This window comes from Crocodylus siamensis, chromosome 3 (assembly GCF_052110815.1).
Source record: "Crocodylus siamensis isolate JL-2025a chromosome 3, ASM5211081v1, whole genome shotgun sequence".
In the NCBI taxonomy this organism is placed as follows: domain Eukaryota; kingdom Metazoa; phylum Chordata; order Crocodylia; family Crocodylidae; genus Crocodylus; species Crocodylus siamensis.
In genome coordinates, this window is record NC_143397.1 from 70,690,455 (window position 1) to 70,794,101 (window position 103,647).

A 103,647-nucleotide genomic window follows, 5' to 3' on the forward strand; every position below is an offset into this window, starting at 1 on the left:
GCAGTACTGTGTAGCCATAGGCTCTTATCCTTGTCTGTCCCTGCTTCTTTCCTCCGATTGTTTGTTAAATTCATTTCTCTTGTTTTACTGTATATTTGTAGAGTGCCTAATACAATGGGCCCCGTATTCTGACTGGGGCCTCCAGGCATCACGTCAACAAAAATAATAAACTGTAATGTTTCTTCTGGAAAGGAAAAAGGGGAAAGGTTAATACTGGTCTGTGGTTTCCCTGGTCTACTTATCTCCCAATCTTTCTCTCTTTCCCCAGGCTGCTCCTTTTGCCAGTTCCTGAGAGAGTCAAAGCAATCAAACTCATGATTTGTTCAGGTGGTGTTTATTGATTAGTGTAGGTGAGTCAGTTTTTCCCTTAATTGTTTTTTTTCTGCACTTCCTGTCTGCAGGCTGGGTTCACAGTTGCTACACAGGATTGTCTGACACATGGCTGTGCTGATCTGATTAATGATCTGACCAGAACTCAGTTATGGGGAATCATTCTGTTCATTTCAGTGGGCTTGTATCAGGCTCTAGATTCATATATTCTATTTTCTGCATTATCATATTGCTGCTGATCTACCCCCATTGTTATTTATTTTATTTACTGATGCCTTGTTGGCATTTCATTGACAGCCATGCTGCAAATCAGCATCTAGTACTTTATGGCATTTGTCCTAAGTATGACTGTTGGTTCACATGTCCAGTGCTCGGTCATTATGCTGCTCACCCTCCTCTGTCGATGTTACCTAGGAGTGGGTCCAGAGAGGGTGCACTAGCACAGTCACACCCCACTTGCTCATCACAGAGCAGGAACAGCAGCCAGGGACCTTTTTCAGTCCCTAAAGAAGGTGAGAATTCTCCCCATCCCTTCCCCTCCCTGCTCAGAAGGATATTTCTCACCTTTCTCTCCCCATCTCCTCCCTTCATATTCCCTTCTCCCCCACCTGGTGCTGCTGCTGGTAAGGGGAGTTCCTGTTCTGCTCCAGCTGAGCTGCATGGGCATTGGCATCAGCCTGGGACAGCAGCAGATGGGTTCCCCCTCCTTGGCTGGTCCCCCCAGGTGTTCCCCACCAGCCCAGGAGAGCAGGCACAGGAAGAGGAGGGGAATTCACCCACCCATCACAATCAAACTACTTCCTCAGGCTGAATCCAACCCTTGGGAAGCCTGGTTGGAGTGTCCCTGGTGCTCCTCACCTCCTGGACAGGGGAGGGAGTGAAGGAGAGGAGAGGGGAGAGGAGGGAACGTGCCTCTGAGCAGGGTGTGGAAGGCAGGGGGAATTCTTATCTGCTTTGAGGACTTTAAGAAGTCTCTGACTGCTGCTCCTATGGTGCAGTCTGCCCACCTTACTGGGAAGGAAGGGGAGGAGGATTCTGGGAACAGGGACTGCAGCCACCCCTGCAGTGCTGGTCACTGTTCCCACACACCTGCTCTTTGTGCAGGTCCCTGGATCTGATGCTGATGTTACCTAAAGTGTGATATGGCCATTGGACACTGATGCTGATGTCATTTAACCATTTCACATAGTGAAGATCTAGACCTAACTTACTGAGTCTGGTGTCCAAGTGAGCTAGAGCTCTGGAAGAGTGGATTCAGTACAAGAAAGATGAAAGTGATATGCACTGGCAAAGAACACAATTTTAAAGAATTGTCAAGACCTCATTCTGCCTGATGCAGGGTTTTGTGATATTTGACATCTGCCCTTGGTCATCAAAATGATGCACAATCTTGGTGGTCTTCCAGAACGAATCACTGCCTGTGGCAACATCAGTCACCTTAGCATCTTTGAATAGACTAGAACTAGCTGGAAATGAGCTGGCAAAGAACTAAAGGGCAGGCTCAGGGCTGCCATATCTCACACTTGTAGGGTACAGACAGAAATGCAGCTCCCTGCTGTAACTTATGGCACTTTTCAGAAAACACCATGAGTTACAATGATCCCACGGACCCAACAGATGTTCACTATTGGGTTCCAGGGGTTGGGGGAACTGACCTGCAGCTTAGAGCAGTTGTGAGCCTGCAGCCACTCTCTACTGAGCCTGCCCCTCCCAGCCCCAGCACTGTCTTCAGAATGGGAGAGGGGAAGGAAGTGGAGGGAACTCATTCTGGTGGTTGCCCAGCTAACACTGGAGGTTGCGGTGCGGGGGCTCTAATCCACACACCCCACCCTCCAGCACCTACTGGGCAACCCCCAGAATGCTTGCAGTTGACAGCAATGAAGTCTCCTAGGGGCTAGGAAAGAGAGAAACAGATGCTGCAGAAATAGAAAATGGAGCTACAGTAGGGCAGTATGTGTAAGAAGGAGTACTCTGTGGGAACAACCATACTGTTTCTGTGATGAACTAGAAACCTAAGAAACAAGCCCCACTCGCTTCTACTCAGCATGCGTAGCCAATAACAGTTATGTGACCACTCTTAGAGCAGTGCAAGCATACCCAAGACTGAGATCCTGAAAGCATCCATGGCAAGCTTAAAAAAGCATCATGTAACACATGCAAAGTGAGACTGAGAAGTCAGGTGCTTGTTTCTTGCCATAGAGATGGCATGCATATATCCTGATTGTGTCTGTGAGGGTCATAGCTGTAGTCTGAGGGAGGCATTTGAGGATTCAATGTGGCTAGCCATGCCAGTGGTATAACGGAGACCCCAAATAATGGAGATGATTGTTTAAGGAAGTGAAGACAAGATTTCAGTGGTTTCTGGCTGAGGAAGGTTTCAACAGAATTTTAGTTACTTATGCAGAAGAGCCAGGAGAAGGCACTGAGCAAGAGTACTGTAAGTGGTTGTCTGTGGTTTCTTTTCACTGCCCCCTAACCTGGAGCTTACTCAGGGTTTTCCCCATTAATATGATAGACATTTACAGATTGCACTTGGCAAGGCAGTTACTATCCAGTCAGCTAACAGTACAGATCTGAGTTAATTTGAAATATATATTGTTATCACAAGGTTAATGTCAAGAATACATTCCACCTCAGGCACCAGATCAGTCACAATATCACAGTATGCTGCTGTACGTTGACAAGCACTTAAATATCCTATCATGTGTATACAGCAAAGACAAGCACTCTAGCCTTGTCTACACTAAGGACTTCTGACATTACACCTACAACATAACTGGATTATAACAGTGCCTCCCATGAAGATATAGCATACGCACAGAATATCAACCAAAGACAAAAGGAGCTCCCTTTTGCTTTTACTCCAGAGTTTGTGCTGACATGCCTGCTCTGCCAGAGGATCTGATCTTTTCCAACCCATATATGACATAACTTGCCACCAAAACTTTGGGCATGTCTACATGAGATGCTTAATGCTCAGTAAACTAATTCTAGTGCACATTAGTACACAAAGTAAAAACCATGCTAATAGGGTAATCCACAGTAGTATTAGTCTACTGTGCATTAAGCATACACAAAAAAACATGAGATCATGCTAATTCACAGTATGGCAGCCTACTGTGCATTTATTTAATACTTGATTGTACAAGTACTAAATTTAATGCTAAGTAGGCAAGGTGCATTAATGAATATGTAGTCATGCCTGTAACAGAACCCAGCCAAGCCCCGTATTTACTGGGACGGTGGCCACTGGCACACTCCATGGTCAGCAGATCCCTGGCCAGGTCCACAGGGATGCGGTGAGCCCATGCTCCTGGGGCAAACCCCATGGTGCTGCTAGAAAGGCAGTAGGCATTCCCCAGCCTCTGCACCTGGCTTGGGGAAGGGTTCAGAACCCCAGCCACACATGGGCTCAGGCTGCAACCCCAAGACAGAATAGGCAGCCAGCACTGCCTGGGGCCTGAAGGCAGCAGCTGCAGGGGATAAGGGCTCCTAACACCTGCCTGAAGCAGTCAGGCACATGGGGGTGAACAAGGGGCCATATTGGCTCATGCCAGCCCATAAACCCCAATGCCAGGACAGGGGGAACACACAGTCAGATTAGGGCTCTCATCGTGTTTCCCTTCAGAGACAGGGGACCAGGATCCAGGTCCACACATATCTGAGCTCTCCAAACTGATGCCAGATGACCACACTTGAGAGGAACCAGGTACCCCTAGGGCCTAAGCTGGGGTTCATGACACCCCAGCCCCATAGTACTCCAGGAGCCTTCTTAGGACAGGCAGGCCCATGCAAACTAAGCAAACACAGGGCCATCCTGTGGGACTGAGATTGCCTGACAAAAGGTGACTGAAGCTCCTGTAGGGCCAGAAGAAGAGCCTAGGGCATGGTCATTTGAGTTGTTATTTGGTTTATTTGCTTCTTTATGCAGGCTAGGCCCGGGTGACCCTGAAACCTGCAGTAAACTTCAGTGATCACAGCCAAAACACTCCAACTTCAGACAACCAGGCTGCTTCTTTCTTTACCTGAGCTGCAAGGCAGTTGCTCAGGTTGGCCGAACATGTGTATGCAGCACCAACTGGAACCCCCAGTGGAAAGGTGTGGGGTGGAGGGTAGGAGGAGACCCACAGAAGACCTTGACATTGACCCATGCTAACCTCAGCATACTCTCTCTAAACAGGTACTACCCCCTTATATCTCTTTTCAACTACACCAAGTTAAGGCGGGTGAGATTAAGTGAGGGTGAGACAACTGCTAAGCATGCAGCATGCAGACCCCATCCCAGTGCAGCCACTCAGCCTGGGTCCCCGTACAGTCTCCCTTGTGATATAAATTTAGTCTCTGCATGCAGAGCTTCAACACTAAGAAGGTACTTGTGGCTCTGTGGGGAAACCTAACAGCACCTTTGATGACTGGAAGAATATACAGATTTAAGGAGGAGATGGGATATCTTGACCTTACCATACTCAACTGCTGAACTTTCCAGTCTTTGAAGCACTCTTTTTGTCTTTTCAGTGTCCTCTCAATTTAAAGCTGAGGTTGGGAATGCTTAATTGCTGTCATGCACAGTGATTTGCTATACACAGAGATTGGTTTTTTTTAATAATGGTTAACATTAGTGGTTCTACAAGTTTGGCATGTTATTGAAGTTTTCTAATCAGTTCCAAAGCTCTTGGGTTAGTTTCTTTAAAAAAAAAGACCAAGGATCTCACATTATAAATGGGTTGAAATGACCAAAAAAAAGAGAATTCAACTCTTGGCAGGAGAGGAATTGGCATATTCTGATCTCTTTGTTGAAGGATACATTCCACTTGTTTGTTTTTTAAGAAATGGAATAAAGTGTAGACAGAATGGGCACAGACAGAAGTGACAATTGTTGCTTGATCTTGCCACAGAAAGCAGCCTATAGTCATCACCAAACACAGGTGTATGGCTGCAGACAGCTTAAAAATGGCCAACCAGGTGAAAATCTGAACCCGCATGGGTCATATGAAGATGTTTCAAAACACAGTGTCTCCTGTAACTTCTGTCTGTCATGTCTCCCAACCTCAAGCTGCTTTTCAGAATGGAAGGGGAGGAAGGGAGTAGGGAGTTCAGTCTGAGGTTTTTTCAGCCCCCACTGGAGGGTAGGGAGGGTATATTGGAGCACCCCCAAGGTGTTGCGGGGAGGGCTCCAATCACCCACTCCACTCTCCAGCGCCGGCTGGGGAGCCCCTAGAATGAGCTCCCTCTCCTTCCTTTCCCCACTCCCTTTCTGAAACAGTAACAAGCTGGAAGACAGAAAGGGCCATTGCTAGGAGAAACCAGCTGCAGGCTCCAAGCCAACAGCTAGATTCCCCTTGCCCCTGGAACCAACAGTGAACTTCTGTTTGGTCTGAGGGATTGTTGTAACTCCGAACACTTCCTGCAAAGCCTTGTCAGTTACCTGGGGAACTACGCTTCTGTCTGCACTTATTGGGTAGCTAACTAGCCTATGCTTGCAAACCAAAGTCAATCAGCTGAAGATCTACATGGATGGAAACTAAAGATGTACAACATAGTTTCAGAACGTTAAATTAATTCACCAGGATCCTGCGAAATTTAACTCAGGAGAAGATAAAAAAGTAATTCCCTCTTCTGGGAGATAATTTTAAATAATGCAGCTAAATACATTTGGTTTCGTTGGTTTTGTTATTTGCATAAGTAGTATTTGAGGAGATCAAGTATATATATTTCACTCATTGATTTAAACATCTTTCCACAAAATTCTGTCTGGCTTTCCTGTGTGGGTTTCATTCTTTTATAATAGTGAACCTGCCTCACTTACCATTTTTCCCCTTACATTTTTAATCTATTTTGAATTTTCACCTCCATGTTTTGTATTGATTTTTTGCTTCCCCTCTTGTGATACTAATCCTGATGTTTTACTATGATTTTTTCACTCTGCTGTTTTTATCATTCATAATAAATAACGTTTGATATACAATGATCAAAAAAGAATTTTTTTTCTTTTTAAAAATCTAAATGCATTTCTACTTAAATAAAGAAACCAAAGAATAATTGTACAGAAAGTAATGTTTGGCTGAATGCTTCATATTCACTGTTGTTTGTTTCAGTTCATACTTTGCTTGGGAAATGCTAGAAGAAGGCAGTGTGGCACCTTATAGAGTAGCTGGTTCAGAGAGGTATGGGTTTTCCTAGGTCACAGCCTACTTCATCATATGTGAATAGCATCTGACAAAGCAGGCTGTAGCCTATGAAATCTCATGCTTCTCTGAATGAGTTATTCTATGAGGTGCCATGCTGCCCTGCCTTCTGCCTATCTTGAACTAGCACAGCTGAATGCCTCTCTAAAAGTCTAGACTATAATAGAGCAAAATTCACAGAGTTAGATCGCATTTGTGCCATGGGACCTCCTGAGCAGACTCTTATACCTATGCAGACTCCAAATTAAAGATAAAGGGACTCTGTTCACGTACAAAAGTCTTTTTACATGAACTGAGGCACTGAGGCCTTAATCCAGGTGAACAAAAGAATTTATAGCTAAAACAAACATTTTTTCACTATGAATACAGGTTTCTTATTTAACATAATCACTATCATAATCTTTGGCAAACTCAAAACCATGCAATTTTACAGTTAATGATTGTCAGTTCCCTGTGACAAAAAAAAGGTTAGGCAAACTGCATGCACTCAGTTGTTATCTGGTGATTTGAATGTTAAACTAATACCCATATTTAGCTGAGCTGTAATGTGCTCACTTTAGAACAGGGGTGTCAAATTCACCTGCAGCCCCAGGCTGGTTCCAGACTGTGGGGCTCCTTGCAGCCCAGATCTGGCCCACAAGAAGTTTCGCAGGTAGGATCAGACCCATGGAAGTTAAATCACAAAAGCCATATCCAGACCCAGCAGTGGTAGCAGGGACAAGTGACAGCAGAGGCAAAGCAAGCAGCAGCGTCAGAGTTAATGCAGCTTTTGCTCACCCCCCACCCCTACCGCCACCATATTTGCCCACTAGGGGTACATCCCCATGAGTGCACGTGTGGTTTGTAGTGCCTCAAAGCCATTTGAGGCCCCACAAACTACATGTGGTACACATGCACCCATGCACTACACTGCTAATTAGCAGCACAGCGGAGGGGGACGTTATACAGGGAGGCCCCCAGGACTATAGGTCAGATTGCTGAGGCCAGCATAGGTGCTGGCTCTGCCTCCCATACCGCACCTGGGTCCCTTTGCTGTGTGTCGGAATGCGCGTGCAGGGGCATACCCAGAGACAAATAGCAGCAGCACAAATATGTGCCATTGCTGTTTGTCCCATGGGAAATGCATGTCTCTGCACATGTGTGTTCATGGGGACATGCCCTGGAGCTCCATCACTGAAAATTCATAAGCATGCCATCCCCCTGCTACTTCACCCCCAAATTCTGTATGTTTGACATCTGTGCTTTAGGACATCTACTCTAAGTACAGACAGTCGAAAAGCCTGAGGCTGAATTGATTCAATGTTCACAGGTTAGTCTAAACTGCATAGACTGAACTGATAAGCAAGTGAACAGACATTTAGTTTTGATTCTGGAAATGCAGACACATGCCTGCAGCGGCCCAAGCCAGAAGCCACGGCACATCCCTGCTCAGCTCAAGCAGACAGCTTGGGCCAAAGCTAGCCCACCCACCCTGCAAGGGGGGTGGGGATTTGCAAGGCAATGCAAAGCATCCTGGGATGCTGGAAGACTGTGAGCTAACTTGAATCTGGTGGGGATCTGGGACAGAAATTCAATAAAACAATTTAACCTAAATCAGTTAAGTCTAATACTACATCCATCCAGGCTTGTTTTAAACTGGTTTGGGCCATTTTGGAAGCAGTTTATGTGCACTGAACTTCTGTTGTGTTACTGATTTAAACAAGGTTCTGATCACTTATACTGGTTTATGCGCAATTTCTGTCCCTAGCCCTACATTCATGCATGTGTATGTATACTGCTGTAAGTGTGCACCAAAATAATTTGGGCATGCAAAATGAATCAGTTATAGTAATTTTGCTACATGCGTTGCTCAGAACTAAATAATTAGCATCAGGATGACAATCCCTAGAGCAGACTTTATTTTAGAGCATGTTACTATGTCTGATACTAACACATCAAAGAAATATTTTTTGAAAAAGTTCTATCGTTTTACGTTCCCTCATTTTCTTTACTTATTTTGCAGAGTATTATCACTATTACTAATACATTCCAAAGTTATAGTGCAGTCAATCATGTGATTTGTTTCAAGCAAGTATGTGAGGCAGTATGGATGAAAGTAAAACCATCTGATGATGTAACGCCAATATGTTACTTATTAACAGACGTAAAAAAAAAACAAACCTAGCTTGAGCTGGATTCACACCAAGAATGCATTTTCTACTGAAGGGAAAGACTCAGCTTTCAGAAAGACACCTTGGAGATCAGCAGTGTACTGAATTGGTTTAAATCTGCAGCTAACTCCATTAAAACGATGAGAAAAAGGCTTTATTGGGATGAGTCTGTTTTTCTTTCTGAAAGCCAGAGCAGCTTCCGAAAGTCAAGTGATGACCTTCCATTCAGCCCCACAGACAGCAATGGATCAGTGTTTATGAGGTAAATTCCTATTCTGATTACATATTCTGAACCTAATGGATGCCTGGAGCAGAAGTAGCAGCAAGGGCAGGAGGGTCTGGTTTTCTGTATACACCCTAATGAAGAATTTTAATTTGTAAAGGCAGAGGGTACAGAAATGATGGCTACGGTTACACTTGGAACGAGAGCCATCAGTGGAATTTATGCAGAACCGTTTTTATTCTCATAAAAAGGTAGGTCCTTATGCTTGCAATATGTAGAATAACAAGGAAAAATAATAATAATTAAGACATGGCAATCTAAAACTGAGGATCTCAAAGCTCTTTGTATTCAGTAAACTTCACTAGCAACTCAGGACAGTGAGCATGCTTCATTAGTGAAATTTTAGTGCCACATGAATTTAAAGTGTCCTAGAACAGGGAAGTAGATAAAATATTTTCTCACACACTGTGGCCTGTGGGGAATTTTATACTGCTTATTAAGTTGTGTTTTAAGAGAAGTTTTACTACAACACCAAATGTCACGGTGTAATCTGAGATTTCATAAGAGCTCTCTAACAAAACATTCCCTGGAAAAAGCTAATCTCAGAACCAAATCCAGCCTTCACAGCCAGAAAGGTCTCCCATGCAGCACTACCATGTGGCTCCACTGAATTTAGTAACTGTGCCAATGCACCCTCCATGGAATAGCTCTGCTGCCACTTCTTAGCTTGCAGGACAATTTTTCACCATGTGTTCCCCATGTATCTACCCAGTGTGTACATACTGTGATTAATCACTGCAAATTCTTTAACAGGCCCTAAGTGAGTTAAATGTTGCAACTGTATAGAGAGAACTTCTGAATATTCCCTCTTATTTTACTAATCCTCAAAATGCTACAATAGTTGGAGACAACGTTCATATGCTGTTTATGTCCCAAGAATAAATTAGTTTGGTAGCTTCAGCCTCCACTTCTGTGAAATATTCTTCTTCTTTTCTTTAACTGTTATGCTCTCCCAAAGTACCCAGTTGAATGTAGGAAAGATCTTGCCTCCTAGTCTGAGCACAGGATTGGGAGCCAGAAATCCTAAATTCTAATTACATTTGTCAGTGGCTCCTTCCATTTTCTTGAACAAGTCAGTTAGGGCCAGGTTTTCAAAACACCCAAAGGTGCATTAACACCTCTGTGCACGCACCTAGAATGGGCATGTACACACAAATAGCCACGGGAGAGGCTCTAGCAGCAATATACTCTGCCTTTTTTGGGTAGAGATTCCCCCTTGCCATGTCACTCACTAACCATCTCTCTGGCCAAATAGCATGTTGCTTAAATAGCCCTGGTTGATGTTCAATCCAGTCCAATCCTATTTAGGAGGAAGCTAATTACCATGAGCCTTCAGTAAAGACCTTCCTCCATCAACAGCAAACACTAAAATAACATGACCTAACTAACCTGCAAAAAAACAGGCAATCTATGAAGAAACATGTATAATTCCTGCCCTGGCCTGTCAGCTGGAACAAGCTCCTGAGAACCTGATGGTGTGTTTTTAAGTTAGGATACATGCACCTAAAAGGACATCCTCCAGACAGTTACATAAGAAAAGAAGGGCATACAGGCTTTTTAAAATTGAATGCTGGTCCTATTTATTTAGGGAATATTCTCTATATGTGACGATGCATAGAGAGAAAAAAATTACTGTGTTATGATTGTTCTCAGTCATCTGAATTATTTGTGCTTACAGTCAAAAAGCAATGTTTTTAAACCCAAAAGCTTGCCAAAAATTTTTTTTCCAACTATTTAAGTTGGTCTAAAAAGATATCAGATTCACCCAAAGAACCTTGTCTGACTATACACTAAGGCTTTCATACATCTCTGCTTTAATCTCGCTGTAAGTGGCACTCTCCAGATGAGCATAACTATGCAGGAATCCAGGGGGTTATTAACATTTCAGACAGGGGAGATCATCATTTATCACCACAGCAGCATGTTGCTTCTGACACAGAACAGACTTGATTTCAATAACAGACTCAGGTTGTGGTGTGAGTGCTAAGGCATCAGTTTGTAAGACAGCAAACATAGTACTGTACATGGGTCAGGTGCAGGGATCTGCATCTCATAACGATGTGGGCCCCTCATGTCTGCAGTACTTTATCAGGATGTAGCTGTCCAGACTGCAAAGAGAACCACTTGCCAGTGTCACAAATCAAAAAAACAGTTACAGGGACATGAACCTTACAGCTGCCCTTTATCTCTATTATGAGGCTGAATCAAAACTTTGCATTCAAACAGTCACCAAACTTTAGAAGAATCTCCAACCAGTCTCAAACTCTGCAGTTAAGTCAAATCTTTGGAGTGAACTTTAGTCTAATATATTGAATATATGTGAACAAGATTTTTAAGTTCTTTAGGATTAGGTCCTTGCCTGCTTGACCAGGTGTTGAATTCTGGGGGTGCACCCCCACAAGTGTACGTGTGCAGTTTGCAGCATTGCAAACCACATGCGGCGCATATGGACACATGGGGGTGGAGAGGGGTGACATCAGGAGATTCCAGTGTAAAACAAAAAAAACAAAACAATGAAAAAAATGTGGCGTGGCACACAGGGCAGCAGTGTGTGCCACCAGAAAGGGAGCCTGGCGAGCTACAGCCACACTCTGGTTGCCATCCAAGCTCCAAATGCCCAGATCACCACTACTACTGCCCCAGGAGGCCCCCAAGATGCCAGGTAGGCTGCTGGGACCAGTTAAGTTGCTGGCCCCAATTCCCTTACCCCACCCAGGGCAACTTGTTGCATGCCAAACACATATTCAGGTTCGTTCCCAGGGGACAAGTAGCAGCACATATTTGTGCTGCTGCTAGTTGTCCCCTGTAAAATGCATGTGTGCACTTGTGGGGATGTGCCCTATAAATGTAATCCTATTGAATAACAAAATGATAATGGAGGAAAATAAAAATCAGAGAACACCAGGTACTTGTAAAGGGAAATAAAGCATGAATGTTGGCCAATGACAATTGAAACTAGCTGACACAGAGGGCTCCGGTGTTGGCAGTGGTGTTTTCTAAATGAATGCTCATGGGAATTAATGTCAAAAGGTCTTTGGCTCTAAACCTGCCTATACCACTGATGTGATGTGTGGCCTTGAGTAAATCAATTAAATTCTCTGCTTGGATTCCCCCATCTGTGATATGCCATTAATAATACTTACCCATGTATTATACAGAAAGCCTTGTGAGGATTGGTTATTTAATCACTGCAGAGCAGTCTGGATATGAAAAGTGCTGTATAAATGTTAAATATTTTAATTAAAGCATTGTATAGATATTAAGAATTTTTAAAGATCCATATATTTAGAATCTTCTTGCTGAAGTTCTTGTATTTGTTCAGAAGCTGAATAGTCATTCAATACAAAGTTCTCATTTTGCAAATAGTATCCCTCAAAAAACAAACCAAGGCACTGCTATGACTTGAGGATTATCATTCAAACAGCATGAAGAAGTTGCAGGTTGGTAAGAAATGCCCACCATTCATCTTAAAGGAATGTTATGTATGCAGCTCCACTAGGACCACTTAGAACATTGTCAACTGTTTCAGTGCTAAAGTGATCCAGGAGAAGTATTTATCTGATGTGGCCTGTTAAATCTGGACCTAGTTTATTGTAAGTTTCAGTACAAGGAAAAACATATATGGAAACAATTCTGTCCCATGTCAAACAATTAGACTATACTGCTCAGGAAAGCAGGGTATTATTCACTCTGACCTAAAAACAACAAAGGTAGTAGCTTTCGTTTCGTTGTCTCTTTACATTTATTCTGAAATATTCTGTAGATTCTGAGAATCTCATGACCACTACAACTTAAATATCTGGAAAAGTCTAGCCACTACTTTTCTGGTAGGAGATTGACTTTATCTTCATAGAAGATGGACTAGCTTTGGTTCTCTGCTTCTATACCAAAAAATTCTGCTGGCTTTCAAAGACTTCCACCTTATCCTAAAGCTTCCTTGGGAGAAAGTGGACATGATGTCATGTAAACTGACTAGGAGTGTATATTGGGTTTGGTAAAGTATGCATGTCTGCCTTTTTTTTGAGCCTTGTTAAAATATAAATGTATACTTAGCTAGACACATTTTTTGCTACTACATGGCTGGGAAGTTTTGTTCCTGTGGACCGTACACACTGTTTGTGAGCATTTATAAACAGAGCATGCAGGATCTCTCTAGAGTTACTGTGATGTAACAATAAGAATATAAAAACTGCCGTACTTGTTCAGACCAAAGGTTCACCTGACTCAATATCCTATCTCAGGTGGGGATAAACAGTGGATACTTTAGAGGGACAATGTAAGAATTGTGCATGTATAAAGTGATCCATCCCCTCCCAATGAATAGCCATCATAGGTTTATGGGACATCCTCAGCCTGAAGTTGGGTCCCTGCACCCTGTGTGTAACAACCAAGAATTATGTGTGTTTAGCTCATCATGCACAGCTGACCCATAAATAACTAGTAGAGATTCCTGTGTGGAATTGGATGTAACTGCCATAGAAGTTGGTATTTTTGTCATAACAACAGGATCTAGGCATCGTGACCCTCTCACTATGGTGTCTTTTCAATGTCAGAGCAATCTGTGGTTTGGAAGATATGCTATAACTGACCCTTTTTCTTTTTTGTAAGATGGGAACAGACTGTGGAATGCTTCTTTCTGCTGTTGCCAATTGGATAAGTGCCATCTGGTGCCGCTGCAGCACTAAACTGTGGAATGTCACACTGCTGTATTAATCAGCATATGAGGAAGTCTCTAAGAGCAAATTGGAGAAATGAAAATCCCCCATTCCATTCATTCCACTACATTGCATGGCACTACTGGCCTTCCTTACTAAATTGTCTTTTCACTCAGAAGTGCACAATGTCTCTCTTGTGGCTCCACATGGAAAGTTATATGAAGGTCACTGGTATTAAAATGGCACTCAGCCTGATGCTGAAGTAGATCAACAATGTGTTATAAAACCATTACTGGGAATCACTGGATTGGAAGAGCCTCAAGGGCCAGCTAGTTAAACCCCTAAAGTAAAACACCTGTTTCTGTCTGGTTACAAACTGGGGGCACATGTGATAACCATTACAGTACAGAACAGCTGGAAACAAAGTGAGAGTGCCCCTGTACAAGGAAATAATTGTGAGATTTGTTTCCAGAAAGCATCACTGATTTACAGGAATATTTTACTGATCCCTCTTGCTGGTTACTACAGTATATATTGCATTCAGTTATTCTAGCACATCCCCATAATTGTGCACTAAGTGTGCTTCACCATATGTGTAGGAAATTTATGGCTAGCATCCAGTCTGACTATTTCATAATCTTAGTGCACATTCCAGTCCCACATAGATCCAGGCAAACTTTGCAAAACCGGATTTGTGAATTTGGGTTAAATTTAAAAGCCACCAGGAACCAATTATGAAGGCTGAACAAACAAAACAATCATTATAGCAAATCGGTCACAAGCAATCCATAGGCTAAAATATGTCTCCATAAAGCAATCATCACTTTTTGAATAATAAATACTTTATTAAAGTCTTAATAAGGCTGCAGGTGAAACAGACTAAATTTGTCAGACAAGTTCTTTCCTGGACATAGTTCACTCTGCTCTAATTCCATGTATCTATACCTCTCTCCAAGAGTCTGGCTTACTCTGTGCTGTTTGTTTAAACTTCATGTGTGCCAAGTGACACCCACAGGGAATACATGCAAGTCAGTGAAGGGTGTTCTGAAATAGGTGTATGTCTCATTAGCATGTGGTAGAAGAGAAATAGTATTTCTGTTTCAACGTCTTTCAAAATATGTCATGTGTCTTTCACTATCATGACTTTAGTACCTGTGTAGGGGTGGCTACAGCAGATTTACTTACCACAACTGTACAGGTCAGAGAAAAAAATTTACCATAATGTGACTTTTGTCAAATAAATGACCTTGAGTGCCTCTGAAACCTACCACATACAGTCAACTGCTTCATATATTGCTGTAGGTATGGCCTTGTAAGACCAAAAGTTCTGCCCAGAGCATTATTGAGTGCTTACATTGTATCTATGTCTGGCTTTAAGCATCAATGGTATTTACAGATAGCTACTTGAACAGCTGTTATTTTTTTTCCTAAGTAGACCAATACAGTTGAGGGTTGTGCGAAACAGCACTGTTCCATTTTGCCTTGACTTTCAAGGTTTCGATGGAACAGCTTTTCATCTCGAATTTCATTTAGATTCGAAACAGCTGTTCCATTTTGTTTCGTCAAAACAGTAAGGCTGTTTTGACTCTGTTTCGATGTTTTGCTAGATCGGCCAGGGATGGGAAGTCAGCCCAGCTGGACTGACTCCCCATCCCGGCACAATCTAGCACAGGGAATGGGAAATCAGCCCAGCTGGACTGACTCCCCACCCCAGCACGATCTAGCACACGGAATGGGAAATCAACCCAGCTGGACTGACTCCCCACCCCGGCGCGATCTAACATGGAGGGATGGTGTAGCAGGGCACTGAGGTGCCTGCTACTTGTGGAGCAGCAAGTAAGGAGCCCAGCTGCGGGTTGCCAGCTGACCAGAAGGGGCAGGGCCTGGCTCCTATATAACTCCCAGGCTGAGGCCAGGCGGGCAGTTCCCTGCTGACAGCCAGAAGAGAAGGAGCTCTGCCTGCATGAGGAAAAAGAAAGGGCCTGAAAGACTGATCAAGTTGATACTGGGGAGAGATGGAGAAACCCTGGAGTGGCTCGAATGTTGTTATAGCCAGATGGCTTAGGTTTACGTTATAGCCAAGGGGCTTGTGTTTTGTTTACTGTTCTACCGGTGGTTTGAGTGAGGCTATTAGGGGTTGGAGGAGGCCTCATAGGGGACCCACAGCAGCGTGGGAACCCCAGCCCCAGAGAGTGGGGCAGCAAGAAAAGCCCCAGAGCAGGGGGGTGGTGAGAAGAGCCCCAGAGTGTAGGGGGCAGTGTGAGAAGCCCCAGAGTGTAGGGGGCAGTGTGGGAAGCCCCAGAGCAAAGGGGGCAGCAAGAAGCCCCAGAGCAAAGGGGGATAGGGCGAGAAGCCCCAGAGCAAAAGGGGATAGAGAGAGAAGCCCCAGAGCAAAGGGGGATAGAGTGAGAAGCCCCAGATGGGGGTAGCAATTGATGAGTGCCTATGGGGCATGGTGACAAATAAGGGCTGTGGAAAAGCCAGAGCACCAGAGAGCGCAGAGAGAGGTAAGGGCTGCGGTGAGCCCACGCACCAGAGGGCATGGAGAAAGATAAGGGCTGCGGCTAAGACTGAACAACATCCGGTACATCTGCAAGGCTTGGGGCACAGTACAGGGGTGGTTGGAGCCACACATAGCCAATAAGGCCAGGGTTCATGGAAAACCCCATTATGAGAACTCGACAGTGATATCAGGAGAACTGTGGCCAGGAGGACAAAAGGCAGCCTCCCTTTAATATATTTACAATCAAGACGTGGCAGGCAAGAACGAGGGTGCTTTGAGGCAAACTTGGCATGGTAGGGGGTACTAGGGGAGATCCCAGCCACCCCTAGGACCTCAGTCCATGACAGATGGGAAATCAGCCCAGCTGGGATGACTTCCCATCCCCAGCACTATGGTCAAAATGTTTCAACTTTCAAAATGTTTCGACTAGCCTCATTTTGTTTCGAGGCTATTCTGACGCCCTTTGTTTCATTTAAATTTTGCTGTTTCAATGAGTCAAAACAGTGTTGAAATGAAACAGCCAGCAAAATTTCATACAGCCCTACAATGCACGCTATTCAGTCACAAATACCATTTCTCTTCTTTGGGAATAGTTTGTACTTGCATTACGCTTGTCCTTTCTAGACATTGTGATTCTATGTCAGCAGCCACAACCAGACCAAAAAGGGGATTAAAGCCATGTCTACACTCACAGCCACACCGCCCCATTCAGCAGCTCTGCTGCCAGAAAACAAAGTGCACCCTGAGAAGGCTCCAAATGTATCCTTCAAATGAAGGAGTGATGCCTTCATTTGAAGGCATAGGAGTGTCTCCAGTTAGCTGTGTAGGAGTAACAGAAGTAGAAGGCATGATATATTTGTACCTTACAGACCAGTGTTTCTCAATCTTTTTATACCTGAGGCCCTCCTCGTTAGACTGGAAGCATCCCTTGGAGAATGCCACCTCTTAGTTTTCACTTGTTTTTTGACCCAGGAACATACAAGAGAAATTCTTCTGTTGCAAAGACCTCAGAAAGACCACAGAAAGACAGAATGTTTTTAACGCTTTGGACTCCTATTTGAAATCTCTGGGTTTTTCACACAAATCATAATAGTGCATCTAACTGTGCTAATATTGCATGGCACCCCACAGCAACTTGAAAGGATATCAAGATACCTCAAGGTGCTTCAGCACCCTGTTTGAGAATCACTTTTATAGACTAAGGGGCGTATGTATGTGTGTGTGTATTATATACTCTATGTACTCAAATCCAAGATGAGTTCCCCCTCCCCCCCCATTCAACTTGGGGGAAAAATCCCCTTGTCTTGGATTCAAGGTCAAGGTGAAGGGGACAGGGGCAAGAAGGTAGGGGCCAGCGTCAGAGTCATAGCAGCTGCCTGTACCCTTGCCCATTGCTTGCCCCGCCCCCCCACAGTCTCTACACCCTCCCCCTCCACCCAACACTTACTGTCAGGTACGGTTCCAGCTCCATTCTCTCCTGGGCATACAGCATATGGAAGTTGTAGCCCCTGCCTGGCCATGAAGCAGCATCCAAGGTTCAGAGCTGCTGCCACCAGTGCATGGCCAGGCAGGGGCCAGAGATTCCATGTGTTCCATGCCTCGGGAGGGAATGGAGTCAGAGCCATGCCTGGCAGTAAGCAATCAGGTGGGGGGTGAAGGGGCATAAGTTGTGGGTGATAGGTCAGTGTGCAGGCACCAAAGGGGAGATAGGGGCTGAAGGAGGACAGGCAGCATGGGGAGGTGGCAGGGGGTGCAGATACCATGGTGAGCAGACTACAGGAGAGAGAAGTGGTGGGAGGACAAACAAATAGCCTGCCCCCTCACCACTGCATACCCCACTGCCACTGCTCTACCTGATGTAGCAGTGAGGGGGAATGAATTTCAGATGACCCCCCAGTAATTAGAGTCTATACTTGGAAAATTGTTACAAATCTATAAATTTTCCATGTACAGAGTCTAATTATAGGAAGGTCATCTTAAATTCAAAGTGTCTTGGATTCAGGTAAATATGGTCTGATCAAGTGAGATTTGACTCACAAAATCTTGTCCTATATACATTTATATCTTCTTTGGTTACTCTATATGGTGCACATCTATCCTGACTTCTACTTGACTTAATAACACAGCTAACTACATCTCTCTGCGCAGCAGAAGCAGCTTAACTCTACTGGGAAGAAGTAGAACAACTCTGCCAGTAGAGTAGAGAATTGGAGATTACAAAGCAGATCAGAATTTAGGAGACACCCATATTCACAGAAGCTGAGCTGATGCAAACACAGTGCCTCTCATAATTGCAACAAAGAATGCAATCAAGCTGGTGGAGCCTTTGTTATCTATGTGGATGCTCTTCTCAGATGTGTTTACAAGCATTTGAATGTTAAGTAATGAGTGGAGTTTCTATTGGCAAGATGTAAGGTGAGTAAAACCTTAGATCAGTATCAACTATGAGAATAGTAACAAAGTGAAAGAATGTGGAAATGCATTCCACATTAAAACAAAAAGCTCGAGTTTCCTTAAATAAATGATCAATAAACATTCTGGAAAAAAAATGCAATTTAGAAGCTTCAAAACTTTTCATTTCAATGATACCAAAATACTGCATTTTCATTCTTACAATACATTTATCATACAAATAACAACTGTAAAAAGTTACATGAACAATTAAACAAAATGAAATTCTCCAAGCAATAGCAAAACAAAACAAGAATCACAGGGGCTTGTTACACATTAATTCTGGGTGGCTCCTGCAGCTCTTAACCCTGGATTGTCCACACATTAACAACTGAAACTAGTTTAAAGCACACTTTAGGTGGCCTAAAGTTATGGCACTCCTGGGCAGGTTTATCTCTGATCCATGTTACCCAGCTCATATTCCACTGATGCGTGTGGCCACTTCCAAAGATGAGCTGCTCAAGTTAAAATCATAGAAAAAGAGAGTTAAAAGGGACCTCAGGAGGTCATCTAGTCCAACCCCCTGCTCAAAGCAGGACCAGCTCCAATAATATTATCCCAGCCAAGGCCTTGTCTAGCCGGGTCTTAAAAACCTCCAAGGATCAAGATTCCACAACTTCTCTGGCTAACCTCTTCCAGTAATTTACTACCCTCCTCATGCAAAAGTTTTTTTCCTAATATCTAACTTAAACATCCTTTGCTGCAACTTTAGATCACTGCTCCTTGTTCTATCATCTGACACCACTGAAAACAGCCTAGGTCCATCCTATTTAAAACCACCTTTCAAATAGTTGAAGGCTGCTATTCAATCCCACCTCAGTCTTCTCTTCTTCATACTAAATTAGCCCGCTTACCTCAGCCTCTTCTCATATATCACATAACCATTTTTGTTGCCCACCTCTGGACTCTCTCCAATTTGTCCACATCCTTTCTGCAGTGGCAGGCCCAAAACTTGATACAGTACTCCAGATGTGGCCTCACCAGTGCCAAATAAAGGGAAATAATCACTTCCCTTGATCTGCTGGCAGCACTCCTACTAATGCAGCCCAGTATGCCATTAGTCTTCTTGGCAACAAGGGGACACTGTGGGATCATATTCAGCTTCTTGTCCATTGTAACCCCCAGGTCCTTTTCTACAGAGCTGCTGCTTAGCCAGTTGGTTCCCAACCTGTACCAGTGCATGGGATTGTTCCATCCTAAGTGCAGGACTTCACACTTGTCCTTATTGAACCTCATGAGATTTCTTTGGTCCAATCCTCCAATTTGTTGAGGTCTCACTGAATCCTAGCCCTACCCTCCAGTGTATCTACTACTTCCCCCAGCTTTGTGTCATCTGCAAATTTGCTGAGGGTGCACTCCATCCTATCTTCCATGTTATTGATCTGGAAGTTACAGTCCTCCAGCATCCCAAGATGCAGTGTCCCCTCCTCCACCCTCCTGTTCTGTATAGATAAACTTCTCATCCCTTAAACTATACTGCCCAGGGGATGGTTCTGGCACCAAGCCAACTCCTTCTCCCACTCCCAGGGGTACAACCCCATGCAAGCAGCCAGCAGAGCACAAGCCAGATAGCCAAGTCACAGGGCACATGCAGGTCCAGAAGTGGGGTCTAGAAGAGGTTGAGGGGAATAAGGTAGGGTACTGGATTGGGTCACCGTGAGCTGGGGCTTCCTTCCTGGGGCAGGGACCGTAGCTCCCGCAAAGTGCCTTCCCTCACCACTCCTAACTCCCAGCCACCTCAGGAAGCACAAACAGCACACCACACACCCCAATCCCAAATTCCAGTTTATTAAAACATAAGACCTTCTTTAATTTACTTCCTTTATTTCTTTTTGAATTCTTTTTTCCTAACTTCTTTTTATTTTATCCTTTGGTGGCTGACTTCCTTCATTTTACCCTTTCCTGCGCTCCCATTTCCTTTCCACTTCCCACTCCATTACCCACCCCCATTCCATTAACTCTCCACTTCTTAGGGACAATCACAAAAGGTTTTTAGCCTTAAGGTGTGACTGCTCCAAACAGATAAACATCTGAGCAGCTCAAGGTGCAATGTGTAGCAAGGCCAACAGGAAAGTAGAGATGGTAGGAACCTCAGGAGACCATCTAGCTCAACCCCTGATCAAGGTAGGATCGTCCCTATCTAAATCTGTAAACCATCCTAGACAAGTTTTTGCCTAATCCAGGACTGTCCATCTTGAGGCCAATGGGCCCCGCTGCTCCCTCCATCATATTTTCTTCTGCTGCTGGGATGTTTGGGTCTCCCTCCTTCTCTAGTTTCTGCTTCCTACAGTTGGTGTAGCCCCTGGTGTAATTCCTGTGGTTGGTGTAGCCCATGCACTGGGGAGATCCAGGGAGTCTGCTCAACCCACACTGTGTGTGGGTGGAACGGGGATTCATGGCCTGTGGTCTAGGGAGCCCACAGCCCTTGCAGCTTACACCTCACATGGCATGTGGCCCCTAGCCACCCAGTAGTTGGACAGCCCTGGCTAATCTATTCTTAAAAGCTTTGGGAAAAACAAAACAATTTGTTTTGATTGTTTCCCATTAAAACTGTCATGAGATCTGACACCTTCATGCAAAATATTTAGATTTTGACAATGCTTTTGAATGTTATCATCTACCCCAGGGTGATAACATTCAGTAACATTGTTTTACTTGCCACCTAGTACACATCTCTTTTTAAACCAGTTTTCTTTTTAGCTTAAAGAAAAGAATCGATCAGTGCAAAGCTAATATTAGTGATGTAAAATTAAAACATAACACCATATACATAGTAGGTCTACTTTCCATTAAGTATAGAGAAGGCTGTGAAAGAATGAAGGCACATTTTAAGTACTAATGTCTTTTTCTAATATGGCAAAATCTATGCCCAACAGCTTCAGGGTCACATTCTATAGCTATTCAATCCTCCTTGAACCCCACCTCCTTGTTAGACTCTGGTTCTGTCACACTAATTTAATAGATTAGTTTTAAGAAAGTGTGAAACCTAGTTTAGACAAGGTTTTTTGGGTAAATGTGATACATTTTATTAGACCAACTAATCATTGGAAAAATTGTTCTTTGCAAACTTCCAGGTATAAACACCCTTCTTCAGGCAGAGGGAGATTTAGTTTCTCTTGTTTCTCTCTGTTACTTTTTTACTCTCATCCTTCCTATATTCCGCTCTGGCTGGTCATCCTCTCCTGGGCTGTATCCAATTTAGGTCCTGATTATGTAACTGGTCTAGTGAATCCAGTTTCAGGATTAATGACTTTGACTGTCTGCATGTTCCTGTGCCAGGAACATGTCTATTTGTATAGCATCATGCCACTGTAGATGCAAGATAATAATCAGCAGATACATTTGATATTACAGTGATATCAATTTTCCCCTGCCCAAGTCTACTTTTAAAGAATGGTATCATTACAGCCCAGTATACCAGGGTGTGGCTTTTCAGTGTACAATGGATTTCTGTTGCTCACAGCAGTTGAGCTCCTTCTACCTCATGGCATCAATTATATATGAGCAATTATGACTGCATAATATAATAAAGGAGGATTAATGGAACTTATATAAGATTTACCATAGAATACCAAAATAAAAATATGAGATTTGAGAAGATATTCCAACTGTATTCACAGCTGCATATTCAATAGCCTAACAAAAAGGGCAAATTTTGGCTCATACCAACAATTTTGTCTATCTTAGGACCAAGTACCACCTCTTATTGTGAATACCATACCTGTCTGTGTAGTATACTGACTATAACCAACATTGCCCAACAAAACTTGGTCAGAGATTTTGCATTCCCAGACAGGTATGAGTTTTGTGATGATATTCACAAAATGAAGGCTTGTATATTGAAACTTTGCCCTGAGACCAAGCATTGTGGGTAAGATGCTGTGGCAAAGAGCAAAAGTTCCTGCATATATCAGTGAGCCAGTGTTAGGCAGCTATTTCCAATCTCCACTGGCATATGTGCCAATTTACCTGAATGGAAGTTTCTTCTCTAGCTTATGCCTAATTGTTTAGCCCAGAGAGATTTGTGTCCATTGGGAAATTATTGTTTCCTAGGGAGTCACTTTAAATGATTTAAATGTGGACTCTAGAGTAGATTTCAAGCTGCACTTTCTAACCTCTAAGTAAAACAGAGAACATTTTTTAAAATATAGAAGTATTGCAATTAGAACTCTCTTTGTTAAATGATTTCCAAACCAACCCTTCTACACATCTACAAATAATTTAATTAACTATTACACAGAAAATACTATGTGCACTTTCATTTGGCTGGCTTGGGTTTAGGTTAAGAAGTCTAGGATGCATGATCCCCATTATGATAATACTTGAGCGGCTACTGATCCTTATGCACCCCTGTGATGTAATGAAAAACCTTTATCCTCATTTTAAAGACAGAGAACTGAACAGAAGCACTAAAACTAAGGGCAGCTTTTTAAAAAAATATTTAGGAATTTAGAGTTAATTCCTAAAGGTCACATAAGAAGCATTTGGCAGAGCAAGGAGTTAAACCCCAGGTCTCCAAAATTCTGCTCTAAACACACTACACCTTCTCTCCTCTAGCAAGAAAAGATGTGAACTCTCTACAAGGAGGAGTACATCCCTCATGCTAAATTTCCATTTTAAATCAACTTAGTTCTATCTCTATTAGAGTTTCTTACCTCTTACAAAATTACAGACATCTGTATCACCCTGGCAACTCTCAGAAGACTGAAGGTAATAATCAGAGACAAGATGTTCAGTTGGTATAAGTCAGCATACTTCCACTGAAATGAATGGAGCTATGCTAGTCTGTAGCAACTAGGAGCCCAGCCCTAGATGTTTATCCAGTCCTTAGAACCTCCAAAATTGGGATTGATGTTTCAAGTTCACTACTTTTCTGGTGCTTTCTGCTTCCACCTAGCCCCAATATACTGTGAGAATAGCCTTTTTCTTGGTATGTCGGTATTTCTATTTCTGATTCTAATGCTGCATGAAGACATTTAAAATAATTCCAGAGAAAAATGAAATTAACCAAATCTACCACTGTTGAACCTACATGCCCACTATTAAGATTCTAAAGCCATATTTGGGCTCGTGTATAAAAGTACCTGATTTTCAAAAATATTGAGAACCTACATACCTATAAGCACCTAAAAGCACCACTTTTAGCACAGCCAAACAACTGGGCTGTAACCAGGGCTTGCAGATGTTACTGTAATACAGTGCTTCCTAAATTTTTCCTCAGCATGACCCCATATATGGCCCCACTTCCTCAGTGTGGCCCTTCATTCCCAACCCACAGCCCCCCACCTCCCAAGTGCCCCAGACTCAGGGCCCACAACCCTCTGCCACCCCTACCCCCCCCAAACAGTGCCCACAGCCCCCTGCCCATGGGAGGCAGCAGCTAGTGCAGCCCGAGAGAAGCATGGAGCCCAGGTCCCCCCATCCCCTCCCCCATAGGAGGCATGACTGCCTGCTGCAAGCTCAGGGCTCCCTGCCCTTCTGCCCTCCCCCCAGGGGCTCTGTGGCCCAGCAAGTGGGACCTGGCATGGGAGGGAGCGCCATGCCACTGTGGCTGCCCAGGTGAGGCAATGGGGAGCACAACTCCATGCCACTGCTGCTGCCATGCTTCACCTTGGTGGCCATGGAGGGGCAGCACTTCCTCCTGTGCCAGGTCCCACTCAGGAGGCTGGGGAGGCAGCTCCTGCCCAGAGCTGGTCCAGCCCTGCTGCAGCCCCATGCCCCACTGTAAGTGCAGAAATCTCAGGGGGGGCCACAAGCCTCCCCCCACCATGTCACCTTGCCCCCTCCCTGCCCTCTCTGCTGTGCATAGGCAACTGGTAGGGAGTGCACAGGGGGGGCACATGCCCCCCCAGTGGGGCCAGTGACCCCCCCAGCAGCCGACACTGATGCTGTCAGTAGGGCTAGTGGCCCCCTGACAGGATCAGCAGCTTCTGCAGGTGTCCCCCAGGTTCAGGAGGCACCAGTCACTCATGCTGCTGTGTTGCTTGTGCACCACACCCTGCAAAGCATCACCTGTGCCCCCTCCCCTCACAGCCTCCATAGACTTACCTGGAGGGAGCTGCAGGACCTGCTCTCCACCGCTGTTTGGCAACATGTGCATGTGTGCACGCATATGCACATGGCACCCCCTGCTTCCAATCACCCTCTCCCACTCCCCCCAGCCCCAACAGTTCTTTACAGGCTGGAAATCTGCCAGCCCACAAAGTGAAATCCCCATTTCTCTACGTTTTTTGCCTTGAAAGGGAGAAATCTATGATTTTCTCTTTTAATGGAGAAAATCCAGGTTTTCTCTCTTAAAAGAGAAAATCCACATTTTTCTGCAGCGAATGGAAAACCCAGATCCCCGTTTATCACAACCCTATCCACTGATGTTGTGACCCCATTTAGGGTTGCAACCCACAGTTTGGGAAATGCTGCTGTAATTATTACTGCTGCCATTGTATTCTTCCAGCCTTAGAAGACAACATTATTTTTCCTTCTAGCATAGATACCATCCAGACTCCCATTCCTTTCACCACAAATAAACAGGTACAATTTCCACCTCAATCTGTATAATTTTTACCCCTAGCTGCAGGTTCAATTTTATTCCTTCCCTATATTTGTATTTATTTTCAACAGCTAGAGAACATAAACCTCTTATTTCCCTAAAAATATAATCCAAATAAAAGTAGTTTTTTCTTTATACCCAAAAAAGGAATCTACCCTTTTAATTTTCTTCAGATAATCAAACCCACGTGCTCTGCAGAATTAGCCTGTCAAAGAGCCCTGCATCTTCCTACAATTTCCTTTTACAAAACCAGTTCCAAGAGGTTTAAGCTCTCTTAACAGGTTGCTATTATATAGGAATTATTTTCTTTTACTAGATTCATAAATATTTAACAGTAAAATTTACCTTTTCTAAGTGATATATTAAGTAATGAGTGAAGCTTCCCAACATACCTGGAAAGCTGGTGAGCTTTATTTTCCATCTCTGAGAAGTGATGATAGCAGATATTCCAGGTGAGCCAATAAGAAACCCTGCAGCGAGTTTAACCATTTATTTGGTTTAATCTGTCATGAGACAAAATTTATCCGAGGCTTCTGCTAGTGCCACATGAAGAAGAAAATCTGGGATAAATATTGGTATCCCAATTCTACACTGATATCTACTGCCACCATGCTCTTGTGTAGAATCGTAAATCCCATTCCAGCCTGGCTGATGATCTTAATGTATGCCTTGAACCATGGTATGTTATACCATGTTACCAGGATGTTATACCAGTACATTTTAAGTAACATGAAAATGGGTGAAGAGGCTATTTTAAAATCCCTTTAAATGTTTGTACCTTACATCTATCTTTTTATATAAACCTACACTGATGTCTTTCTATTAAAAACATAAACATCTGGAGAGACAGAGACACAAAAATCCAACTTTTAAATGTATGATATTTTTCATGTAGAAATTATATATATTTTTCTACCTGGGACTCTAGTCTGCAGATGGAGTAAAATCAGTCACTGGGCATATATATTTTCCTAGATAGATAGCTAGATAGATAGAGTTCTCTCTCTATGCATATCTATAGATATTTAGCTATCTAGATATAGCTCTCTCTCTATATCTAGATAGATAGATAGATAGCTATCTAGATAGATAGATATAAAACATCATACAGTTGGATTTTTGTGTCTCTATCTCCCTAGACACTTATTTTTTTATAGAAAGACATCAATGTAGGTTTATACAAAAAGATAGATGTAAGGTACAAATATATATATATATATATTTGATAGGTATCCAAGTCGAAGCCATATTGGTCTAGAGGAAAAGGCAATCAGGACTTGTAGTAGAGACAATCTCTTTTATTAGACCAACACGATTTTTGCCCCCAAAAAGTCTTTAATTAAATTAATTAAATCAATTATTTTTTTGCAAAATCGTGTTGATCTAATAAAAGATAGCATCTCTCCTATGAGTCCTGATTGCCTTTTATATATTTGATACTCATTTCTATTTCGTGTCTAGCATACGGGAGACTCTGTATCAAATACTGACATTTTATATTTCTGTCAGCCTGAAAATTCACCAGTGTCCTGCTGAGTGCATGTGGGGATTCTGACATTTGATCCTACTGTCCATTTGTTGCATAGCATTAGATTTTTCCTGTGGCTGCCATGCCACCCTGGGGTAGTGCTAATGTAAAAGGAAAATAGATTCATCTGAAGCAGTCATAGATGAAAATATTGAGCTTTAATGAATTATCCTGGTAGAGATTCTACCTGGCAGAGTTTTTACAGATAGTGCCTACTTTAATAGTCATAGATAAATCTTTGGACATAAACCCATAAAGTGCCCAGTGTGTCCAATAAGGTATTAAGAGACTACAATTTCTATTTTCTGTTTTACAGTGAGAAGTGCAGGCAAATCCAATTAGTTTTAAATAGCCTGACCATAAATCCTTTCCCTCTCAATTTTCACTCTTTTTAGAGCTTGATCTTGTTTTATTGACTACAGTAGATGCAGGGGCAAGCTCCTAGATCTTGCAGTGTTACCATTGGACTAGTTCTCTAGACACCATGAAGTTTTCCAGGCTAGAAAAGATCAGTTTCTAAAGTACAAAATAAGCAAAAAAGAGTGAGGGGAACCTCACATTACCTTTCAGACCCTCTTTAGTGTGTTGAAAGAAAGGAATTTCTTTGAGGCTAACTTGAGTGAGTTTAAAGGGCTGCAACATCACTCCTACACTACCAAAATAAAGGAACAAAGGAGAGCACAAAGCCCCTTTTTTATCTTTAAAAAAGGGCCTCTTTTTGTAAATGTGGTAGGGTGAGTGTCCTTGTAGCCATGATGGTGACCTGAGGGAGGGCACTTGATGCCGGAAACCTTGTCCAACAGCCCTCCCAACTACCCTCCTAAGCAATTAAAAATATTTTGTAAATGAGGAAATTCATTCCAATTTCACGGCACGTTTTTCCTCCCCTTGCCACTTTTCTCGCACTCCTACATTATTGTTTTATGCCCCACAGCCAACAGGATTGGTGGCAGCACGTGTGACTCCGAGATCCTTCCACCTCTGTAGAAATGATCTTTCCATTGTCATAACATGTTACTGCTGACTTTTAAAACCAGTCTAAGCTTTTCACACATGCCTTAGCACCAAAGATCAAAACACCTTTCTCTCTCACCAGCCTATCAGCAGGTCCAATCCCATGACTACATCCCTGGGATTTTTTGTTTTTTTGAGAAATGAACGCAGTAATAATCCACATTATCACAGTTACTATAGTGATATTAATAAAAAGAGCCGCACCGTGAATATCTTTACATCGATATTAACAATCATCGCGGACTCTTTGGAGAAACGAGGATTTAACAGGCCAGCCACTCGGCTCCCTTGTCACCTTCCTCATCCCCACATGAAACATTAAGTAGAACTTTTGTGTAAGCAACCAGGAGGCAGCGCCTTGGTGAGGCCAGAGCCTGCTTGAATAATTGAAGCAGTGTAACAGGCCAGCCCCAGCCCTGGTGTGATGTAAAGGAGAGCCATGCTGGGCTTTTCTTTTCCCCCCCCCCACTGTCCCCATGTCCTTACATCACATGCTCTCAAGGCACCTTCATTCCAATGAAGGCTCCAAGTGCCCAGCCCCAGTGAATCGCAGTTCAGATGTTTTCAGCTGCTCGGTAAAGTCGTTTCCTCTTCCCTGAAAGACTTGTTAAACAGGTTCCTTTTTTTTTTCTTTCTTTCTTTCTTTTTTCTTCCCCCGCCCCCCTTTCTCAAATGAACTGTGGGTTGGGAGGAAGGATGTTTCTTTCCTCCCTCCTTTTCCCCTCCCTCCTCGTCGCCTGATCGCGCAGCCCAGCTCTCGGCGCCGGTGGCAGCGAGCGGGCGGCTGAGCCCGCGCGGGGCGGGAGGGCGGGAGAGGCCGGGCCGGAGGAGGCGGAGGCGCGCGGCGGCAGGCCGCTGGCCGCGGATGGTGCTCATGACCCACCAACCCTGCGATGTGGAAGACCTGAGAGCTGCAAGGGCTGCCGGCAGGAAAGAAAGCAAGGGAGTCCTGTGAGTACCCGCGGAGTCTTCTCCATGCCTGTTGCATGCGGGTTGGTGGGGTGGATTCAGGCAGGATGTGAAAGAGAAGCTCCTGTGAGAGCCCTTCAGGGCGGCTTTGCACTCCGACTTCCATTGCTTTAAGCCCTTCAGGCTTCCCCCCACGCTGAAATGCCCTCGTACAGCTTGTACCCCCACCCTTCTCCCAGAAAAGTGACTAGGATGCGGTTTGAGACTTATAATGGTGTGAGCCTGAGACCATTCAAACTCATGTACGACTGCAACTGGACTGGACTGAACTTGTGGGGTTTGCATCAGGAAAAGTACCGTCCCCTCTTACAGCTTGTATATCCCTCCCCCACCACCACCTTGAAAAGTTACTAGGATGCAGTTTGGGGATTGTGATGATATGAGTCTGAGTTCATTCAAACTGCACTGGACTGGGCAAAAGTTGGGGGTTTTGCATCAGGAAAAGTTACTAGGATGCAGTTTGGGAACTATAATGATGCAAGTCTGAGACCATTCAAACTGCATGTGCGACGTATGGTTTGCATCAGGAAAAGTTACTAGGATGCAGTTTAGAAATTATAATGATGTGAGTCTGAAATGATTCAAACTACAGGTACAAAGTTCAGACTCAGATTGGACCGTACAGAACTTGTCTTGTGGGTTTTGCATCAACAAAAATACTGCTTACAAGAGCTTAGGAAGCCGGTTGGGGAACATAAAGCTAGAGTGAGAGATGTACATATGTCACTATAGTTCTCTCTGTCCAATTTTTTCCTTTCTTAACATCTAGGTTTATAGGTAGTGGGACACTTCAATAAAAAGCTATATTGTAGGAAGTCAGCCTGACTAAAGTACCAGTGGTGTTTTATCTCTGATGACTTGGATTCCTCACCTTGAAAACTTGCTAGGATGCAATTTGGGGATTGTAATGATATGCGCCTGAGACCATTCAAACTGCATGTATGAAGTTCAGACACAGATTGGACCTTACAGAACTTGTCTTGTGGATTTTGCATCAGCAAAAGTATTGCTGTTTCTTACAAGAGCTTAGGAAGCCAGTTAGGGAACATAAAGCTAGAGTGAGAGAGATACATGTATTTCACTAGAGTTCTCTCCAAATTTTTTCCTTTCCTTCTTAACATCTAGGCTTATAGGTAGTGGGACACTTCAACAAAAAGCTATATTGTAGAAAGTCAATGTTACTAAAGTACCAGTGGTGTGTTTATCTCTGACAAGTTTCTTCTTCCTTAACATTTTTTATGCTAATTTAATTCTGTCAAATTCAACTCCTTCTGAAGGGTTTGCACACATGCACATGCATGTGCACGCGCGCACACACACACACACACACACACAAGTAAATTCTTTATATAAGTAACTCTTGACTTTTGGAAAAATGACAGAATTATCTTAGTATGTGGTCAATGCTACAACTTCCCTGTTAGCTGCAAGGCCTAACATTTAATCTGTTTATGTTTTACTTTAATTACTTTATTTTCTTTATTTATGGCATGTCTACTCACCTGAAGGCTTCTCTCTAGATGCTTCATTTTATATTGGTGAAAAGAATTTCTTAGGGTAATATCTTTTCTTGGACTAGCTACGTAGTAGGATAAAATTAGAAAAGCTTTGGAGCGCAAGACGTTCTTTCTCAAGTCTGATCACAATGAGCCACAATGACTTCCTTTTAGAAAAAAAGTGAAACTTTTTTTTAAAAAAAATATAATGTGGGGGAGCATTTATACATGAGATCAGAAGAATTTTGTTCATCTTCAAAGGATCAATGGTTCTTTCAAATTAGGCCTTCACAATTCTCATTTCCAGAAGTGTATTTCACTGTTGGAAGGATAGGGGAACTGTGTTAAAAGTCTGTGACAGGGAAGGAATAGAAGACAGGAGAGACATAATATAAAATTGTCAAAAACTTCAAAACAGGCAGTCAAATATGACAACCTTCAATGAGACTGTTTAAGTACTTAATGGGAATTGTGTTCCAAACTTCACATTGAAAATGGACTTGAAGGAAAACTTTTATTTTAAATTAGTTTATGAGCAAAGTGACTCCCTAAAATTCAGGTAAAAGTTCAGTTTTTCTTATCTTGGCATTAATACTTCTCAATACTTCATGTTTTCATGAAGAAGACTACTGTTTTGGATGCTGTTTATACATTCCTCTTTCCATCCCACTATAGTAATTTTAATATAAACAGACTATATCCAAAATACCTTTGTATCTGTCTCTGTATCTCGTTTTGTGAAGCAGTCTTTGAGCCTTCAAGCTGAAAGACATTAAGAAATACAGTGCAAAAATTTGAAATCAGGTCCTTAAGAAAAATGTGAATTGTGGTACACTTGTACAACTCAAAGTACTGGAGGGGAGAGGGTTGCCCAAAGCAAATGCCACAAGACAAAGAGAGTTGAAACTCTTATTCAGGAGGATACGAGTTCAGAATTTTGCTTTACCTCTGGATTTGTCAAGTATAACCAGGAACAGTCATTTTCAAAGATGGAGGTGATCAAAACTCTTCCAATCTTTTTTAAAATCAATCGTGTCTGGAAAAACTAAAACCCTTCTTTGGTGCTCGTGTCCTGCCTTCTGAGCAGACTAGTCAGTCTGTCCAGTTTTCAGCCAGACTGAGCTGCCTTGTGCTGCATCAAGAGACAGGTCCCTAGAGCCAAGCAACCCTGCTGAAACTGTTCATTTACTCAGGTGAACAGCGCAGTAGAAAAACATTCATAGAACAAAAGAGCTGCCTGCCTGTACTGCTTGAAATCACCAGGGAGCAGGTAGTTGAGGATGTAGCTGTCATGTTGTATTGCCTGAATTTCCAGGAAGTAAGCAACAGGGGAAATTAAGCAACCCCTGCCCCCCCTCCAAAACAGCCTGTGTTTTTGGTTTTATGGGACTCTTGTCAAAATGTTGACTTGGTTCCAATCTGGAAACTGATTGTGTTTTGGAAGAGAGAAACTCCATTTCCTGGCCAGCTCTTGTTATAATCCAATAAATGGCTTCCAGGAAGACAGAGAACATAAGGCAGCTTTGTGATTCTCTTGAAAAGACCTTTCTGTAGAGATGCCTATGTTTTCAACCCTTGTATCCCTGATTGAAGAGGATGCATTTCCAGATTACTCACTACAGTGAAATAAGTTCCTTAGGGAGCACCAGGAATGCAAGGAGTTCACTCAGTTTTTTTTCTTACATGGTGCCAAAAAGAGGTATTTCCCATACAAATGAGAGCTAGTCTCTGACTGACTCCTGAATTCATTGACATCTTAAAATGTATGGCCTTAGTCTAGTGAGTAACTCCCATGTTAATGGATCCCTACAGAAGTCAGTGAAGGTTTTTAGAATGAAGGGTTTTGCCTGAATGCCTCTGAATACTACTGATTAAAGAAACTGCCCCTTGTGTTTTAATGCTATCATCTCATAAGAAAAATGAGGATGCATGATAAAAAGATGGACCCACTCGCACTGCATAGTACAAATCTAAGTATTGAGAGATTAAATGAAAGATACCAGGGAAATATTATTCTAGCTGTGGTCTGTTTTGCCTGTTTTTTTTTTTTAAATGTACAGTTCAAATGTGTGGTATTTGGAGGTGCTGAGATTTTTTTAAAGGAAACTTGGAAGGTTTAAATGAGAGCAACAAAGAGTACCGCCCATTGTTTGATTTCCGGGAATTACCTTGGAGTTAGACAATGCAAAAAAAACTTTTAACAGGAATCAGTGTTGCATTAATTGTAGAAATGTGTGTCTCAGAAATAAAGATCATAAACAGAACCTGTCATCAAAGAGTTTCATGTCTCCCAAAATGCCATAACATTGCCTTTTATTTGTTTCTACAAAATGATCCTCATGTCGCTTGATCATTCATCTTAAAACACAGCCAGATTGAATTCAACAGAGCTAGGAAAATACCCAGAAAGCTGTTCCTCTTCTACTGTATACATAACTGGGGTATTCGTCAGTCTCCTGGGGAATAGCCCCTATTACAGTGCTATCTGCACACTTCTTCTCAACTCTCCTGTGAGGTGGGCAAGTTTTTATTATCCGCATTATACATAGGGGGAAATTGAAACAGGGAATATTGTCCAGTTTTTTTTCCTTCAATCGATGTAGGACCCATGTGAAAAAGGAAGTGTGAACCCTTCTCTAACCACTTGGATATACTTTTATTATATCCTTCTGCTTAGCTAAAAGCAATCTTAATACAAACTTGCATTTTACCTTCTATCATTTTTTTACTACCTAAGTATAACAAGGTAATAAGTTGTAACAATACAAAAGGAGTAACTATGCTACTGTAGCTAATGAAGGATTCCAAGCAATATGTTGGTTTCTTTACAGTTAAAGTTATACAGTAACATGTGACTTTAAAAAAATACATCTTTCTGCATGTAGATATCTAAATCATGTTGTCAACTTGTGTGGATTTTCACTATGGAAAAATTGTGGGGGACAGGGAGAGCTAAATGCAGCTCTCTACCAGCTGCATCTACATGAGCAACAAACTGTACAGTTACTACTGCACAGTCATTTTGTACTTATTTAACCAAATACTAAATGACTGCACAGTAACTGGCATAATAGTGCAGTGCCATTGCCGCACGGTTTTATTGGGGGGGGGGTTGTTTGCTTTAGATGCTACTGCACAATAGCAACAAGCTTCTGTGCAGTAGCATTGCCATCACAATTCATGCCCAGGGACACTATGGCGCAGTAGGTCATTGTTACTTCAGCATAGTGTCTTGTGTAGACATGCCCTATGATTGTTGTAGCTCTTGCAGTGTGCTGGTTCTTTCCTCTTATGATAGTGACCTTTTTATTCAGCTCCTGCATTCATGGCTCTTCTTACTGACCTTTAGTTTGCATTGTTCCAGTACAGTGTAGCTATTGTGGGAGGTCATGGCCATGAAGGGCTCTGAATATTGGAGGCTTTCACCTGAATTCCATATTCATTTGGCAAGAGCGGGGAGTCAGCACACCAAAGTAGAAGCAACAGAAGCTTCTCTTGCCCCCTCCCCGTTCTCCCTTCTCCCTCCCCAGGGAATTGCAGATTTCCCTGCAATGGAAGTTTGGTTCAGCTAAACCAGTGTTTTTCAGCTGAAGCCAGGGGACAACAAAATAGCTGGTTGTCCCATTTTTAAAACTGAGACATTTCAGAAGCTTTGTTTTTAGGTGGGATTTTTCATCTAAAAACTGGCCTAAAGTTTAAAAAAAAACTATTTTCTTCTTTCATGCCATTGTAAAGTAGACAAATGTGTGCATATGTAGTGTTTTTAGTATTACACATCCATTTCTATTCACATTCCATTTTTACCTTTGAATAGATTGGTACCTAAGAACAGAAAATTTCCTTCTCGTGTGCCTTCTTACGGAAGTTCATTCAACAGAAATACTCTACCTGAAACTACCTTCTCTTATAAGAAAGAACTGCTGGCAGAGTCCCCTGGGGACCTTGACTTTTAGATTGTGAACCACAATAACCTGCAGTTGTGCAAGTTCAGTGTAGTTTTTAAAATGCATCCCTTTAAGTCAGGTAATGATTGAGGATGTCAGGAATGTGTGAAGCTTGGGGGAGAGAAGGGGTTGTCTTTACAGCAGTGAGCACCTGAATGGGATTGCAGATGTGGAAACTTTTATTAGTTAGGGTCAGCTTCTGACTTGTTGCTGTTTATCTCTGGGGAACCTAAAGTAAATGACAGCTGTATAAATGTGTGCATTCTGATGTCAAGCTTATTCTTAGGATGTCTCTAGGGAGCCTTAGTCTCCTTTCACACACACTTGACTTAAAGTCAGTGGAGTGCCTTTAAATTACACTGAGGACAAGTAAAACCGTGACTCGTAAATTATCATTGTTGTGTGTGTTTAGGCTAATACACACACATTGTTGTGTGTGTTTAGGCTAATATGTGGTTGTTTCTAGAATGAGTATGCTAGCATGGTATGGTTGGCATTAACTGGGACATTCTGTCTGTTAAGATTTGGCCAGCAAAAAGTCTGTAAACCTTAAAAAATTAGGAGGCCAGTATTAAAACTCGCAAGAGACTTGCACTTCTTTTCTTTGTGAGGACTGTAAGTTTATTTCTTGATACTGAAATAAAATATAAAATCTGTGTTTTTAACCAGAATAATTAAATCCAGCAGTATTTCAATAAATATTTATAATGCATATCATTAACTTTTCTGAATGCTGAAACACATTATTGTCAATGGACAAGTAGTCATGGGACTATAACAGGACTGTAGGAAACTGTCTGTGGTCAACTAACCTTCAGGTGACTGATAGCTAGAGGGAGAGATAGTTTGTGGTGGTTTTTTCCTTCTCCCCTTGAAACTATGTACCTTGGGGCAATGCAAGAGGAGCAGGTAACCTGAGGGTACTTACCATTGGTAGGAACTTGCTGTATAGTTGATATAGGCTGCTTTTGTTTTGTTTTGGCAGATACTGCAATTTAGTGCTTGCCTAGGTTAACTCTTCGTAGCTACACATTTTCATATGGGCTCTAGCCTCAGACCATCCATTATTTATTTGGGTTAGGCAAAGACTGTGCTTTTTAGAATAGTTGTGTTTAGTTCTATTGTGTGTATGTTTTATATACCAAACACATATTACAAGAGTTAGAACTGCAAATTCAGCACCCACAAGTTAAGGTGCCAAAATGTTTGTATGGATCAAAAGAAATTGCTGCATACATGTATACATGTGTTGCTACCCTCTAATTATATAATAGCATAGCCATATCTAGCCTCTAATTATATAACAGCATACCCTTTCCTTCCCTTCCTGTTTTTCCCCTCCCCCACACTGTACCCCTGCCTTCTACTGCACAGTCCCAGAAGTACAAAGCAGCCTACCAAAATCAGTCTTATTTCTGTAAGCGCACTTCTCATTAGTCTACTTAGACATGCTCTCATCACCAGAGTGCCCCATTGATGAGACTCTTAAGATGTTCCAAAACTTTTTATATAACCTCTACTCTTTAAGGCGTAGAGGGTCTCTGGCTGTCAGCTTTATAAGTACAGCTCTGACCTGATGAACCTTTAGGCCATGAGACCTATGTGTCTTTTTTATATCTGGGCCTCCCTTGACAATAGCAGAGGATTTTTACTCTTCCACCTTCCTCTGTCCCACCACCCACCCAACCCAAAAGAATGCTTCCATTCTGTGGCTGAAATAGCACTATGACTAAGCTTTGACAGATCATAATGTAAGCAGTTATTGGTGGACCAAACAGAAGATCTATACTAAATGGTTCTGAATTAAGTCATCAGGAGCAGAAGTGATGGAAACTGTGCGCGGCTTCTGAAGCCAATAGTGCAGCAGAATATGATACTGTCACCCTGTTTACTTAGCTCTTCCCATTCTCTTCCTGTACGTCCTTTCCCAGACAGATGAGTTGGCAGGGACTTGAAGAAGTATATATAAAATTCCTCAATTATGTAGGTATGTGTTACTGCCAGCCCTTTATACCAAGAGAGCTGTTGCTTGGCTTCACAATGTTCAAAGACTTTTTGTCCTTAACTTCCCAATGAGTCCAACCAATATTCTTCTGTCAAAAGCATAAATATAATCAAGTTTTCAACCAGAGCACTGTCTTCAAATGCTCCGTCATACAAAGCAGCTTCTCTCTGCCTCTGAAATTTTCAAAGAAAGAAGTTTTCAGGGAGCTTTTAAGGTAACTGCTGAGTCAAATGACAAAAGAAATACCTGCTGCTTGCTCTGAAAGCAAAAAGCCACAGGTCTCTACAAGTCTACCACCCTTCCACCATAGAAAAGGTATTCCATCAGGTGGGAACTGCCCATGTGGAATTACTGGAAACTAAAAACAACCTATGGACCCCACTACCTCCTTTTAAAATGCTACTGTGAAATGCCCAATGATGGGCTGATTGTTGTTTGATTTCTGGAGTTATGTGGTTGGAGAGTTAGGAAGCTGAAGAGGAAGGAAGAGTGAGGAACATGGAGCAGTGAGGGTAGCAAGGATTGTTAATATATGTACATATAAATGATCACCGTGCCTTGCCCATGTTCTCTGCCTTTCTGATTACTGAAGTGTAGTATTCCAGTTCATCTTCTTTTCACAGGAGATGGAGGTTTTTGTTATTGACTAACTTGTATGTAGCACACCTGAAAACGTTACCCTGGGATGAAGGAGACTGAGGTCTCTTCCAAAACAAGTATTGGCCAACAGCAGCATGGAGTCAGTGTTGCAGAAAATTGGAAGGTTACACCTTGAAGTTAAGAAACCCCATACCCATAATAGATCCTGCCCCTCCCTTGATCTCAATTATGTAAGGACTGAAATGGAGCTCATAAATAGTTGGACAACTTGTGTTGGTAGGCCTGATAGATGTCTGTCACTGTAGGTGTTTAATTTCTGCTCCCAAAATGATACCCTTCTCATAGATTTATGCTGGATGTCAAGGCTGTACCGAAGATCTCTGTAATGGTGTGATGTCACTCCTATGAAAAGTTCACATCTTCCTGTTCTTGGATAACATGATCGCATAATGATTGTCTTGCTGTGCTAAAAGCTGAGTGCTGGGTGACTTAACCAGACAATGGTTACATACTGAAAAAGCTCCCTCTTCCCTCAGTGACTGCACCATATTGAAGACCTACATTGTAGAGGCAGGCAAAAGACACGTTCCTGCCCTGAAATAGGTTTATCAAGATCCCAAGGTGAAGCGGAATTCCAAAGCCACAAATAATAATCTGGATCTGAAGAAAGAGACTTCACAGGATGTTACAATGACTTGCACTGAACTTCTAGATATGCATATCAGTGTTTCAGTCCTGGCCAATGTCCTTCTTTGTGGACTATCAACAGACTTTTATACTGAACCCAGGCTTCATATCCCATATTCTTTTAAGTGTACCAGATAGGAAGTGTCCACGAACCATCCTTAGATCCAGCCTCTCTTAGACACACTCCCACAGTAGAGACTTCCAATGTAAAATCCCTTTCTTTTTGACACAGGCCAGTAGCTTTGGGCCCCAGCCTAGTGCTCACCCCAATAACATAAACATGCCCTTCCCAGAGCTCCACTTTGTGTGCACAGTGAAGAATTAAACTAAGCTAGAGAGACATTACAACAGTTAAAGCAAGGGAATACACAGGCTTTGCAAGCTAACTTGTAAGCCAGGGATAGCACAGGAGTTAAGACTTCTGTGCAGAAATAATACAACCCTGCATGCAAAACTCCTCCCTCTCATGTCAGCACCACTTCAAAAGCCTTTACATTTTACTTAGTATCCTGAGACTCAGGACACCCCATCCCATTCCTCCTGCAAACAGCTGATTAGGAATGGACCAACTTGAGAAGAGCTAGCCCTTAAAGATCAGGTACAGGCATTACACTTTTACAATTATATGTGATCATAAACTAATGTATACCCATAACAGAAGTTTAGCGCACACAGACACTTAAAAATAGTCTAAGATTTGCCACTCCCACCAAAAGGCAAATGCATGTTCTGTTTGCTACTGATCTAAACTGAACCGCTTACAGAAAACTGTGTTACTTAAATCAATTTCACCTCAGGCTTTTTAAATGTCTGCACCTAGCCAAAGAATATAGGTCCCCCTTGGTAAGGTCAGCAACGTCAGATCTCTTCCTTGGTTCCAACTTCCCCTCTTCATTGTGTAAAATGAAAAAAATTAGTCCCCTTAGGACTGCAACAAATTTATTGTTCTTGGTAGAAACATTTGGAGGATCATCAAATTTAAAGACTCATGATTGCTGTCCCAATGTTAGGTGGTTTGGTTTGGTTTGGTAGGGGGAAGGTGCCTTAGGCAGTGAGGATTGGGTTAATTGTAAGAATTTCTTAAGCACTTTTTGGTTTTCCCACTCAAAGGCAACAGTGCAAAAGTGGAGATAAAAGTGCATTAATAACTGAAATTGGGTTCCAAAAACAAAATAGGATTTGCAGACAAATGTTAATAGATGTTAATAGTAACTTGTCACAACCAGTACTGATGGAGGGCAAGTCAAGGTAGTTTTGAACAAATCCTAGAGAAAAAAAGTTGCTATATAGCATATGAATGACCTGTGATGTACAGAAATGGGACTGAGAATGATAAGTTATCAGGTCAAACACTTGCAAACTATGACTGCAGCATTTTAAAAGGTCTAATATCCCAAGGCCCTGAAACATAAAATAAATCTTTCTTTTCATCTCCAGGATCCTAATTAAAAGTTCTGTTGCATATAGTAAAGACCCTGACTAATCCATGAGGTCTACAACCAGGGTGAGGGGCCAGCATTGCTCCAAAAAAAGAGTTCATATTTCTTTGTGGCTTGCCCAGATCAGCCTCTTTCTTTCTTTGGAAGTAGATATGTCAGGAGGCAAATTCACAAGTTCTGCAGCTCTGGGCTGTGAATGGGATAGAACAGGGAGAGAGAATACTTCATTATCTATTTTAGATTTTGGCCTTAATTTTCTGTCTTGCTGGGGTCATCTGATTCCAGCACTTTCCTGCCCAAGTACAGAGGGGCTGGACCCGGTGATCTGTAAGGTCCCTTCTAGCCCCTAACAACTATGAAAGTAATAGATGAACTAGAAGTACATGAGTTCTTAACCCCAATGTATGACCACGCTTTTCAGATGTATTCTTCAGTTATTCCCATATCTAAATATCTAAAGTATTTCCATGGAGGAAACTTACCCTGAACAGTACATTCTTTCTAGCACCAAAAATACCTGTTCATTATGAGATATTGTTGGTCCATTCAGCTTCACATTTTGTGTTGGGAGCTTGCTTTTTTCATTTTTTTAAGTTCTGACTCTACTGGAAGAAACACACTGGTAGCATTGGTGCTAATTCTCAAATATCTCATCTGCCTGATGACTCAAAGCAAAGAAAGGGATGTGGTTTTGAGGTACTTAAAAGAAGAATTAAGTGTAGTTAGTTTTGCCATTTTGATTAAACTAACTTTACATAAATTGCATACAACATAAGAATTACCTCTTTCCCCACACCCACACACGTATCTCCTCAAAGTGTCCCAGTGAGATTAGGTTACTAAATACCATTTAATCATCTCCTCATTAGTCATTTTGAATTTTATATATAAAAATATTTGCTTTAAAAGAAAGTTTGTAGGGCAAACTTGTTGATTCACTCTTGGTACAGGAAGTACTAACCTCTTTTGCATATTATGCATAGTAAACCTTCCTAGGACCTGCTTTTAAAAGAGCATGTACAATAAACCATTATTCTGATTCCTTATAACAGGTACTGCCATAATGATGTAATATTTCTTGCACAAATGTAGATAATCCTGGAAACTTGGCTTTCACAAAGGCTTTCAACATATGGAGTGTGTTACTTTGGGAAGCCTGCTTTCAGATACTAAGTAGTTTCCATTCATGAGACTAATCCTCACTTCCTTCAGTTGTTTACAGATCATGGAGTAGGCATCACCTTTGAAGTTGACCATAGAAGCTTGCATTGTTCCCAAGACTGGTAGCTGCCATGATTTCCACAATCCATGAATATTTGTCAGGTCAGACTGTAAAATGTATCTGACAATTTTTCTCTTTAATTTGGCTGAAAAGAACTGCTGTCAAAGCTGCTCAGAACCTTTTAATTGTCATCTTGACCCTGAATAAATCTTAGGGCAGTAATTTTTCTTTCCTACTCCCCGGTTCATTGTTTCCTAAATGAAAGTGGCATGGCCTAATGCTCTTGTATTGTGTTGTCTCCATATTTTTCCTCAGTAAGAACTGTGAGCATAATGCTCAGCTGCTTGTTCAAAACCAGGACAGGATCTTACAGACAAGAAATGTAAAAGAAACTTTCTGCCACAATACCAGATGTACCCAGGGATGGAAGAGAGTAAATCTGGGTCAGATAGTCAGCAGAATCTGGGCACTCTGGGGTAGAGACAGAAGTTGCACAGAAACCTGTAACAGAATGGGAATTCAGTGCACACAAACCAGTTTCAACATGTCTGAAACTGGTTGAAGATAAACTTGGTTGAATGTAGCATCAGACTTAACTGATTTAGGTCAAACTGGTTTATGAAACTTCTGTTCCAGACCCCTTCCTGGTTCAAGTTAAATCACAATTCCCCCAGCACGCTTTCCAGCCCTGTCCTGGTCTGTGCTATCTGCTCCAGCGGAGAAGGGCTGGGAAAGGTGGAGGCAAACCCCAGCTGGGGTCTGAAGCCTAGGAGGGGGGTTAAACTTCCCATCCCCAAAGTAGCTGTCCTGCCCTGCTAAAAACTTACTGGTGGCTGTGACGGTGGACTACAAATCCCAGAAGCACCTGGAAGCAGGAAGAAGTGATGAGCAGCCCTGCTGTTGTGATTCTGGACTGAAATTCCCAGAGACCTCAGGGACAGCAAGAAGAGGAAGCCAACACATAGCCCATGCTGGCTATGTGCCAGAGCCATAGTTTAGTGCTCCCTAGCTTTTGACCTGAACCACTGCAGGTATGTGGCTGCATTTCCTGAATCAAAAATGAATGTCAGTTCAGTTGTTTCTCAATTTTAATCTCTGCATCTTAGACTAATTTGCAAAGACTGAATTGATTAGGCCTTGGGCTTTTTGACTGTCTGTACTTAGCCTTGTTTTTGAACCTTGCAGTCCTAGCAGGAAGTCCTAACCAGGAAGTTCAGAGTACAGAAGAGATTTGTGTCCCCTGGAGTAGATGCCAGAACTGGAAATAGCTGGAAAGAGTAAAGAGCCAACATGGCTTCCTGGTCTGATCTGTTTTGTAACTTTTTTTTAAATTTTTTTTTTATAAATATCTGTTTATTTAATAACACAAGGAGTTTTTTTAGTTTTTTTCCTCTGGAACATGATCAGTGTCTGTGCTTGACTAGACAGGGAGCACTGCCTGTTAATAATAGATGGTACTTAGAAGAGAGAATTTACATGCTTGCTAATGATGTCCACAATGTCATGATGATCTTGCTGATGTCTGGAGGATAGCATAGTGTGATACTTGACCTGAATATTACATAAACTGTTAGCCATTGAACTAAAAGTAAAACAATACGATAACAACTTATTTCTGTCTTTTTGTGTTTTTCATTTCTCCTAATGACTAGACAGTTTTTTTCCATTTAATGCACTGATTATTTTTTAAAATGTAATCTTTTAAACAACAGAAATTTCATTAATGAAAGTATATAGTGTTCTTAATAAAATGCTTGCTGTAAAACAGCATGTATCACTACTCTAGAAGCAAGAGTAACTTGAGTACTTCAATCAACCCTCCACAAAAAAATAATGCTTTTTTTTCCCAAAAGAAAGAAAAAACTACCAATACTTTGAGTAGCAGATCGGTGCCAAATGACACACAACATTTATGCCCCACGAGCAGTTTGATTTACTAAAATGGGCATATAGTGCATGTTCTATATGTCTGTCCAGAAAGTCAGTCATAGACCTAGCATGCTTTCAGGCTTCTGAATACCTACCTTGGTTTGCTACATGGAACATAACTTTTCTGCTGTGGTGTACACCCAGAGTGAGGGAGGGGGCAGAGGTAGGGACAGGCACTGCCCAGCCAGGGTGGAGGGGATGCTTGTTGGGGGGGTGGGGGTGGCTCCCACCACTGCTTGCACCCCGGGAGGGTGGGGGTGTGTGACCCAGATCTGCGTGGGGGGGGAGATGGGTTGCAGCTGGGGCTGAAGCCAGGCCTGCACCGGGTTCTTCTTGCCAGGGTCTGGGCTTGGGGTAGGTGCTGCAGAGGGGCCTGCAGTCACCCCAAATTTTGCTGTAGCTCCCTCCCAGTGCTGCCACCGCCTGCCTGCCTGGCACAACCCCGACTCCACCTGACTCCTCCCATGCACCAGGAAGAGCTGGGGTTGCACTGGGCAGGCAGGCAGCAGCATTGGGAGGGAGCTACAGTGAAATTTGGGGTGGCTGCAGCCTCCTTCATAGCCCCTGCCCTGACCCCAGCCCCTGGCGAGAAGAGCCCAATGCAGCCCGCAGCTGCAGCCTCCTTGCCCTGCCCTGCCCTGCCCTGCTCAGATCCAGGGGCACACGCCACCCTCCCCCCCCAACAAGTGCCCTGCCCCACCCTGGCTGGGCAACGCCTGCCCCTGCCCCCTCCATCACCATGGGGGGAGGGGAGGGTTCATCTGCCCCCTCCCCATGCCCCTTCCCTCCCCTCTTCCCTTTCACCACAGCTGACTTACCAGAAGGAGGCAGCTCTCCATGCTAAATCAGATGGGTATCAGCTGATATGCCTACTTAACCACTGGATATTGGTATCGGCCCCAAAAATCTCTATCAGTGCACCCCTTTGCCAAAGCACAATGCCAGGATTTCTCCCATTATGAAAACAATTCTCCCATTATGAAAACAACTCACTTACCAAATCTAACACAATGGAGAGTGAATCTCTAGTAATGCTTAGATATTTTGCCTCCAGATAACATTTTTGTTTAAACACATTCCTCCTCTGCCCTTTAAATGCTGACTATCGTTTTATGGATTTCCAGTGTTAGAAGTGGCTTACCTGCTTCCATGTGGATTTATTAGCTTGTAAATTGTTCTCTTACTACCTCCTATATCAGTCACATTTACAGAGAAAACTGTTTTTGGGGCTTTGTTTAGACCTTTTCAAACTTCTCTACTCAGTATGAAAAGTACATGAAGCAATAGGCTGAAAAAAAATTCTGATTCACCTAGCATTTAATGCTTTCTTGAAATGTCCAAAAGTTTGCATCAAGCCCAGTTATCTCCACCTCTGACTGGAAAGATTGCACGAGGCTGTTCCTATCATGTTCCATGTGTGGAGAGGTTGTCAGCTCTCCCTGTTGCAGCTAAGGCCATAGCCCACCTTCCCCTCCCCCACATGTCCCATTTCCTAGGTCCAATTGGACTCTTTCTTTGACTCTAGTTTAATCTTGCCAGGTCTAAACCTAATCTTTGCCTGAATGGAATTGGGTAAGGGGTTATTATTCTATACAGCAGCTTACTCATTATTCTGTTAACATCCTTCTGTGCTTTCTACCACTTTTGATTCTTTTTGCAACCCCTGTTGGCTTAACTCTTAAAACAAGTAATCTTAATTCCACATACTGAGGCATGTGCCCTATTCATTTAAAAAAATGTAGTACAGATATCTTCTCAGCGTGCCACATCAACCAATGAAGACATTGATCAGGTCAGATAAACCACAAGTCACTGACCTAGGAGATCAGGCTTTTCCATTAAACTTCCTTATATTGCTCTTGTGAGTAAGTGCTTAGCTCAGTAGATTCAATGATGCCACTTGGAAAATGCCTTCACCTGTTTCTTGATTACAGAAAAATAATAAGATCAAATCTTCTATTGCAAAGAACTTGGAGGGTATGTACAGACATTTGGGGAGCTTAGGCCATCCAATTTAACTTAGTTTGCTCATGTGCAAGCCTTACGCTTCAATTTCTAGTTAGGGTCAATCTAAGCGGGAACTGTACAGAACTTCCAGGAAGATTAGATCAATCAAAAATGGGTAACCCAATCTAATTTTAACTGTGCCTTGGAAGTTCACTAAGTTAGATTTGGGTAGGGCTAGACTGATCTAACTGAACTTCTAAACACATTCCCAGTGTAGGCCCATGGCTAGACAGTCCAGCTACTGGCTCCAGCCCTGGGGATGTGCTTCCTATTCCCACTGCCCCCAGCACCAAGCTATTTTAGCATCCCTCCCACCCATCCCAAGCTTGCCAAACCCTATCAGATCCCACCAACCTGCCTGCCCTTCCCACTACCCCAATTTACCTTAGATCAGGAGCCAATCTAACCTCCTGAACTGCTAGCTGTAACAAAGACTGCAACAAGTCAGAGTATTTGTGACCCCACAGATTCCTATTTGAAGTCTCTGGGTTTATCCTGTGAATTATGTGTAGGTGTTTGCACACCTAACAGTGTTAATATTGTTCAGCTCCCTTTAAAGTATCTCACAGCACCCCAGAGGCTGCAACACACTGGTTGAGAATCCCCGGTTTAGATATTGAAAAGACTGGGGAGTAGGCTGACAGTTCCAGGCATAGACTGTCTTTAGAGGAAGTGTTGCATCAAAGCCAACATGATCACACTCAGACTGAAGCAACATGCTTCTTGGCTTCGTAAAACAGCAAAGTTATCTTCTAAACCTTCCAATCAAAACTAGTTAAGCAGTAACAGAAGTGAACAAATAGCCACTTTGGGGTTTCAAAATAGCCCACTTCAACTTCTTGCATGTGTTGGGGAAATAAATACCTAACTAGGTAACAGGCTATTTAAAAAAAGCAGGCAGCTGATTAGATGCAATCTGTTGTGGCTTTTCACTTTGCAGACCTGCTAACTAGGTTACTTGGTCCCCTTGATGTTTGAGGGCATCTTTTGCAACAGCAATGAGAGATCTGCTTTCTGTTTAAGCATAAAGAAATCTGGGAGGAAAGTAGTCACTGTCTGATATTGGCAAGCCTACAAAATTATAGCTCTCCACGCTTCTCTCACGCACCATATGCATGCCTAAGTGTAGAGGGATTATTGTGTGTTGACAATGATAAAATATAATAGGAAGAGTTCCTATAACTATAACTTTCTATTAGCAAGTCAATCATCTTTAAAGTAGCTTGATTTTGAACTTCTTTATCTCTGAAAAATTCTATTGTAACAAATTCAGTGCAGCTTTTACATCATAGGTTATCAACAGGTCTGAATGGGTGAAGTTTAGTGCCTAATCAACCTAACTTTTTAAAGGTCAGAAGAAACTTTCTGTAACACAAAGTCCTTGGTTTACTAATCTGTCTTGGGCTTGTTGTGTTGATACCTTGTAGAAGAGATCAAGTTTCCATGACTTTTTAAAATGTCCTGGCTAATGCAGTATGTCTGTATACATCAGAGGGACACAAGGTCCTCTGCTATTTGTTAAAGTTTCTCTGTGCTATTTTTCAGTATGAGAGAAATTGAAATTCTTCAGCTCCATTTATCGAGGTGTTTTGTTATACATGACAAAAAACCGTTTTCCGAATGTTCATGGTTCAGCTTCTTTTTAAGATGTCAGTGAACATGAAACACTTCCATTTGAAGAGCAAATTCACTTTAAAAAAGTTTCCCTTTGCACTGTACCAAACCTAGAATTGGTTGTTTGGTTTGTGTGAGATGATACAAAACCCTAATACAGCTAGCAAATCTGCATGCTAATATGTATGCAAAATGCAGTGTCATGTTGAGGCTTTTTGGTGTTTCTTCTTGATATCTGTAAATATAGCTTGCTTGGTGTAGGAGAACCATGTCTACTATAATGGTGAGTATAACATTTAAAAATCTGTATGGTCTTCTCACCTTGAGTGAAATCTTCAAATGAGTGAAAGCTACAAATATGTTATATATTCAGATATGAAAACAAGGGAAACTTTGAATTGTTAAATGTTGCAGAGCATGAACTTTATGACGTTTTTGAGGTCACAAATAGTGTGTCTGCAAGGTATAGTATGGCCTGTTGGCCTAACTGTACTGCAAACAATTCTCAGCTTTGAGAAGCAGAGCTCATTAGTCTAAGTACAGTGACATTTGGCTCTACAGCTAGCACATACAGAGCAAGCTTTAGTATCTCTGCACCTTACTGCCTTGCACACTGTATACTCAGCACATGAACTAATCTATGGCCAGCTAGCTTGGGGTATCTCTGCACTGCATACTGCTATGGGTATGTATCCATGCTGGTTCCAAACAGAAATGCTGTGGGGTTTTTTTCTTTTGCGTGCCTGTAGTATTTCCTTAGGGCTAGGGACAGACTTTCAAAAGCTGGAGCCTGATTTGATTCGACCATGGCAGGTTAGACTAATCTGCCTAGGCTGAACCAGTTTGTAACAGGAAAAACATTCTCTCTGGACTGAGGCAATGCAGGCACATGCCTGCAGTTACTCGGGCCAGGAGCTGGTGGGGGACACTAGAGCATGCCCTCAGTTGCAGGGAAGTATGCGGGGGAGGAATGGTCAGGCTGGGCTGAACTGGCCAGAGAGGGATTTAATTCCTCCCTCTATGCCACTGGTAGGGACCCAAGTGGGGTCTGCCGAGCGTTCCCCCTCACTGCTGCAGCAGCGGGGCACCATGGTCCCTGAGGCAGAGGGATGCAGAGAGACTTAGTCTCCGATCTATCCCTACTGACAGCTGGGTCTGCCTGCCCTCACCACCATGCTGCCTGCCTGAGAATAGGTCCCTTGCAGTCCCCTCCACTGGACAATGGAGAAGGAAGGAATAACCCCTGTCCCTGCCCCACCCTCCCCCTCCAAGGGGCCCTGTCAGCCAACGTCTAGCCATGCCCCCTCCCTGTGGCTGCAGCAGGACGGGGCAGGGCCCATGTTGGGGGAAACAGCCCCAATCATAATGTGGGGGATTGTGAGCCCCTTCCTGGCAGGGGTACTGCGCTGCAGGGCTAGCAGAGCTGTAGCGGGCTGTGCGTGGCAGCACCAGCGTCCCAAGCAGGCCAGAGCCTTGCAAGCCCCCCACAGTGCTGCCACGCTCTGCAGAGCCGCCCCCGCCAGGAAGGGGCTCATTGTCTGGGAAGCTGTGATGGGCTGCTGCCCATCGCAGGCATTCACCACTTGCCATTTCAGCTCAGGGCAAGCTGCCTCCCGGCAAGAGGGGGCTTATTCAGCAGCTGACACTACAGTGAGTTCTGCCCAGCCTGGCCACAAGCGCTGCTCAGCTTGTGCTCAGAGCCAGTGGCTGAATAAGCCCCCTCTCGCCCCCACTGCTGCAGAAGCAAGGGGGGAGCACCCGGCAGACCCAGATCAGGTCCCTGCCGAGTGGGATGGGGGGAGGGAATTAAACCCCTCCCTGGCCAGACCCCCACCCCTGCCTGTCCCTGCTTTGGCTGGGGAGTAGAGGGGTGGAGCCAGCCTGGCTAGGCTGGAGCAGAGAGCCCAGCCCAGAGAGCATGCTAACCTAAACCAGCAAGGGGTCTGGGACAGGCATTGTATAAACTGGTTTGAGCCAAATCAATTAAGTCTGGTACTACATTCTACCCAATTTATCTCAAACCAGTTTCAGCCATTTTGAAACTGTTTTATGTGCACTGAAAATCCATTCTGTTACAGGTTTAAACTAGTTTCTGATCACTTAAACTGGTCTATGTGTAATGTCCGTCCCTAGCTCTTAGAAGATCAGTTCTGCAAGAAAATTCTACTGGATATCTAGGTCTGCGGTTAGTTGCAAAGATTTTGGCTTTTAGCAACCTGGCAACTATAGGTTTGTGTGACCAATGTGGGATTTGTGCTTATCACATGAGCTAAGTTAACGGGAACAGTGGAGTGGGTGGAGGATGCCATACCTGCACATACTATTGTCTAACCACAGATGTAGCCAGGAATGCTCATGCATGTTTGCAGTGATAGAATCTCTCTATTTACACATCTACACTTCAGTAAGCTTCACCTACTTTTGGGTTAAGGACATAAATTACACATAAACAAGTATAAGGTATAAGAAACCAGTGGTTCCCATCTTCAAAAAAGGGAGGAAGGAGGACCCAGGAAACAATAGGCCAGTTAGTCTTACCTCGATCCTAGGCAAGCTGTTTGAGAAAATTATTCTGGCACACATCCAGGAGGGGCCAGCAGAGGACTGCATGCTTAGGGGCAACCAACATAGGTTCATCAGTGGCAGGTCCTGTCAGACCAACCTGGTGGCCTTTTACAATCAGATCACCAGATCATTAGATGCAGAGGTAGCAGTAGACATAGTCTTTCTGGACTTCCGGAAGGCTTTCAACACTGTCTCTCACCCCGTTCTCATTAAGAAACTGGGGGGCTGTGGTGTAGACACCCACACAGTCAAATGGGTCGCCATCTGGCTGGAGGGCCGCACCCAGAGAGTGGTGGTGGATGGGTAATTTTCGACCTAGAGGGATGTGGGCAGTGGGGTTCCGCAGGGCTCGGTCCTCGGGCCCACACTGTTCAACATCTTCATCAGTGATTCGGACGAGGGGGTAAAAAGCACCCCGTTCAAATTTGCTGATGACACTAGGATGTGGGCACACTAGAAGGAAGCAACAGGCTACAATCAGACCTAGACAGGTTACAAGGGTGGGCGGATGAGAATAGGATGGGATTCAGCACAGACAAGTGCAAGGTGATGCACCTGGGGAGGCACAACCGGCACCATACCTACAGGTTGGGGAACTCCCCTCTTGTCAGCACGGAGGCGGAAAAGGATCTTGAAGTCATCATTGACTCCAAGATGAACATGGGCCACCAGTGTGGGGAGGCAGTTAGGAAGGCCAACCGCACCTTGTCATGCATCCACAGATGCATCTCGAGCAGGTCCAAAGAGGTGATGCTCCCCCTCTATGCGGCACTGGTCAGGCCGCAGCTGGAGTACTGAGTCCAGTTCTGGGCGCCACACTTCAAGAGGGATGTGGACAGCATGGAGAGGGTCCAGAGGAGGGCCACTCGCATGATCAGGGGACAGCAGGGCAGGCCCTATGAGGAGAGGCTCTGTTCAGCCTTGACAAGAGAAGGCTAAGGGGGGATCTCGTGGCCTGTTATAAACTAGTCAGGGGGGATCAGCAGGCATTGGGGGAGTCACTGTTCCCCCGAGCACCGCCAGGAGTGACCAGGAATAACAGTCACAAGCTGGCAGAGGGTAGGTTTAGGTTAGATATCAGGAGGCGCTACTTCACGGTCAGGGCGGCTAGGGTCTGGAACCAACTTCCAAGAGAAGTGGTGCAGGCTCCTACCCTGGGGGTGTTTAAGAGGAGGTTAGATGAACACCTTGCTGGGGTCGTTTGACCCCAGTACTCTTTCCTGCGGGTCGGACTAGATGATCTGCTCAGGTCTCTTCCGACCCTAGAAACTATAAAACTATGAAATCTGTAACACAACAGAAGTTCAGCCCACATAAACCACTTTCACAATGGCCAGAACTAGTTTAGAATTAATCTGGATGAATGTAGTATCAGACTTAACTGATTTAGGTTTATTGAACTTCTGTCCCATATCCCCTCCAAATTCAAATTAACTCAGTCCCCCAGCATCCCAGGATGCTTTGCAACACCCCTGCAAACCCCCCCACCCCACCCCAAAGAGTGGGCAGTCTAACCTTGGTCTAAACTGTCTGCTCCAGCCAAGCAGGGAGACATGCTCCCCTAGCTTCTGGCCTGAGCCCCTGCAGGCATGTGGCTGCATTTTTGGAATCAAAAGTGAACATCTGTTCAGTTGCTTATCAATTTGATCTATGCAGCTTAGACTAACCTACAAATATTGAATCAATTCAGCCTCTGGCTTTTTAACTGTCTGTACTTAGCTGGAGATGAGGCTGGGCTCTTTGAGGTACAGCAGACATAGGAAATGAATGAGATGAGCTGAACCCCCAGCTCATCCTTCAGACCTCCCAAAGCAAAGCAATAAGAATAAATTTCCTCTCACAGTCCCTCAGTCCCCAGAAAGGTTCCTCTACTGCCCTGTGACAGCAACAGACAGGTATGCCAGCGATAACAGGGAAATGATGAGCCCACAGACTGTAAAGACCTTGGAATGGATGCAAGAATTGCTATGAGTAGAGAAGACAAGGGGCTGAATGGCAGCTGTGGAAGAGTTTCACAAGTCCTAACTATGTAGGTAAGGAATGAATAATTTAAAGGCACTAGGGAAGTTGGGAATAACTGCAAGGGGAGGAGAAAATGAAACGTGAGAATAAGAATTTAGCTTCATTGGCAGTTACAGGGGAAGGAGGAGATAATAAATGGTATGAAAAAGGTGGTATGAGTATATACATTTTTACATGTATATCACACACATAGGGAGGTCTTCCAGTTTATCTTACTGTTGACGTGCATAAGAAAACAGAACTGCACAAAATTGCACAATGTCGTATTGTATCTCATTTTTCCACCCTGGGTTTCCTCCCTTTTTGTGGTTGCTCACTCAAACAAATGTCTCCCTTTGCAATGACATTTAAGAGTATCCAAGACAGATTACTGTTAGGTGATCCAGGCCAACCTAGACAGGCTCAGAAAATGGGTGGATGAAAACCTGATGGCATTCAACACTGAAAAATGCAAGGTACTCCACTTGCCTGCCTGTACACTAATGCCAGGAGCGTGGGTAACAAGCAGGAGGAGCTCGTCCTCCTGCTCAGTGCAAAGAATTATGACATCATTGGGATAACAGAGACCTGGTGGGACTCCACCCATGACTGGACCACGGGTATAGAGGGAGGGATCGTGTTGACAAAAGGGGCAGGGGTGTAGCGCTCTATGTGAAGGAAAGCTACATGTCCCTGCAAGCTGATGTTGGCGACCAGCATGGACAGCTAGAGACCCTCTGGGTAAAAATTCGTGGGGAATACGGCACAGGGGACACAACGGTGGGAGTCTACTACAGACCTCCCACTCAAAGTCCTGAGCTTGACCAGGAGTTCGCCCGGGAACTGACTGAGGCCGCTTGCTCCAGGACCTTGGTTGTCACGGGTGACTTCAATTACCCGGACATCTCATGGGAAGGTCACTCAGCAAAATCCGAGTGGTTGCAAAGTTTTCTCTCGTGCGTAGATGACCTCTACCTGACTCAAGAAGTCTACGGGCCAACGAAAGGCAAAGCGCTGCTTGACCTGGTACTGGCTACGGGGGACGACCTAATCGGCGACCTAGTGATCAATGGGAAGCTGGGTGACAGCGACCACGAGCTGATCACCTTCACCATCCACCGTAAAGCTGGCAAGGCAGTCAGCAACACAGAAGTCCTTGACTTCAGAAAAGCCGACTTTGACAAGCTCAGGAGGCTTGTCGGTCAGGCCCTCAGGGACCATGACCCCAGGGAGATGGGAGTTCAAGAAGAGTGGTTGCTTCTCAGGGAAGCGATCCTCAATGCACAAGCTAAATCTATTCCAACACGGAGGAAAGGCAGCAAGAAGGCACAGCAGCCCTCCTGGCTCTCCAGGGACCTAGTGGACCTTCTGTGGCTAAAAAGGAAACCCTTCAAAGGATGGAAGACAGGATTCACCTCCAAGGAGGATTATTCTGCGCTGGTCCGGTCCTGCAGGGAGCAAACCAGGAAAGCCAAGGCTGCAACTGAACTCCAACTAGCTTCAAGCATCAAGGACAACAAAAAGTCCTTTTTCAGATATGTGGGGAGCCGGAGGAAAAGCAAGGGCAATGTTGGACCCCTGCTAAACCAGATGGGGCAACTGACAACTGATGCCCAGGAAAAAGCCAACCTATTAAATAGGTACTTTGTGTCAGTCTTTCATCAGTCCCATGGGACGCCTATGCCTGCTATGGGACAGGGAGATCCGGGTGATGGGGAACCCCTACCCTCCATAAATGCTGACCTCGTGAAGGAACACCTTGAGAAGCTGGATACCTTCAAGTCAGCCGGCCCTGACAATCTGCACCCCAGGGTACTCAAGGAGCTGGCAAGGGTCATAGCCCAGCCCCTGGCACGGATCTTTGAAAACTCCTGGCGCTGTGGTGTAGTGCCCGAAGACTGGAAGAAGGGTAATGTGGTGCCGATCTTCAAGAAAGGGAGGAGAGTGGATCTGGCTAACTACAGGCCCATTAGCCTGACTTCTATCCTGGGGAAGATCTTAGAAAAGTTTATTAAGGAGGCCATCCTTGATGGACTGGCCCAGGCTAACATTCTAAGGGATAGCCAGCACGGGTTTGTTGCAGGTAGGTCTTGTTTGACTTAAAAAAAGCTTTTGATCTGGTATCCCATGATCACCTCTTGGCCAAACTAGCCAGTTGTGGCCTTGGCTCCACCATGATCCGCTGGCTGGGAAACTGGCTCCGTGGTCGGACCCAGAGGGTTGTAATTGATGGCAGTCACTCATCATGGTGCCCTGTGACCAGTGGGGTCCCTCAAGGCTCTGTCCTGGGACCCATACTGTTCAACATCTTCATTAATGATGTGGACATTGGAGTCAGGAGTGGACTGGCCAAGTTCGCCAATGACACCAAACTTTGGGGCAAAGCATCCACGCCAGAAGATAGGCGGGTGATCCAGGCTGACCTGGACAAGCTCAGCAAATGGGCAGATGAGAACCTGATGGCGTTTAACACCGAAAAATGCAAGGTTCTCCACCTTGGGAGGAAAAACCTGCAACTTCCTTATAGGCTCGGCAGTGCTACGTTGGATAGCACTACAGAAGAAAGAGACTTGGGGGTCATCATTGACCACAAGATGAACATGAGCCTGCAATGCGATGCTGCAGCTAGTAAAGCGACCAAAACGCTGGCTTGCATCCATAGATGCTTCTCGAGCAAATCCCGGGACGTCATTCTCCCCTTGTACTCGGCCTTGGTGAGGCTGCAGCTGGAGTACTGCGTCCAGTTTGGGCCCCACAATTCAAAAAGGATGTGGAGAAGCTTGAGAGAGTCCAGAGGAGAGCCACGTACCTGATCAGAGGTCAGGAAAACAGATCTTACGGTGACAGGCTGAGAGCCATGGGACTCTTTAGCCTGGAAAAGCGCAGGCTCAGGGGTGATCTGATGGCCACCTATAAGTTTATCAGGGGTGACCACCAGGATCTGGGGGAATGTTTGTTCACCAGAGCGCCCCAAGGGATGACGAGGTCGAACGGTCACAAACTCCTGCAAGACCGTTTCAGGCTGGACATAAGGAAGAATTTCTTTACTGTCCGAGCCCCCAAGGTCTGGAACAGTCTGCCAGCAGAGGTGGTTCAAGCACCTACATTGAACACCCTTAAAAGTAAATTGGATGCTTATCTTGCTGGGATCCTATGACCCCAGCTGACTTCCTGCCCTTTGGGCAGGGGGCTGGACTCGATGATCTCCCAAGGTCCCTTCCAGCCCTAATGTCTATGAAATCTATGAAAACCCTGCACCATGCTTATAGGCTTGGCAGCGCTATGCTTGCTAGCACCACAGCCAAAAGGGACTTGGGGGTCATGATTGACCACAAGATGAATCTGAGCCACCAATGCAATTTCACAGCTGGTAAAGCAAGCAAAACTCTGGCTTGCATCCATAGATGCTTTTCAAGCAAATCCCAGGATGTCATCTTCCTGCTGTACTCGGCCTTGGTGAAGCTACAGCTGAGTACTGCATCCAGTTTTGGGCTCCTCAGTTTAAAAAGGATGTGGAAAAGCTTGAGAGAGTCCAGAGGAGAGCCACACACATGATCAGGGGGCAGGAGAACAGGCCCTATGATGAGAGGCTGAGAGCCATGGGACTCTTCAGCCTGGAAAAGCTCAGGCTCGGGGGGGTGGGAACTAGTGGCTGCCTGTAGGTAAATAAGGGTTGTATACATCAGGATCTGGGGGTACGCCTGTTGATGACAAGGTAAAACAGTCACACACTCCTCCAAGACTGTTTCAGGCTGGACATAAGGAAAAATTTCTTTACTGTCTGAGCCCCTAAGGCCTGGAACAGATTGCCTCCAGAGGTGGTGCAAGCACCTACCATGGACTCCTTTAAGAAACATTTGGATGATTATCTTGCTGGGAACCTTTGACCCTAGCTGACTTCCTGCCCCTGGGGCAGGGGGCTGGACTCTATGTTCTTCCAAGGTCCCTTCCAGCCCTAATGTCTGTGAAATCTGTGACACAAATTTGAGAAGGGGTGAGGTGGAAATTCTGACATGGGATAGGAAAAAGGGATATCTAGCCTTGCCAAAATAATCTCTGAGGTTTCCCCTCACAGAAATGTCAACTGAATTACAAGATGTTGGTTTGGATTTATTTGATGTGAAGGTTAAGGCTACTCTTCACCTCCTAAGTTGCTGATCTCAGTCTACTTTAGATCAGTATTGTTTGAAAACTGTTGTTCTGTGTGCTGAAACACTGCTAAGAAGTGTTTGTGCAGCTTTTGTATAAACTAATGTAGTAGTGCAGGCATAGGCAGTGGAAGGCCGGGGCTAATGGGGCTTAGCCCCCCACAGTTAATTTCATGGCTGCTGGCAACAGCAGCAACACCACGGTGCCGCCATCGCACAGCACCCAGTGCTGCTGGGTGTGCAGCCAGGCTAGCACCCCATGCACACTTAGCTCTGTGGAGCCCCACTGCTCCAGCGCCACCGCCACACCCCGCCACCGCAACACAGCAGCCAATGTCCTAGTTACATGCTCCTCTACAGCCACATACAACACCAGCATGTGCCAGGCCCACAACAGCCCTGCGGGAGGGAGGGACAGCAGTCAGGCAGGCATGCATCGCACTGCCCCCCCGCACCCAAAAGCAACACAGTAGAAGTATCTTTTGAGTTTTACTCAGCCCCCCAAATATTTTTCTCCTGCCGCCTATGAGTGTGGATGCCTGTTCTGTGAATAAATGGGATTCTAATTAGCAAGCGTCCAATTTACTATCTTTATGGCTTTTGTTCTTTACAAACATTAAATTTACTGGGTAACTATTTTTTGTCCTTTTCTAGTTTTTCAGATTAACCATTACATTTATTGTGCAAGGGACTTGGATGTATTTCCCTTCCTCCTTCTTCATGCTTTCACATTTCGCAATCCCCATGTAAATAAAGGCATGAAATTTGTCAGTTTTACTTGCATCCAATAATGTAGCCAGCTGCCGATCTAGCAAAGTTTTAAAAGAATATGCTCCTCATCAGATTTGCATGAGTTTGTCGCAGTGTCTCTTTCCTGACCTCAGTCAGCTCCTCCCCTTTTCTCAATCTCTTGGTCTCTTTATGCAATTCTTAATGGAAAATTGAGATTAAATCAACCTGGGAGATTATGCAAATATGTAAACAAGATCTTGTCTTGGAATGGAAATACAAAGTCCAACTTCTTTTTTTGATATGGATCAACTGTATTTTTGTAATGACTTCCTCAAGGTGTTGATGACATTGTCTGACTGTGTCTGCCTTGCTAATATAAATCTATTTGTAATAATATATAGATAATTAAAAATATTTTACTAAAAGGCCCTTTGTAAAGTAGTCATACAGGACAACTTTTATGGTAAACAGTAAATGGTGATGGACCGTACAGGAGTTGACAGACTCTTATTGTGCCCTTATTGGAAAATGTATGAAATTTCTCATACTATAATCACCAAAGTGTGCAGTGGTTTGCATCAAAGTGTTACCTTTACCAGTCTATAACTTAAGAAACAGAGGCAGAGGGGGGTGTAATGGTACAGTCACTCCCCACATCCAGGCCATGCCATGGGAGTAGCAGGTGAAGCAGGTAAGAATCCACCCCTCCCTTCCCCTCTATACCCAGTGGCACATGTTCCCCCCCTGGCTGCTGCTGCCACTGTCCCAGAGGCAAGGGGACCTTCAGTGCTACTCCAGTCCTATCCAGTTGTCCATCCACCCAGTCCTCCCAAAGCATTCCCCTGACAGTTCAGGAGCCAGCTCAGGGTATTGTGGGTTGGTGGTTTGGTTTGGGTTTTTTTTTCCTTTTAGCAGGGGGACAAGCCTGCCTGCTGTTAGTTTTCCCAGCTGAGCCCAAACAGATCCCCACTTCGCCTGGCTAAAGTGGGGCAGAAGCTCACCCTGCCCCCAGGACAGTCAGAGGGAGTATCAAGTGGGACAAGGGAAAATGGGAGGGTATGGGACATGCCACTGAGCACAGAGTGGGAGGGAGTGGGTGCTGGGGACAGGGAGGATTTGGGGACTTTAATTTAAAAAAAGGCTTTAATTTGGGTGGGGGGGGAAGTGCCCTGCAGCATGGTCAGTCAGCCACCCCTGCAGTGCCAGTTGCTGCTTTCCCACCCCCACTTAAAAAATCCTGAATCCGCCTGTGCTAAGAAGCATAGTAAGACTAAATTCTGTCCTTAATAAATCTCTCTTTTGAACTTTTTCATTTGTTTTTTTCCAGTACCCTGTCCTCACCCTCTCCCCTCTGTGCAATGGGAAAAGAGTCTTAAAAATGTGTTTTGAGTGGCCTCTCCAGCCTCTGATCTGTTAGCAAAGCGCAAGGGCAAACTTTTGGTGTTCATTTTACTGTTCACTTTTTAGCTTCCTATAACAATATAGCTTCATAATTTTGGTAGTAGTATATGTATTTGTAGAGAGAAAAATGGACTGACTTCACTCTGATACTTTAGTCTAATCCAATTAAAAATGCAGATTTTCTATATGGTTACCTCCATCACTTTATAACAGAAGCAGTGTCTTTCAGGTTGATTAAATTAATCAGCACTAAAAAAAAAGCGGGGGGGAGGGGAAACTCTCATAACGGTATTGTAGTAAGTAGGGACAAAACTCATGTCACACTGCATTGGACTCCATTGGGGATTACTACCAAGTAAATGCACTCTGCAACTGCTGAATGCCAAAAACATGATGTCCATACTCAGTATGCCTCTTGGTCTTGGGCATATTTATTAAGAGCCCAACATTAAAGCTACAAACAGCCACATTCATCCCAGGATAAATGATTTTATCCCAAGGCAAAGTATAATTGTTCAGATACCAGTGTCCATTGGCTTGGGATACAAAGTGATAACAGTTGTGTTTCAGGACATCGCAAAGCGTGTCTGAATGGTTATCCCAGGACTGCATCCTTGAATCAATGGCAAGAAAGCATCAGTGTAATCAAGCATTCGCTAGACCGTGATTAAAAGGGTGATATTTGTACATGCCAATCCTGGGATAGTTCTAGACCAAACACAGCCACTTAAGCTAGGAACAGACTTTGCATTTATCCCTGAACAAGTTGTGGCTGTGTGACACTTCCTTCCCTTTTGACATGGAGAGCATGGGAGAGAGCGGGGTATGTTTTCATTATAATGCTTCCTAGCATGGGCCAATAGCAAATGCCTGTTAAATGGGACATATTGATCTTAAGTAAAAGGACCGCCCATCAGGATCCTTTTCTCTCTCTCTCTCTCTCTCAGTCTTTTTGGGTATTACAATATTTTGCTATAAAGAATGTATTGATCACAAAGTACAGCATAAGATTCCCCTCCCACGTGGCCCCTTTGCCCAATTAACTTTCCCTACTGCTTGACATGGTTAAGAACTGAACATTGCCTCATTGAATCTAAAATGTATACCTCCACTTGTAGTGGAAACTGAGCTACAGACATCATGAATGACTGTCTCAATAGCAGTTCTCTCCTGCATTGCAGGAGTCTCAGTACAGTAGGTCATGTTGCTCAAGAGAGATCCAATCTGGGGTTGCTTTTTTGTACAAGCAACGGTTTCATGCCCTAAGGCTTATATTTTTATATTGAAGCATTTGCTACTCACCATTACAGGAGCTCTGCTTGCATTAAACTTCCCAAGTTGAATAGATTTTTTTTTAATAAAATGTTGCTTAATATGCAAATAAAGCAGCATGATCTGTTCCCCATCTGCTGCTTTTGAAAACATTATAACAAACGGCATTCAAACAACATTCTGACAAAACAAAGCAGCCATGATTCTTGAACTCTGCCAACACGCCCAAGTATAAAATGTAGGACATAAACTTATCTCAGGGAAAAACCTTTTTCTCAGAGCAATATATTTCCTTTTTACCATAGTGTTGAGAATCCTCAACCCTCCCCCCCTTGAAAGCACTATAAGACATTGTGTGAAGTGTTTCTACTTTATAATAGAAAACTTGAATTATTGAAGTACAAGGGGAATTCTTATGGTCTTTGATTACTTGGAAATATGTAGTCTGTTTTACTCTCTCCATTGCCTTAGGTCATATGCCTTGGGTCCTAACAAGATTTCATACAGTCTGCATTTTGCTGTATCCTAGGAAATTAAACCACTTTTCTGAAATGCATACCAGGGAAAGAGTTTAGTAAATATTTAACATACATAGAAAATTCTAATAGTTAGAAAAATGTGGGGGCTAGGAACTGAAACTTCATAATCTCCCCTACATTTTTGTAAAGGGCAAAATTTCTCCAAGCACTCTGACACAACAGTGATGGTACAATGTAAATACAAGAACTGATCTATGATGCCAGAGGACTGGAAGAGGGCCAACGTGGTTCCCATCTTCAAAAAGGGGAAGAAGGAGGATCCAGGAAACTATAAGCCAGTTAGTCTTACCTCGATCCTAGGCAAGCTGTTTGAGAAAATTATTCTGGCACATATCCACAAGGGCCCAGCAGGGGCAACCAACATGGGTTCATTGGCGGCAGGTCCTGTCAGACCAACCTGGTGGCCTTCTATGATCAGATCACCAAATCATTAGATGCAGGAGTAGCAGTAGACATAGTCTTCCTGGACTTTCAGAAGGCCTTCGACACTGTCTCTCACCCTGTTCTCATTAAGAAACTGGGGGACTGTGGTGTTGACACCCACACAGTCAATTGGGTCACCAACTGGCTGTAGGGCCGCACCCAGAGAATACTGGTGGATGGGTCATTTTCGACCTGGAGGGATGTGGGCAGTGGGGTTCCGCAGGGCTTGGTCCTCGGGCCCACACTGTTCAACATCTTCATCAGTGACTTGGACGAGGGGGTAAAAAGCACCCTGTTCAAATTTGCTGATGACACTAAGATGTGGGGGGATGTGGGCACACTAGAAGGGAGGAATAGGCTCCAATCGAACCTAGGCAGGCTACAGAGGTGGGCAGATGAGAATAGGATGGGATTCAACACCAACAAGTGCAAAGTGATGCACCTGGGGAGGAACAACCGACACTATAGCTACAGGCTGGGGAACTCCCTTCTTGTCAGTACAGAGGTGGAAAAGGATCTTGGAGTCATCATTGACTCCAAGATGAACATGGGCCGGCAGTGTGGGGATGCAGTCAGGAAGGCCAACCGTACCTTGTCATGCATCCACAGGAAGTGATGCTCCCCATCTATGCAGCACTGGTCAGGCTGCAGCTGGAGTACTGCATCCAGTTCTGGGCACCGCACTTCAAGAGGGATATGGACATCATGGAGAGGGTCCAGAGGAGGGCCACCCACATAGTCAGGGGGCAGCAGGGCAGGCCCTACAAGGAGAGGCTACAGGAACTGAACCTGTTCAGCCTCCTCAAGAGAAGGTTGAGGGGGGATCTAGTGGCCTGTTACAAACTAGTCAAGGGGGACCAGCAGGCACTTGGAAAGTCCCTGTTCCCCCGAGCACTGCCAGGAGTGACCAGGAATAATGGTCACAAGCTGGCAGAGGGTAGATTTACGCTAGATATCAGGAGGCGCTACTTCACAGTCAGGGCGGCTAGGATCTGGAGAAGAGAAGTGGTGCTGGCTTCTACCCTGGGGGTGTTTAAGAGGAGGTTAGATGAACACCTTGCTGCGGTCGTTTGACCCCAATAGTCTTTCCTGCCATGGCGGGGGTTCGGACTAGGTGATCTACTCAGGTCCCTTCCAACCCTAGAAACTATGAAACTATATTATAAATTCCTACATGAGATAAAGTAGTGTGTGTTGTCTTGTTAACAGTATATATTTTTGCATCGTTAATATTCATGGGAATTCCTCTCATTCAAGTCTCATATCGTAAATCCTACAATTTCTTGTTAAAATAGTATGCAGTGGCTTGCTTTTATTTATTTATTTATTTATTTATTTATTTATTTCCTTTGTAGCTCTGATGGAGAAAATGGTGCAGATGAAAGGAAGAAGGCTGGAAAATCACCCAGCATGCTACTGCACATCCCAGCCAGTGAGGCAGAATACTTTGATGACCAGAAAAAAATTGGTGTTGCTAGGTAAAGGCAGAAAACTGACAATTTTAGCAACAACAAAAATTGGAAAGACCCTCCCAAGAAATTAGTGAGAAACGGAATTATATATTAAGATCCTGATTGTATCCTGTCCTCCCTCAGTCTCTGCTTTCTTGTAGAGACAAGATTCAATGACAAATCCCAATAGGTGTGAATATCTTACGTTTTATCTTTTAGAAGCCCAAAAAATGTGGCATTGGAAGAATATTAAACACATGCTATGCTAATCCTAAAATCCCAGTCAGAGACCTAGGTGACCGGATCACAAATCTGGAATACAAGTCTAATAGCAAATCTGTTGGATGATCAATCCAACAACCACCCTAGAATCTCAGGCTTGCTCATATAGAAGCATGCACACAACTTTTGCCTTCATTTACATTTCCTCAAGAATTTTTACCAATGAAGCAATAATGCTTGTTGTCGACTGCACATTTCTCTGTCATAATGAATGTTTTCCTGATAGCCCTTGTGGAGTGTATTTATTGTGAGACCAAAGTGTCCCACTCGGGTGGAGGAATCTAGTCTCCTGCTACCACAGGTAACAATGTTACCTGCCACTTTTTTGCTTTCTTCTACTTTTTTCCAAGCAAAACATTTCATTTGCAGCCAGTTTATACCCAGTTATTCTTGCTGCAGCATTGTCCTTTTTATATTAAATAGTGGGTGCTTTTCCTTTTCCCTGTTATTACCCCCAACATGTATTTTGAGAGAGGTATCTCATCTTCTTGCAGCCTTTATTTTGCTAGTATAAATAAAGCAAGCTCTCCTCTCATCTTGTATGATAGGTTTTCCATTCTCCTGATCATCCTGATAGATCTTTTCTGCACCTGTTCTGGTTTGAATTTCTTTCTTAACGATGGGTGACCAGAACTATATATGGTAGCCCACGTGGAGTCTTCCAATGCTCTGTACAGTGTAATTGGCCCTTCCCTACCTCTGTTAAAATGTCTCAGCAGATATAGTAAAGACCCATATTTGTCTTTTTTATTAGCCTCCTCAAATAGGTGCATTAATCAGAGGATGAATATATCAACACATTTCTTCTATCGATTACTTCCAAAAGAGGTCTCAGTTCACAGCAGAGATTCTCATTTAATCTCCAAGTGCATGACTCTGCATTTTATACTGTGAAATTCTTCTATGCTGCCTGAGCCTAGCAGTAAATATTTCAAATGATATCTGAAAGAAATGCAGTAAACCTTTCCTTGAGCTAACCAGAGGGCTTGCCTCCTAGGTTTGATAGAAAATATACGAGACTCGTGGTAGCTTATAGACTTCAAGCAACAAATATTCGTTCCAGCTTTTAAAAGATGTTTTTTCATTGATCTCTAGACTAGTTACATTTTAAAACCTGAAGTTTGATGCCCCCTCATCCAGTTTTATTGAGGGTTACAAATGGAACAATGAGTTATTGAAAAATGAATGTGTGTCCGAGACTGGAAGTATTCATCCTGTTGGTAACAAGACTAATTAAATGAAATGAAGGCTGCATACATGCATTCAAATGAACTGGGAAAATTCTCCTGGGTTTCTTTTCCTGGTAGAAAAGCTTATCCACAGATGCCTGAACAGACATTTGAAGAGCAGAGTTCGCAGGGCTGAAGCTGCACAGCCAGGGGACCCCTAAGTACATATCTCTGTGCTCTACAGACTCCCTCAGTCTGCCTAGATTTCATAGATTTCATAGACATTAGGGCTGGAAGGGACCTTGGGAGATCATCGAGTCCAGCCCCCTGCCCAAAGGGCAGGAAGTCAGCTGGGGTCATAGGATCCCAGCAAGATAAGCATCCAATTTGCTCTTGAAGGTGTTCAATGTAGGTGCTTGAACCACCTCCGATAGCAGGCTGTTCCAGACCTTGGGGGCTTGGGCAAAAAAGAAATTCTTCCTTATTTCCAGCCTGAAACAGTCTTGTAGTAGTTTATGACCATTCAACCTCGTCATCCCTTGTGGCACTCTGGTGAACAAACGTTCCCCAGATCCTAGTGGTCACCCCTGATAAACTTGTAGGTGGCCGTCAGATCACCCCTGAGCCCGTGCTTTTCCAGGCTAAAGAGCCCCATGGCCTGTCGTCGTAAGGTCTGTTTGCCTGACCTCTGACCATGCGCGTGGCTCTTCTCTGGACTCTCTTAAGCTTCTCCACATCCTTTTTGAATTGTGGGGCCCAAACTGGACGCAGTACTCCAGCTGCAGCCTCACCAAGGCCGAGTACAAGGGGAGAATGACGTCCCAGGATTTGCTTGAGAAGCATCTATGGATGCAAGCCAGCGTTTTCGTCGCTTTACTAGCTACAGCATCACATTGCAGGCTCATGTTCATCTTGTGGTCAATGATGACCCCCAAGTTTCTTTCTTCCATAGTGCTAGCTAGCGTAGCACTGCCAAGCCTATAAGGATGCTGCAGGTTTTTTTTCCCAAGCTGGAGAACCTTGCATTTTTCAGTATTAAACACCATCAGGTTCTCATCCGCCCATTTGCTGAGCCTGTCCAGGTCAGCCTTGATCACCTGCCTGTCTTCTGGCATGGATGCTTTGCCCCAAAGTTTGGTGTCATCAGCGAACTTGGCCAGTCCGCTTCTGACTCCAATGTCCACATCATTAATGAAGATGTTGAACAAGATGGCAGCAATACATAGGGCAGCCTTGACTGGCTGACCCAGACTGCTCAGAGTCAGTTTGTGTGTCCCGCTGTAGTGCAATGTGGGATTGTGAAGGGGGCATGTTCTGCTCCCTGCTCAACTGGAACAGCAGAGTTCAGTCTGAGTAGTATACGCTGCCCTTGGGATGAAGGTGGGAAAAGATAGCAAAGCACCTTGGGATACTGAGAACTGTGCAGCAGCTGCTCTCCTGGAACTCATTCCTGGCTTATTTTTATCCTGAGAAGCCTTCTTTATGCTCTGGGATAAAGATTCTGAACATCTGTACAACTGTGGTTTCTAATGGGAGAGCAGCTATCTGAATATCTGTACGTGGCATAAGAATGATATTGGGGATGTTTTCTTCCATTTAGGACAAAGATCTGTGTAGAGAATCCCTTCTTGGCAGCAGACATCAAGAGAGATTCCAAGTCTGAAAGGAAAAAGCATCAGGTAATGCAGAGATTGTGCGCTCATGTGCACTTTTTTCAAAGTGTATAAATATTATGCTGTTGTGACTCAATAACAGCATTGCTCATTATAGTCTAAGGATACGGTTTGTATATGAAGCCTGGTCTCTTGATCAGTGGCTGAAATGCCCAAAATAGAGCTTTACAACAAACCAAGTGAGCAGGGGTGGAATTATCATTTAATGAATGAAGGAATAACTAATTGTATTGTGTGGTGTGTGTTTTTGTGTGTTAACTTCAGATTAAGTCAAATGCTCACTTTCACAAGCTTTTTCTGGAGGTCGCAACTGAAGAGCAACTAAAACAGAGTAAGTATTAAATCATCACTTTGTTTGCTGCTTAATCCAGTGGACAGTTGTATTCAGTGACAGGACAATTCAAGCTGTATATTACTTAAGATGTACTTACTAAATGAATACCCATTACATATACAATTAAGTCAAAAAGCCAAAACACAAACTAAGGCCTACTCCTACCTTTGCTTACAGAAATTTTACAGAATGAAACTTAGTTCCCTAGGTATATAATTTTTTAGGAGATATTATGAATCATGGTCTGTCTTGAGAATGATTTGCTTTTACAGTTAGAAGTAGCCAAGACTTGTCTTTTAACAACTAGTACCTACAGAGCGCATGAAGGTTAGATGTAAGAGGACTGGCTGGCTCACTTTGAAGACTTTCATGTTTATAAATGTATGCCAAGAAATAATCTCCACTCTCTTTGCATGTGTCCAGGCTCACAAATTGTCACACACATGGCTCCAGAGTGGCCCTGAATGTGTGCATTTGAAACACTGAATCTGAATGCAGGGTTAAGAGAAGTTGAATGTGGTTCTAGGATGTTGACTTGGAGGCACTAAGCCATGCAGGCCCACCCTCACCAGCTATTTATTCTACCTAATTTGAATGCATATGCATATGCAAAGCAGCTGCAAATAGGCAGGGCGTGCTCAAGAGGTGGTCTAGAGATTTCATGGTTTCAGAATTTAAATTTCAGGCTTGGATAGGAGGAATTGGAGATGGCTATAAGAATGCAAATGATAGCAATTGTGACAGAATTGTAAAAGAAGAAATAAAAGCTCACTTCCCATCATAAACTAGAAACTAAATTGGGGTGGCATATATGCTGCAAATGGCATGGGCATTTGTGTGTGATGTGCAGCAGGCAAGGAATACACAGGCAGCAGAGTTGCAGATAGAGCAGAAAACAGAGCAGGGAACACAAGGCAGGAAACAAAGTGGAGTAGCCAATTGGGCAGTGAAAGAGGGTCACGGCCGCACTTGGAGGGTGTAAGACTAATTTGTGGCACTCCTGCTGAACTTGCTGGCCCTCGCTAAACTAGACAAATGGGCAAGATTGACCACAAAGTAATGTTAAAATATAGTGTCCAAAAATATACTGTCTAAATAAGAGTCTCAATCTGGTCTTAGGCAAGTCTGAAGGAATATTTTTATTTAGGATTTCAGAGAGAGAGAGCAAAAGATTGGGAGGCAATGGCAGAGCAAGCCAAAAGATGGTGCACCAGCATTGCCAGGACAGGCCACCTGATTCCATGTCAGCCTTCAGGATAGGGGTGGGGGTTCTGTGACAGAAGTAATATGAAAAGATTCCATGACTTCAAAAGTTTTAATGCTCTACATCAGTGGTTTTCAAAATAGCTCCTGTTGGACTGCAACTAGTCTCAGTATTAATGCACTTCACCTCTCTGTATGTATATTGGTAGGTTTTACCTGTGCTCTGCAAAAAGAAATTCTGTACCAAGGAAAGTTATATGTATCTGAGAACTGGATTGGTTTCCATTCTAAAGTCTTTGGTAAAGACACTAAGGTTAGTAAAAAAAAAAAAAAAAAATTCTACAGTGCATTTTTTTTCTAGCATCTAGGTATTCACTAGAAACTCCTCCTCTCCTTATTGTGCAGAACTAAAATAAGCCTATCTTTGTGGTCTGTGTTTTGTTTTGTTTTGTTTTATTGAGTATTAATATAATAGTAACTTACAGCTCCAGTCAGAATTGGGGCTCTGTTGTACTATATATATGCAACCAGTACAAAGGAAGATGTGATCCCTGGCCCAAAGAACCAGCAGGGTAAAAAGACTGCTAAAAAAATAGACAAGAGGCAAGGATTTTTTTTAGGACGGTATGTTTTATTGGACCAACTATGCAGTTGGGATAAAGTTAGACAACATTTTGAATGCAGGACATTCTTCATCGGGTCTCTGATCGCAGGAATTGCAGTAAAATAGGGAGGAGATGAGGGCAAGGGTGGCACAATCAGCATGACGAGGGCTTCATTCCTTGTTCTGCTTCATGGAGTCTTGTGCTGGAGGGGCAAAAGGAGGCAAGACTGAGAAGCACAATGCATAGGGAGAGGATTTGTTTGGCAGATGAGTGGGAATACACAATCAATAGCAATTCGGTGACTGAATAAAAGCCGTGGTAATTGAATAAAGGGACTGAAGTCAGGGACAGAAGTATTCTCCCAGTGTCCCTTCCTGTTCTTCATGGGACGCTAGGAAGGAGAGAATGCTGGGATCTGCGTTCTGGATCATTATCTGTGCAACTCTTATTGTACTGCAAAGACTCCAATTAAGACTTGCACATTCAGAAAATGAGGCAGTTCATGTCCCAAAAGTTTAAAGTTTTCAATGTAAATCCTATCCAGCTTCTAATCCTTGGGACCCTGTTGAAACTAATGTTGCTGATCTTACTGTTTTTGCTTGGTCTTCTTGTGGGTATACTTTTTGCCCTGAGCTTGTTTGCGCAATTCCTTGAATGAAAACTAAATTCAGACACACACCTTTTACATAACTTCTAGGATACCTTAGCCACTTAACCAACAGAGGAAGCACATCCTGTCAAAAATCTCCAGGGAATTCCTCCTAATCTGAAGCAACATTAAGATGCCACATCCCCAAAGTCACCCTTAGCTTCCCCACTGCACCCTCAGAATGTGGGAACCTGGAAAATACACTATAGGAAATGTCACCTCTTTAAAAAAAAAAGGCACTAGACCTACATGACAGAGGTGTAACAGGGCATTTCTGCCCTGGGCAGCAGCAGCACAGCTGGCTGGCAGCTATGGTGGCTGCTATATTTGCATACACCATCCTCCAAGTGGGTACCCAGGACTGCTATTAGTTTAGCAATAGCTATTGCTATTGATCTGATCAGCTTCTTACCTTGAATGTCTCTTAAGTCCTCTAATGAATAGCCACAAGTGCTTCATGCTCTTTGGGCTCGTCTAGACATGCAGGTAAAAGTACAATAGGATCTGATGCATGATCCACACAGTCACGCTCAGTGCTGTAGTAAGTCCGGGGCGAGCAGGGCAACTGCCCTGGGCACCAAAGTGAAAGGGGCACCAACAGACACTGCCCAGCCGGGGAGGAGCATGAGACGGAGCTGTGAGCAGCTTGTTTTGGTGGGGAGATGCAGGGACAGGGGAAGGGCGGCCCCTGCCACTGCATGCACACCCAGGCAAGCATGGGGGTGGGGAGGTGTGCCCCCTGGATCTGTGCATGGGGCGAGGGCAGGCTGCTGCTGCAGGCTTTGCTCGGGGCACCAAACTTAGCTGCTACAGCACTGGTTGAGTTTCCTGGCACTGCAACACATGTATGGCAAGAAGCTTGCAAATTAGCTGATGCTGATGCAGTCTTCCAGTCACAGGGGTGCTCCAGGTGTCCCCACAGCTGGGAGATTGCACCACCTATGGTCTCCCAGCATCAGCTCTGAGCTCCCAGGCTCTGGGGTGCACATAGAGGCCCTCTGGCTGGGTGTTTGATCAGCTGAAGGGGCCCCTGGCTACACATTCATGGTGTGATAGTAAGGAGCTGCAAAGTTATTACGCTTATTTTGTGGAATAACTTTGTGGTTTATTCCTTTTATCACTCCATTAATTGTTTGAATGTGTGGCTGGGTGATGATTTAAGATGTGATTAACTGGTTAATCACATCTTAAGTGTAACATGTAGATGGGCCCTGAGTGAGTTCTGTTGAAGTGCATGTAATCAGGGTTGGATTGTGGTGAATGGAGAAGCCTTATTTGTGTTTATAAGTAGAAGAGATTTTATTACAGTGCTAGATAAGCCTCTAAACGCTTAGCAGATCAGTTTGAAGCACTGTTCCATGTGGATCCTTGCAATCCTTATTTGTGTTTGCTTCATATCGCAGAATATTATGGCACGCTACAGTTTCCCACTTTATTCTACTTCTCTGCATGACTTTGTTCTGGACCAGTGATTCTCAGCCAGGATGATGGTACCTACTGCTGTCAAACTAATCAACTTTACCTGCCTCAAAGTTTTCAGTTTTAGCTGTTAACCCGTTCTAACATGGCCAGAACCTCAGCTCAGCCGAAAAGGCTTGACCTCTTCAGTTTACAGACAGAGGTACCACATACCCATTGCTAAACTGAGCATTTGACAAAATATTATGTCCATCCTAAACAAAATATTGGTGAAATTGGAGGGTTAACCTGGAAGAGAATACGAAGGTAGAATGAAATATTTAGATAAAGGCTTCATACCCCTCGTTAGCTTTTGCTTATTTTATGTCTTTAATAAGACCCACTATGCAAAGCAGCAGTGTCCTGAAATGGTATATTACCCTGCAGTAGTATCTGGTTTCATTTGTTCTATGAAAGGTCACTTACTGACCCATCTCTTATCATTCTAACAGGATGGCTATATACCCTAAACAATCATATATGCCTGTCTTCCTACTCACTGCCCTGCCCCTCTCCCCCCACCCCAAATAACACAGAATAATATAGGTTTTTAAAATGGGGCCCATACAAAACTCCTGGATCAAAATACCCTAAAATTCAACAAGCTGATCACTAATGAAATTACATCTAACAATAAAGTAGGGAGGAAAAAAATGAGGTCATACTGACTTGTGATAGATTTGGCAGGTGCGTAATGAAAAGGTAGATGATATCCATGAGGATTATCTTAAAGTATATTAAGCATGGGTATGTTGTATGATCCTTTTAATAATGATCAAAGAACTGAACTGTTTACTGAGCTGTTTCCTGTAAGCTAGTTTCTTTACAAATGGTGGGACACAATAATTTCAGTGTGCTCATTCTTTTGACCTGCATCTCTGTAGTTTTGGAGCATTTATTTCATAAATAAGGAAGTTTTGGAGTGGAACCTCACTTATGCGGCATTACTTGCTGAATGGCTGTTTTGCAAAAATGGAACTAATTCAGACTATGTCTTAAAACTACTTTCCAAAGGAGGGAAGAAATTTTTTTAGCTAATTGATAAACCAGCTAATGAAAAAGCAAAAAAAGATCTAAAAATCAGGGTTTCCCCACATCAACACACATCCTCTGAAATGATCAAAAGAGGGACCTGGAAGATAATGAGAACAGATAACATTTCAGCATTTTTGATTTTTTTTCCTGTTAATAAAATAATTTTTATACAACTGACTATTTGTAAATGACCACAAATACTATTGAAGTATTACATTGTTCAGTGCTCTTAATATAATGATCTCCTTTCAGATTAGTATACCTGTGGTCTCAGTAACGTTGATAAAGAAAACCAAAACTGCCCTTCTGGTGCCAAATGCGTTGATCATAGCTACTGTCACTGAGCGGGTAAGTTTGTGCAGCATAGTTATCTTCCTCCTCAATTTCTTCTTCTGTTTATAGCCAGTGTCCATTAGGGTAGACTCGGGAAGATCCGGTGTTCATATATAACATGTAACCAGGTCTCCCCTCAATGTGAGCGATCATCACAGCCATGCAAAATCAAACTCTGCAGGATTTGGCTTCTGGACCCTCTAAAGAGAACTGCACCTTTACCCCCTGTGTGGGTAGAAGAACAGAACAACTTTCATTGCCACCTTCTTTCTCTTCTTCCCTGGGATCTCCTTCAGGTTGGAGCTCTGTAGTTAGCAGAAGAGGGAGAAGGGATTAAAGAGCATCAGGGTACCAGCACCTTTCTAAGGATTCATTCCCTGCTTATTGCTGAGATTTATTTCAGAGCAATCTGGGAGGCAGTTGAACAGCTGGGGAGGCAAACTGTCACAACCTGGATTAGTAGCCAGGTCTGCAACATCTGTGGTTCTCCTTTGTTACCAGTTGGATAGGAGGCTACCATCTATTTCAGCTGAGTTGCGTTTGATAAGCAGCCCACACTAGTATTCATCCATTTTTTTAAAATGGTGTTTATAATTTTAAAAAAAACAAAACTTGAGTATCTCAAACAACATCTGCAATGAAAGGGGGCTGTTTTTTAAATATAACGATGCAGAGGGAGAGTAATCTCATCTTACTGAAGCATATTCCCTGTCTTCTTTCAAAGTCTCATCTAAGGCTTGGCAAACCACCCTAGTTTTGCCCAGGTATGAGCTTCAGGATTGGCAGATTGTATGTTGTCTTGTCCCTGATCCTTTATGCTCTTTTAAAGTGAGTCCTTTACCTCACCATTTGTGGGCCTTTGTTTACCAATTCACGGGAGTCACTAAACCAACAGATACACCCCACTTAAGCACACAAGTTTCACCTTTCTCTATAAAATGTTTCCTTAAAAAATAAACCAACTTTGTGAATGATTTTGTTTTTCAGTACATATTTGTCTCCTTACTCTCAAGAGACAGGACCTACAAATTATTAAAATCTGTCTGTAGGCATCTAGAGGTTAGTATTAACAGAGCAAAGCTATGTTGCTCAGTTGTGTTCATTACAACTGCTTTGTTAAGGATTTAGTAAGTAGATAACTGGATCTTATCTTTCGCTTTTATTTTTTGAAATGGCTGTCAGGGCACAAGTGTTGGCAACAGTCCTAATCCATCTTCTGCTGAAAACAGCTTCAGGGCTGATCATCCTACTACTCTGCCTTTGGTAAGAAAGCTGATTTTTTTTTTTTCCTGATAAGTTTTCATTCAGTGTAAGTCCAAAAGATACAAACTTTTGTACAATGTCCCACATGGAAGGAAAACTCCCCACATCAAGTTTTTGTGGGGTTTTCTTAAACCCCAATAGCAACTAGCAATAGCTTCCTGGGTATTAGCTGGATGTACAGAGCAAGGCATGAATACATGCAGTGTCTGCACTTGTTCTGAGTATACAGTCCATTCATGTTATGCATGGAAATAGAAACATCTAGCAATGAAGAAAGATCCAACACCCAGTCTTTCATAATATTCTGTGCTAACTTGCAGAGGAAGCAACGTGCTGCAGTTGTCAGAGATGACAGCCCAGCAGGCTTCTCCAAGCTTTGCTTACAGTCCATCCCCTATATATTAGTTCAGCTGACTGGTGAAAACAGAGTTGATATTTACTGCTTGACATATAAACTTCACCCAGAACTTAAGCTTTATAGTCATACTTCATGATATAAGGAGTTGTTATTTCAGAGTCTGCTACACTAGGTACAGTTTGGAGCGGGGAGGTGGGAGAAGAGATGGGGAATAATCTATATAATTTCTTGGGCCTTTTCTGGCTCTCCTGATGACCCTTTTTCCTTCAGGATTTCAATGAAGACTACTCAGATTTGGATGGCATAGTACGTCATCGGAGACGAGAGTTGGAAGAGTCTAGCAGTAGTGGTTCTCAGACCCCTGAATTGGAACACTTCCAAGGTTAGCATAATTGCAAAGCCTGAAGTATGATTGTTATAATATGAAAGTATGAGTGTTTGGGAGGAGGCAGGAAGAAGTCTTGATTATTCTCTCAGGTCTCTCAGTTTTCATTTCAATCTAGGTCTCTGACTGCATTGTGGTTCTTGTGGCAGGACACTTGTGTGCCTGCCACTTTAAGGGCCTGGAGCTGGCAGCCGCCAGGTGCCTGATGAGGACGGCCATTTTGGGAGCTGGGGCTGCCCGTATAAACAGGGCAGTTCTGCTGCTGGAGGCCAGGCCACAAGGGTCAGCTTTAGGTTTCCCGTAAACTCAAGCAGATATGGCTGAGGTTTTGAACCACTCTGGGTGCATCTACATGAGATGCTTAACTGTGCTGTAGCATAGTTTACTGTGCAGGAAGCATGCACATCTGCATGTACACATGCTTACTGTGCAGTAAAAAACCCTACTCTTAAGTAAATTTGATACTTACATTTCCAGGTATCAAATTTAAGTGCAGTTAGTTACTGCACAGTAACTCAAGTGTAGACTCGACCTGGGAGCAAATTTGCTCCCAGGTTAGCCCTGCCACTAGGGGGCCGGCCTGAGGCTAGCCCCAAGGGTTTGAGCTAGAGCCTCTCCTGCCCCAGGGCTGGGCTTCCTCTATAGCAGTCTCTGCCTTTTAAGCCTTTAAAAGCCTGCAGGCATTTTGAACCCTGGGGCACACCAGCAGGGAGCTTGAGGCTACTCGAGGCCCCTGTGTCCCCTTGGGCAGGCCACAGGCCACTTGGCCCCATCTGCCTGCAGCGCAGCGCTGCTGCCTGGCACTGCAGTGCCATGCAGCTGCAAGGCCCACATCATCCAGGCCTCCAGGCTGCTGCAGTTTCCAACCAGGCCCACCAGGCTGGGCCCCTACACTGGGTGCTGCAGGCAGATGGCAGCACAGGGACAGCTGCGCAGAGGCCCAGAGAACCAGCGCAAGACCCATGTTGGTCTCATCATTGCTGCTGCCTATATGCATGCCCATGTCTGCCACCCAGGGCCCCAGCTGCTCACAGGAGGAAACTGGCAACCTGATGGCACTGTGGGGCAAGGCAGAGGTACAGCACCGGTCTAAGCAGGTCGGGTGCTCCAATGTCCATGTCTGATGGGATATCAGGCCGGATGCAGGAGCACAGGCATAACCAGTCAGCATGGCAGTGCTGCATATAGATCGAGGCCTTGTGGACACAGTAGATTGCCATCACCAACCATAGTTGTCTGTCAGGGAGTGCCTACAAGTCCATACCCTTTATGCAGCAACTAAAAGACATCCCCATGCCCCAGGACTGTGCTGTCTACAGCAGCACAGGCAGCCTGCCTGAGCCCCTACCCTGGCCTAGCACCCACAGTGATGCATCACCAGGGGAGGGCCCCCCAGATGTCCAGCAGCCTATCCCACCAAGCTCCCTGGCTGCAATGTCCACCAGCAGCTTGGGGAGCCTGGACCTGCTGCGCCAATTCCTCAGCCCTAGGGACAGCCACAAGACACAGCTGCCCATAACACTGCCAGCCACGAGCAGCTCCTCCCCAGAGGAGGGCCCCAGCCAGGCACTCACCCGCTGTGTCCTGCCATCCAAAGACGCCACCTGGAGCTGCACACTGTCCAACTGGAGCCACCAGTCACACTAGCCCCAGCCCCATGGCTCTCAGCCTGTCATTGTAAGGTCTGTTTTCCTGACCTCTGATCATGTATGTGGCTCTTCTCTGGACTCTCTCAAGCTTCTCCACAGCCTTTTTTGAATTGTGGGGCCCAAAACTGAACGCAGTACTCCAGCTGTGGCCTCACCAAGGAAAAATGAAAAATGACCAAGTACAAAGGAAAAATGATGTCCCGGGATTTGCTCGAGAAGCATCTATGGATGCAAGCCAACATTTTGGTCGCTTTACTAGCCGCAGCATCGCATTGAAGGCTCATGTTCATCTTGTGGTCAGTGATGACTCTCAAGTCTCTTTCTTCCGTAGTGCTAGCCAGTGTAGCACTGCTGAACCTATAAGGATGCTGCAGGTTTTTTCTCCCAAGGTGGAGAACCTTGCATTTTTCAGTGTTAAACACCATCAGGTTCTCATCCGCCCATTTGCTGAGCCTGTCCAGATCATCCTGGATCGCCCTCCTGTCTTCAGGTGTGGATACTTTGCCCCAAAATTTGGTGTCATCAGCAAACTTGGCCAGTCCACTTCTGACTCCAATGTCCACATCATCAACGAAGATGTTGAACAGTACGGGTCCAAGGACAGAGCCTTGGAGGACCCCACTGGTCACAGCGCACCATGACATTTGACTTCCATCAGTTACCACCCTCTGGGTCCAACCACAGAGCCAATTTCCCAGCCAGTGCATCGTGATGGACCCAAGGCCACAATTAGCCAGTTTCGCCAAGAGGTGATCATGGGATATCAGACTGAAGGCTTTTTTGAAGTCAAGATATGACATCAATCTCTTCTCCTTTGTCCAGGTGATAGGTCACCTGGTCATAAAAGAAAATGAGATTGGTAAAGCAAGACCTACTCGCAACAAGGTGGAGGTGGCCATCAGCATGGCAGGCCAGCAGGAGGCCAGGGTGCTGATCGTCACTGGCAGGGGCAGGGACTAGGGCAGCCATAGCATGGGGAGGCAAAGGCAGCAAGGAGAGAGCTGTTGCGTGCTATCCCTGTACTGGCCACACTGCTCCTGGCCAGGGAAGTGGTTGGCCAGAGAGCAGCAAGCAGGGCTACCTTTTGAAGAGGGCTGCTTGCAGCTGCAGCGAGAGCCTGGAGCAGATTGATGGCAAATCTGCACCCATTTCTCTGCACATGTAGATGCTTGCCTGGCACCATTTACTTTTGAGTAAACTGGTACTGCAGCAAATGCATGTATATACTTTAATAGTGCTAAATCAGATGTCAGTGATGCTATGTTGCATATACGTATTGGTGTTCAAAACATGTAAGAAAATAGAGCAGTAGGTCTATGTCACCTGCTCCCAAAGTACATGGTTGAGAGAGACTGAAAGCTGGAAACCAAATATATGACTTAAATAGGTTATTTGATCCTGTTATGCCGTTTTCTCCTAGATTAAAGTCTTCTCTCTATTGTTATTCAGACTTTGATCAAGCTACCTTTTTAAGTATGCTAGATTGGTCAAGCCCACTTATTCTCCCCCTTGTAATTCATGTTTCACTCCGCATGTGAAACACTTCTTGCAGTATTTTATAGAACCCTTTCTGATCTTTTAGCAATTACACTTCCTTCTCTCACAGGAAGGTTATAATAAACTCATTAAAGGTAGTGGAACACTTTAATGGAGTAAAGTAATAATACTTTAATGGAGCCTATATAGCCATCCTAAACAGTAGTGGTCTCAACACTACAAAGATAATACCATTCACCTACTCTTCCCTGTGGTCTTGAGCTATAGACACTCAAATATAGACCTCTACAATCACAGCGTCATGCTCATCCCTCATGTCTGCTGGGCAAAGTAAACTGTATGCATTTCACTTTACTCGTTAGTAGCTGCATTGATTCAAATGGAACTTCTCATGTAAAAAACAACATGCCGATGTTCAAACCTTTGCAGAGATGATTTTTCTTTTTGCTTATAAAACATACAGAATAACTGTGCTGATTCCTTAGGCATGTAGTTATTGGAAATCGGTTGAGTTCATGAAGTATTATATACCACACTAATTTTAAATACCGTATTTACCTAAATCTTAGATGACCCCCCCAATAATTCAGTTGTATACATGGAAAAATAAACATGGAGGATTATAACAAACTTTTTTTCCCCATATATAGAACCTAATTGCTGGGGGGATCGTCTTAAATTCACCTGCTACCCCCCTGCCCCTTACTCCAACCCACTGACTTGGGTCCCATTTCTCCCCTATGTGCCCCCGCTACCCTCCAGCTTGCTGCTTTCCCTTGTTCCAGCCCCACTGTAGTCTAAGGCATGGAGCATGTTTGCTCCAGGCCCATGACAGCTCCAGCTCCAGGGCCTAGTCTGAGCTGATGTTGCTGCTGTGCTGGGGCCAGAGCAAACACATACTCTCTGCCCCAGACTGGGGCCAGAGCAAGGGTAAGCAGCAAAGGACTAATAGGGGCCACAAAGACTGTGGGGCTGGGAGAGGGGCAAATAGAGGGCAAGGGAGCAGAAGCGGGGGGGATAGGTAGCAGTTGTATTTCAAGTATTCATGTAATTTCCTCCTCTGGGTCAGGACTGGTGAACACCAGACTGCTGTTTTTGGTGTTTTTTGTGTGGCTTGCTCCCCTCCTCCCATATACTACATTAGGTAAAGAAATGCTTCATCCCTCACTTAACAACCTTTACATATTTCCTTGAGGTCTTGGAAAGTATTAGATGCTTCAGGTTTTTCCACTAATTCATGAAAGGAGGCTGGCAAGCCAGCTTTCTCACTGTAAATTATTTTGCATATTTTCAGTCATTTGAACAATGTGTCCAAAGTTGGCCGCCAGAGAGACCTATGTTTGTATAAATCTCTATAATGTTAATAAAGCCGTTATTAGATTTTTCTCCTAGCATCTGAAATATGCTGGATGCATGAATTAAAATTGGAATACACTTGTAAATGCTTGCAATTTATAGAAATAAGGCAAAATTCTGCTTTACTGTTCTATCAGGCCTACAGCAATATATGGACGAATGTGCCAGTTGTCTGGTATTAATAATATTATAAAAGTATGAAATGATTAAAAGACATAGTATTAATAAGATGTTATATTATTAATTGTAAAGTATTATCTGTCTTATTAGAAGAGAAAGTATACGTTCTCTTTACTTAGGACCACCTAACGAGGTTTTAGTTTTAAATTTGGGAGTAGTCTTTCTTAGGAGTTTGAACTCTTTCCCCTCCCTTCCAGATTTTAGCAAGTAGATATGATCATTTTAGTGTTAGACAGCAACACTTGTGCTAATACCACTCATAATACAAACTTCTATACTTCCATAGTCTAGCCAAATTAATTAATCCTCACCTTCTCTCATACCCAGTAAGGAGTGGGGGTTTTATTTTTTGTTTTAATTCTCATACCTTCTCCCTAGTTGCACAAGATGATAGATCTTTTATTCCTCATTATTGCAGAATACAATGAGCTTCTCTCCATTCAAAGTGCCAGGTGCACGGGGCGGGGGAGAAAATCACATATTCCCCTTTTTTTCCCTAAATCCCTGGAGAGAAGACCATGAAGAAAGGAACTGTAAATGACAGCTAATTTCTTAATATATCATTGGGCATCCTTTCATACCATAGTTAGGGTATGCAGTAAGACTTAACAGAATGGGATTACATTGGATTAGCAAGAGGTGGGTCGAGCAGGAAGCTGTGGACAAGAATGTTTAATGTGAGCTGCTGAAAAGTCATCGTCTTCTGTGGGAGGGGTTTAAGTTTTAAATAAATAACAATCTTGATTTTGACAGACTATCATATCGTTGAGACACAGATGCACAATAAACATGTGGCAGAAGAAAAAGCCAGGAAAGTTCCTGGACATGGTAAGGAACCTGGTGCTGATTTGGCTATTTCTACATAAAGTCATGCACGGCAGTTGAGAATTTATGCCCCTCCCTTTCCCCAAGTCACATACTCAGCTACATATTTGTAAACTTATCTGTCTCAGTCCAGACTGGTGTTGCCCTTGTAACTAAGCAAGGGCAAATAGGACACAAGCCCAGGTGCTGACTTACAGGAGGTGCAAAAATAGCAGCTACCACCTGCAGCTTAGCCATTAGTGGGGCCCTGTGTGCCACTGCCACCCGTGGTGCAGAACTGCCCAGCTGTGCTTCTGAAAACACTTTCTGTTCTTCTTGCAACAGGTCATTCTGGAGCCCTTGGATTCTTCCACAGAATGAAGTTCCAGAAATGTGTATCTCTGAATCATGTTCTTATTTTCTATACAATCCTGTAAGTGAACAAGTTGTTACCAAGACCATCAAATAGCAGGAACTTCTCTTCATAGTTAGATTTTTATAACATTCTGAGCCCATTTCTGAGCTTTTTTTCACTGAAGTCACATAAATCTAAAACTAGGGATAAAAAAAAAAAATCATCTTTGTAGTACAAAAGAAAAGAAGCAGTTTATTTTATTTATCTGTAAACCAGTAGGGAACTGTGAATAGCACTTTACAGTAACATTTGTCCTGCTCTATCAGAGCCAGCAGAAAGCAAAAAAATTCTGTTTGTGGCCTATGACCCATGGAAACCTCTAGAGTAAGTATAACCAGTTTAAAAGGGTGGGGGGGAAACCCTTGAACATGTATTCAAAATATCATTTAGCAGAGCTCTATACACTAAACCTAAGGTTTTGAAAATTTTGTGAAATATTCAGGAATCCAAATCTCTAAGGCAAATCTCAACCTAACACTTGTACAGTGTACAAGTAATAATGTAAAACAAGTGTTTTCAGCTATATCCTGAACAGATTCCACACCCCAACTAATGATGTAGTTATTGGAAATCGGTTGAGTTCATGAAGTATTATATACCACACTAATTTTAAATACCGTATTTACCTAAATCTTAGATGACCCCCCCAATAATTCAGTTGTATACATGGAAAAATAAACATGGAGGATTATAACAAACTTTTTTTCCCCATATATAGAACCTAATTGCTGGAGGGATCGTCTTAAATTCACCTGCTACCCCCCTGCCAACTAATGTAGCTCTCTTTCTTCCTCTGCAGTGTCTGCATACTAATCTTTTCTACATTCTACATGAGATACAAAATCAATGTCCTGGAGGAACGACTTGTTTCCATGACTTCCTTTGACTCCCGTGTTAATGAGTAAGAATGCATCATTTTTTAACTAATACAGTTATCTTTTCTGTTGGTCTTGTGTTCTTCAAAAGGCCTCGCATCAGATAAGCAACCAAGTGCAATTTATTTTGTGAATCTGCATTAGTCCAGTTTCCTTATTCTTTTTCTTGCAGACATTAGGTATAAATTAACTTAAAAGAATCAAGAAATAATCTTAACTACATGACAATTACTGAATCAAGAGTCAGGGTTTTACTGGAGGTCATTTGCCACCTGGGAAAATATGTATGTGGGAAGCTGTTGTAGGGTAGATAGTGCACTATAAAAGTTTCCACTGTCCATTATTTCACAGTAATTTTACTTCTGTGCCTATACCCTTAATCTCCACAACAGGCTTTTCAAAACCTCCAGGCTAGTTCTCTAATATTTTTTGTTTGGTGTGAGCTGCTATTCATCCTCTTTAGAAAGGGGTGCTTATGCCCTATCCAAATAAACTCTAATCCCCAGTCAAGATTCTTGGAGAAATCTTTTTAAAAGCATACCAGGGAGGGAGCAGAATTCTTCCTTCTCTGCACCTCCAGATTTCAGAGCTGCTATAGCTGTCAGTATGTTACTCCACATTAATTTAGAGCAGCCATATGCTGATTATGGACTACTACCCAGTTCTGTTCAACCAGAAATTTTGGGGCAATGTCAGGTTGCCTCTTCAGCTCTATGCTGTACTCATTAGTGAAATTCTCCCATAAGCTTTTGTTGCAGTTTCATAGCCTATGTACCTTGGCTAAATACGGATCCCAAGTATTAGGACTGAATCCATCTGACTTTCCCATCCTTGATGCACCAATTTAGGCCTTGCCTACACTAGAAATGACTCACTAATGTAGTTAGAGTGTGGAGAGGTGCATCTTGGACTAGCAAGAATATAATGGCATCCTCAATATTGGCTTCCTAACCTCTTTTGTCTATGTAGTAATACTGCCCTTTCCCCGCCCCAACCAATATCTGAGAAATAATCTGGCTTTTTAGCACTGAACTGTACTTAACTACATACATTCTCTTGTGCCCTCTTCCTGATTGGGCACAAAAGGTCATAAACAGCAATGCAAAATTGCTGTCTATAGTAAATGTGGCTGCAATGTTGACATAAAGTAGCCGGCTAGAAAAGCACCAACTGAAAAACAAGCAGACAAAGGAACAAGAGGACCAATGAAATGAGAGGTAGCCCTGTGCCTCAACTGGGTAGGCCTGTCTGAAAGGTATTTTAAAGGGCCCAACCCCAGTACAAAAATCTTGGCTCAAGTTACCTTAAACTTGTTAATTCCCACTTTTTCTGGGTGGCCAGTTCATGACAACCTCATCAATCTGACAAGACAGAATTGGGCTCTTAGGAAAAGGTGGGGTGGAAGGGAGGAAGGTAATTCCTTTATATTTATTCAAGGGGCGGGGCATCCCCAAGCACTTGATATAGGATAAGGTTCAGAAGCCATTCCTCCTGGTTTTTAACTTGAATGAAAACCACTTTGTCTCTGATTGAGAAGGAAGATAATGTTCAACCCACCAGCAATATTCAGATGCTTAAAGGAAAATGAACCTAATGTACTTCCAACAGCCCCATGTTTGTACCTTGCTTGAATCCATGAACTTCACTTGCACCCTGTGACCTGGAAATGGCTACTGGGAATGGCTTAAGGGTTTTCCACCTACATTTCTGTAGACTTAAACCAGTAGACTGACGTCTATTCAAAAATTACTTCCATGTTGTATTCTTGTAAGCAAGTTTAGCTCTAGCAATGTTCCTGTTCAAATCCCTCATTCTTCTCCATGTACACTTTACGTCTTGTTTGTCTCTGTTTCACTCGCACTTGCTATTTTTGTTTAGCAGACAACCAGCACAAAGAGGCCTTGGATCCCATCTGCAAATTAATGCTGATGCCCTCTGTGATGAATTAACAGCTAACCTCATTAAATTGGAAAAGGTAATTCTTTATTGTAGATAATAAGGTCATTAGGCAAGTGCTGAGTAGTCAGCCAATGAGAACCTCTTGTACTTACCAGTCTTCTGCAGTATATTATCCCCTAAATACTACATACTATGGACCCCCTGAGGTGGACAATAAAAGTAAAGCCTAGGCATACCTATCAGTACAGCCTTTTATGAAAGGCTGAGGTAAGGCAGAGCCATTTATTGAAAATTAATTAAAATTCCCAGTAAGTTTAAAAGTTTCCAGTAAATTCAAAAGTTCCCAAAAATCCCAGCAAGTTCAAAAATCTTCATCCCTGTTCAGTAAGGCAACTATTTCTGACTTTTACTCGTCTTTAAGATCTGTGTCACCAGTATGTTTTGTCCCTAAAATAGAAGCTGTTGAAATTCCGGTATCTGCAAGTAAAGTGGCTGGAACCTGCCTGTTACTGCTCAGTAACATGAATGCTGTTGTGACAGCTCTCTGGTCTCTGAAGATGACCTTTGCTCTCTTCCATTTACTAATTGCAGAACTAAATACACTTGCCAGCCTCAGCTGAAAAGTTCAATGAAAACAAGGGTAGACAGAAAGGTATATTTCCACTTGGTTAAATTTACATGTCAACTGCTGAGAGCTGATCATGAAAATCAGTGTCTTTATTCCACAAGGCTAGCCTATAAACTGTATCTTTAATAATCTTTCTATTTCAATTTCTATGTCCTGAAATCATAGGGGTTATTTGTCATCTTGGCAAGACAGTGTCTTGACATCCAGAATTTTGGCAAAGTCCACAGTTTTGTTTTGGGGGTTTTGGGGGGTGGGGTTTGGAGGGGAGGTAATTTTTTTGGCTAAAGCAAACTTCTCGGGTTGCTTCTAGCTGAAAGTTGACAAATATCATGCTAGCATATAACAAAGATCTGTAGGTAGCATTATTCTCTACTTTCACTTCTGTATTTCTGGAGTAATGCTGTTGACTTCAGTAGCATGTTACTGGTTACAACTAGTATGAAAGGAGAATTTTTTTTCACCAGATAGTAATGCATGTTAAACACTCATGCTGCAATCCTTATCCACTTAAATGGGACCACTCACATAAGGTTCAACAAAGCATACAAGCCTAGGTTTTAAATCCCGGGGATTTCAGTAGGCCCTCAGCATGTATGTTAAAGCAAAGTGCTTTGTTCATTTTCAGCCTAACAATCGAACCCTTTAACAAGGTCTTAACTTTGCTTGGCCTCATTCTTAAATTGCTGTCAATATAGTGTCATAGTCTAGTTGTCCACTGAGAAAAAGTTGCTGCAATATCAATATCTCTTTCTCTTTGTGCCGTTAGCACTTTTTAGAGAAGAGTTCAAAGCGCTAATTTAGAGGATTGCTAATCAGCTATTTGTGGCTCATGTATATTAAAGCATGCTTACTTTCTTTTCTGCTCATTAGCTTTTAAAAAGGAGAAAAAAAATTATTTTAAAATTCACATACTCCAGGATTAGCTTAAACTTCTTTACCGCCCTCCCCCCCACAAAAAAAATCTGTTTTGTAATTGGATTATCTCTCTCACTTTTTTTTTTTTTAAATATGATCCTTGTGGTACTTCTAGCTCTACTGTCTTCTACGCTTGCAGCCAGTGAATTCCCACCAGCTTAGTAGCAGAATACCTTGGCATTTTAGGTGTGGTATTTTGCTAGGTTTTATAGTATGTACCTGCTAAATGTACCAGGGCATCCAGCAGATAAGTGCATGACTGGAGGAGGAGAAAATCCCAAGTGGATCTCTTAAATCCTGACTGAATTTTGTGGGCAACTCCTCCACCTCTTTTAGTAGGAACATAAAATTAAAATGTAGTCTATGAGTACATCATAAAAATATCAACCTTAAACTAATTTCATCTGCCCCTTACCCGCTTTTTTAGGGGAGTAAAGTATATGATTACACTAAGCGTGAGCAAGAGAATGTGGGGGAGGAAATGAGATGGTGGCTCTAAAGAAACTCTTTCCGTCTAATTATGGGTCAGCAAGGGTCTGGGATCTAAATTTAGCTATCTGTAACCAATGGTTAAGATAGTTAAGAGTCGGTGAAATATCCACTATAACATCCTATGACAAGATGAGAGATAAATAAGGAAAACATGGTCATCTACACTAAATTAAACACAGCACACACTTCCTTGAGTCAAAGATGATTCATTTTAGCTGCCTTGTTCTGCTTTGTGACAGTTCCTGGAACTAATGGTAGAGCTCCATGTCCACACTGTGGTATTGACTGCTTTCTTGAGGCAGCTTACACTTGGGTGTAGGAAATACGTCCCCTTCCACCTGTGGAGTACAGATATTTTCCCCCTAATTTTCAGAGGATGGAGTACACCTCTTTTCCTCCAAGTCAAAACTGGTGGGAGAGAAGGGCAGCTATGGAACAGAAAATATTCCAGAGTCCATGCCCCTCTCTTCCAGCATCCCCAGTTAAGTTGATGTAAATGGATTTTTTTTTCATTGACTAAGTATATATACCATTTAATGTGCACAAATGGCCATCATAGTGACTGAATTAACTGGCATGCTCATATTAATTGAAAAGAGCTTTCTAACTTGCTGTGTCAATAGCACTGACGTTAGCTGAACCTCCTGATTTAATTTTGTCTCACTACCACCACCACCACTTTTTCTTTTCTTTTAAGATACAAAACAACTTGCGAAGATTACTTGAAGATGGCGAATAAAATCTTGATGTTCTGGAGCTACTTCATACCTCATTCTCCTGCTTCTGATAAGCAGCTCCAAACACAGCTGTGAACTCTGCAGGCCAGAGTTAGTGTCCTTTCTTTAATCCAAAGCCATATTTAGACTGCTGCAGTAGCTCTTCCATCCTAAGAAGGTGGAAGGTAGACTATTCTTGTGCAATAAACTATATCCAAGTATTCTCAAGTTAACTTTTTCCCCCTATTGTCTCTATTGATGTATAAGTAACAATATGATTTTATAGTTTGGGGCAAATTTGTGTTCTTGGTTATGCAAGTGTAAATCTGGAGTAACTCCATTTTACCTCAGTATGTGGATTTTTCATTCACGCTACTGTGACTGGGACCAGAACTCGGTCCTTGAAATTTGAATTCCTGAAACAATATAAGCAAAAATGCATTCTATTTTAAAGAGATCCCAGTCTTGTTAATAGTAGCTGAAAGTAAATATTACATCTTTACTTATCCATCCTTATGCCACACTTCTCCAAAATCTAGGCATGTGTCAAACTTCTTACTGCCTGAGCTTAACCCAGGCTCTCAGATTTTTACAAAATAGTCTTCCCCTCCCCCTCCCCCCATGCCCCCAGTGAACACTTCTTCAGAATTAGGATAGCAGCCTAAATGCATTATCCAAGCACTGTTCCTAGAATATATTGTTTAGATTTTTAAGATCTATCCCTATAATATAGTTTCCTCATGCTTCTCAGTGCTAGGACTCCAAGTCAACTTAAGAGGGTTGAATATGGTCCTAGCAGTGCAATTCCTCAACAGCTACTGAGTCATGGGGCTTATTTTTGTTGACTCCATCCCCCTGTCTATTCTTCATGATAGGAACTGTCAAATTAATTAAACTATAGTAACTAGAACCATTCTATTGGAGTGAATGAAGTGGCCGACTCCTTTGTTACATTATGCTATTGTTTTCACAGAGCTTAAACTAAAGTAATTGAGGGGGGTTTTTTTAATTCTTTGGTCTGTTTCCATAAGGCAATATTAGCATAAAATAGGACTTATAAAAACAGTATTTTAAAATATATGCTATGCATTTTATAACCATTTCTGTGAAATGTACATTACTTTGTTTAAATAAACTTTTTAAGAAGTGTGGTGTTTTGGTGTCACTTTTATCTGCCTGTAACAGTGGGCCTTCTCGGGGCCAATCTCACTGTGGCCCACCCACCTGTTTCTGGGCTAACTGCCTGCCTTCTCACCCGCCACGCCTTGTTGGTATCTACTTAATACATGTCAAATAAGCAGGAGGCTGCCCATTTCTTGCCCCAATGCCAGAGGGCGCTATCCGCAGCTTTGTTCCTCCCCTACACCACAGCCCATGCCTCGCAGATGGCATCCGGATATCCTCACAATCACCAGCCCCACTCTGGGCCCATAATCCTAGTGTTGAACCCTCTATGATCCCTCCATTCCAGTGGCCTAATCCACCTTCATCCTGGGCAGCATAGCTCCCTGAACTGCTTCCCCTTCTGGGTGTGGTCCCCCCAGGACCTTTGGCTCTACTGGCCCTGGCCCACCTCCAGGCCAGTCAGAACCCCAGGCCCTCAGCTCTTTGCGTCCCTCGCAGTGGACCCCCAGCCTTTCCAGTCCTGGCCCCAGCATTGACCAGTCAGGGGAAGTCCAGACCGGCATGAGTCTATGGCCTTTTCTCTCTCTCTGGGGGTCCACCCTCCAGACCCTACAAAGGGGTAACCCACCCGGTTGTGGGGGTTAATGGTTATGGCACCCTGACCCACCTTTCACTGGGATGGTAACTGGCCTGGCATTTCCTGGGGGCTCCCACACCACTGGGAGCCCCACCAGGCCACCCACTCCCAGCCGGGTGCAGTTTTAGGTCATACCCAGGACCAGGAGCCTCCTGACCACCCCCTACAGCTCCTCCCTTACCTCCAGATGATACCTGCAACCAGCCAATGTTGTTACCTGGGCCAGCAGCAAAACTGCCCTGTTTATATGGGCAGCCCTAGCCTCATCTGGCCCCTGGCAGCTGCCAACTCCAGGCCCTTAAAGTGGCAGGCACAAACAGTGCCCTGCCACACTGCCTATGCCATAGGCTTTTATTTTTCTGCATATTGTTGGTGAAAGTCTCACTGATGCATATAGAGATAGGAAACCAAACTTAGGAACAGGATTTATTCCTCCAATCCAGGGGCCAAACATCACACAGCACACTGTCAACCAGACAGAACCAGCTACCCAAACTGAACAAAAATTACAATAGCCAGTGCAGGGGAAAAACCCAGTGGTCTGCTTAACTATTGTTGCTATTAAACACTTGCCTTCATTCACACATTCTTCTATGGACCAGTCAGGTCTCTGTTGCTAGACCATAGTACCCCAGAGGCTAACCTGCTCTAAGCTCCCCATTGTGAAGTAGCAAGCTTAAACCAAACCTGCCATAGAGGTGGTGCTCAACTAGCAACCCATGGGCTGAATCCAGCCCACAGAGCCCAGTCATCCAGCCCCTACAGCTCCCCATGGGTCAAGAAATAGGCAGCAGGGGACCAGTGGTAGTGTCAATTGATGCTTCCCTGTTCCCAAACTTCCAGAGCCTTGGGGAGCCTCATGGGCCATGTAACCTGGCCATATGTGCTTTATCACTGATCTATGGTGGGGCCAGCATATGGAGTCACTCTGCAGCCAGACCTGGCACACAGTCTGGATCTCTTGTGGTCCAGATCCCATATACTGGATCCAGGCTCTGGGGGAAGAAGGTTGAGCACCTCTGTGTCACAGGAACACAGATATGGTCCCCAGGTTACAATACACAGACCTCACATAACCTTTTGTAATCAGACATACTGATCTTGTTGCAAATCTATCTTGCTCTTTCTAGTATAACCCACTAGGCGCAAAGCATCTAGAGTCTGAACCAAAGCCAATGGGAGACTTTTCATTGTTCCTACACTGTACACTAGATAAGGTCTTCAGTATAAATTGTGGAAACACCTTGGCCAATTGAAGGATCTGGCTCTATACTTGTAGCATGTTGCTGTGCACTTTTGGGAAAACAGTACATGAATAATATGGGACAGATGATTTGTGTAGCTGAGCCAGGAGCAGAAGTGGATTGAACCCAAAATGCACTCTTTCCATGCCAGGTGGAAAGAGTGTCCAATGGATTCACTTTGGGTTGATGTGGCTTCCTCGCAAGTTGATTCTGAGGCAAATGCTATAAAGCCTCTGCAGCATGCAGGAAGTTAAAGTTTCATGTATCTTCTCTAACCCAACACAGCTCTTGACCACACCAGAATCATTGAGTATGGCCAGCTGAAGAGGGCTGTAGGCTAGCAGTGACCCTCATTCCAGAAATTAAAGTACAAAATGGTTATCAAATAAGGGCTAACAGCTTTCTCCATGAGACTGTATTTTGAAAGAGTACTACATTTTGTCTACTTTGATTCACCCATCACTTTGATTCACCCTTTTGCGTAGCCTGGAGCAGAAAAAGGTTAAGGACAAGGCTTACCCCAGTCTTGCCTGTTTTAACATTTGTGAATATTATTCATTTTTAATATTTTATGGAGATGAAATGGAGCTATGTTCTTCCATCTTGGTGAGAGGAGAGGGTTCTAAATTTGACGGTGATGGAAATAATCTTCTCAAGCAATTCTTGTAATTACAAGGCAGAGAGAAATGGTCCCAAACAAGAATCAAATTACTTTGAAGGAAAAATCCAACTGCCCCACCTATGAACAGGAATTAGGGTACAACAGCATACTATTCTGGGAACCTCTGATTTACATACATCTCAAGTTCATCTCAACTTCAGTGCTGAGTACTCTATGTGTGAGTGTAAAGGAGAGATCAAGCTAGTAAACTAAGGACTACTGTCTTCTAAAGACATGGATGAAAAAAGCATGTGCTAGACTTCCCCAAAGAGTAATTTTGTTTTCTACAAGCTTAAAAGAAAATGGACTATAGAGAACTGGAGTTTTCAGAAGCAGTTAGTGATGCTGAGTGCCCAACTAGACATTTTATAAAGTCACTTAATTTTTCAGGAAGTTCTAAGAATTCACCTGCGTGTCACAGTCCTCTCCTCCCCTAGATGTTAAAAACTATTAAAATTAGTCACCTGTGCTTTGAGGGAAAATGGTCATCTAATATATTACACCAAGGGCTGTGTTGTTCAGGATTTTTTCTCTGCCCTTTCAGGGGTGTAATAGCCTGTAAGATTAATTTAGTCTATGAGCATTAAAGCAGACTCAACTTGGTGCCCACCTGTTTTTGTTGTTTGTTTGTTTTTTATAATGCAGACATTTATAATAGGACCAATGGTATTCCTGAAAGAGAATGGGAGTGCTCATAGCAGCAGTAGTTTAATTAAAGGGGGGTCCTGAGGGGGTACCCCAGGTGTTGCCTTTGGTGGGGGTTGGGGGGCGAGGTAGGGGGAAAGGACACAAAAATAGCCCCTGCTGTGGTACAAGTAGTAATCATTCATGCCTTAAATGACTAAAGGGAAAGAAACAACCACGCAGAGCCAATAAAAAAGCATCTAAAAAGCAAGCAAACATCAATTATTTAACTACAGGATCATTTGACCAAACTATCTACAGTACAGAGCAAGCAATGTTAATTTAACATAAGCGCCTAAAATGGCTTCTAGTTAGACATGACTTTTGCATGACTCCTAGCTCAGATTCCCAGCCTTTCCTATGGGTATAATTTTGGCGCTCTCAACTCCACCAAGAATACTTTCTCCTTCTGTTCAAGTTATAAAATACAGACTGGTGTATTGAGCTTAACTACAGTCTGGCTTCTTGGGCAGCACAGCAAAGGAGTTCCCAGAGGTGCTGAAAAATGGGTGCTTGCTATTACTTGGCTATAGCAGAAGTTGTGATAATGGTAATACTGTTTTACACATTACTTAAAAACATTGTTGACCAAGAACAATGCAAATGGGGGAACAATTAAGAATTTTGTCCCAGAGCTGAGCATTTTTTTAAATGATTTATAATTAGCTTGCACTTAAAACTTTTTTTCTTTTAAACTATGGTTGGGCTATATTACTGTTGATTAAAATACATAAACACAATTAAAACCAGCCACAAAGCTAAATTTAATATCTGTAAAGAAGCATAAGGGCATCATGTAAGGAAAGGAACCTGGCTTAACTTGTCCTGTCCCTGGAAACTTCGGTGGGGGAGACTGAAGAAAAGTATTGCTCCTTAAAAAAAAAATGGGCTGAGGCAAACACTTAACTCTAGGTTATTTCCACTCACAAAATGAAGCAGATCCATTATTCCACTAGAACAGCAAACATGTTTCTACTCTGAGACAGTTGCAGGAGGTGTAATATTCTGAATCTACCTTATGTAAGGCTGGAAAGCAGAGACAGCAGGTTAAAGAGTTATCACTAAGCACTGGTGAACAGAATAAATAATTGCAGTGGTGAATGAGTAATCCAAGTTTATTATTTTAAGAGGTCCTGAGGCTGATGAGTGCCCTCTAACCTATGTGGCAGGATTCCAGGTAAGGTGAGTCTAAGCAAAGGTAAAGTAGCTTCTGCCTAATGAAGGAAGAAGAGTAATTACTGCACCTTGAGGAAACACAGTGTAGTGGTTAGAGCCCATGATTGCATTCCAGTCTTTAATGTGTCGCTGACTTATTGTCTGACCTTCAGCAGCTCATTTAATCTGTCTCAGTTTCATCTGCTCTTAACTTGGAATAATGATTTATGGCTTATCCACCGCATCGGTGTTTTGTTAGATCATGGTCAAAATGCAATATGGGATTGTTGCTCATGAGGCAATATATAGATGCCAGTGACATTCACTTCAAACTGGAGTGAGCTGCTGAGAGGGCTCAGAAATGCCTGGGTAAAGAAAGAGGGGGAGAGGGACGAAAAAACAGTAATAAAGAGCAGATGTTCCTTACTCACTACAAGGGAAAAAGAAAGGGAAGCGGGCCTCCGTATTGTAAAGACAGTAGGAAGCTTTGCCTTCTACATGGCCAGGAAGCGGGGGAAAGAGTGATGAGTAGCAGATTTTGCTACTTCCTAAGGCTGAAATCCTGGCTCCACTGCAGTTAACAGGGATGTTTCTCCCACTGGGCTGGGGGAAGTCAAAATCCTTGCCAACTATTTTACTGGCACAAAGAATATTAAAAATGGTCACCTATAATTTGCAGCATCTGGTGCTTCATGTGCTGATCAGTAACAATGCCTTGTTGCTTTGCACTGCCACAAATTATTTATCACATTATTTATCATATATTGTCCCTTATCTTCTGCTTGACTCGTAAGTGCGTTGGGACAATCTCCTTACTCTGTTTCTAGCACTCAGTGGAGTCAGGTCCTGGGCCATGACTAGGCCATTTAGACTCTGCCGCAACACAACTAATCTCTTACAATGATGATTGAGTAAAAATGGCATTATTGCATTGTAAACGTATGGAAAGGACAAAGGACAGTTAGTGCTAAGCCTTTCCTTTCAAAGGAACTGATCAAACTAGTTTTTAAATACAGCTCTGATTTGCACCATTTTCACCAAGCAAGGTTGGCATCTTGCTGGTACTTGCAGGAGATTGCTCTTGGCCAACCTTAAGGATCATGATGGAGCATAAGGAAAAAGGTGGTTATTTAGTGCATTGGGCCCAGACTATTTGGGGTTTTACAGGTCAAAATTCACAGTTTGAATTGCACCCAGAAAGCAATTGGGAGCTAATGCATACTCTGGACCACTGGAGGTACGTGTTCCTGATGATCCATTCCTGCCAGAAGGCATGCCATCATGTTGTGTACCAGCCACAGCTTCTGGATGGTTTTCAAGGGCAACCCTACACAAAGTACCTTGTAGTAGACTAACCTTAAGGTGTTGAAGGCATGGATGATGGTGGCCAGATGCAAATTTGAAAGAAAGAGTTGTATGGGCTTCAGATAAGGAAAGGTACTCACTAGGGTAAAAGAGGCTCCTAGCCACTGCTGCCACCTGAAGATCCAAGTGCAGCAAAGGATCCAGAAACACCTTAAAGCTGTGTTTAAGGTGACAAATGGAGCTGACAAAAGGAGTGACCAAAAGGAGGCTGAACCCCAGCAATGAAAGGTATCCCTAGCCCACTCCCTAAGTCACGTGGTCTGCCCATCACCATCACCTCTGCTTTGTCTGGATTCACTTTCAGTTGTTTCACCTGATCCAATCCCCAACTGCAAACAGAGACTTCTTCCTCTGTTTTGCTGTTCTGACCCATGCATTGCCAAGAAAGACCAATTATTTGATCGGTTCATCCCTTGCTGCACCAAACCTGTGGGAGAGGGCTAAGGCATGGGAGACCCCTCAATCGAAACTTTTCTGACTGTTATGAGTAGCTTTTTCCCTCCCCAGAAAATGACCCTTGAGAGATACTATCTGCCTTCATAGTTGGCCTCATATCTCTGTTACAGCTGGTAGGGAAATGACTTTTTCTTTCCTGTGAAAATTTTCAACAAGAACAAGGTGGAGGAATGTGGGGTGGGGAGTCATCATCAAATTCTTTATCTTTGGGAAAAGGTGAAGGTTGTTTGTTTTTTCTTTTTTTTTTTTAAGAAGTTCTTGAATAAACTCAACTGGGGGGAAGGAAGAGTGTCAATTTAAAATTAAACCAGTTGGGGGAAAATTAAAGCTAGGCATGATGGCTTTAGAAAGAATGATTCATTGGACAGATCATATGGTACGTGTAGAAGTCCACTACCTATCAGTTACAGACAGATTTTCTTATCTTTCTGTCCTTGTCTAAATCTATGTGTGTTGTAAGAATCATGCCCTCGCTGTTCTTCAGCTCCCTTTTTTTAACATACATTGTGTGAATTTCTCCCTGGCCACTTGGGTTTTAAGCTTAGTGCTATCTATTTGATAGTCAGCTGATAAGCTCCAATTGAATGTGCACTTGGTCACTGCTTTAGACTGCTATCCTAAAAATGGATCAAGTGCAGCTCTTGGTGAGGTGCTGCATTTGAGAACTGTGCTGGGTTTCAGGTTTACAAAGAAGGTATAGTATGCAATAAAGATAATGAGAAAAAGCAGGCCACTTAAGTGACACTAAGCAAACAGCCTTAGTTTTAGTACTCCCTTTATCTTTTGTTTTTATAAAGAGCACCAATAACTCCTTATTTGGAAGGATTTCGGCAGCTACTAATTAATTTAAGTTTGCCAGGTGCAGAGTAGCAGAAATTTTTTTAAACAGTCTAATTTGCCAACGTGGAGAGAGTGACTAATCTCATTTGTTCTTTTTGAAATTTATGACTTGAAACCAATGAGCGGCTTGCTAAACCCTGCTGTGCATGCGGTATGATTTTTATAACCCAAGTCAGCCCAAACTTTTGTAAAATTAGGTTTTTCTATAACATTTATAGAAATACGCAACAGGCTGCTACTAGGCTGGCAGCCATTATGATACATAAAGAAAAAGAGAGTTTAATATAATGAGTCTGTAAATTATCCCTGACTTGTTAATAACCTTTCTCCTTATTCTTCCAAACTTCCCGTTTCTTTAAAAAAAAATCAGTGAAAAGCTTACATAGACAATGGGGTCATATTTGATGTGCCCTGAAGCCCCTCAAGTTCCAGTTCAGAAGGAATACCTGCAAGCAACTTCTAAACATTCAACCCCACAACCACCATGGAAACGACACTGCATAAAACGATACTACAAGATGTCATGAAGCCTGCAAGTATCACCTCCCACGGTGGAACTACGTACATCTTGTTTTCACCCATATCCTTTCACTTTACTTGTTTCTATTTTTCCCCCTTCCTACAACAACTGTTATGTAACCTTCAAGAACCAATTAAACCAAGAGAATCAACATCACTCTGAATAAGCATCTTGACCTGAATCTGCAAAGGGACTGCCAACTTTTAGGTGCCACTGTCCTTGGGTACCTGCAGTCCTGCTACAATCACCTAAACCCTGCTACCACTGAGCTGTTTGGAGCCCTAGAGCTAGACCCAATAAAGGACTCAGGGGTGGGGGGAATAAATTAGACGCAGCAACACTACAATCCAAAAAACAGAGTTATGGAGGTGGCCAAGTTACCTATATAGCATGTGTATAGGCAGCTGGCTCACTTCTTTCAGCACTGGTCAGGTTTTGTTTTCCTTTGAGTGCTGATTACAGTGGCTGTCTTTTGCATAATAGCCTAATGGTTAAAGCACTCGCATGGAAAACTTGGGTTCTAGACTTGCTTCTCCAGAGGAGTTTCAAATCAACATATTCAATCTACTAGGAAAGAGTTCTAACTACCAGACTATAGCATAGGCTAGGTTGGTAAGGGGATACTCTAGTCTCCACCACCTCTGGTGAAATATGGTGGCCACTATGTAGAAAAGAGAGAATCTCTTTTTAGCCCGCTAGTGAGTATGCTTCCATAGAAGGGTGAAGCTTTATGTTATACTTCATGTTTCCAATGCTGTTTGAGCATTTTATCCAATATCTATGTAATGTGCGAGTGAAATCGAACAATACTGTTGAGCTGAATCTGTCAGGCGTGCTCTAAGCACACCTACCAACTTGAGCCCATCAGGTGCAAGTGAGGGGTAATGATGCTTAGCTTGTGAATGCCAAATGGGCTTTGGTGGGATATAGATGCCTAAATGCTCAGCTCACCTGTAGGCCTACACTATAGTTGGACATCAGGTACAAAAGTCAGTGCCAGCACCTAAATGAGTTAGGCAGGGGTTCTGTGAATTGCTCTTCTATGCTGAATGTAGGTGCCTAAGTGCCAGATTCTTTGTACCTATCACCTTGTGGGCTTTGATTGACCTCACCCTCGCTGGCTTCTTAACTGCTAGATAAGGGGTGGGCAAAATACTGCCCATGGGCTAAGGTCCAGCCCGTGGAGGGGCTTTTTCCAGCCTGCAGCAGCTCCCTGGGTCCCACCTGGCCCAGCCATTGCCTGGCCGTGACACACCCTGCCACCACCTGGGCACGCAGCAGAACTAGGGAGGCTCCACGGCAGGACTGCCTTTCTAAGCAGCCTGTGCAGTGATGACTACTTCCAGTTGCCAAGACCGCTGTCCCCAACCCCATGACTGGCAGAGAGTCATGCCCCATAAACCCAGCATGCCCACCAACCCACATCCACACATACCCCCACACCCTTCCCCATACCCCATATACACAAACATCCACACACGCACAGTCCCCCACAAACCTCATACGCACTCACCCACCCCCAATATACAAGTGTAAGATATAGGCAATCACCTCTATATACACAATGCAAACACACAAATCAGGACAAAACATTTTTTTTAAATAAATTTGAAATGTTATTGTGGTTGTTTGATTTTTAGTACCCTCCTCCCAAAAGGCATACTTCTGGGGTCAAAGGGAGGGATTTCCAGTGGCAAAGGTCAGGAGTTGGGGGGGGCGGGACTTTTGGTCCCAAGATAGGGGCCAGAGGGTGGGGCACTTGTCAAGCAGCGGGGCCACCCTTGCAGTCCCCGACAGCTCACCAAAACTTATTAAGCAGCCCTCCAGCCAAAATAATTGCCTACCCCTGTGCTAGATTCTCCCCTGGAGCATACAGAGAGCCTGGACACATTAACTTACAGATGACAATTCCATCAGATAAGAGGGTGCTAAAATGCCCTCTATCCTTGTTCCTTTGCATATTGTCTAACAGTTATCTTTGACATCCAGTGTGTTGGATGGACATTTGCACCATCAATGTACTCATTAATTTCTTAAAATTAAAACAAGCCATACCTGGCTAATGCCAAATGGCAGCCCTCAGTTACTCAAGTCACGATGAAATGGAAATGTCCTGTTTTGAAAATTTGTCATCTTCCATATTAAACTTCATTACCTGTTCATAAACAAGTTTTCCAGTCTTTGACAATGTGGTGTTATGGTAGTAGGATCATGCTTTGAAGGGGTTCTTCAGCTGTCATTCTTTCATAATGGTATTGATGAGGTAATTTTCCATTAAGGAAGTATTTTACCAGTGTTTAGTGGAAGATTACAGGGCAATTATTCAAATGTGCTGTCAAGTTCAGCTTTAAAAACTAGCTCTTAGCACTATCTGCAGATATATAGATAAGAGTTCTTTCCCAAGTAAAGAATTAATGAGTAGCTTGATCATTTCTTTACAACCTCACATGACGTTACCTAGTATTTAGGGCAAAACAGCTGCAGAGTTACCTCACAAGCCTGCTCCAACCCATCACTTTTGAAGTGCTATGCTAATACTACAACGTGACTACATTTTGCTTCAGAGCAAAAGCCAAAGCAGAGGTGAGGCATGAAGGGAAGTAATACCAGGAAATTACTTTGTGCCAAGATTCAATTGCAACATGTTAATGAGACACTATTTTTCCTCGTGGACTTAAGTGAATATGTTGTTTGTGACCCTGGCTTGTAACTCTTAACATGAACAGCTTCATAAAAAATAATTCTAGGTCAGATTCAACTCAAAGCAGTTTGGCACTGCTGAGTTATCCACATTTTAACTTAAAAACAAAACAAAACACCAGTGCTTTGGATACCCAACTAGACACCTCTCTCAATGTATGCATCACCATTTATTGTTTCCCAGGTGCTCCGTTGTTACTAAATTAACTAAAAATGTGTTCCTATAAAATCTACTTTAAACAGCCTTTTTAAGTAAGATTTTATCAAACAGTATCAAATGCCTTGCTGACATCCAACTGTTAAACCTACTGCCTTTCCTTCATTAATTTATTTACCAAGTCTCTCTAAAGCTCTCCCGTGAGTTGGATAAGGTTTACAATGATCATGAGTCCTGTTCAAGCCACCTAGAATTCAGACAATTGCAGTAATTGTTGCAAATTAAAAACAATTCTCTACTGACTCCAGCATCAGGTACTTGCTGCTAGTAAAATGGCTTAGAGTCACATGATGGATCCATATGCTTTGAACAGAGAAGAAGTGTGACATTTACCAACGGGGCTTGTGATACTGTAATCATGCGTCAGATCGCTGAAAAAAGACCATATCTGAGTAGGAGCAGGTGGTTTGATCAGATACCGGGCTTCACAGAAGCAGATCCTGCTATGTGAGCATTTCAGCTGGGTGGACTCTGAATGTCTGGACAAAGTATCCTAATTGCATTTCCACTAAAGTGGAAGCAATACAGCAAAAAACCAGAACTGGAATCCAAGGGTCCATGAATGACTGGTGTGTCCTGCAACGTGGGGGGGGGGCACCGTGGTGGCGAATGGGTACCACCCACAGGTGCCACTGGCAGCGAAGGGGATAGGGAAGAGTGGCGACTGGCGAGCAAGGAGCACCTGCAGCCACCATCTATACTGTTGGTGGCGGCAAACAGCAAGTAGGAAGCACCTGCAGCCGCCACAGTCCATGTCGGCAGCAAGGCGGGAGCGGCAACTGCTTGCAGAAGCTGCCAGCGGCTTCTGCATTGGCCAATCTCAGGCTGGCATGTGCCCCCCTGTACCCCCTCCTACACGTTGCCTATGTAAGAGTCCTGACTCCCCTTAAAAATTACTTTTCCTTCCATACCTCTGGCCAGGACTTTGGAGTACTAAATCCTAACCCATTTCCCCCATTATTCACTATGCCTAAGTCCCCACAAAGCCAGAAATCAACCTCATGGCGCATCTACACATACGCTTAACTACAGAGTAGACTAATTAGCAGTGGAGTAAAGCAGCACTGCGAATATATGGGACACTATTAAGCTGCAGTAAAATAATTTATGGTGCCATAAGATAGTACTGTCGGTACAGTATTATCTTACAGTGGAGTAATTTACTGCAATTAAACATACATGTAGCCATTGACCATAGGTGTAAATTGCATCCCATCAGCCCAGCCAGACAGTGGCTAAACTTCCGCCTACTGCCTATCGTCTAGCCACACTGCTCCATACTTTCAGCACCTATGTGTCCCAGGCAGCTGTTCCATTGCCCGATACCGCTGCACAGAGCCCAGGGCTGACCCTTCCTGCCCTGCTATGCCCTCTGCCAGCCTGGGCCTACTCCATTCCAGCTCAGATTGCTGCTGTCCTGGGCTCACATGTAGATGTTTCACCCAGGAGTAGTTTACTATGGCTTAAAAAACTACTCTAGAGCAGGGATAGGCAACCCCCAGCACACATGCCAATTAGTGGCACCTGGAGACATTTTCCTGGGCATGCCAGGAGGTATGCCAAGGAAAATGTTTGGTTTTTTTCCTGAAGTTTTTTAAGTTGCTGCTCTGGGCTCTCCAGAGCAGCCACAATTCCCAGTGACATGACAGGCAGCAGGGGCCAGGGCAGGAAAACACAGGCAGGGACACAAGGACACTGCCTACATTCTGCTGATCCTGCCCCATGTCTGCGGTGGTTTCCCCCATTGTTTTGAGTGGCTAAAAACTAATTTACTATTAATAAGTATCATTCTTGCTTCTCTTATTTGTACTTGTTCCTTAAATTAGCATATCTGGCATTGGTAGTGTTGAAGTGAATTGTAGCCATGGTAGTCCAGGAATTGAGAGAAAGAGATTTTTGTGAGGGATATCTTTTATCGGAGCAACTTCATGGTCGAGACAAGTTTTGAATGTGAGACATCCTTCATCAGGTCGCCCATTTGAAAGCTTGTCTATCTTTATCCCAACCATTCAGTTAGGCCAATACAAAATATCCAATACAAAAATTGTAGTCTTTCACGCATCCCAAGTTTTCTTCCATGAGGAAGAGAGGCCTGGTCCTAGGTCCATTGATATAATTTTTTTAAACATAAATGTTTAATAAAAACTTTTAAGTTAACAGATGCACAGTTCACCACAACAGATACATATACAAGGTGCATATGTATGTTGCATATATAGTAATACATACATAAAGTGTATATGCATATGTTGAGCTGATACAAGACATGGTACCTCTTTGTATTAAGAGAATGCAGTAGCAGCTACATCCTAAAGGGCATGTTCTTATTCATTCAGGATTTTTTACACATTGCACACATTCATAATTTTAATATTTATATCAGTGTAACCATTTGAATGCCAGATACTCCTAAAAATGACAGGAAGTATTTTGGTGACAGAAACAGAAGTATTTTTTTATTGGATTAATTTGTTTAAACATTTCTTGGCAATTGAACTTGATACTATTTGAACATTCATATTACAGTATTCAGGAATGTGGATATGGATATAACACCTGAAAGTGGTGATTATATGACATAAAAACAAAGGGGGGGTCCTCAATCTGCGAGGACTAATACTGTTATAATTTGTATATATTTGCTATAAAATTGAATTTATCATTCTTTTTCTGTATAAACAAAGAGCTATAAATTCCATTTCAAACCCATTCACTGCTCTTTTCATTCAATGAAAAATATTTTTGCACAAATCCCAAAGCTCAAAAAAATATTCTGTGGCAATAAGGAATGTTCCCAGCTATGAGAAGCAGATTAAAACATTGTTTCATTCATCCTACTGAAACAAACTTATATTGGACCTATAAAAACATGATAAAGCTTTATTGCTACATTGAGGAACAGTTTAGGATGAGGATAACAGAAAGAAAACATGAAATAAGAAAATAAACTTTATAAGACATTATAAAGTTTAGCTAGCAGTTGTTAAGTGTGTGAGAGTGTGTATATTTAAAGTCTTGATGGTCAAAAGTGACTTGATTTTGGATGCCTAAAACTGTATGTGGAGTCTGAGACATCTTTAAAGCAGAGTGTGGAGATCCCCTTAGCAGGGCCAGATTAACCCTTTAGTGGGCCCTAGGCAAACAAACTTGTGGGCCCCTACTTAACACTGTATATATTACTTTTTTCACTCAATAATTATAATATGTAAAATAAGCACAGCTGGGCCCTTTCTTCATTTAAGGCCCTAAGCATGAGCCTAGTTTGGCTATGTGTTAATCCGGCTCTGCCTTTTATGTTGTCATATACAAGCAAAGGTACACAAAATCTCTTTGAAAGTGAAGATGCAAGTGCCCAAACTCTATTACTGTGGCTGCATTTTTTCTTGCTACTCTGGCATTTTTGTCATAAATAGGAACTCTTTTATTTTAGGAAATAAATACAAACTCTTTTATTTTAGGAAAAAGCCCTTGAAAGGACTCCTCTGCTCAGTTATATTAGTATAATTTTTTTCAGCCAAAGTGCTTCCAGCATTGTAAGTGCTAGGATAACAAGGCCACTAAGTGATATGAATCAGCAAGTCCTCTGGACCCCAAATGTTTTGTTTAAACTAGTACACCCCTGTCTACTACAATGGGAAACATAGTATTAGAGGAGTTTTGCTCTCCCACATCCAAAAATGGATTTTCAAAACGTGTTGAACTTTAAATGCCAAGAATCAAGCTTACTGTGGAGGTGCTATCACCTTCTCCTGGTAGTGATGTAATGGTAGTTAATGTGATGTTGAAGCCATGATGAGCCAGGAATTATCCAAAAGGCAAGGACTTCTAGGTCCGTTCCAGTCCACCAATTCTATTGTTTTGACTATGACTGTATGACTTTTTTGTGATATCTTTTATTGGTCCAACTGTCGGCTGCCCGTGTCATATTGTAGTTAAATATACATTACATCCAGCAAGTTTTTGTTTTGGGCTTTCACAGTCACAACTGCAGGCTACACACGGATGGCTGAGAGGAGGAGGAAGAAAGGATTGCTGCCTGTTTTGAACTTAAAGCATGGCACTTTCCATTCCAGGTAAAGGAATACACTGGTACATGAGGTATCTGTACTGCAGTTTCATGTTATTAGGCTAACGTCCTGCTTTGCCATGGTTACCAGCTGTATTGTGATCAACTCCTTTTGTGGTAGAGGCAGAGCACCTGAGGCAAAAGCTTTGGCACGTTGTTCAAGAATGATGTATACGTGCTGTTTTAGATGGCAGCGGGAAATAGGATGGGAGGACAAGCTTTGAGACTTACTAACAAAATTATGGTGTTTTCTTACTTCCAACGAACACAACCAAACAGCTGAAGCTGGTCCAGTCCAAACCTAGGCAAGCTTACCAATACAGCAACTAGAACAAGTTTTGTATTGGATGGCTGGGGAACCTAGGATTTACTTCCCTGGCTGGGGCCCTGGAAATGGTCAGAAGGAAGGAAGAGAAGAAAGCTTCTTCAACAGCTAGAGGATAAACTGTCAGCAAAGTACTGATAATAAATTCAAAATATGAAAGGCCTGATTACGCCAAAGGACTCCACATTAAAAACATAGCATTTGATTCCTCACATACATATACAGCTGTTAGTTAAGGTTGCGTCACTTGTTGCGCTAAGGACATGTTAACTGCCACCATCCACACATTCAAGCAGGAAAACCTGAAGTCAATGCAGTTGTATTGTAGTGAAGTTACAATGTTTTGCACGAGAAGTATCTCCAAATCATATTAAGTAACATGTGTTCAGCTACTGTTGGACTGGAGCAGGAGAGACCCAGCTCACCCCAAGGACCAGTGGCAGGTGACAGGGGCAGCACCCTCCCAGGCTCAGTTTCTTGTGTCTCCCTCCACCTGTAGCAGAGACCCAGATAATGCCAGTGTGCATGGGCAGGTGCTCCTGGGCTGAGCAAGCAGGCTAGGGACAGACATTACACATAGACCAGTTTAAGTGATCAGAAACTGGTTTAAACCTGTAACAGAATAGATCTTCAGTGCACATAAACCAGTCTGAGAATGGCTGAAACCAGTTTGAGATAAGTCTGATGCTACATTCAACCAGGTTTAACTGACTTGGCTCAAACTGGTTTATGCAATGTCTGTCCCAGACCTCTTGCTGGTTTAAGATAAACCAGACACTCCCAGCATGCTCTCTGGGCTGGGCGGGACTCTCTGCTCCACAGCAGGGCTAGCCCCTCCTCTCTGCTCCCTGGCTGCAACTTCGGCAGTCTCTGCAGGTGTCTGCCTGGCTTCTGTTCCATCCCCCCTCCACCCTCCCTCCCCACACACACACACACCCTCTGCTAAGCAGGCATTCCCCTGTCCCTCACAGACACCTCTCAGCATTAGCAAGGAGACCACCTGCTGGCTACCTCTGAGCTGTGGCACATGGACAAAGGCAAAATCAACAGGTAGTTGGTAATATCCTTCTGTTTTCTTAAAGGGGTGTTAAACACTGAGTTAGAGGTGATAAACATTCCCAACTGGTCTGTTCAGGAAGGGAGAGAACCCTCTGTAATAACAGCATCCTGTGTGGAAGGGAAGGGAGGGCTGCTCTGGTGCCCCCCAGCTTCTAGCTTGAGTCACTGCAGGCATATGCCTGCATTTCTGGGATGTCTGTCTGGTTACAAAACTGATTTAGCCTAGCCAGGTTAAACTAACCTGCGAAGATTGAACCAATTCAGGCTCAGACTTTTTGAATGTCTGTCCCTAGGCGCAGTGGAGAGGGTGTAGACTGCAGGCATGGGGGTTTCACATCCTCATAGGCAGGCATGCAAGCTGCAGCACCCAGTGCTGAGATCAGGGTTTGCCAGTTTCCATCCCTGTTCAGAACAAGCTGAGATCATAGTAAGCATTACTATACACATTCTAACTTTTCTTACAGCACAGTAATGCTTACTACAATCTAAATAAAACGCATGCTAAAACTGTCCTGTGCAGCAAGGCCATTAGACACATATGTACAAGTTAGGCAGAAAATGGAATGGTGAATGTGACTAAGTGGAGAAATAGTAGCCACTCAGCAGAGGCAGACATGACCACCACAGATGAGAGACAGTGAGAACTGGGGGCCAAAGCCATACTTCAGATGAGGTCTCATTAGGAAAATGAAGGTAATAATTTTACAGCCAAATGCTACTTGAGTTGATGATGGAAAGGGGAAAAGGATAGTGGTGGGCACTAATGGTTCTAATAACAACAGAAAAGAAAAGACTAATTTGTTTCTGTGTAGGTGATTTCAGAAGGCAAACTGAACAACATCCATTTTACACAGCAATCTGCATAATAGTGGGCAATTCTAGGGGCAGTAAATGAGAACAGAGTTGCTGATCCAAGATTTTATTGGCTGTAAGACATGCCAAGCAGCACATTGCTTAGGGATTATAGCACTTTTCAGACAGATAAAACTACTTGCCCTTCAGCCTCCTGTCCTTAGTACCCCCTAGTGTGAGTAATGTTTTCCTAGAAATCTGCTGCCAACCATGCCATTAATATCTATTACTACTGTGCTCATAAGTGAAACTAACTTACATTTTCATGTCTAGAAGGACAGAAGCAAATGAGTCTTACCTAATAGAAAAAGATTTAGGCACTTCATACAGGGTAGAAATTTCCCATGTAACCTCAGTTCCAGTAGGTATAAAGGATGGTATTTTCAAAAGCACTTAAGTGCATTAAATGTTCAATTGCAGTTGATTTTCAGTGGGACATCAAGCCTAGAAGTCTTTTGAGACTCCAGCTGGAGCAGAACCTGTGGGGGCAGAGTATGTGGGCTGGGCCCAGCAGGCAGGACATGGCACAGGAGGGAGTGTTGCACCGCTGTGGCTGCCAAGGTGAGGTGCCCCCTGCCTGCCTGGCAGCAGTGGGTGGCACAACTCCACACCACCGCTGTTGCCATGACTCATCTTAGTGGCATGACACTCCCTTCTGCACCAGGACCCCACCCGCTGGACCACAGAGGCAGCTCCTGCCCAGAGCTGATCCAGCCCTGCTTCAGCCCTGCACTCCACTGTAGGTGCAGAAGTCTCGGGGGGAGCATGTGCCCCCCTGCCATGTCACCTTGCCCCCCCACTCCCCTCCATTATGTTGCCCATGCTCTCCCCCTGCCCTGCCGCCTCACCCACTCCCCTAATGTATTGCCTGTGCCCCTTCCCTCCACCCCCATAGACTTACATGGGGGGAGCTGCAGGAATTGCTTGCCACTGCTGCTTGGCTGACACCTGCACGTGCATGCATGCACGTAATGCCCCCTGCCTCCAATCACTTTCCCCCACTCTCCCCAGCCACGAGCAGCCCCTTACAGGCTAGAATTTTGCTAGCCTGCAAGGGGATACCTTTTGTGTACACCTCCCTCCTTTATGCACACATGGCCCCACATTTCTCCTTTAAAGGAGAAACCCATGACACTGTTAAAGGAGAAAACCTGCATTTTCTCCAGTAAAAGAAAAAATCCACATTTTTCTGCAGTGAACGGAAAACCCAGATCCTTGCTTATCACAACCCCATCCATTGATATTGCCATGCCATTTGGGGTCACAATCCACAGTTTGGGAACCGCTGACTTTGGGTCTGCATTAAAACAGGAAAGCCATGGCTCTGTAAACACCTTAAGACAAGAAACCTGAAAAAGCAAGTACCCAACTCAAGGTAACTGGGTACAACCAAAGAGTTGTCCTGAAAAAGTTGCTGTTTCCAAAAAATAAAAAAAATTACCACATATTAATATGGAGTTACCTCAATTTGTGCTCATGCTTTGTGGGGGAGGGCAGGGGAAGGAACAAAGCTGAGGTTTTCCAAGTATATCCTTTGCACATGCCTATGGCCAAAGTCCTTTATTCAGTCTAACCATAGGTCTCTCAGATGCATTGTTACTAAACTTTGATCTTTAAGTCTCCTGGCCACAGGCTCTAATGTGCAGCAATGAAGGTATTTCACTGTGGGCAGGCGGGAATGTGCACACCTCCTGTTCTCAGTTATATGAATGCTCTAACAGCCTTTGTCTACGAACCCATTGGTACACAGGCTTGCTTAATGCTCTGAGGAGTCAGTTTCTTTCACAGTATATACACACTAACCTAGTGCAATGAGGAAGGAGTAGAAATAGATAGGAAAAGGGAACAATAAAGAAAGAGACAGCAATGCTCTGTAAGGCAGGCAGAACAATCAATTTACCAAGCAAATTGAAGACAGGCAGCTTGCTAAAGCTCTCTGCTTCTCGCATCACAGCTGGCAGTTCCCCCAGGTCCCCGAGACCAAAATATGGTCTCTTGTTAGAAAATAGATGCATACCAAACAGACCTAGAAATGTTGCCTTTGGAGGGGTGAAGAGACTGCAGTACTACTACTGCCAAATAAAGATAGTCAGAAATGTCATCAAATAATTAGTATTTGCATGACTATAAGGGGTTCTTATAATCACCAGTTCACAAGAACACAGACTTCGCATTAGATGTTTTGGGACTTGTGGCTCACGCATATTAAGCACATAACTAACATTTATTTCAGTAGGAGGTAGGCATTTAAGGGCCTTCAGGGAATTGGACCTGTATTCTTACCTGGGGCTCTGAAGTCCACGTCTCAATCCAAACACTTCTCAGTGAAGTTCACTCAATATAAACATCATTTAGTTGAGTTGAAAAAAAAAGAAAAAAGACAGGCAGAAGTGGATCCAGGGTTTTATAAAGTGGGGTGCAGGAGCAGCAACCAGCACTAAAGGGGTGGCTGCACCCCTCACTCTCAGACTCCTCCCTCTCCTCCTTCCTACTGGGACAGGCACACAGCACCCTGGGAGCAGCAAATGGGGATGTTAAGTCCCAAAGAAGGAAAGCATCCCCCCACTTTCTTTCTCCTCCATTCTCAGAGATACGTCGCCTCCCCTTCTCCCCTCCCTCACCCACTGCCACCAGTGTCCATGCTGCCCTAAGGGGGAGGGAAGCTCCTGTCCTACTCTAGCTAGGCTGCACAGAGGCTGGGCTCCACCTAGGATGGTGGCAGTGGTGGGGGCGGGTGGGCAGGTTCCCTTTCTTTATGCCGGTTGTAGGCTGGCAGAAAACACGGGGGGGAGGGGCGGGCACACAGAGAAGGGGCACCTGCCCACCCACTGTCACTGCCACTGCCACCAGGTTAAGCCCAGCCCCCATGCCATCTGCCTGGAGCAAGACAGGAGCTCCCCTCACACCTGGGGTCACTGGCAGGTGAGGAACAGGGAAATGGGATGGGAGGGGACATGTCTCTGAGCAAGGAAGGGAAGGGAAAGGGAGAAATTCTTACCTTTGACACTTATAAATGTCCCAACTGCTGCTCCTGTAGTCAGAAAGGGTGCACCCACTCTGGATCCACCCCTGGCAGTGATAGCAGGCAGGCAGAGTTTGAGCCCTGGCACCAGCTTAGAGGGGCACAGTCTAGCCACCATTCACTACCTTGGCCACTGCCACTGCCCAAGGCACGAAAACTGCTTGTTATGCCTCTGGAAAAGTAGCCAGGTTTAAACAAATCTGCTTTCTGGTCCTGGGAGGAGGCACTGGCTGGTGCTGGCACCAGTGATACAGAATGGTGAGAAACAGGTAAGTTTAGCCTATGTTCTTCTCCCTTGTCACTATGTTCCTCTGTTGTGTTACAGATTTGAACCAGTTTCCAATCACTCATACTGGTGAGTATGTGTAATCTCTGTCTCTAGCCCTTGGTGTTTTTTACCTTGCTAAAGTTTATAATCCTTTTATCAGGTCCTTCCCAACAGAGAGCAATTCTTAT

At 43.6% G+C, this 103,647-nt stretch overlaps 1 protein-coding gene across 2 annotated transcripts; it reads left to right on the forward strand.

The window, feature by feature from the left end:
- The first annotated feature begins 28,265 nt into the window (after nucleotides 1-28,265).
- Nucleotides 28,266-83,412, forward strand: GRAMD2B (GRAM domain containing 2B). Of its 2 annotated transcripts, none has more exons than XM_090038474.1 (14): nucleotides 28,266-28,597; nucleotides 59,995-60,117; nucleotides 63,142-63,220; nucleotides 63,479-63,545; nucleotides 64,961-65,064; nucleotides 68,751-68,846; nucleotides 69,819-69,890; nucleotides 70,014-70,094; nucleotides 70,723-70,834; nucleotides 76,273-76,347; nucleotides 76,669-76,756; nucleotides 77,538-77,639; nucleotides 79,495-79,588; nucleotides 82,245-83,412. In XM_090038474.1, exons 1-14 carry the CDS (start codon nucleotides 28,512-28,514, stop codon nucleotides 82,284-82,286), a joined length of 1,221 nt encoding a protein of 406 aa, XP_089894600.1. In that variant the 5' UTR covers nucleotides 28,266-28,511; the 3' UTR covers nucleotides 82,287-83,412. The 2 variants fall into 2 exon arrangements, with proteins under 2 accessions (XP_089894600.1, XP_089894599.1); XM_090038473.1 differs by having other exon boundaries at nucleotides 28,319-28,597; nucleotides 79,492-79,588.
- The last annotated feature ends 20,235 nt before the right edge of the window (nucleotides 83,413-103,647 follow it).

Excerpts from the sequence above, each read along its gene's own strand:
- GRAMD2B (XM_090038473.1), top strand. The coding sequence starts at position 28,512 with ATGGTGCTCATGACCCACCAACCCTGCGATGTGGAAGACCTGAGAGCT. Across the intron at positions 63,221-63,478 it reads CTGAAAGGAAAAAGCATCAG|ATTAAGTCAAATGCTCACTT; the intron begins GTAATGCAGAGA and ends TGTTAACTTCAG. Across the intron at positions 77,640-79,491 it reads TTTGACTCCCGTGTTAATGA|CAGACAACCAGCACAAAGAG; the intron begins GTAAGAATGCAT and ends ATTTTTGTTTAG.